This window comes from Acipenser ruthenus, chromosome 29 (genome assembly GCF_902713425.1).
Source record: "Acipenser ruthenus chromosome 29, fAciRut3.2 maternal haplotype, whole genome shotgun sequence".
Classification (NCBI taxonomy): Eukaryota; Metazoa; Chordata; class Actinopteri; order Acipenseriformes; family Acipenseridae; genus Acipenser; species Acipenser ruthenus.
In genome coordinates this window covers 61644-205822 of record NC_081217.1, presented here as the reverse complement: position 1 = coordinate 205822, position 144179 = coordinate 61644, and the positions used below count along the sequence as shown (strand labels likewise).

Genomic DNA, 144179 nt, shown 5'->3' with positions numbered 1-144179 from the left:
CACTGGAGAGTAATCTTCAGACAAGGCTTTTCTGGACTGCTTGCATTCACAGAGTGGTGCTTGTTAAGGATATTATAGAGAGAGAGAGAGAGGGTGGGAGAGAGAGAGAGGGAGAGAGATAGATATAGATCTGTTTTAAATTTGTATGAAGACAAGGGAGTTGATGTTGACAGCTCAGATTTGCAAATTAGATTTGTCACGAGAAACAAGAAAACATCTTCTTAATTGGCTGTAGGTTTGCAGTTTGTGCACGCTCGGCTGAAAATAAATTTGACTACCTGGGGAATTGTTATGGATCGTTTTCATTTGAGTAAGCAAAGTTTGTTACTAAAAGAGCTGGATCTATATCGCGTGCTGCCTGGACGCAGAAGTGGGGAAAGTGCTGGTTGTGCTGGGTAATTAACAGGTTTAACTAATTATACACAAAGAAAACACTGGAGAGAATGGCAGCACAGAGATACTGAAGATGAAATCTCCTCTGAGAGCACAGAGATACTGAGGATGAAATCTCCTGTGAGAGCACAGAGATACTGAGGATGAAATCTCCTCCGAGAGCACAGAGATACTGAGGATGAAATCTCCTGTGAGAGCACAGAGATACTGAAGATGAAATCTCCTCCGAGAGCATTGCATCTGTTGGTTGTGCTTCATTTGCTTCAAAGGCAGCCAGATAAGCGAGCCCCAGTGTTAGTGGATGATGCCGATTGTATCCAGCGAGAGGGAGGGGCAATGCAGCAGGGTTCTTCACACTGACCCCCTGTGCCTTCCAGTTAGTTGAAAATGCAAGGGTGTAGCTGCATTCCCCTAGACCTTAATGCAGAGAGAGGGAGAGAGAGAGCTGTGTCTGAACTCATCCATTATGTATTGTGCATGTGAGATATATCCCCCTAAGATACACTTGAAAACAAAGCGAACCGCAGAATTTTCAATGTGTTTCGCTTTTTCCCCTGATGAAAAAGTTGCAATAGTAATGGACTGGCTGGCGTGGTTTGTTGAGGGTGATATTCTTGTTGCTTTCAGCCCAGCTCACGTTTCTTTTTTAAAGAGGTTCTACACCATAGTTACTGTTTGAAGTCCTTCTTATTCTGCTGTATTATTATACAATACCTAAGTGTAATTTGATAGAATACACTGCAGATGAACTGCGAGGAGCTGCTTGTGTCGTTTGCTTTAGGTTTAGCACGCGCGGCTGAAGAAGCCTTGATTAATGGAGCAGCACTGAACCGGAAACCGTGGCTGTCCTTTGAAAGCGCTGAAGATAAAGCTTGGGATAATGAACCACAATAAGACAGATGCAGGGGTCAGATTGTAGCGAAGCAGCGTGGTATTCCCAGGAAACGCAAATTAGAGGCTCGTAGCTGCGTGTGGAGCAGATCGGTCCCGGGGGAACTCTTAAACTGGAACTGCAATTGACAGCATGCGGCACTTAAACACACATTAAATATTCTGGCAGAGGTCTCTCTACTGATGTCTGGCCATCAATAGAAAAACTGAATATTTCATTGGATACCTTTCCACTCCTAAATTCCACTATCATTCATATAATGGTTCTAAATTCCACTATCATTCATATAACGGTTCTAAATTCCACTATCATTCATATAACGGTTCTAAATTCCACTATCATTCATATAACGGTTCTAAATTCCACTATCATTCATATAAGGGTTCTAAATTCCACTAGTCATTAATTTAAGGGTTCTAAATTCCATTATCATTCATATAAGGGTTCTACATTCCACTAGTCATTCATATAAGGGTTCTAAATTCCACTATCATTCATATAAGGGTTCTACAGACTAGGTCCAGTGCTTAAATGCAGTAAGAAGCCAGGGGGGTCCACGCTTCCAAACAGGCTTTTCTTAAGTGTTAGGGGGCTGTTTTTAAAATTAATTTCAGTTTTGCAGAGGAATGGAGGAACATTTTGGAAATGAATTTGGCAACAATCCGCTCCCAGAGATGCTTCTTGCATGTCTGTGGAATGAAGCCGATGCTGCATTTAAGGTTTCAAATCTTTTTTATTGTCAAAACGTTGATTTTTTTTTTTGTGAATCCACAGTATGTACATTCTCTGCTGTTGTGTTAAAAGGTTCAATAATTCTACAGGATGTACTTCACGTGTCACCTCCCCAAGAAAAATATACTGCTGGATTTCACAGACTGACTTACATTAGAATAAAGAACCAGGGGTATAGAGCCTCCCTGTCATTACTGCTTGAATGTGCTGCTCACTGTGTATGGTAAGGAGTGCAAAGTCTCATAGGCACACTGCAGCACTGCTCAGATGTATGTGGCTTAATGTTTAAAAACAGAGCTCATCGTTTTTGAGTGCTATAAACAGGATGCCTTGGTAACCACTCGTTCAGTAATGAGGCAAACCCAAAACCCAAGCCAGGCCTTCATCTCTCTGAAGTTAGCTGTCGGAATTACCTGGAATTCGGTGTTTGGCTTCATTACCTTCAGTAATGTAAAAGCTGACCTGGGCAGTTTGATTTGAGAATTAGATTTTAAGCATGGGCATTACGCTGATTGGCAGCTGTCATTGCCAGTTTAGTTTCCAAAGTAAGCCCTGTGCAACTATCGCGTGTCCTTAGCATTTCCAATATAGTGCATGCAAATCTCCTGTGCTTATGTCTAATCCAGCCTAGCTGTGCAAACACGATCAGACTGTGGCTTGTATGTGCGGCACTGGCTTTGTGTGTGGCAGCATGGGGCCGTATTGATCCTCCAGGGTGTCCCGATGGAAAGCACAGCCTCTTTCCTGCAGGGCCATCTGTTTATCGGGGGATTGGAGAGTGAGAGTCCTAATGAAGAAAGTATTGATTTCCCATAAAGGGGTTTTAATCAAACTCCCCTGACACATCTGGAGGAACAGGGCTCAACTCCAGCACCAAATTACTCTTCATACACCGGCCATTTTTCAAGCCCGGTATAAATGAACCTGCCCCGTGGATAGATGAGAGTCTGTGTGCCTCGTACATCATGGAAAACAAGAGGAGGAAAGCAAAGTGACTGGGACTGGTGCAGTGAGTGTACCAGGCTGGGGTCCATCAGCAGGCATTTCCTTTGCAGAGCAGCAGAGCTGAGGACACAGTGCAGCCCCTTCTCAAACCCTCACAAGCCCTGACTGCTCATCAGCGTGGCTCCCTGCTATTTATTACCCTCCCAGTCCCAAATGGGGAAACTGCTAAGCATTGAAACACAGAGTGCAGCAAACAGCACTGGTGTCACCCCCGCTGCTGCTGTGGGAATCACATTACCATCATCTGATCAGAGGCAGCATGCCAGCAGCTGGCTTTTTAAATGCAATGAATTGTGTTGCAGGTTGGATGCTTTAATTAGGTGCTCTAGTCTTCCACTTTCACCCGCTGGGCAGATTAAGCTTGATTTGCATGTTTCTAGTGTAGGAGTGTTTGGCACAGAGCGTGTCCTTGCTTTACCCAGAGCCGCCTCACAGCTTTAGTACAAAAAGTCGAGGTAAAATGAAGTGCACAACAACTGTAATAGCATTGTGATGACTTCCTCAGCAATGCATGCTCAGTGTCAGCGGGATTACAGTTCTGCAGGCACCTGTCCTCTTCTCTTCAGCAGCACAGCAGGGCTCAGCTCCAGACCAACTTTGCCCTTCTGTTTTTCGTTATCAAGTACGACTTTTTTGTTTTTTGCAAGAACACACAAGAAAAGAGATCCAAGTCAGGTTCATTTCACTGGCGTTGCGCTGAGTACAGCCTGACCGTCCTGACTTCTCAACGCTTCTATCAAGTCAGGTTCATTTCACTGGCGAGGGCTTCAGCCACTGTACATAGAGTCCCCAGGGGAGCTGTGTTATGTCATTGCATCAGTCACATACCAGCATGGTGCAGGCTCTGAGCCCTGGCGTGGGTCTCTGTTATTGTGTGTCATGCAGCCCTCCACCCAGCTTTTGTTCCAACCTGAACTTTACAGGTTTTTTTTTACTGTTATCTAATAAAAGTTGCCCCTCCCACTCCCCTTCTCACAATAACAAACAACAGAAACGTTTCTATAGAAACTTTATAGCCAAACTGAAATGTCAGCACATTCACCGCTAGTCATTGAGGGGATAGTGCCAGACAGGCTTCCACTGGATTAGCCTTCCACCCAGGCAGATGTCCAGTCATCCCACAGAGGTTTGCTTTCATCCAGGTTGAGTCCACCCTTGTGTGGTTCGCTATGACCTCCATCTCCTATTACCACAAAGAGCTGAGCCAGTGGTGTGACCCGGCAGTACGGATATGAAGGGAGCGGGTTTGCTTTATGAGAGCTGAGTAAATATAGATAAGCTGAGAAGGGCTCGGGGGCCAAACACAGAGCAATATCAGAGTTTGCACTCCAAATCAACTCTGCCGGCAGCTCAGAGCCAAGGATCTTCATCTATTTGATGTTTTAAACTTAAAGCAAGAAAGGCAGTGCGCAGCCCTTAGCACGGCCGTAGGCTTCACAGCCTGCAATCAGTTATCAGGCTCTTATGTAAAGTGAGGCTCTTGCCGGGTAGCTGTGCAGAGTTTATCGAATCCACCAGCTCAGGCCTAAGGCTACCCTAGATCGTAACAACAGGGTTTCTGAACAAAGCTAAACATCAGAGGACATTTTATTAACCTTGTGTTCACTACAAGCAGAAAGATGATTTGTTTCATTAGTTAGATTTAAAAGAAAAAAAGTTATGTTGTCTGCCAAAAGGTCAGTTTGTTGAAAGCAGCACCGCTTAGTTTTTTTTGCTGCCTCATTAAGATATGTGTAAAGTAAAACACATCAAATAAAAAAAAGGATTTGACAAATAAAGCCGTCTATAACTTCTCAATACGCTGCAAATAACCTAAATGATATATTTTTGCAGCAATTCTCCAGGCTGCTATTGCAAAGTGAACAGCTGACTGGATGGATCTTAGAGGTTCATTCTGCAGAAACACTAGCAGGGGCATCTGAGTAGCTTCCCTGAAGAACACATGCTGGGCCCCAGAGGCGACGCGCTGCACAATCTAATGGAAGCACAGCGGGCAGGGTCTTCAGTCAGCTGTCTGTCACATGCATTGAGTGACAGCTACAGTAGCAGCACTGAACTCAATGGAAGGAAAGTTGGGGCTAGTTGCAGAAATGGTGCTGTCTCTTTTGTGGTATGGGGGCAGTACAAAGTACAGAGTACAGATGCTGTGATCTGCTGACACCTGTATATTGAAGTTTCTTTCAGTATTTCTAAATATGCAAAGTTGAACACATTTCATTACTGTCCCACAGAACAGCTGAACAGGCTACAGTGCCCATCAACCTGAGATAGACTTCAAATAAACTGCTGCTGAGGTCAAAGGAGTGTTCCAATGTGAAATCTTCACAGCCCCCCACCCTCTCTAACGCAGCACACTCACTCTCACTGATCCTCTCTCACTATCTCTCACTCTCTATATCTCTCACTCTCACACCACACACCCTGAAACGCAGCCCTATTCTTGGAAGTCATGTCTTATCAATCACGTCTCATTAGAAGTCACAGCAGCTAGGGTAACATTTTCTGAGCTGCATGGCTGAGTACAAGCGTTTGTTTTGGCTGATGAGAGCCCCTTGTCTGCTAGAAAGTGCCGCCTCTGCAGTCAGTGTTTTATCAATTGATAACTCCTGGGGAATAACAATCGATAGGACTTCCTCCAGGTATTGATCAGGTGTTAAAGCAGGCGGGGATATGATGGACTGCGACCTTCACACTGTCTTCAGGGCTGTAAAGTATTGCTAATTATTGTGCTAAATGGACCCCTGGAGTGCCGTGCAACAAGCAAGACATCAGAGTCATCGCAAAGCCTGTACAGGGCTGCAGTGGGGAATTGCACGCTCTCTTACTGAATCGAAAGCTTCTCCATCATGCAGCACTCCAGGGTGATGCAGATCACTCCCCTTCATATCTTCTGCTTGCTCTTTAGAATGTATTGTAATAACCCAAAAGCACTTCTCCTCTTTGCTGGTATAGGCTGCACTGTGTGTAGGCTGTGTGTGCCCCAAGAATGTGTTATCTTTAACATTATTATTTATTATTATTTATTTCTTAGCAGATGCCCTTATCCAGGGCGACTTACAATTGTTACAAGATATCACATTATTTTTACATACAATTACCCATTTATACAGTTGGGTTTTTACTGGAGCAATCTAGGTCTTTTCATGTCTAAAGGGTAAACTAACTTTGGCTCGGACACAAGGAAGCTAGTTTGGGGGTCTCAGCTTGGTCTGCAGGTCAAATGACAAAGCTTTGGCCCAGCCTGGCACAGCTTTGCGGTTTGTGCAAGAGAGAGGCCCAGGACAGAGCTAGAAACCAGGGAAGCTCTCATGGTGTCCTGCCAGCACGAAGCTAATAAATCATTATCTTTATGACTCCTGTGCTTTCTGTCATTGGAAAAGAGTGCCACCTTGTGGCAAGTGTGCCCGTCTCTCGACTAGCCTTGCCCACCACTGCTACAATTCCACCATGGTCAGCTAGCTGTATTCATTAGAGTATGCAGCGCATCCCAATAAGTGTAATGTAAGTGGATCACACAATGCATCTCTTTAGTGACAGCGTCTCAGGAGCTCGAAATGGGATTTAGGATGTCATCGGATTCTCAATGTACAGTATGTTGTATGAAATGAAAATGTAAAACACTTATTGAAGGATTTTTATTGTTGTAATTAAACAACTTTATTCTGATGTTTTTGCAATAAAGCTCTAAAGAGACGTCTTGCTGAGGCAAGCAGAGCCATCCAGTCAGCATTACTGAAGCTACGCATGTTTTCAAATGAAGTGGCCTCAATACAAAAAAGCTTCACAGCTGTCAGTCCACACTGGAATAGCTGCTGCTGCACTGATAAACACAGGGGCAGTGTTAACAATGAAAAGATAACACTCAATGCATTGAGACTTACCAGCACATGGCAGTAACCAATCGTTTCTTTAACAGTCTGATTTAGCAGCTGCAATCTGAACGCCTGAACAATTCTCCATACAGTATATCCAGTAACCTCTCTGTGTGACACGCCCTTCTCTTCACCTGTAACCTCTCTGTGTGACACGCCCCTGTCTTCACCAGTAACCTCTCAGTGACACGCCCCTGTCTTCACCAGTAACCTCTCTGTGTGACACGCCCCTCTCTTCACCAGTAACCTCTCTGTGTGACTCGCCCCTCTCTTCACCAGTAACCTCTCTGTGTGACACGCCCCTCTCTTCACCAGTAACCTCTCTGTGTGACACGCCCCTCTCTTCACCAGTAACCTCTCTGTGTGACACGCCCTTCTCTTCACCAGTAACCTCTCTGTGACACGCCCCTCTCTTCACCAGTAACCTCTCTGTGTGACTCGCCCCTCTCTTCACCAGTAACCTCTCTGTGTGACACGCCCCTCTCTTTACCAGTAACCTCTCTGTGTGACTCGCCCCTCTCTTCACCAGTAACCTCTCTGTGACACGCCCCTCTGCTCTCTTCAGTGGTTCCTTTCTTACATGGTTTGTTTTGTCACTGCTATGTGATTACTAAATCTTTCTTTTTTTGGGGGGGGGGTATGGTACAGGCCTCCACCACAACAGCAACCCCATCAAGATGTCCCTGAAGGTACAAACCAGCAACATCACGAACAAGAACGACCCCAAGTCCATCAACTCCCGCGTCTTCATCGGGAACCTCAACACGGCGGTGGTGAAGAAGTCCGATGTGGAAACCATCTTCTCCAAGTACGGGCGCGTGCTGGGCTGCTCCGTGCACAAGGGCTACGCCTTCATCCAGTACGCAGGCGAGAGGCACGCCAGAGGGGCCGTGCTGGGCGAGAGCGGCCGTGTGCTCGCTGGGCAGACACTGGGTACGAAACCCTTCTTCTCCTTCCTGTTTAAAATAGCTTTCAAATATAAAAGCTGTTGGTTTTTTTCTGTGTTCTCTCACACCACACCACACCCACCACACTACACCACACCCACCACACCACACCCACCACACCGCACCACTCCTCACCACACCACACCACACCACACCCACCACACTACACCACACCCACCACTCCTCACCACACCACACCACACCACTCCCACCGCACCACTCCTCACCACTCCTCACCACACCACACCCACCGCACCACTCCTCACCACACCACACCCACCACTTCTCACCACACCACACCCACCGCACCACTCCTCACCACACCCACCACACCACTCCTCACTGCACCACACCACACCCACCACACCGCACACACCCACCACTCCTCACCACACCACACCCACCGCACCACTCCTCACCACACCACACCCACCACACCACTCCTCACTGCACCACACCACACCCACCACACCGCACCCACCACACCACTCCTCACCACACCACACCCACCACACCACTCCTCACTGCACCACACCACACCCACCACACCGCACCCACCACACCACTCCTCACCACACCACACCCACCACACCACTCCTCACCACTCCTCACCACACCCACCACACCCACCACACCACACCACTCCACACCACACCACACCCACCACACCACACCCTGCCCTGCCACAATTATGCTTTATCTACTCGACTGATCTAAAGACCGTCAGTGCTGAGAAGTGAAATTTAAGAACTATCACTAAAGAGAGAGAGAGAGAGAGAGAGAGAGAGAGAGAGAGAGAGAGAGAGAGAGAGAGAGAGAGAGAATGAGTTAATTCACTAAACATTGATAAGATATAAATCAGCCTCGGTTTGCTGCAGCCTTACAGTAGGATAATGAAAATACAGCAACCTGCAGAAAATCCTTCTGTGCATTCACAATGACAATAACATGCTACAATAATGCCACCTAGTGTTTGAAGGGCTTTATTATAAACAAGCCTATGCCCCCCCCCCCCCCCCCCCCCCCCCTCTCTCTCCCCCTTTTTCTTTGCACTGGCCAGACAGATGAAATCAGGTCCGCTATTGTTTACAGCACATGGGGATCCTTGCAGGCTCCAGTGGGTTAAGGAAGAGCTTAGAGAGCAATCCCTTTCTTTACTTTTCCAGATATCAACATGGCAGGAGAGCCCAGACCCAACAGACCCAAAGGGCTGAAGCGATCAGCGTCAGCGCTGTACAGGTATGTGTGGAGTCTCCTCCTCGCTGTGCAGCAACCCCAGGTTTAGTGCAATGAGACAGAGAGACAATGAGCATTTCTCATGGGCTCCTTCTGTCATCACCACAGCAACCTTTCTGCACCCAGATCATTCCAAAAACACATCAGCTTCTATATAGCATACCACACACACACACACACACACACACGCACGCACACAAACACACACGCACGCACACACGCACACTCTCTCACCACAGTAAACTGCAGATACTAGATCTTTCATGTTCCTTCTCTTGGTAACAATCCCTTCCTCTAGCAGATGGTTTGCAGTTTTAGTAAAGCCCTCAGTCTCAAGCACTGGGCTGGGGGAGCTTCTCTTTGGAAGTAAGGGTGAGGAATGGGTCCTTTTTCATTTCGTTTTCTGTTTTTTTCCAGTGGTTATGACTTTGACTATGATTACTACAGAGACGACTTCTATGACAGGTATGTGCCACTCGTCACATAATGTTACACACGGAACCAGCACACTGAGTACTACAGTGCTTCATACTCTTATTCATATCTGAGTACAGCTGCCAGATATAGCACCTCTAACATTAAACACAGTCATGAGATAGATCACAGAACTGAGAAGAACAGCACCTCTAACATTAAACACAGTCATGATCACAGAACTGAGAAGAACAGCACCTCTAACATTAAACACAGTCATGATCACAGAACTGAGAAGAACAGCACCTCTAACATTAACACAGTCATGATCACAGAACTGAGAAGAACAGCACCTCTAACATTAAACACAGTCATGATCACAGAACTGAGAAGAACAGCACCTCTAACATTAAACACAGTCATGATCACAGAACTGAGAAGAACAGCACCTCTAACATTAACACAGTCATGATCACAGAACTGAGAAGAACAGCACCTCTAACATTAAACACAGTCATGATCACAGAACTGAGAAGAACAGCACCTCTAACATTAAACACAGTCATGATCACAGAACTGAGAAGAACAGCACCTCTAACATTAAACACAGTCCTGATCACAGAACTGAGAAGAACAGCACCTCTAACATTAAACACAGTCCTGATCACAGAACTGAGAAGAACAGCACCTCTAACATTAAACACAGTCATGATCACAGAACTGAGAAGAACAGCACCTCTAACATTAAACACAGTCATGATCACAGAACTGAGAAGAACAGCACCTCTAACATTAAACACAGTCCTGATCACAGAACTGAGAAGAACAGCACCTCTAACATTAAACACAGTCATGATCACAGAACTGAGAAGAACAGCACCTCTAACATTAAACACAGTCATGATCACAGAACTGAGAAGAACAGCACCTCTAACATTAAACACAGTCATGATCACAGAACTGAGAAGAACAGCACCTCTAACATTAAACACAGTCATGATCACAGAACTGAGAAGAACAGCACCTCTAACATTAAACACAGTCATGAGATAGATCACAGAACTGAGAAGAACAGCACCTCTAACATTAAACACAGTCATGATCACAGAACTGAGAAGAACAGCACCTCTAACATTAAACACAGTCATGATCACAGAACTGAGAAGAACAGCACCTCTAACATTAAACACAGTCATGAGATAGATCACAGAACTGAGAAGAACAGCACCTCTAACATTAAACACAGTCATGATCACAGAACTGAGAAGAACAGCACCTCTAACATTAAACACAGTCATGATCACAGAACTGAGAAGAACAGCACCTCTAACATTAAACACAGTCCTGATCACAGAACTGAGAAGAACAGCACCTCTAACATTAAACACAGTCATGATCACAGAACTGAGAAGAACAGCACCTCTAACATTAAACACAGTCATGATCACAGAACTGAGAAGAACAGCACCTCTAACATTAAACACAGTCATGATCACAGAACTGAGAAGAACAGCACCTCTAACATTAAACACAGGCATGATCACAGAACTGAGAAGAACAGCACCTCTAACGTTAAACACAGAACTGAAAAAAAGCAGAGAAATTGTTTAGGCAGACGTCTGATAATTCAGAGTTTGGATTCACTGAGAATAACATGAGTGAGAGCATGCAGGTAATACTGAGCTCCCCAGTGTCTGGTAATAGAAACGTGGGCGCTGAGATTTTCCCTGTTCTGCGAGTGGGTTTCATGCAGCACATTGCCTTGCGAGCGCAAGGCTCTGTAATTACACTGATTAGGGATTGGGATTCCACCCTCTGCACTGAGACCAAGAGTTACAATCGTTTGGATTTGGAACATCATTGACTTTGTTGTAAAATGATTACATCTTAATTATGCCTGACTGAGTATTGTGCAGATGGATCTGCCCTGAAATGGGGAGAGGATTAAAAAAAAAAGTAATGAGCTGCATTGTAAACCTCTCTCTATAATACAAGGTGTGCTGTGAGCGTCGTGTCTGAGCTGCATTGTAAACCCCTCTCTATAATACAAGGTGTGTTGTGAGCGTTGTGTCTGAGCTGCATTGTAAACCCCTCTCTATAATACAAGGTGTGTTGTGAGCGTCGTGTCTGAGCTGCATTGTAAACCCCTCTCTATAATACAAGGTGTGTTGTGAGCGTCGTGTCTGAGCTGCACTGTAAACCCCTCTCTATAATACAAGGTGTGTTGTGAGCGTTGTGTCTGAGCTGCATTGTAAACCCCTCTCTATAATACAAGGTGTGTTGTGAGCGTCGTGTCTGAGCTGCATTGTAAACCCCTCTCTATAATACAAGGTGTGTTGTGAGCGTCGTGTCTGAGCTGCATTGTAAACCCCTCTCTATAATACAAGGTGTGTTGTGAGCGTCGTGTCTGAGCTGCATTGTAAACCCCTCTCTATAATACAAGGTGTGTTGTGAGCGTCGTGTCTGAGCTGCATTGTAAACCCCTCTCTATAATACAAGGTGTGTTGTGAGCGTCGTGTCTGAGCTGCATTGTAAACCCCTCTCTATAATACAAGGTGTGTTGTGAGTGTCGTGTCTGAGCTGCATTGTAAACCCCTCTCTATAATACAAGGTGTGTTGTGAGCGTCGTGTCTGAGCTGCATTGTAAACCCCTCTCTATAATACAAGGTGTGTTGTGAGCGTCGTGTCTGAGCTGCATTGTAAACCCCTCTCTATAATACAAGGTGTGTTGTGAGCGCCGTGTCTGAGCTGCATTGTAAACCCCTCTCTATAATACAAGGTGTGTTGTGAGCGTCGTGTCTGAGCTGCATTGTAAACCCCTCTCTATAATACAAGGTGTGTTGTGAGCGTCGTGTCTGAGCTGCATTGTAAACCCCTCTCTCTTCTTGCTCTCAGCTGTCTCTCTGTTCTGCCCGTATGTGTTTCAGGCTGTTTGAATACCGCGGCCGCGTGTCTCCTGCCCCTCGAGCGGTCCCAGTGAAGCGCCCCCGTGTGGCTGTGCCGTTAGTGCGCAGAGTGAAGTCACTTCCTGTCAAACTAATGACCCGATCGGCCGCCATCACAAACAACTCTGCAAAACAGAAATGTAAGTGGATTCCTGAGGTTTCTCAAAACACCTGCTCTACCCTCACCCTGCTGTCAGCCTTACTCTGAACTGAGTCAACGTGGTGCCATGATCTACCCTCACCCTGCTGTCAGCCTTACTCTGAACTGAGTCAACGCGGTGCCATGCTCTACCCTCACCCTGCTGTCAGCCTTACTCTGAACTGAGTCAACGCGGTGCCATGCTCTACCCTCACCCTGCTGTCAGCCTTACTCTGAACTGAGTCAACGCGGTGCCATGATCTACCCTCACCCTGCTGTCAGCCTTACTCTGAACTGAGTCAACGCGGTGCCATGCTCTACCCTCACCCTGCTGTCAGCCTTACTCTGAACTGAGTCAACGCGGTGCCATGCTCTACCCTCACCCTGCTGTCAGCCTTACTCTGAACTGAGTCAACGCGGTGCCATGCTCTACCCTCACCCTGCTGTCAGCCTTACTCTGAACTGAGTCAACGCGGTGCCATGCTCTACCCTCACCCTGCTGTCAGCCTTACTCTGAACTGAGTCAACGCGGTGCCATGCTCTACCCTCACCCTGCTGTCAGCCTTACTCTGAACTGAGTCAACGCGGTGCCATGATCTACCCTCACCCTGCTGTCAGCCTTACTCTGAACTGAGTCAACGCGGTGCCATGCTCTACCCTCACCCTGCAGTCAGCCTTACTCTGAACTGAGTCAACGCGGTGCCATGCTCTACCCTCACCCTGCTGTCAGCCTTACTCTGAACTGAGTCAACGCGGTGCCATGATCTACCCTCACCCTGCTGTCAGCCTTACTCTGAACTGAGTCAACGCGGTGCCATGCTCTACCCTCACCCTGCTGTCAGCCTTACTCTGAACTGAGTCAACGCGGTGCCATGCTCTACCCTCACCCTGCTGTCAGCCTTACTCTGAACTGAGTCAACGCGGTGCCATGCTCTACCCTCACCCTGCTGTCAGCCTTACTCTGAACTGAGTCAACGCGGTGCCATGCTCTACCCTCACCCTGCTGTCAGCCTTACTCTGAACTGAGTCAACGCGGTGCCATGATCTACCCTCACCCTGCTGTCAGCCTTACTCTGAACTGAGTCAACGCGGTGCCATGCTCTACCCTCACCCTGCTGTCAGCCTTACTCTGAACTGAGTCAACGCGGTGCCATGCTCTACCCTCACCCTGCTGTCAGCCTTACTCTGAACTGAGTCAACGCGGTGCCATGCTCTACCCTCACCCTGCTGTCAGCCTTACTCTGAACTGAGTCAACGCGGTGCCATGCTCTACCCTCACCCTGCTGTCAGCCTTACTCTGAACTGAGTCAACGCGGTGCCATGATCTACCCTCACCCTGCTGTCAGCCTTACTCTGAACTGAGTCAACGCGGTGCCATGCTCTACCCTCACCCTGCTGTCAGCCTTACTCTGAACTGAGTCAACGCGGTGCCATGCTCTACCCTCACCCTGCTGTCAGCCTTACTCTGAACTGAGTCAACGCGGTGCCATGCTCTACCCTCACCCTGCTGTCAGCCTTACTCTGAACTGAGTCAACGCAGTGCCATGCTCTACCCTCACCCTGCTGTCAGCCTTACTCTGAACTGAGTCAACGCGGTGCCATGCTCTACCCTCACCCTGCTGTCAGCCTTACTCTGAACTGAGTCAACGCGGTGCCATGCTCTACCCTCACCCTGCTGTCAGCCTTACTCTGAACTGTGTTCTTTTTGTTCTTCCCAAAGAGTATCACTCACATGTGGATGGGTTAATAAAAATATTTTTTGTTTCCTGCAGTGAAATCCAGTGAACTTCAAGCAATTAAATCAGAGCTCACCCAGATCAAATCCAACATCGACGCTCTGCTGGGCAGGCTGGAGCAGATCACAGAGGAGAAATACTCAGCGACAGGTGAGTGAGCAGCTCACAGTACAGTATACTGTGCATGGGGTACAGATCAGAGAAATACTCAGCAACAGGTGAGTGAGCAGCTCACAGTACAGTATACTGTGCATGGGGTGGTGAGCTGGCTCACTGCTTATAAACACACCAAATAAGTAGGTATGTTTGCATGTATGTATGTGTGCATGTTTGTGTTTGTGCATGTATGTCTTTTCCGTACTTGTCCCACAGTTGCATTTCATGCAAAATACCAGAAGATGGCAGAATTGCATAAAACGTAATGCAGCTAAAAGCATAAAGCCCCTACTGAACCACACCAGCCTCATCAATACACAGTCAAGGCAGGGAAGGGGGGCCGCTACATGTGAATATTGCATTGCCTGACTTTTCCATTCACATTCAGTTTAGCACATGCACACACACACACATATATACAGTATATTATTGAAATTAAAAAATAATAATGTTTCAAAACAACTAGTTTTGACGGATCAGTAATTATTAATTCCATTTAGAAAAGTGAATGTGCAGTGACAGCTTTTTCCCCAGTCTAGTCGTCTGTGGGAACCCGTTGAGAAGTAAGGCTCATAAGCTTCACATGCAGTTCCACACAGCTCGTAAATAAGTTCTGTGAGCCATTCCCAAGGGCTTCAGTGAACACGCTGGAATGGATTTCCAAACTGTGGGCTTGTTCAAAAGTACTGCTACTCTTGTGAACATTTGCATGTGTTTACTATTAAAAATAATGGGGTACCACTGGAAACCAAGCCATTTTGTGACATCCTGTTAGGAAGTCGAAGCCATTTGTGAAGGGAAAGGGTATTTTGTTCTGGACAGCAGCCACGTACCATGCAATGAATTGCTTGCTGTTGCACCCCATAGATCATTATTTTTTGTAAGAGACCTGTGCTGCACACAGCATGGGACGCTGTCACAGACGTGCACGCATAACCAGAGTGTTGGTGTTTCCACCATCATGCGTGTGCTTGCGTGGCGTCTGGATCAGGCAGGTCTGGAGACTGTATGTGTCAATGAGACTCAGCCTGTTCTGTCCTCCAGACTACCTCAATTCACACTGTCTGGTGTGACATGCTCCACTTGTATACTACACTAGACTGAACACAGTGGTATACTTGCTGTGTGTATACAGAACACTATAGGATGGTTATACTAGGCTCAATGTACAAGCAATGTGCATGTGTAATGTAACTCACAGTGACACATTGTATCATTGTTGCCCGTGTGTTACCGTCTGAGCTCCCAGCTTTTCATTCAGCCCGTGTGTGTTACCCTGTCTGAGCTCCCAGCTCTTTTCATTCAGCCTGTGTGTTACCCTGTCTGAACTCCCAGCTCTTTCATTCAGCCTGTGTTGCGTCCACAGAAATCAGGAAGACGGAGGAGAGTAAGAGCGAAGTCTCGCAGGACGACTCGGCCTCCGAAACAGAAGAGCTGACAGAGGAGCCGCTGAACGGGGACGAGTGTGAGGAGGACATGGTGAGAGAGGGACACTGGAACTCATTCACACTCATTACCCTGTCTGTCTCACCCAGCCACCAGCCAATGACAGCCTTTTCACTACTCCCAGCATTCCCAAAGTTCTGGGGTCAGACAGAGTCCTCTTCCAGGCTGTATGGGAGAGTCGATATCTCAGTATCCTGTTTTAAATATGCACTTTTTTCATGCTTTTTATATATGCTTTACCATACCTCTCTGGGCTTTACAGTGCGTCCCTATGCTTTATTACACTTTGCTCTGCTTTTACTGTGGGAAACTTTTAGAAGGCCGTCCTTACACCCAAAAAAGCAGGAAAATGAAACGCCAAAAGTAATAATTTTCCACCCCTCTCTCGGAGTCTGTTGGACCTGCCTTGGCATTGTGTGTATTTAAAGATGCACTGAGCAGCAGGGCAGGGTGCAGTGAGCACGCTAAACATGTGGCCTGTGTCTTTCTCTCTATCAGAATAGTGCTGATGCTTTGCTGGACTCCCCAGCCCGAGGCTCCCGGGACTCATCTTCGCTGACCATCTTTAAACTAAGAATGTGGAAAATGTTATATGGTAGATAACTTTGATTCTACAGTACAAAGTGTGTTAGACCACTAGAGGGCTGTGTCAATTAGCGAGGACTTACTATACCTGTCTATCTGATTTTCTGTGGCAGACCTTTAACATCTACTTGATTTTTCAGATGGAGTGCTCTTTAAAAAAGGGGGGGTGTCTATAAGGTCTGAGAGGTATTTGAGCAAACAAAGCCTCATAACCAACCCCCCCCCCCCCCCCCAAAACCAAAAAAAAAAAAACTTACCAATCAGCAGCCGCCTAGTTTTCCATCTGGGGAGGCTCAACAGCACAGCAAGGACCATAGCCTGTTATAAGGCAAGTGTCCAGCAGGTGGCGTCAGGGTACATACAGTAAATGTTGATGTGGGATTCCACCAAACAGACGGGCATATTGACAGGAAATGCATGCCTCTGTTGTACAGCGATGGCACTGCTCTTTATATTACAGTGTTTTTATTCGAGATGCAGGGTCTGCTGCTATGACACTAAATGATTTCTGATGAACAGATCCAGCCGTGCATGAAATGTCCTGAAGCAGCACCTGAATCTGCATCTTTACAGTCCTGAGACTAGCTGAATCAATGGCAATATCTCATTGCACATTACCACACGCTGACACATCATCAGATAGCCCTCTCTAACACTTTCTCAAACCTATCTGCTGATGTGTTTTTTTCTTTGCTTTTTAAACAGTGATTTTCTTATACAAATGAAGCCTCTTTTGTTTTGTTCTGGTTTTGTCTTGCTCTTTTAGGAAAACAATCACCTCTCAGAAATGGATGCGATTCTACAGTAAAAGGCGAGTTGGAATGTGCCATTGTGTCTGAAGCCCTGCTTGATTCTTACTGCTGCCCTTTGCCTCGTCCTTCAAACAGAACAGGCTGCTCATTCAATTCTGCCAGTAGCTCCAGTTTGCAGCCTGTTTTTCCATTCACTGTTAGACCATACATCAGTGGCTGAGAGCACGATCATTGTAAATAACAAAACAACATACGTGAGAAATGATCTGAATCGTAATATCAATCAGCCATGGGATGTTTAATCCATTACTGCTGTATCACACTTCTTTCTGTGTGCTTTAGTGCTCTTGCCTACACTTTACCATGTTTCTTTGTGTGCTTTAGTGCTCTTGCCTATACTTCACCATGTGTTCTGAGTGCTTTAGTGCTCTTGCCTATACTTCACCATGTGTTCTGAGTGCTTTAGTGCTCTTGCCTATACTTCACCATGTGTTCTGAGTGCTTTAGTGCTCTTGCCTATACTTCACCATGTGTTCTGAGTGCTTTAGTGCTCTTGCCTACACTTTACCATGTTTCTTTGTGTGCTTTAGTGCTCTTGCCTATACTTCACCATGTGTTCTGTTTGTCCTATTGCTGTTTACTATGTGTATAACACTGTGCACTATAATGTGGGTTAGTAGGCAGTTATGTTCATATAGTAATGGATAACGATTAACAAATATTCCATGATTATTGAGTAAGGGCCAACAGAAGAATCAATCTCGTTTAGTATTTATTTTCCAATAGAACGTTTTTCTCATCTTTGTGTAATCCTCCCATAATTATTTTCTTTGGATGCTTTGTCTCTGCAGCTTAAACCCCAATTTTCCTGATTTCAGGCTCCACTTGCCAAGAAAGCGTTCCAGTTGTTAAGTTTATTTTTTGTAATTTTGTATTTAATATTGCAAGCTTGGGCTGGGATTGTGAAATAAGAGCGCCCCCCACCTCCCTCCTAAACAGCGCACTAGTGGTAGGTCTCAATGCAGAGGAGCCAGTATGGGGGGTGTTGCACTTCAGTACCAACCAGCTATGTGCTGTTTGGTCAAAGACGGAAGTGACCTGCTAGTGAACATTTTGTGTAAAGTGTAGATTAACTACACAAAGGCTATTTTTTTAAATCACCATTATCAAGATTTGGAACAAAAATCCAATGTCCCAGCCTGGCAAGAGAAACGGTTTGTATCGGTAGACAGGTAGACTGCCAGTCGAGCCGTGCAGAACCTATTGCTCGCTGGCTTCGATCAACCACAACTATAAAGTTCACGGCCTACGGACGAAAGTTTTGCATGTCTCCTGGTTCAAGCTGTGTTTAACAAAACAAACAGTGTATTAAGTTCTACTCGTTTCAGAAGTCTGAACGGGATGGATGATTTAATGTCAGCTGTTGGCCCTTCCAGGCAGCTGAGAAAAACATAAACACATGTGAATGTTGCCAGCGGTCCAGCCCTTCTCTGCATTCTTCCCAGTATGCTGACGGACAAGCGGCTAATGCTGTTCTTCCTCTTTCTGTCCAGGCAGCGGGGAGTAGGAAGAGACTGTCGGCTGGAAACAAAATGTTTTAGTACCACAGGCATCCGAGCGAGAAAGGGGAACCGAGGGGTGCCGTCAAGTTTAACAACTTCAACGCAGGGAGAAGCGATGGGTTGAAACGGACCACCTCGACTCCCCTGCCGTCTAAAACAAACAAACTTGAGTTCCTGCTCTCCACAAACCTGGGAACAGGACGCAGTGACAATAAACTGTTGGATTCAAATATTACTTTGAAAAGAAAAACAAATAACAGTTTCTGGATTACTGTTAAGCACTCTCATAAAAGGACTGTGATTTTATGACTGCTGCTAAATATTAGAAAGTGTTCCCCTCCCTCTCGCCCCGCCATTATCTGCTCTGTTTTTATTTATATATACTGATCTTATATAGATAAAATGGTATGTTATTTTTAATTACTTGTGTATATTTTCTGCTTGCACTTTCAAGACTGCAAGAAATCTTTAAAGACAATGTAAATAAACAAACATGAACTTGTTGCCTGAACTGGTGGCGCTGCAGAATAGAAACCATGCGAGTTTTTAGGTGGTGTGTTTTCTAAATTATGAAAGGTTTCCTCCTCCCTTCTTTTTTTTTATTCCTCTTGGGAATATATTTGCATTAGACCCAACTGCTGTTTTCCCATCATGAGCTGAGAAAGCACTAAGGAGACAGATTCATAAACAAGAACTCACTTCCACAAACCTACGCTAAGAGAGTTCACTTCATAGGTTAAGCATTCTTCACGGATGTCATTGTCACTGCTCTGTGAAGCAGACATGTACGCTGAATTGCATCACACCTGACCTGCAGGAAGTCACCTGACTTGTGCTAATTCGCTGCATTTGTTGTAGAATCCGTGTTCATACGGTTGCTTGTGTTTTGAGTGGAATAAATACTTGGTGTTACTTCTTTCTGCACACAGCAGTGCCCTCTAACCAATACCCTCCCCACCCTGCTTCAGTCCTGGAGAGAACATGAATCTCTGTATGTCTGTACACCCAGATGACCTGCAGCGCACACAGCGTGCCTGCAAATTGAGAACGCAGCATCGGGCAATATAGTCAGGATTTTAGAATCGTTGACCACAGGGCGCATTGCGGGTACATTTATTGTTTCAAAACAGAATCTGGTGTCCTAGTTAAATAAATGATTATTTCCCAGAAGTAGCCTGAAAGTACTGTACATGTTCTGCACCGCAAACCCTCACCCCCTCGATTTAGTATCTTCACTGCAATTTTAACATTGCTAAAAACAAGACTGCATATAAAGGCATCTGTTTAGTGTTTAAAATGTCACGAAAAACTGGGACCTCTGCTAACAATACATTACGGATTTGGGATAGTGGTTTAAAAAAAAAAAAAAAAAAAAAAAAAAAAGGCTGGGCGTTTCTTGAATAAAACATCTGCCTGTGTTTCTCAGTCTCTGCACATAATTGGTCATTGCTCTCTTCTGATATCTAGCCAGCTTGTTTATTGTTCAGCTGAGTTCTCTGAAGCAATACTGCACCCCACTGCATGCCCTGGGGTGGCAGAATCCTCACTGGAATCGTTACATTGACAGTTATGCAGATTCATTTCTTTTTATTTTCAGACAACATTCCTGTGCCGCTGTAATTTCTTTCCCCTCACCTGCGTGTCGGATTTCATGTTGTTGAGCTGGTCTCTCCCCAATGATCATGTTGAACAGAAGCTGCTAATCATTCTCTGTGTCTCTCGATGTATGCACCAGGTCTGCATTCTCCACATCAAAAACACAATGCACAAAAAAACTAATAAATAATGACATGTCAGCTTGGTGCAGGTGGGGAATTCAAAAGTGGTTCAAACCACAATGCCTACACTCCCATTCACATCACTGAATTTAAACACTTTACTGGATAACCCATACACATGTAAAGCTATTGGAACGCATTGGTAAAAACTACCATGGACAAACCGTACGTATTAGAAAATGTTTTTGTGTGAGTGTGTGTGTGTGTGTTTGTACTTATTCCAGCTGTTGAAAGAAGATTTATGCTCCCTTCTTGTTCTCAATCCCAAATCTCCACTCTCCAGATCAGAATGTGCTGCACTGCCCATGCTATGTTCCACCCCAAATCAGCTGCCTGCTCTCTTCTGGGAAAGCAATTGCTAAAAGGCTTGTACTCTTTTCAAAAAATGTTAACATTTATTTATGGTAGGCGTCTGGATTTTGTTGCTGTGAAAACCGTGCCTGGACTAACTGTGCAAAGTGCCAAGTGTAAAACCTCAAGTAAAATCTGACACAAGTAGTCTTAATGTTCCATTGCAGCCCGAAAGGAGGTTCAGATATTAATGGAATTTAGAAATACGCCAGATGTTATCCGTTAACACACACAAACCTAAAATACCGGTTAACAAAAGCACACAGGTGTCTGCTTTTCGGTTGTTCCCTAGTTCGATGCATGTTGGGGTTTCATGAGGCAACGGCTGCAAATAACTAAATATGTAAGCATGGCATCCCTTCAAAAGCGACGCACCTCCACAATACTGGGAACATGCGCCCCCCACAGGAGGCACGAAGAACACAGAAGAATGACATGAACCTCGTTTAGTTTATCAGGATATTAATAGATGTGCATTAGACTAGTCTACACACCTAGACCGGTCTTAATCTAGTCACTTAGACGAGTCTAATACAAGTTAGCCAGTTGAATACAAAGTCAGACTGACTCATTCTAAGCCTAAATGTTAAGACTCCCCTCACCCAGACTAACTCCCAGTCTTGGTCTGCGTTGCTATAGCAAGGAGGAATGGCTATTAAAGGAGGTTAATGAAGGAGGTCATGTTTAAGGCACAGCTCCAGTTATACATTGCAACAAAGGCATACAAGTCTGCCAATGTACAGATTGGGCCCATTCTGGGTTTACTGCCACTGACACACAACCCCTAACAAACCAATTCTGCAGTAAATGAGACAGCCACAATCCCTTTCTATACGACCCCATGACAAATCTTGTGCTGTTTTATATGTTTCCAAAGACCAACATTAACAGCCCAAGCCCTGCACTTCAGCACCTGATTTCACCAAGTGATTTGTTGCTTTTAGTTGTATAGGTTTTTAACAGCTCATCGCACAAGGTAGCCACATTGTAGCATCTTCGCAGTGTGAAGCTGCTGGCACACTCTACAAGCACATAATGGTACATTTCACTTGTATAAAGTGAGCATTTTATTTGCAATGCCTCTGAAGTGATAGAGCAGGACATTCAGAGACCTGTAACATGCTAACTGTGCCATTCCCTTGACCGTTTGTCTTGCAGCTCGCAGTTGAAACAGCTACTGACAAAAAATAAATAAAATACAATTGTTTTTTTTGACAAACAAGGTGTTTGATTATTGTAAGCTGGTCAGCTTTACTCATATCAACAGCCTTTGTCGTCATCTCCAGGAGAGAGTAGTGCTCTATTAATTATGAAAGTTCAATTCCATGAAGCAAAAAAAAGTTATAGTACATTTTATCACCAACCCCTGCTGTCCTCACTCGAAGCTCCTAATAGTTATGGATCACAATCAGTGACCAGGCTGTACCAGAATTAGAACAGTGCATTTATACACACATACCCCCCTTCCTCCCCACATCTGCAGAAACCTTTAAAAAGCACTTTTGAGAAGCTGCAAATCACCTCTAACACCAATCTGAAGTGGCCCTACAACACAGTTTGCAACCCCAGAATGTTTTTTTGTCATTGTTTTATTAGGGGTAACAGGCAAGTAGCAAAAAAAATGCTAGGTGTTGACAATTCAAGTTCACGATGTTACCCCATTTAAAAAAAAAAAAAAAAAAATTCCTTGCAAGCAGAATGGAAAGATGATGGCAGCAACACAGATGTGCAGAAATCACACAATGAACTACGGAGAGCGCTTCACAGAATACGCCACAATCCTTTGTCAGTTGCCATGCTCTTTAAGCTGCTTAAAACCCACCCACAGTTTGTAAAATAGTCCACCCAGGTCACTCCTGTGCCTTCGCCACCCCCACACACGAGGAAGGGATCCAGTTCGCTAGCGCACTAGTTGGCCTTGGCGCGGAGCTGAGCTCTCTTGCCCGTGACGGCCTGGAAGCCAGTCTTGATGCTGGCCACAGAGCAGCGCGAGTGGCACGTCTCGCACTGCAGGAAATACAGACGGGTGTCTTTCTGCAGGATGGTGTCTGGGGACCGGCAAGTGTGGCAGGTCACATACTCCTCTGCAAAACAAAACGACACACAGAAACTTCACACACTGCCCGCATTAATGACTGACGGACGACCCAAGGTGACGATTCGGACACACATATACTAAATAAAATCTAGCTTTAGTAGAGCAAACTAATGCAAATGTTACATGCTGATCAAGCAGCTATTGCTGAAGCTCATGGGAACGACAAGCATCTTTTGTTCAACATGTGTTATATATTGCTGAGCCATTATCCCAAAAGTCAAAGAGTCTCAAAACCTTATTATAGATGCTGTCAGTGTAAGTTATAGGCAGTTACTCTTTTTCTAAAGGCAGCACTGTTGAGTTAATCAGAAATAGCACGGACCATAAAAAGCGTCCTTGGCTTCAAAGGCTTGAAGACCCGACAATCTTGGCTGAAACATGGCTTGTTCTTTTGAAACCCATAGAACATCTGAGAGTCTGTTCTAGCAGCAGCAGTTATAAAAAACAGCCATTGTTTCATCATTAGAAGGCAGCCCTCCCTGGCATTAAGAAAATCATATGCCATGCAATCTCTTTTTTTTGTGTTACTTCTGATGCTGTAATTCAGTATTGGCATTGACTAATTAATAAGTCACTCACTGATGTATCTCCTCAAGACGTTTTCGATCTGTTTCTGTTGGAATCTTCCCTTGATGACAAGCTGGTTGTTGCCGTCTATAGACCCGCTGTTGGTGCAAACGAAAGGCACATTTAAACAAGTCGATACAAACTGCACACTGGCCCAATTAGCGTAACACAATCTTCATTCCTTACAGGCTCTCTAAATACCCATCATCATGACGATGGTTTAATAACACCAGCATGGTAACCATCACTTATATTTTGAACTTGTGCCACATGATGCAACATTTGGGGTCAATAAGCACAACTTCCAACCAAAGTGTCAGTTATTCCAATGTGCGATTCACATCAGATCTGCTGACACTGATTTTAACAGCAGGTCTTACCTTGTACCCAACTCAGCCAATAAAAACGCCAGGAGATGCTTCGGCTGACGATGCAACCTGAGAAGAGAACACAAGGTGCATCAGATAGAACACTGTGTCGCACTGCAGAACCCTAACAATACACAGAATGGATGAAACAAGTTTGCTAGTAACCCAACCCCTTCACTACAAAGGAAGAGCTCTCAGCATCACGATAAAGGAGACAGAAGCCGCATCCTTCATTCCAGATACAATACAGTCTGCTTTTATATAGAGCTTTTCATGCGGAGCATCCCAGGGCACGTCACAATAAAAACTCAAAGAAAAAACAAAGAGCCACTGGCCAATCAATCCAGCTCAAGAACAGCCCAACACCATCAAATATGTCCTGATACTGGATTTAAAAAAAAAAAAAAAAAAAAAAAAAAAAGAAAGGGGACTTGCCTGTGCCAGCACTCCTGGTCCGACTTGTGACGCAGTTCCAAAGGCAGGGAGCAGAGCAACTGAAGGCTCTCGCCCCTCTTGACTTTAGACACCTAAGAACTACCGGAAGTTCAGCATTCGCTCATCTCAAGACACTCAATACCTTGCGATAAAGAATGTACCAACCAAGTGCCCCTGGGTCACCACTGCGCAAACGACCAATACAGAAAAATGAAACATCATAATCAGATCTACTCACAGTTTGCAGATATCTGTGAAGTTGACGAATGAAGTTTTCTTAGTCCCCACTCTCACCACCTGGGGTGGTTTCATGACAAACTTCCTCTTTTCTCCAGCGACCATGTCCGGGTTTTTTTCTCTCATGATATTAAACACACGATACAGTAGCTGGAGGGGAGGGATCAATACATAAATAACTGGTCAAACAGATGCATAACTACGCACGCACACACACTGCACGCACACACCTGTAACTGCTTTAAAAATGAATTCGGAGGGAAAAGCCTTAAACACGACAGCCGAGCCTGGTTTTATTTATTCTACCTCATCATAGGTGTAGTCTCGCTCGGTGCCAGCCCAGGCAGGTCCAGACTGAGAAACGAACGTGATGCCATCGTTATTCTTCCCTTCTTCATCATCATCCAGTGCTGTCCAAAACAACCACAGTTAAATGAGATCAGCACATTACTCTCAGCGAAGCCAGTGTGATGCAAAAGCTCAAGCTAAAAATAACAAAAGCAGCAATAAAAACAAACAGTCACAGATCATTCAAGCGATTGTTGTGAGAATGTAGAAATAATCCTTGTGCACCCAGAAACAAAATACCTTCCCTCCCTCCTTCCTCACGGGTATATAACTCTTTGTAGGTAACATTTGCTCAAATTAAAATGACACTTTCTTTTTAACAGTTGCCAGGTATTGCACACAAACAAATGCATCCAACAGGCCCCTTCTGCACAGCAGACAGCACTGACTGACCTTCTCTGTCCTGCATTTCACCCTCGTCTTGAAAAACAACTTTCCTGGGTTTCTTCTTCTTGTCGGGCAGCATCAAGTCGAGGTCGTTGTCATCATCTACCGCTTCCGTCGGCTCTCCCTCGATTTTAATATCCTAAATTCAAGACAGCAGTGTTAGGAAACGCCAAGGGCAAACTGGAAACAGGTGTTGTGCAAACGGAGAGTGGGGTCAAAGAGGCCCACAGATAAAGTCTTAACTGTCTTATTTGAAATGTCTGCAGAGACAGGGAGGAAGCCAGCAACGCCCCTCACACATATCACAAGAAACAGGACTAGAGAGGCTGAATTGTACTCGAAGCACAGAGCTGGTTATACTGACCATCACACCGGCCGTCAAGCTTTGCTCGCCTTCATCGTCAAATTTCTTTTTAATTTTCTTCTTCTTTTTCTTCTGATTGAAAAAGATCAAGTCATCCAGATCATACGATGCTTCTGAAAACAGGAGATTAATGAGAGTGAGGGTCTTCCCTCATAACAGCACACACACAGAACTTCAACACACAGTCCGAGAGTCCCCACCTTTCTTTCTGCTGTCATCGTCATCCACATCGCAATCCTCCTCCACGGCCTCGGGCTCAGCCTCCTTGGCCTCAGCTGGCTGGGTGTCCTCACTGGGCATCTCTCCCCCCTCCTCATCCAGCATGAAGGGCTTCTTCTTCTTCTTCTTCTTCTTGGTCATGTTGGGGTCAAAAATCATCTGTGGGAACAAACGGGAACCAAGTATGAGCCTCCATTAAACGAAAGCTTGGATTACTGCTGTTGTGGGGAAAGAAATGCTTCTTAAAGGTACACAAGGGACTGAGTGGTTGTTCAAACTGTTTCTTCTGAAATTTGAGGGGGACTCAAGGATCACGAGGAGGAAACTGACAATTTGGACGACTAGATCCAACCTATCAGCAGGGTTGGCAATTTCTTTTTTTTTTTTTAATAGATCGATTTTTTTGGATTGTTTCCAAATTATGTAAATATTTTAATAGTACCGTAGTTGTAGCTCTGCCTCCAAATACTGAAACTAACATTCTTAGGATGTTGTGAATGGTGGTTTGTTAATAGTTACATACCAAACCAAATTACTCTCAAATGAATACATAAACAAAGCAAACTTCTCATTGTGGCATCCTTAAATGTGAACTAGAATATGTTTTGCCTTCTAAAATGGTTTTCACATCTTTACTGCATCAGCACAGTCTTGTCTTTTACATTCCGAATGATACACCCTTCATCAGTCTGTGTGAAGTTTCCAATGAGATAGATAGATCTCTATCTATCTATCTATCTATCTATATCTATCTAGATCTGTATCAGCAGCAGTTTAAAGGGATTTCCTAATATCCCCCCCCCCCCCCTCCTCTTTCTACTCCGATTACACTAGCATCGCGCTATATCCAACACGTATACACGACAACACATTCACCACACAATTAATACATTGCAATACAAATGAACAGCATAACGCAGCGAGACTACAGCTAGCATTGGAGGGCATGGTTTCAAACTGACCCGACACGTCTGTTTTTTTTAGGAGCGAATTGTATAGATGTGGTCTAGAGGTATAACAGTACATTACTTATAACGTTTTCACCTCAATCCAGCAGTTTTTCACACAAACATGCTGCAGGGCCCGGTTTCGGGTCGTGTCATTTTAAATGTCTCGCTGGGAATCCCATTGTGAACCTACATAATGTACAAGTGTCTACTGTCCATCACGTTTCAACTGTAACGTGTACTTATTTATAATAGAGCACGTTACATTAACAATACAGACCAAAAACAAGCCGGTTTGCAGACACACTGGCACCGTACGTCTCGTCTCACATGTCATGGGGCTGGACAAAAAATCTTATCGGGCATTACTAGGCCCAAAACCAAGCTACTCGATTCAACAAACTTAATTCAGTTTACTTATCACCGACGTTTACTTTACAAGGAACAAAAATGTGTCTCTACTCACCTCGTCTCCAGACATGACTGTTTTGCTTGTGTGTATTAACTGCAAGTTTTGTATTATTAGTCTGAATTCACCACTCACTACCTATCTCTCCTTCCTCCGTGCGGCTCCCGTTTCTTGCATCAGCTTTCAAGCACTGGGCATGCGCAAGCAGACCGGCGCGCGCCACACTCCTCATCACGCAGGCTCGTGATTGTAGTTTCTACCGGCAGAGCTCTAGTGTATGCTGGGTAATAGTGGCCGTCCAAGGACAATAAATACATTTTTTCGCTGTGATGTAAATTACTTTTGCAATTGACTGTAAATTTGCCCTGTGTGTGTTACCGTTATTATTCGGGAAATTTAAGAACTGTATTATTTGTGTTTAGTAACGTTGCATCTGCATGAATGAATGAAAGTCATGCAGTCAGATGCTCTTTAGAAATTGAAACTCCGCTGCGTTCTAGTTTCAGGTAGAAAGGCAAACTGTGCAGTTCTGCTGATGAATGCTCACAAACAATTCCCTTTCACAGGTGATGAAAAGGCGACTTCAGTCTCAAAAGCTGTGTTGTATTTTAATTGTTTGTCAGTCCAACACAAATAGTATTTGCTTATTTGCCGTGCATATTAATTAATTCGATTCATCTGAGTATGAGATAAAAAAAAAAAATATACAGTTAATCGTGTTGCTGTTCAATTCTTGGTTATTGTTTATGAAAGTAATATTACCAGTAATAATTCTTTAAAATGCTGACGTGTTTTCAGATTGTACAGTGCATGTGGTCTGCTGTAGTCATGGCTGTAATACCGAGCATTGCCTGCAGGGGGTCTGGTCCTTTGTAGTCATGGCTGTAATGACTCACTGGACACTTTCCAGCCACATTCTCAGCGTCCCTTCTTGTGCTTTGTAGAAACAGCATGATATTGGTTGCCAGTCCCATCCTGTGTGGGAGTGATGATGTGTGAGAATGCATTGCAGTGCATGACTCAGAGAGTTCAATACAGTGTGTCCAAAGAAACATGATCTCCAGTGGACTCGACAATATCAGCTTACTCAAGGGCAGGAGCTGCAAAATGACCTTTCCACAAATCCAGAGGGACTACAACTCTTCACAAGAGTCCAGTAAAGCATGCCTTCGTTTTTTTTCATCTGGGAAAGAGCATTCAGGGAACATATAAATCCATGCAATGGACAGGCTGTCATTGGAAGTAAAGAAACGTTTCATGAGCTTCGCATTTTTATTTGATCTATAAAAACAGACTTGTAACAGAACGTGCGGGTTAAAGCTTTGTGAAAAAAATAAAATACTAATTCAGTCCCATTTCTGTGATGACGCAGGATGACCAGTTTCCAAGATGAAAGAATGATCGTTTGCCAGTCGTTCCTCACAGCTGATTTAGAACATGCTTCTTGCAGCTTCCAGATGTGTTCCATGGAACAGAACATCCTGTGGGATTTTGCAATTGATAGTAAAGTCTCAGGGCCCAAGGAGGGCTGTGTTCAAAATCACTGATCTATGAAGAGAGAAATGACACTGCACATCTGTATCTCACCACTGCAATGTCCTGCATGTGTGCTTGCCTGCACCAGCTCAGAGGACATGACTGGATTTAAGGACAGACATTCACTCACTGATTGATGTCTTAATGTATGATATGATTGCTTTCAGTGTTTTGCACAGCTCTTAAACCTCAGCTCTTAAAAAGCACCCTCGGACGGATAAGGTCTGTCTTTTATCTAGCTGAGAGTGCAGTGCTTTCTCACTGGAGACACGTTGAAACCCCAGGTTTGTATTTATCTAGCTGAGAGTGCAGTGCTTTCTCACTGGAGACACGTTGCAACCCCAGGTTTGCTGTGTGATACAAACCAGGGGAGATGCAGGTCACTGTGCGTATGCTACAGGCTGAGGAGATCTTTGTAGAAAGAGACCCGAGCAAAGGCATTTAAAAAGCATGAAACTGTTTCAGATCCCAGGCACTGCATTAATCATCCATACAGCTTGAGGTTGAGGTTCCCAATGTGTGAGCTATTAGGCAAACGCTGCTATTAAATGGGCTTGATTAGAGTTGATGATAGATCTCAGGTATTCCGAAATGTTGCTGCAACTCCCACAGTTTGATAATTCTTCAAGTCGTTCCAGATTCCAGGCTGGCCTTTATATTGGTGCTGAAATGTGTACATGCAACCTACTTATTTAAAATGTGATCAGTATTCTGAAATGTGTACATGCAACCTACTTATTTAAAATGTGATCAGTATTCTGAAATGTGTACATGCAACCTACTTATTTAAAATGTGATCAGTATTCTGAAATGTGTACATGCAACCTACTTATTTAAAATGTGATCAGTATTCTGAAATGTGTACATGCAACCTACTTATTTAAAATGTGATCAGTATTCTGAAATGTGTACATGCAACCTACTTATTTAAAATGTGATCAGTATTCTGAAATGTGTACATGCAACCTACTTATTTAAAATGTGATCAGTATTCTGAAATGTTTACATGCAACCTACTTATTTAAAATGTGATCAGTATTCTGAAATGTGTACATGCAACCTACTTATTTAAAATGTGATCAGTATTCTGAAATGTGTACATGCAACCTACTTATTTAAAATGTGATCAGTATTCTGAAATGTGTACATGCAACCTACTTATTTAAAATGTGATCAGTATTCTGAAATGTGTACATGCAACCTACTTATTTAAAATGTGATCAGTATTCTGAAATGTGTACATGCAACCTACTTATTTAAAATGTGATCAGTATTCTGAAATGTGTACATGCAACCTACTTATTTAAAATGTGATCAGTATTCTGAAATGTGTACATGCAACCTACTTATTTAAAATGTGATCAGTATTCTGAAATGTGTACATGCAACCTACTTATTTAAAATGTGATCAGTATTCTGAAATGTGTACATGCAACCTACTTATTTAAAATGTGATCAGTATTCTGAAATGTGTACATGCAACCTACTTATTTAAAATGTGATCAGTATTCTGAAATGTGTACATGCAACCTACTTATTTAAAATGTGATCAGTATTCTGAAATGTGTACATGCAACCTACTTATTTAAAATGTGATCAGTATTCTGAAATGTGTACATGCAACCTACTTATTTAAAATGTGATCAGTATTCTGAAATGTGTACATGCAACCTACTTATTTAAAATGTGATCAGTATTCTGAAATGTGTACATGCAACCTACTTATTTAAAATGTGATCAGTATTCTGTATTCAGTATTCAGGACTAAACAGGCACAGGCCATTCCCCCCCCCCCCCCCCCCCCCCCGAGTCCTGTGTTCTTTGGCATGCTGCACAGGTTTCTTTGGATATTGTTAGAATGGTGCATTACAAACTGTATTCCACTAGATAGTTGTTCGATTGATAACAATCTGGATGGTTTCACATAGTGTCCACTGTCTTGTGCATTTCTGAGCTCCAGAACATTCGCACCTCTCTGGTTACAGCATGTGATACACAGGTACTCATAATGAGTATTGATCCTTACAACCAATAGCAAACTTCAGTCAGGTGAACTCTACACTTTTACATACCACAATATCCACCAAAGCAATGCTGGAAATTCAGTGTATTCAATTAGCAGCTTGGATCACCTACAGAAAATAAAGAAAGTAATAACCCCCATATCTCTCTATATAGAACTGAGATCACCCAAGGAGAAAGAATACTGTTTTGCTGTGTAATAATAATAATAATAATAATAATAATAATAATAATAATAAAGCTATTTCTTTGTAGGGGATAGGCATTAGAAAACCCTACTTTTGATTTTAATGTTGGTATGCTTGCAGTAATAGTTCGGCTCACACACTAAAGCTGCCATGTGTTTGGATCTTGTACATCTGACCAGTGCACTGGTGTTCAGATTGATGTGTGCTCTTCTGAGCAGCTTTAATGATGAACATCTGGAGAAAAATCCTGAGAGATGTCAGGCTCTTGTATGTAGCCAGATAGAAACTGGCTTTGTATACAAGATTCTGCTTGATTACACAATAACTGAATGTGTGTGTGTCTGCCTTTCTCTGATGGCTTAATGTGATTTAAACCACTGCCTCCTATTCCTTTTTTAAAAGCCCTCTTTTAAATGGTATGCATTTTGTAGTCAAATGTCATGCAGTTTCCAATTGCTTTCCAAACATTTCAAATAAAATAAATGATGCTGACTTCGGTCGTACTTCAAGCTGTGGAACCAGCTGTAAAACAGTAGAAAGAAAAATAAAAAGCATACATGTATAAAAGCAAAGCACCCTGCAGCAGTGTTTACAAGAAGCACATGCTTTATCTGGGCTGTAGCCCGTGCTGTCCATATGCAGCCATATCCTTTTAAACACAATCCTGGTTATTGGGATATTCGTATTTCCTCATAAAGCACTTTATCTTTTGAAAATGATGATTGGGTAAGTACACTGAACAATGCTCAAGCATGTTTGTGATTCCAGATTCCTCATAGTTGGTTAATGCTAATGGGGCACCATCTGGAAAACGACTCAAACAGCTCCTCCAGGACTTGTATGGGAAACAATGGAATGAAAGTGTGTTCTGTGGAGTTGACACGATACATTCTCAACGCCAGTTGAGTCAGAAGTTGCATTTGAACCCCAGAATTCTAATAAAAACACAGGTGAAAATGAAATGAGTGGAGCAGACATTTACAAGAGCACTGCAACTGTGTTCAAGAATGCTGAGAAACTTGTTTTCTTAAAAGCATTGGTCTCTACAAGCAAAACTCTTTTTTGAACTAAATCACAAAATAAGCTCTCTCAGGTGTCATTACTGCATTGTTTGTTACCACCAAATCTGTTAAAGTGTGAATACCAACGAACTTTACAGATTATGGGGCCGATGTAAGGATACGTGGAAAGTGATTTGCCGCGCTAAACACCCATATTGATGTTTACCTGGCGTAAAGTGGGACTTCAGCGGTCACTAAAAATGTGGCATGTGTAAAGAATGGTTTCACCTGGCGTTCTGCACTTTGCCATCATGAATCCATTTAAATGATATTGAAATGTATTCAAATGAAGAAAAGAGCATGGAATTGGGCAGGGATCTGGAATCCTAAGTGGGCGCAAACATTCTAATGAGATGTAAGGATTTAGCCTTGCACTTGGGCATTGCACCTTCTCTGACAAGGTGCAAACCATTGCAGAAGCGAGCAATTAGGAGCTGTGTGAAAGCACACATCCGCAGAGACCTGTCATTGGCTTCAGGGTGGCTGCTGTGGCGCACTTCCTGATGCTGCGACGCTTGGCTCTTGTTGAGGACAGGCAGGAAAAGCTTCAGAGGAGAAGGGCAAGACAGAGAAGACCCCGCATATTTAAACCCAGGGTCACTTTGTTTGGGATGCCGGAGGATGCGGTGGTAAGGCCTTATCGTCTCACTCCGCAGGTCATCCTAGACCTAATAGCTGAATTTCACCTTTTCATCACCTGGTTGACTGTCCTCCTGGTAACACTGACAGCATTGACTTTCTCCACTATAGAGGACCGCATGCCTCTTTGGTAGCATAACTGATGTTGGCTGAGGCCTTTGCAAATAACTAGATTTCACGCCGAATGACCTCAGCCGTAAGGACTCTCAGCACCTCCTCAGTAAACATGTATTTTCTTTTACTTCTGCCAAGACGGCTATATCTGAGATTTATGAGTAGAATAAAATAAACAGATGCTCAGAGGAATAAAGTGGTATTGTCAGCTCCACCCTGTGATCATTGAGATATATGGACAACGGGCAACTAAAGTGATATATTATATAAAATAAAATAAAAAAACATAGCTAGTATTGGAATAATCCTACCTTATGTCTTCCAACAGTTTATACCAGTTATATTTAACTTGTTTTCACCATGTGCCTTTTGATCTGTCCTTTTGGAATTTTTATTACCTTTCTGCAATATTGCAAGATATTGTGCAGAAGCTTCAGACAGATATTATTATAGCAACCTTCTGTCTGGCTCTGACCTTGTGAGAGTGATCTATCTGGAAGACTGCAGAGTCACTGGCTCTGACCTTGTGAGGGTGATCTATCTGGAAGACTGCAGAGTCACTGGCTCTGACCTTGTGAGGGTGATCTATCTGGAAGACTGCAGAGTCACTGGCTCTGACCTTGTGAGGGTGATCTATCTGGAAGACTGCAGAGTCACTGGCTCTGACCTTGTGAGGGTGATCTATCTGGAAGACTGCAAAGTCACTGGCTCTGACCTTGTGAGAGTGATCTATCTGGAAGACTGCAGAGTCAGCATCTTGTTATCGTCCCACACACTGATAAAGACTTCTTGATGACACGTTTGTTTAATTTCAGAAGAGATGAGAGAAAGGATTTTATTTGAATGGAAACAGACCCTTTCCCTAGCGCTCTTGCAGTCTGAATCGATTCCCAATTGGGGTTTGTTTTCCATGTGGGCCTCATTGCGTTGCCTCAACACTCAAAGGTCATAAATACTTTGAACAGTGAAAAAGCAAATCATTTTTACAACCCAGTAAGTACGCCTTGTTTCAATTGCTCACATTGGTTTGAATTCTGTTTAAAAAGTATTTAAACTCTGAACAAATGCCAACGGTGCAGGACCTTTGACCTGAATGCAGTCATTAGAACATGTGTTTTTTTTAAGGACGTTCCTTCAGGTTAATTACCTGTTAAGTCGCTACCCAATGCTCTCCACATGGGAGCCTCTCCAGGACGTTCTGTCCTTACTATGTCTGTGTTTTTTGTTTTTCAAGTCGTATATTTATTAATAATGCTGCAGTGTTTCAATGTTACCCTAACATATCAATTCACTCACTGTACCTTTATGACATGAATGCATGCACTTCAAAAAGCGAAGATGTGGACGCCACCCTTAAACATCAGCGAATCTGGAACTAGAAGGCACAGCTGTGAAAGTAGCGTGAACATGTACAGTAACAGCAGAGCTCCTCTGAACAGGGCACATGAATGGGACACTTCAGAGACACAAGCAAGCCCACTGAAATCAGAGACAGACGATAGAATCAGGGCAAAGGAAAGCTGTGGATGGAGCTTGTTAGGTCACTTTACATTCGATCCCTGGCCAGGGGATACACAGATACACATTGCAGGTGTCAGTGTGATGAATGCTACAAGTAGGTCACCATCACCAGGTATTGCACAGCATGTCAAGCAGTCGCTAACATAACAGATGTCTATAGCTTTTTTGTTTCTTAGGAACCAGTCAATTGATTCACAGGATATTGCCTTCCATAGCTCTGCTAATCCACTGTCAGCACAAGAAATACCCTCTCGCATTATAGACTCACAATATGTGGAATAGCTTCTAACAAATAACAATGTAAAGTATTATCAAACTGAGACCGAGCCCAACCAGTCGGAGGCTAGCATTCTGAACCCTCAAGAATTAGTGCTAAGGATGAGTGGATCTCAAGATCTCCATACATATTACAGTGAGGCATAAGGACTGGATACCAGGCACCCCCTCTACTCATCCCCAATGGGGATCCCTATTCTCCAGAGTGAAGTGGCAGTCCCTTGTTACCATCTCTATGAGAGAGAACACACACACACACATTTATCAGGTATCCAGCCAGCAAATGGTACAAACCAGACAAACCACTGGATTAAACATATCAGCAAATATTACAAAACACTAAATAACACAACAACGCAAACCTAAATATCTTGCGGTTCATACAGTTTCCATTTAAACGTGTTTCACTGAAACGGTTGTACTTATTCTAAATGAATGACCTGCATGATGTGGCGATTAGAGAAGACCTCTGTACTCCACCAGGGACAGGGGTGTGGACAGGGACTTTGATACTTTATAATTCAAGTTATATAATAATGTGATCAAGTTCAAACAGTGCTGGGGTACAGGCTAGAATTACAAATATTAATAGCCATGTCAACAACAATAAGTATACATGATACAACTGGAAAGGAAACGTCTTAGCTGGCATTGCTTGCAATCTGTTACTCCCAGCACATCGAGTTACTGTGCAGGTGTTACCTGGTCTAAATGGATCTCTCAGAACAGTTCCTCGTTTATTTCATATAGAGCCTACAGTAATGTGAGACAGTTACAAGGGGACCTGTCCGATGCTTCATCAGCAAACCCCTTTGATGTCTTCTTGGTGGAGAAATGATTTCATTTGAGATGCAATGTCAACTGGTTCTTCTTCTGGAACATGCTTCCAGTGAAAAGGATATTATCACACAGGACAGTATTTGATATCATTTCAATAAGCAATTACCGTAATTCTCAGTATGGAACTCCGACCCTTTAGAACAATTCTGCGTGCTTTAGAAGGGTTGCTCATTATATAGGAGAATGTCGCACACTTGGGTTCTAGTGTTCAGATAGTGTACCATGTTTTATATGAAGCATGCTCAATGTGTATGTTATACATGAACTGCGTGTTGTACAAGGCATGTAACCCATGAAGAAAGGCACCGGAGTCTAAAGGCATGTGATATGTTCTTTAATTCTAGTAACCCATGACAACAAACACTCAAAGCTGAATAACAGAATGGAAACATTTTAGTCCAGCTGACTTTCCTTGCTGCACCAGCCTCCCTCACAGTCCATTGCATCCTTGTATATCTGTGTTCAATTAAAATGTTCACTGGAGGAGAACACATTGAGACACTTTAAATAAAACTGGCTTTACACGACCACATAACATAACTCACAGCTCCAATTCTCCCCTCCTTTCACGACATTCCCTCTAGAACCTGTCCTCTCATTGAAACTGTAATGAACTCAACATGCAAAGAAACTGCGCAATTCAGCGGCATGCAGTGGCCCCTGTGTAACCAGTAATACGTGCAGCGCTGTGAATCTGTCGAACACTAATTCACAGCAGCTTTATTACACGACTGTTTGTAAAGTCCACAGATTGCATTGGCACTTTCATCTAAGGTGTTAGTGTTTTATAGGCCTTGTTTTATTTTTAAACTAAATGCTTTGTTTTGGTTCATGAAAATCAATAAAGTCACAAGCCAAATGAATTCCAGGGGAAAAGGGTAATTGTGTCACAGCCTGGATTGGAGTTAATCAAATACAGGCTTTGTTTTAAATACAGCACATCACTCCTGGACTGCTGGGATTAGTAATGCTGAAATAGATCCTAAAGGACATTAATGAATTTATCCCATTCAAATACTTTTAAGACTGCTGTTCTTAATATGTACTGTTTTCCAAGTACTATTACATTTCAGATTTGTTCTGCAATATTATTTTCTAACCACAATGAAATACTGTTCCTAAGCAAATCTTTAATCCTTATTAAAAATGCGATTCATGATCAATGATATCCCGATATTGTCTTTGGAAAGAGCCGAAAGTAGATATGTGTGTTTGTGTCACAAATACAAGCATCTCCTGTGTCCCGCTAAAGCACATTGGCACTGATCTGCACCTTTAAGGTTTCATTTTTACACATGAAGGTAGAATTTCTAGAGGAATGCCCTTCTATACTCTGTAACATAGCTAAGATTATTTTCAGTCGTGTTCACTAAATGTCGGGGAGCGAATGGAAATACTGTAAAGCAGTAAACAACGTAAGTGAAAGCAGTTCAAGTACAGGATGACTGACGTATTCTAGTGGTGTGCTGTATATACTCTCTGCTGCATTATGTACACTGACCTCTGTTGTGTCCAGAACTGATATCCCATTCTAGACTGAGCTACCAAGGCATTTTCACAAAGTCTGACTGCTCCTCAATGCAGAAACACAATAACTGAATTTATAACAGATCATATTATATACAGGACAGGTTCAATCTGAAGGCTTAAATGCGTTTTTTTTTCTTCTTTAAATTTAGTTTGGTTTTCCAGGGTCTGAGTACAAACATAAAAAACCAAGCCACATAAAAATGCACTTTTCCTGGTAAATTCACCTGGGAGGAATGTTATTCTCCTTTCTGATTGGAACTAACCTGCTCTGAAGAACACAAAGGATTACCTTATATTTGAGCAGATCACTTCTCCCAGCGCACATTACCCTTTTTTGGGGTGGTGTTGCGGTGTGCCAGGGCCTCCTCTAGAGTTTCGTAGTGAAGATCTTGTAGCAAATGTAGCTCAGATCCACCTCCAAGATTCACAGCGGGAAGAGTAACAGTAGGACGTCTTTCAGAAAGGTAAGCCTGGATTGCCAAGATTCAGTCTCTGCTCTCTGAGGCACTTTCTTCTGTCTAATGGACTGTGTGTCGGATGCTAGACTCCGCATTGCGAGGCTGAAGCTACGCTGGGTCAGATTAGATATTGAATGGAAAATGCTAACCACACGCTAGGGTAGAAGAAGAGGCTTAGACAAGCTGCTCCGAGCGTGCTGGGATAGTGCGCTTCGTCCACATCCCAAACCATGCATACCGTACCATACAGCACTCTGTAGAAAAGTGATTTAAATAGGGCCACGCAGACAAAATAAATCAAAGGACGGCTGTGTCTGAAAAAAATTCTTCAACTCATGACAGGCATTCCTTAACTGTCTTTAAGCTTCTTTCACTTTTATAAGAAACTGAACTTTTGATTTTTAACTAAAATCAGCTGCAACACTATTTTATTTTTGGCAGAATAAAATGCATTTGAACTGCAGAACTAAGCTTGATTTAAAGATGCTGCATAATCTTGTGTTGTGTTGATATTTTGTACGCTTCATATCTGAATTTTATATATATATATATATATATATATATATATATATATATATATATATATATACATGTTTCATTGCTTAAGCCAGGATTGTCTGGGGGGGGGGGGAACTATGAGGACAAACACACTGCTTTAAGGTCTACAGTTAAAGTTAATCAACAAAAGATCTGTTTTTAAAAGTTTATTTAAGATAAAGCTGTAACTGCTGGAGTCGTGCCAGAAGGAAAGAATCTCTTTTGAGGATCATTTGAGACGGCTTGAATGAGAAGAGGCTTGAAGCCATTCTGTTTCGACTCCTAAAGCCAACCGTGTTTTGACCGATTGCATTTGGAGTGAAATAGCACGATACTACTTGGATGCAGACTAGAAGTATTTTCAAACAAAATGCCCCTTTGAATGTGCAATTAATATATACTGTGTGTTTTGTTATTGCAATGCTAAAGAATTCGAAGGGAGACAGTGACTTCTATTTCACCTTCCTGTTGTGACTGGCTCACTCGTTTCTGACACTGTTAAACCACGACCATGTTTCTAATACAGGGCAGGATACGTGAGAAACTCACTTCTCCATTCACAAAACTCTACAGTTTGACACATAGGTTATGACAAGGTGCATCCAGCACATATATTATGCCTTTCTTCCTTATGAATTATTGTATAAATCACAGAGAGAATTCAAATAAATCAAGAGTGGAAAGAAGCGAATGCTTAAAAAAAAAAATTCAACTAATTTGTAAAGTGATATAAAAAGAATTACTGGTCCATCATCCTGAAATATTACAGGACATGAGAGTTCATTTGGAAGGTTTAACAGCTTCTACAAAAGCAGGCAAAAAAAAAACAACAACTTGAGAACAAGACTGGCATTTGACTCAACAGACTGTCAAAAGGAATATTTATACTGTATTCCACCCTGCATGCAGTCATGCTGACTGCACTGTAAGTGCTGGAGAGTGGCAGGAGAGTCCAGGAGGAGCAGCAGTAGAGCATTGTGACATGGTTGAACAATCAGGAGGAGCAGCAGTAGAGCATTGTGACATGGTTAAACAATCAGGAGGAGCAGCAGTAGAGCATTGTGACATGGTTAAACAATCACGAGGAGCAGCAGTAGAGCATTGTGACATGGTTAAACAATCAGGAGGAGCAGCAGTAGAGCATTGTGACATGGTTGAACAATCAGGAGGAGCAGCAGTAGAGCATTGTGACATGGTTAAACAATCAGGAGGAGCAGCAGTAGAGCATTGTGACATGGTTAAACAATCAGGAGGAGCAGCAGTAGAGCATTGTGACATGGTTAAACAATCACGAGGAGCAGCAGTAGAGCATTGTGACATGGTTAAACAATCACGAGGAGCAGCAGTAGAGCATTGTGACATGGTTAAACAATCAGGAGGAGCAGCAGTAGAGCATTGTGACATGGTTAAACAATCAGGAGGAGCAGCAGTAGAGCATTGTGACATGGTTAAACAATCACGAGGAGCAGCAGTAGAGCATTGTGACATGGTTAAACAATCACGAGGAGCAGCAGTAGAGCATTGTGACATGGTTAAACAATCAGGAGGAGCAGCAGTAGAGCATTGTGACATGGTTAAACAATCACGAGGAGCAGCAGTAGAGCATTGTGACATGGTTAAACAATCAGGAGGAGCAGCAGTAGAGCATTGTGACATGGTTAAACAATCAGGAGGAGCAGCAGTAGAGCATTGTGACATGGTTAAACAATCAGGAGGAGCAGCAGTAGAGCATTGTGACATGGTTAAACAATCAGGAGGAGCAGCAGTAGAGCATTGTGACATGGTTAAACAATCAGGAGGAGCAGCAGTAGAGCATTGTGACATGGTTAAACAATCAGGAGGAGCAGCAGTAGAGCATTGTGACATGGTTAAACAATCAGGAGGAGCAGCAGTAGAGCATTGTGACATGGTTAAACAATCAGGAGGAGCAGCAGTAGAGCATTGTGACATGGTTAAACAATCACGAGGAGCAGCAGTAGAGCATTGTGACATGGTTAAACAATCAGGAGGAGCAGCAGTAGAGTATTGTGACATGGTTAAACAATCAGGAGGAGCAGCAGTAGAGCATTGTGACATGGTTAAACAATCAGGAGGAGCAGCAGTAGAGCATTGTGACATGGTTAAACAATCACGAGGAGCAGCAGTAGAGCATTGTGACATGGTTAAACAATCACGAGGAGCAGCAGTAGAGCATTGTGACATGGTTAAACAATCAGGAGGAGCAGCAGTAGAGCATTGTGACATGGTTAAACTGCAGATCTATGTAGATGGTGCTGAATTACATGACCTCCAGTGAGTGCTATAGAAAGACTTGGTACAGAGTGCATGGCACACAGGAGCATTGCGTTCAGACAATATATTTCATATATTTTTTGTTATCCAGTGAAGAAAACTGTTACCAGATACAAATGTTTACACAAGATTTATCTGTTTCAATAAGCGTGATGCTGCAGGCCTGCTGTATAATTGGCTCTGGGATCGTGGAGCTAGACCTTGTATTGATTTCTTGCCCCAAGCATTAGGTGGTTTTCCTGTTTGGGAATCTTTAGTTGTGACTGGTTTTGAATAGAACACACAACATGCAGTTTTGAACAATACTGGCGCACTTTGTTTAAACATTTATTTTAAACTGTTTTTGTAAAACCCTCTTCTGACCCGGCTGTCTAATTACCATCCCATCTCCAATATCCCTTTTCTCTCTAAAACTCTGAAAAGGGCTGTAGCCAGTCAGCTGATGAAACATCTCACGGGTAACAATCTGCTTGAATCTCTGCAGTCTGGCTTCCAGCCGCATCACAGTACTGAAATCGCTCTGCTCCGGATTGTGAATGATCTCCTGCTCAATGCTGATGCTGCTGCTCCCCCTGTGCATGTCCTCCTTAATTTAACAGCTGATTTTGACACCATAGATCATGGCATTCTTCTTGACTGCCTTCAGAAGTATGCTGGGATCTCTGGAACCTGTCTCTCCTGGCTGTCCCCTTACCTATCTGGACGCATGCAGTCTGTTTTCTATGCTGGATGCAGTGGTGTTGCAAACCCGGTCACTTGTGGTGTCCCTCATGGGTCTGTTCTTGGGCCTCTTCTCTTCAACATCTACATGCTTCCCTTGGGTCACCTCATCCGCCAGCACAGCCTCATGTTTCACTCCTATGCTGATGACAGCCAGCTCTACTGGATGCCCCTCTGCCATGCCTACCTTTCCCTCCTGGATGCGGAGATACTCTGTCATGCATTTGTCTCCTCTCGACTCGATTACTGTAACTCTCTCTATAGCGGTCATGCGGCATGCGCCATCAACCAACTGCAGCTAGTTCAGAATGCCACCTCCAAGATCCTTACCAGATGTAAAAAACATGAACACATCACCCCCCCGTCTTGCCCAGCTGCACTGGCTACCTCTAAAGTTCAGGATTATTTAAAAAACTCTCCTGCTCACCTACAATGCCCTTCATCACACAGGCCCTGAGTACCTCCTCAACCTGCTGACCCGCTGTGTCCCTGCCCGCAAGCTGAGGTCCTCCGACTCTGGCCTGCTTGTTATCCCCAATTGTTCCTCACTATCTTGTAAAGCGCTTTGTGATGGTGGTCCACTATGAAAGGCGCTATATAAATAAAGATTGATTGATTGATTGATTGATTGAACAAGTTTTAACACACATGAATCAAATACAAAAATGAAATCAAAGTTGATATCAATTTGATGATTTTATATATATATATATATATATATACTGTATATATTGCAAACAACCATTCTAAAACACCTGTGAATCAATGGAATTCGTTTGGTAAGAACATTGCTGTTCATAAATGGCACACACTTCCTAAAGCAAGCCTTTCCCCTCAACACGCTGACTAAATCTAGTATTAAAACAGATCTTTGTCCAGCTCCAGCACATCCACCGCTTCACAGGTAACTTGCAATCTACCAGCCAAGTATTATACCGCCGCCTTGTGGAGCACATCGGAACTGCAGGAGTACATTTAAAGATGTCACAACTGTAACCCTGAAAGGAGTCAGCTGAAAGAAACGGCCACGCCCCTGTCAATAAATACTGCCTTTTTCTTACAGGAGTTTTCCTTGTAGAATGCTTATCTCGATAAATGAGTATTGCTTTGAGTGAGGACAGCTGTACAGCGATCATTAGTGACAAATACAGCGACACACTGCAGGGTCTAATCGTTTGTCTCCTCAGGGCTTAGGCTTGGAAGGACTGCGTTCAGTGTCAGCGGGTTATTTTAGGAGGGAAACACTTTATTTGCCACAGCTGTTGTTTAGGGATGTTGTGGTTGGTCAAATAAATACAAAGTGTGAATACAATGCACCTGATATCTGCTTCAGAGCCTTCCGCCATTTTACAGATATCTTTATTGGCTTGAATTAATGAAGATGCTGTCTTTATTGTGCTCTAATTGAACACAGCACAGGCCAGCGATGAAGTAAGAATTGCAACATACTCCAGTCTATTATTGAACACAGCACAGAGCAGCGATGAAGTAAGAAACAGTTTATAATAGCTTAGGGTGTCTTTTATCTAAAAAAGTGCAGAATCAAACTGTAGTAACAGAAGGGGGCCGGTGAATCGCACGCGTTGAACCTCCATTAACAGTGGCAATGCCTTCTTATAAAGCAATCCGGGTGTGGCGCGCAGCCCCTTCTTAAAACAATGCCAGACTCCCCGTCACAACTGTTTCACTGGAGCTGCAAAGGAAAGAGGCGATGCAAACCACAAGCATTGCAATCTGGGATCTCCCCGTTTCAGAGGTCCCATCAAAGTACCTCATTTGATTCATGTAGATACCTGGAATCAAATGACCTGGTTATATCGCTGCTTAAGTAAACTCTAAAAGCTAGACGCCATTTCTCAAGCAGTTAATGGAATCTAAAGCGGCTGACGAGACGCAAGGTAATACAACACTAGCAGGCAGATAGGAGCAGATCGGTCTGTGATAAAAACATCTCCATTCGTGTTGATAACTTCAGCTCTGAATTCATTAAATGGACTATTATTATTATTATTATTATTATTATTATTATTATTATTATTATTATTATTATTATTATTATTATTCATTGATTCATCCAAATTAATACAATTTGTAACACTTAAGTATATATATATATATGTATATATATATATATATATATATATATATATATATATATATATATATATATATATATATATATATATATATATATATATATATATAATAAATAGGAGGTCGTTTTGAACTCATTTCAGTATTAATGAATCTGATCAAAGAGCACTTGTACCAGTTATAGTCGGTGTGATATCTGGAGTTATAACGGCATATTTTTTAAAGCACTGCCTTTAAAAAGAGGAACAAACTATTACTGAGTTTTTGGATTTAAGATATTTAAAATAACAAATGTTTTTAAATGAATAGAAAAAAACGACGTCTATTTCAGAAAATATTTTGTGTTGAAATAAGCAGGAATATGTGTTGTTATCAATTAATAAAACATACAGCCTACATCTTCAATAGTCTGTTTCACACTACAGTGCAGCACACATGATATAACGATTCATATGAAGCTTGCATAGAAACGCTTAAGATGTTTCGTTAAATAGACTCGCAATTAAAACAATGTATCGGCCCTATGACGTATCTGGTATATAAGAGTATCATAACTTTGTATGGGCATAACAATAAATCCATTTAAAAAACCCTTTGTTCTACGAAGCGTCAGTAACGGACTCTGTAAAATCAACTTCATCGAGTGACAGCTACACGGTTAAGCTAAGAGACTGCGCTGAAGGACCGTGCTGTTCTAAGATAAGCACAGCATTGACACTGTAGTACGGCGAGAACGAGTTTCTGTTCAGTTTTCAAGGTGCCTAAAATTCTAGGGAGATGAATGCAGTTTGCATTATTGTGAGTTTAAATAATGTTACAAATGATGACGGTTCTGTCATTTCATATTGAAGTTCAGAAAAATAATTCATGTAGCAGAACGCGTTCTCGGTAGTTATATTTTATATAAGGACTACGAATCACCTACCCGCTTAAACTCTTCGTTTACGTGTATAAATATTTATTATTATTATTATTATTATTATTATTATTATTATTATTATTATTATTATTATTATTATTATTATTAAGTGCAACACGCTTAATTGTATAACCGATTTTTCAGAAATATTTATATGAAATCACGGAACCATCAGTTTATAACATATTTAAATCCACAGTAATGAAAACTGCATTCATCTGCATGTCATTTTAGGCTATTTGAAAACTGAACAGAAAGTTCGATTGCTAGAAAGACTAAGAGCAGAATACTGCGTATACTGCGTGGTTATTGATTTGAGCCCAGATCTGGTGGTATTGTGTTAAACTCTATTACAGTATACTGCAGTTTTGATAGACCAAGGCTGACTGAGAAGTATGTCCGGGTTTGGTCTGCGGAAAAGGTGGCAGCCCTAGTTGATGCCCCATCTTTTCTTTATTAAAACTTTTTAAACCATTCCCCAGATTAAACAAATCAGGCAGAATGGGTTGTAAAAAGTATTGGCAGCAGTGAACACTTTCATATATACGTATCCTAAAATATGTGCAGCTCTCCGAAGGGAGACCAGTCATTATCATGTTTGACAACAACTTAAGAAAAGACTCCAAAACTTCCAGCTCCTCCGTGAGAAACAGCAAATCATTTGAAAAGCACAGAAATCACTGTGCCATGTTAGATTAGACTAGATTAGATCACGCAACTACAACAGCTTTTGTTCTGAATACAATTTATAGCATTGGTTTCTGTAAAATGTTATGTAAAAACTGCAAAACAGTAAAATACACAGCCGAATAGTGTGATCTTTAACTCAATATAAATGAACCTCAGTGATCATTTTGAAAAGCCCCTACTGTCTGAAAGCTTTAGATAATGCATCTCAGAGTTGTGTCTGTTTTGAGTTTCTGTGCTCCATAGCTGCCTCATACAGATCTGAAAATGGAATTGAGAATGTAATCTCAAGGAGAGTGGCTTTTTCGACCTTTTGGGACACTTAGATGTAAAATGTATTCAACTGGCAACAATTAGTTCAGAATTAGTGATGTTATTGTGGATTTTACAAAGGTATTAAATGAAACACGACACTTTCCGCCAGCCGAAGGGTACACTGCAAACCCTGAGAAGTCAAGTGAACTCAGAAAAATGGAGCAAGCTCATTGTCTTAATATAATTAAGTTTAGCTACTCATTTAGTTTTTGTTACAACTTTCTCTGGGGCTGACTAGACTCATAACATGTATATTCATGTAACTGAATCCATCTGAGTTAGATTTACTTTTTAATAATCAAGTTAGTCATTTTTCTTTTATTTAAACAATAAAAAATTAGCTGAGGCAACAGAATGTACAAGCAGGCTATTTCATTATCTTCCAGTGCAGCACTTCTGCTTCTGTGCTTATGGCAGCATTTCCAAGTGCTGGAAGCAGGCAGATGCAGAGATGCAGACAGAGGGAGAAGGGAGGGCGGCCACATCTGCTATTAGTGCTATTGCTAGTGCTGAACCTTGCGATCAATGGAAGCATATTACAGATAGCAGTGCAGTATCGGGAGTCGCAGGGAAACACTTACACAGATTCTTTTCAAGTTGTAGCTTTGATTGCCAAGTTTTAAAAATGTATTTCCAGGTTGCTTTATATGAGAGATCTGTCGACTGCAACTGTGGTTTTAGAATCCAGCATTTTATTTGATGCAGCAAAACGCATCAAATCTTCTTAATGGTATTGTAACCATTTGTTTTCTGAATGAACATCACAACTAATGAAAATAAACACTTTTTATGATATATGTTCCACGTGGGCTCTTAACGTCAAAGCCTTCTTAAGCGTGTAAACAGTATTTTGTGCGTGCGCTGGACTCTACCCCTTTAACATCAAAGCCTTCTTAAGCGTGTAAACAGTATTTTGTGCGTGCGCTGGACTCTACCCCTTTAACATCAAAGCCTTCTTAAGCGTGTAAACAGTATTCTGTACGCCTTTAACATCAAAGCCTTCTTAAGTGTGTAAACAGTATTTTGTGAGTGTGCTGGACACTACCCCTTTAATTGCGTGGGCTTTTACAGCATGAAACAATTTGCTTTGGCCTTTCCACCCCTCCCATCTCATGGCACATCAGAGCTCAAATTTAGATACTTAGCAAAAGATCGATGCTTTCATGTGAGGTTTGAAAGGTTTAAAGGTCTGTTGTGCTCTGTTCTTTCTCTTGCCAATGTGTCACATTTAATATCCATTCAAATAAACAGGCCCTCGCTGTTCACTGAACAGCACGAGTATGCCAGACTCCTTACGAACCGTTCCGCTAACATGTTCCACCAAAAAAATGAAATATGCTGCATATGTCTGCCGAATCATTTTAATAACAAACTTTAGAAACGGACTCAATGAGTTGAATATTTGAGATCCACACTCCTGAATCAGGCAGCACCAGAAACATGGCAGCGAATGATTTAATGAGATTGTAACTGCTGCCTGCTGGGCCTATAGCACCTACAGCTGTGATAGTGTCATTCATGAACAGCTATCCTAATACACAGGACAACCCATTAAAACAAGGCTACGCAAAGCAGATGCTGAACCTGCTTCAAACACTTCAGCAGGATCTGAAAGGGTGGGATGCAACAAGAAACCTAAAAGAAAGCATGGAGCCAAAAATATACGAAATACGCGGCTGTTTAACCAACAGTGAGAACACACGGCTGTACCCAACAGTGAGAACACATGGCTGTACCCAACAGTGAGAACACACAACTGTACCCAACAGTGAGAACACACGGCTGTACCCAACAGTGAGAACACACAACTGTACCCAACAGTGAGAACACATGGCTGTACCCAACAGTGAGAACACACAACTGTACCCAACAGTGAGAACACACGGCTGTACCCAACAGTGAGAACACACAACTGTACCCAACAGTGAAAACACACGGCTGTACCCAACAGTGAGAACACACGGCTGTACCCAACAGTCAGAACACACGGCTATAACTAATAGTCCGAATCTTGCTCTGTCAGTCTTCGCAGTCCCCAATGCACAAACTCATTCGAAGGGGTAAAATGAAGAACACATTTCCCAACCAGTCATTTTGCATTGTTCGTTTCCCAGCAGTAACCAGGCATCCTCCCTGTAAAATTGACTCAGTAAACACTTCAGGCATTAAGTGACGGCAGTCCAGCACTGTTAGTGATCACTCTGGGACGGTTTTCTTCTCTTTAATAGTTTCAAGTTATTAATGGCATGTGGCGTTTCAAGCTGAGTTACAGTGTGAGGCTGCTTCAGTGAATTTGGGGCACACCGGTTTGTAAGAGTGAGGCGTGAAGGTGTCACATCAGCTCTTTAGCTTCACAGTAGAGCAATCAAGGACAGAAAATGTGGTTTGTTGATAGTTGAGTGCCAAGCGATCGCACTCTGACCCCCATGCCCCAGCTTCTAGTCCTCTTTGTTTTTAAATGTGTGGATCCGCCCCTGCCTGCGTGTCTCAGTTTTCTCTTTTAAAAATGCACAGCTTCATGATTGCCTGATATTTCGTTCTCGTTTAACAGACCTAAAGGCACTGTGGAGCCTTAGACAAAGGAGACGGCTCATTTACAAGGCCACATAGATAACGGGGGACTTCAAGAAAGGTATGTTTCCAATATTGTGCAGATGTTGGCTTTTCCTGTGCAATGAAGAGCAGATCAGGAATGCAGCAGGGTTAATACAGGCTTTTAAAAATGCCAATAGGGCACAAATGCCATGCTTATGTTTCTTTTCAAAACAGGTAGCAGCTCCTCTTTAAAATTTCAAAGCTGTGTGCAGAGGTCACCATTGGCCACTCGCTCACAAGGGAAACATAAAATCCTTTTCAACTAAACAGACTTTCTTCTTCAGGGATTACAGCAGGGTTAAAGAGAAAGTCTTGAACTTCTACAAATGCATTGAATGGAAACACTGCTGGAGTTTTCCAGCACGATCGCCTTGTTACGTTCCAAAGCAGGTTTGCTCAAGAATATTTTCATTTCTCTTTCTGACGTGTTTGATATTCTGGAAGGTCTTTATTAGCCACTTGATTTTATATTGAACTCAATGAAGACTCAATGGAGCTCTGCCAGCTGATAACAATGTGAAACTGTATGCTTTCTTTAGTGTGAAGCTGCACGTTTCTGAATGAACACATCATGTATTATTATTTTTGTAAGTTTAAAAAATAAAATTAAAAGCAGGAATTAGTTTTGACATTTTGAAGCAAAGCTGTTTTTACAAAATTATTTATCTTCATTTTATTTTACTCATATATAAGACAACTGGCATTTGTAGTAATTCTAACCATGCGTGCCATATTTTAATGTCATCTTTTTAAAATCTGTTTCATATTTTTTAACTCTTAGTTTCAAAGGAGACTTAATTGGACAAGATGACTGTGTTTTTTCTAGTTCCGCTGCAAATCAATTTTCAGAGCAGTTTCTTGGTGCTTGGTAACTTCTTTAATCAGTCCCTAAGCTACAGTCCAGCATATTCTATTGTGCCAATTACTAAATCAAATACTTGTGATGTTTAGAAAAGCAATCCTGAGCTGAAAATATTGAACATGTTAGTGGTAAATGTGGAGAGAGCATCACAGCTGTAGATGTACAGAATGGGGTTCATTTCATTTCAAAGGGTGTAAAAGGGCACTTCAGAAAGCACATCTTATCACAGAAATGGTTGTTTTGTAAGATATACATGCCTAGTTGTTAAAGGGTTTTGTTTTATTCACAGTTCCTTAACTTGTATTTCTAGATGCATCCTGTAAAGCAGTTTATTTTAAAATTGATTATTCTAGAATTTTCTTTTTTTATCTTTTAGAACTTAAAACAGCTTTTTTTGTATCAAGATATGGTAATCTGAAATTATGATACATTATATATATATATATATATATATATATATATATATATATATATATATATATATATATATATATATATATATATATACACACAGCACACAGCACACAGGAGTGAGTTTATTTCGTTTCACATTTTAATTTTTCGTTTCAATTAATTCTCGTGTCTTTTTACCCAGAGAAACGCTGACTTGACTTGTGGAACATTGATTCGGAAGACTCAGCTGTGAAAGCTATGAATCCACAGGCTTTCAGATTCTAGAATATAAAGCATATAATCTCGAATTATTATAATGATCTGATTATCAGGCTGCAGCCCTCTTATCACACAGCAGTGTGTGGTGTTCTGTGGAGTTCTGTGCTTTTCTGCTATTAATGAAGAGTTACCTGAGTGCCTTGAGCAAATATATTGCAACCCAACACTACCAAATTCAATTCAGAGTAGCATGGGTCTGTGTTATTAAGAATTCCAGTCAGTATATTTAAAAAGAATAGCACGGGTCTGTGTTATTAAGAATTCCAGTCAGTATATTTAAAAAGAATATCACGGGTTTGTGTTATTAAGAATTCCAGTCAGTATATTTAAAAAGAATAGCACGGGTCTGTGTTATTAAGAATTCCAGTCAGTATATTTAAAAAGAATAGCACGGGTCTGTGTTATTAAGAATTCCAGTCAGTATATTTAAAAAGAATATCACGGGTTTGTGTTATTAAGAATTCCAGTCAGTATATTTAAAAAACAAATAATAATTGTGAACAAAGTATTTTTAAAAGGCAGCAACATGTCTATAAATTAGACATGAATTAAAAATAATAAATAAATAAATAAATAAAAATAGACCAGCCTAATTAACAATGCAATTTAAGTATACGTATGCATCAAAACATTACATGAATACAAAAGCGTACGGCTTTACTCTGAGCGCCGCTGAAGAAACGACCGCGTCATTACCAAGAACAATCTCGTGATTTGTTTTAGTCCTCTTTAATTAATACTAGCGTTAGATACCGTACATCTCACCGTGATCGTCGTGTTCATAAAGTGTGTACATGTTACAGGAATATTGTGAAATCAGGCATTTCGGAGAAATGCATTTGGCATTATTATTTCCAACAGTTCTGCTGCATTTAGTTCTATACAGTATGGTGTTAAAGTTGTCCGCATATCTTCCAGATCCCAAATTTTATTTAAAAATTGTGCTATGCATCCATGAATTCTATTTCCTAAAATAATAATAATAATAATAATAATAATAATAATAATAATAATAATAATAATAATAATTATTATTATTATTATTATTATTATTATTAAATCACAAACATGCTTTGTATCGGGAAGACCCTTTCGTGAGATATATCTAGTGTTACAATAACGTATAACCTAATTTATTACAATATTCTGAGCTCAGATATCTGGATTATTAGGACGTTCTTGTGTTGAAGTTTACTGCAGCGCCTCTTAGTAAGGTCCTGTGCTGCTCATTGGTTTGAAGAGCAATTAATGCTACAAATAATAATATAAAAACCCTTCATCACTTCATAAACTATGGATGTCCTGTGAGAGATGTCCCCTGTGACGCTTCTGCTATAAGAGACCAGGCTGGCGATTTTTTTTTATTTAAAAAAAAATAAAAAAAAATCAGATTTATTTGATTTCAATCAGAATTGTTTTACTTAAATCAATTTGTTTTCTTTTTTTAAATTATGGATTTTGTTTTCTTTGTAGTACAGCAGTTGTAGCTCTACAGTACCTCCAAACTGTAAATGTAAGGGTGTTGGAAATGGAGGTCTGTGAATAATTACATACCAAACTAAATTATTACATTCCAAACTAAATTACTAATCTTAGATGAATAGGCCTACACAAATAAAGCAAATTATTTATCATTGTGGCATCCGCTAAATGTGAACTACAAGAATTTACCGACGGAGTACGCCGGAGAAAAACCCCCCTCTCTCACCCCAGCCACTCTTTTTTTAATCGGATTTATTTGATTTAAATCAGATTTATTTATTTATTTTGAAAAATCCCCCTCTCTCACCCCAGCCACTCTTTTTTTAATCGGATTTATTTGATTTAAATCAGATTTATTTATTTATTTTGAAAAATCCCCCTCTCTCACCCCAGCCACTCTTTTTTTAATCGGATTTATTTGATTTAAATCAGATTTATTTATTTATTTTGAAAAATCCCCCTCTCTCACCCCAGCCATTCTTCTATTTTACTTTCCTTTCTTTGATTTGCTCTTTCTGCGTCAGTCCAAACACACGCAGTTGTTACTTAGGACTGCTTTGCTTTTTACAGTGTGTTCAATTGTTGAAGTTTCTGATTGCACCTCTAAATAAACCTGCAGGTTTCAGCGCGTCTAACACAGAGCTCAGTTCATGTCTATTTGGGACCCAATTGAACGGTCATCAGAATCGCTTCGGTGAATATGTTAATGATGGAGCAGGCTCTCTATAACGGGGCAAGACGTGTCTTCAGAACACCATGTCAGTGCAGGATTTTATTTTTACATCTTCACTCCATTGATGCGTCACAGAATCGGAGGCAAGCGCCGTTCACGCTTGAACTGGCTTTTGCGCTGTGATCAGAGTACAGCCCTAAGAGTTTTAGTTTATAGACAGTAAGAGTTTAAGATGCTTGTGTTAATAAAAGGTACATAGTTGTAATGTATTTTCCTTGAGAAACTTTATAAAATAGGCAGTAAATTATTATTTTTATCAATCAACGTTCTTGCTGCCCAAACTGAGTCCTTGCACCCTGAGAGAAGCATCTCTCATTATAATCATAATCTCTCCATATAATCATCCTTTATTATAAAGCACAAGAAATGCAGTAAACATCCTGAACAGTTTATATTTTAAAAATGAATGTAATCAATGCTAACACATTCTCCTCACTCTTTTAATTAACTTTTAATCAGTCAGATGATGTAATAAGAATCCTAAAACGGCAGTCGTTTCACAAAATCCCTTAAAGTATATCGTAACACACACGCTCTGCAGTTTCATTACGTTCAGGTTCTGTCGCTAGTTATTTTTTTATTTTTATTTTTTTTTTGACAGTAAAACTATTGGTCATACCGGCCCTGTACACCATTGCATTTCTTCTTAGTTTAGTTTAGCTGTCAGGCGCTTCTCCAGGGTAACACAATGCTTCTCCTTTTGGTCATACCGGCCCTGTACACCATTGCATTTCTTATTAGTGTAGTTTAGCTGTCAGGCGCTTCTCCAGGGTAACACAATGCTTCTCCTTTGTGTTTTTAATAAATTCGGTTCCACTGTATTGCGTAAGGTTGTTTTTTTGTGCTGCAGGCAGGAAGTTCTGCGCTATGGTGTGGTTAGGTATTGAGGAGCGAGTTAACCAGCAGAAGCCCAGGAGGGGTGTGCGTCTTTGTTTCTTTAAAAGTGGCTCATTTAAAATTACAATAAGAGTTTTTAACCTTTTAGGATCCGCCCAATGTGAAATAACCCGCCCGCTTTGTACGTCTTGTTTTAATAATACGTTTGGTTCAATTGCACACAGTACTTAAATACAAAGAACAGAGTTTCATATGAGCAAGAGAATAAAGTGATGGATTATACAGTAAACGAGCTGCACAACTATTGCATTAAACTGAGATAAACAGCTGTCTGCATCACAAGAGCAAAATACTGTGGAGTGGAAGATACAAAATAAATAACTATAATAATGAATAGAGGTACCTCAACAATATATTAACTAGGATCTTAGATACAAAATAAATAACTATAATAATGAACAGAGGTACCTCAACAATATATTAACAAGGATCTTAGATACAAAATAAATAACTATAATAATGAACAGAGGTACCTCAACATATATTAACAAGGATCTTAGATACAAATTAAATAACTATAATAATGAACAGAGGTACCTCAACAATATATTAACAAGGATCTTAGATACAAAATAAATAACTATAATAATGAACAGAGGTACCTCAACAATATATTAACAAGGATCTTAGATACAAAATAAATAACTATAATAATGAACAGAGGTACCTCAACAATATATTAACAAGGATCTTAGATACAAAATAAATAACTATAATAATGAACAGAGGTACCTCAACAATATATTAACAAGGATCTTAGATACAAAATAAATAACTATAATAATGAACAGAGGTACCTCAACAATATATTAACAAGGATCTTAGATACAAAATAAATAACTATAATAATGAACAGAGGTACCTCAACAATATATTAACAAGGATCTTAGATACAAAATAAATAACTATAATAATGAACAGAGGTACCTCAACAATATATTAACAAGGATCTTAGATACAAAATAAATAACTATAATAATGAACAGAGGTACCTCAACAATATATTAACAAGGATCTTAGATACAAAATAAATAACTATAATAATGAACAGAGGTACCTCAACAATATATTAACAAGTATCTTAGATACAAAATAAATGACTATAATAATGAACAGAGGTACCTCAACAATATATTAACAAGGATCTTAGATACAAAATAAATAACTATAATAATGAACAGAGGTACCTCAACAATATATTAACAAGGATCTTAGATACAAAATAAATAACTATAATAATGAACAGAGGTACCTCAACAATATATTAACAAGGATCTTAGATACAAAATAAATAACTATAATAATGAACAGAGGTACCTCAACAATATATTAACAAGGATCTTAGATACAAAATAAATAACTATAATAATGAACAGAGGTACCTCAACAATATATTAACAAGGATCTTAGATACAAAATAAATAACTATAATAATGAACAGAGGTACCTCAACAATATATTAACAAGGATCTTAGATACAAAATAAATAACTATAATAATGAACAGAGGTACCTCAACAATATATTAACAAGGATCTTAGATACAAAATAAATAACTATAATAATGAACAGAGGTACCTCAACAATATATTAACAAGGATCTTAGATACAAGATAAATAACTATAATAATGAATAGAGGTACCTCAACAATATATTAACAAGGATCTTAGATACAAAATAAATAACTATAATAATGAACAGAGGTACCTCAACAATATATTAACAAGTATAGGATCTTGGCTACAAAAGGAGCTCTGACACTGTGAGCTTCAACCCCACACTGCTCCTCTCAGTGACACATGCTCTGACACTGTGAGCTTCAACCCCACACAGCTCCTCTCAGTGACACATGCTCTGACACTGTGAGCTTCAACCCCACACTGCTCCTCTCAGTGACACATGCTCTGACACTGTGAGCTTCAACCCCACACAGCTCCTCTCAGTGACACATGCTCTGACACTGTGAGCTTCAACCCCACACTGCTCCTCTCAGTGACACATGCTCTGACACTGTGAGCTTCAACCCCACACAGCTCCTCTCAGTGACACATGCTCTGACACTGTGAGCTTCAACCCCACACAGCTCCTCTCAGTGACACATGCTCTGACACTGTGAGCTTCAACCCCACACTGCTCCTCTCAGTGACACATGCTCTGACACTGTGAGCTTCAACCCCACACTGCTCCTCTCAGTGACACATGCTCTGACACTGTGAGCTTCAACCCCACACTGCTCCTCTCAGTGACACATGCTCTGACACTGTGAGCTTCAACCCCACACAGCTCCTCTCAGTGACACATGCTCTGACACTGTGAGCTTCAACCCCACACTGCTCCTCTCAGTGACACATGCTCTGACACTGTGAGCTTCAACCCCACACTGCTCCTCTCAGTGACGCATGCTCTGACACTGTGAGCTTCAACCCCACACTGCTCCTCTCAGTGACACATGCTCTGACACTGTGAGCTTCAACCCCACACTGCTCCTCTCAGTGACACATGCTCTGACACTGTGAGCTTCAACCCCACACTGCTCCTCTCAGTGACGCATGCTCTGACACTGTGAGCTTCAACCCCACACAGCTCCTCTCAGTGACACATGCTCTGACACTGTGAGCTTCAACCCCACACAGCTCCTCTCAGTGACACATGCTCTGACACTGTGAGCTTCAACCCCACACTGCTCCTCTCAGTGACACATGCTCTGACACTGTGAGCTTCAACCCCACACTGCTCCTCTCAGTGACACATGCTCTGACACTGTGAGCTTCAACCCCACACTGCTCCTCTCAGTGACGCATGCTCTGACACTGTGAGCTTCAACCCCACACAGCTCCTCTCAGTGACACATGCTCTGACACTGTGAGCTTCAACCCCACACAGCTCCTCTCAGTGACACATGCTCTGACACTGTGAGCTTCAACCCCACACTGCTCCTCTCAGTGACACATGCTCTGACACTGTGAGCTTCAACCCCACACTGCTCCTCTCAGTGACACATGCTCTGACACTGTGAGCTTCAACCCCACACAGCTCCTCTCAGTGACACATGCTCTGACACTGTGAGCTTCAACCCCACACTGCTCCTCTCAGTGACACATGCTCTGACACTGTGAGCTTCAACCCCACACTGCTCCTCTCAGTGACACATGCTCTGACACTGTGAGCTTCAACCCCACACTGCTCCTCTCAGTGACACATGCTCTGACACTGTGAGCTTCAACCCCACACAGCTCCTCTCAGTGACACATGCTCTGACACTGTGAGCTTCAACCCCACACTGCTCCTCTCAGTGACACATGCTCTGACACTGTGAGCTTCAACCCCACACTGCTCCTCTCAGTGACGCATGCTCTGACACTGTGAGCTTCAACCCCACACTGCTCCTCTCAGTGACACATGCTCTGACACTGTGAGCTTCAACCCCACACTGCTCCTCTCAGTGACGCATGCTCTGACACTGTGAGCTTCAACCCCACACAGCTCCTCTCAGTGACACATGCTCTGACACTGTGAGCTTCAACCCCACACAGCTCCTCTCAGTGACACATGCTCTGACACTGTGAGCTTCAACCCCACACTGCTCCTCTCAGTGACACATGCTCTGACACTGTGAGCTTCAACCCCACACAGCTCCTCTCAGTGACACATGCTCTGACACTGTGAGCTTCAACCCCACACAGCTCCTCTCAGTGACACATGCTCTGACACTGTGAGCTTCAACCCCACACTGCTCCTCTCAGTGACACATGCTCTGACACTGTGAGCTTCAACCCCACACTGCTCCTCTCAGTGACACATGCTCTGACACTGTGAGCTTCAACCCCACACAGCTCCTCTCAGTGACACATGCTCTGACACTGTGAGCTTCAACCCCACACTGCTCCTCTCAGTGACACATGCTCTGACACTGTGAGCTTCAACCCCACACTGCTCCTCTCAGTGACACATGCTCTGACACTCTGAGCTTCAACCCCACACTGCTCCTCTCAGTGTCACATGCTCTGACACTGTGAGCTTCAACCCCACACAGCTCCTCTCAGTGACACATGCTCTGACACTGTGAGCTTCAACCCCACACTGCTCCTCTCAGTGACACATGCTCTGACACTGTGAGCTTCAACCCCACACTGCTCCTCTCAGTGACACATGCTCTGACACTCTGAGCTTCAACCCCACACAGCTCCTCTCAGTGACACATGCTCTGACACTGTGAGCTTCAACCCCACACTGCTCCTCTCAGTGACACATGCTCTGACACTGTGAGCTTCAACCCCACACAGCTCCTCTCAGTGTCACATGCTCTGACACTGTGAGCTTCAACCCCACACTGCTACTCTCAGTGACACATGCTCTGACACTGTGAGCTTCAACCCCACACAGCTCCTCTCAGTGTCACATGCTCTGACACTGTGAGCTTCAACCCCACACAGCTCCTCTCAGTGACACATGCTCTGACACTGTGAGCTTCAACCCCACACAGCTCCTCTCAGTGACACATGCTCTGACACTGTGAGCTTCAACCCCACACTGCTCCTCTCAGTGACACATGCTCTGACACTGTGAGCTTCAACCCCACACTGCTCCTCTCAGTGACGCATGCTCTGACACTGTGAGCTTCAACCCCACACAGCTCCTCTCAGTGACGCATGCTCTGACACTGTGAGCTTCAACCCCACACAGCTCCTCTCAGTGACACATGCTCTGACACTGTGAGCTTCAACCCCACACAGCTCCTCTCAGTGACACATGCTCTGACACTGTGAGCTTCAACCCCACACTGCTCCTCTCAGTGACACATGCTCTGACACTGTGAGCTTCAACCCCACACTGCTCCTCTCAGTGACACATGCTCTGACACTGTGAGCTTCAACCTCACACAGCTCCTCTCAGTGACACATGCTCTGACACTGTGAGCTTCAACCCCACACAGCTCCTCTCAGTGACACATGCTCTGACACTGTGAGCTTCAACCCCACACAGCTCCTCTCAGTGACACATGCTCTGACACTGTGAGCTTCAACCCCACACAGCTCCTCTCAGTGACACATGCTCTGACACTGTGAGCTTCAACCCCACACAGCTCCTCTCAGTGACACATGCTCTGACACTGTGAGCTTCAACCTCACACAGCTCCTCTCAGTGACACATGCTCTGACACTGTGAGCTTCAACCCCACACTGCTCCTCTCAGTGACACATGCTCTGACACTGTGAGCTTCAACCCCACACAGCTCCTCTCAGTGACACATGCTCTGACACTGTGAGCTTCAACCCCACACTGCTCCTCTCAGTGACACATGCTCTGACACTGTGAGCTTCAACCCCACACTGCTCCTCTCAGTGACACATGCTCTGACACTGTGAGCTTCAACCCCACACTGCTCCTCTCAGTGACACATGCTCTGACACTGTGAGCTTCAACCCCACACTGCTCCTCTCAGTGACACATGCTCTGACACTGTGAGCTTCAACCCCACACTGCTCCTCTCAGTGACACATGCTCTGACACTGTGAGCTTCAACCCCACACTGCTCCTCTCAGTGACACATGATCTGACACTGTGAGCTTCAACCCCACACTGCTCCTCTCAGTGACACATGCTCTGACACTGTGAGCTTCAACCCCACACAGCTCCTCTCAGTGACACATGCTCTGACACTGTGAGCTTCAACCCCACACTGCTCCTCTCAGTGTCACATGCTCTGACACTGTGAGCTTCAACCCCACACAGCTCCTCTCAGTGACACATGCTCTGATACTGTGAGCTTCAACCCCACACTGCTCCTCTCAGTGACACATGCTCTGACACTGTGAGCTTCAACCCCACACAGCTCCTCTCAGTGACACATGCTCTGACACTGTGAGCTTCAACCCCACACTGCTCCTCTCAGTGACACATGCTCTGACACTGTGAGCTTCAACCCCACACAGCTCCTCTCAGTGACACATGCTCTGACACTGTGAGCTTCAACCCCACACTGCTCCTCTCAGTGACACATGCTCTGACACTGTGAGCTTCAACCCCACACAGCTCCTCTCAGTGACACATGCTCTGACACTGTGAGCTTCAACCCCACACAGCTCCTCTCAGTGACACATGCTCTGATACTGTGAGCTTCAACCCCACACTGCTCCTCTCAGTGACACATGCTCTGACACTGTGAGCTTCAACCCCACACTGCTCCTCTCAGTGACACATGCTCTGACACTGTGAGCTTCAACCCCACACAGCTCCTCTCAGTGACACATGCTCTGACACTGTGAGCTTCAACCCCACACAGCTCCTCTCAGTGACACATGCTCTGATACTGTGAGCTTCAACCCCACACTGCTCCTCTCAGTGTCACATGCTCTGACACTGTGAGCTTCAACCCCACACTGCTCCTCTCAGTGACACATGCTCTGACACTGTGAGCTTCAACCCCACACTGCTCCTCTCAGTGACACATGCTCTGACACTGTGAGCTTCAACCCCACACTGCTCCTCTCAGTGACACATGCTCTGACACTCTGAGCTTCAACCCCACACTGCTCCTCTCAGTGACACATGCTCTGACACTGTGAGCTTCAACCCCACACTGCTCCTCTCAGTGACACATGCTCTGACACTGTGAGCTTCAACCCCACACTGCTCCTCTCAGTGACACATGCTCTGACACTGTGAGCTTCAACCCCACACAGCTCCTCTCAGTGACACATGCTCTGACACTGTGAGCTTCAACCCCACACTGCTCCTCTCAGTGACACATGCTCTGACACTGTGAGCTTCAACCCCACACAGCTCCTCTCAGTGACACATGCTCTGACACTGTGAGCTTCAACCCCACACTGCTCCTCTCAGTGACACATGCTCTGACACTGTGAGCTTCAACCCCACACAGCTCCTCTCAGTGACACATGCTCTGACACTGTGAGCTTCAACCCCACACTGCTCCTCTCAGTGACACATGCTCTGACACTGTGAGCTTCAACCCCACACAGCTCCTCTCAGTGACACATGCTCTGACACTGTGAGCTTCAACCCCACACAGCTCCTCTCAGTGACACATGCTCTGACACTGTGAGCTTCAACCCCACACAGCTCCTCTCAGTGACACATGCTCTGACACTGTGAGCTTCAACCCCACACTGCTCCTCTCAGTGACACATGCTCTGACACTGTGAGCTTCAACCCCACACAGCTCCTCTCAGTGACACATGCTCTGACACTGTGAGCTTCAACCCCACACTGCTCCTCTCAGTGACACATGCTCTGACACTGTGAGCTTCAACCCCACACAGCTCCTCTCAGTGACACATGCTCTGACACTGTGAGCTTCAACCCCACACAGCTCCTCTCAGTGACACATGCTCTGACACTGTGAGCTTCAACCCCACACTGCTCCTCTCAGTGACACATGCTCTGACACTCTGAGCTTCAACTCCACACAGCTCCTCTCAGTGACACATGCTCTGACACTGTGAGCTTCAACCCCACACTGCTCCTCTCAGTGACACATGCTCTGACACTGTGAGCTTCAACCCCACACTGCTCCTCAGTGACACATGCTCTGACACTGTGAGCTTCAACTCCACACAGCTCCTCTCAGTGACACATGCTCTGACACTGTGAGCTTCAACCCCACACTGCTCCTCTCAGTGACACATGCTCTGACACTGTGAGCTTCAACCCCACACAGCTCCTCTCAGTGACACATGCTCTGACACTGTGAGCTTCAACCCCACACTGCTCCTCTCAGTGACACATGCTCTGACACTGTGAGCTTCAACCCCACACAGCTCCTCTCAGTGACACATGCTCTGACACTGTGAGCTTCAACCCCACACTGCTCCTCTCAGTGACACATGCTCTGACACTGTGAGCTTCAACCCCACACTGCTCCTCTCAGTGACACATGCTCTGACACTGTGAGCTTCAACCCCACACTGCTCCTCTCAGTGACACATGCTCTGACACTGTGAGCTTCAACCCCACACTGCTCCTCTCAGTGACACATGCTCTGACACTGTGAGCTTCAACCCCACACTGCTCCTCTCAGTGACACATGCTCTGACACTGTGAGCTTCAACCCCACACTGCTCCTCTCAGTGACACATGATCTGACACTGTGAGCTTCAACCCCACACTGCTCCTCTCAGTGACACATGCTCTGACACTGTGAGCTTCAACCCCACACAGCTCCTCTCAGTGACACATGCTCTGACACTGTGAGCTTCAACCCCACACTGCTCCTCTCAGTGTCACATGCTCTGACACTGTGAGCTTCAACCCCACACAGCTCCTCTCAGTGACACATGCTCTGATACTGTGAGCTTCAACCCCACACTGCTCCTCTCAGTGACACATGCTCTGACACTGTGAGCTTCAACCCCACACAGCTCCTCTCAGTGACACATGCTCTGACACTGTGAGCTTCAACCCCACACTGCTCCTCTCAGTGACACATGCTCTGACACTGTGAGCTTCAACCCCACACAGCTCCTCTCAGTGACACATGCTCTGACACTGTGAGCTTCAACCCCACACTGCTCCTCTCAGTGACACATGCTCTGACACTGTGAGCTTCAACCCCACACAGCTCCTCTCAGTGACACATGCTCTGACACTGTGAGCTTCAACCCCACACAGCTCCTCTCAGTGACACATGCTCTGATACTGTGAGCTTCAACCCCACACTGCTCCTCTCAGTGACACATGCTCTGACACTGTGAGCTTCAACCCCACACTGCTCCTCTCAGTGACACATGCTCTGACACTGTGAGCTTCAACCCCACACAGCTCCTCTCAGTGACACATGCTCTGACACTGTGAGCTTCAACCCCACACAGCTCCTCTCAGTGACACATGCTCTGATACTGTGAGCTTCAACCCCACACTGCTCCTCTCAGTGTCACATGCTCTGACACTGTGAGCTTCAACCCCACACTGCTCCTCTCAGTGACACATGCTCTGACACTGTGAGCTTCAACCCCACACTGCTCCTCTCAGTGACACATGCTCTGACACTGTGAGCTTCAACCCCACACTGCTCCTCTCAGTGACACATGCTCTGACACTCTGAGCTTCAACCCCACACTGCTCCTCTCAGTGACACATGCTCTGACACTGTGAGCTTCAACCCCACACTGCTCCTCTCAGTGACACATGCTCTGACACTGTGAGCTTCAACCCCACACTGCTCCTCTCAGTGACACATGCTCTGACACTGTGAGCTTCAACCCCACACAGCTCCTCTCAGTGACACATGCTCTGACACTGTGAGCTTCAACCCCACACTGCTCCTCTCAGTGACACATGCTCTGACACTGTGAGCTTCAACCCCACACAGCTCCTCTCAGTGACACATGCTCTGACACTGTGAGCTTCAACCCCACACTGCTCCTCTCAGTGACACATGCTCTGACACTGTGAGCTTCAACCCCACACAGCTCCTCTCAGTGACACATGCTCTGACACTGTGAGCTTCAACCCCACACTGCTCCTCTCAGTGACACATGCTCTGACACTGTGAGCTTCAACCCCACACAGCTCCTCTCAGTGACACATGCTCTGACACTGTGAGCTTCAACCCCACACAGCTCCTCTCAGTGACACATGCTCTGACACTGTGAGCTTCAACCCCACACAGCTCCTCTCAGTGACACATGCTCTGACACTGTGAGCTTCAACCCCACACTGCTCCTCTCAGTGACACATGCTCTGACACTGTGAGCTTCAACCCCACACAGCTCCTCTCAGTGACACATGCTCTGACACTGTGAGCTTCAACCCCACACTGCTCCTCTCAGTGACACATGCTCTGACACTGTGAGCTTCAACCCCACACAGCTCCTCTCAGTGACACATGCTCTGACACTGTGAGCTTCAACCCCACACAGCTCCTCTCAGTGACACATGCTCTGACACTGTGAGCTTCAACCCCACACTGCTCCTCTCAGTGACACATGCTCTGACACTCTGAGCTTCAACTCCACACAGCTCCTCTCAGTGACACATGCTCTGACACTGTGAGCTTCAACCCCACACTGCTCCTCTCAGTGACACATGCTCTGACACTGTGAGCTTCAACCCCACACTGCTCCTCTCAGTGACACATGCTCTGACACTGTGAGCTTCAACTCCACACAGCTCCTCTCAGTGACACATGCTCTGACACTGTGAGCTTCAACCCCACACTGCTCCTCTCAGTGACACATGCTCTGACACTGTGAGCTTCAACCCCACACTGCTCCTCTCAGTGACACATGCTCTGACACTGTGAGCTTCAACCCCACACTGCTCCTCTCAGTGACACATGCTCTGACACTGTGAGCTTCAACTCCACACTGCTCCTCTCAGTGACACATGCTCTGACACTGTGAGCTTCAACCCCACACTGCTCCTCTCAGTGACACATGCTCTGACACTGTGAGCTTCAACCCCACACTGCTCCTCTCAGTGACACATGCTCTGACACTGTGAGCTTCAACCCCACACTGCTCCTCTCAGTGACACATGCTCTGACACTCTGAGCTTCAACCCCACACTGCTCCTCTCAGTGTCACATGCTCTGACACTGTGAGCTTCAACCCCACACTGCTCCTCTCAGTGACACATGCTCTGACACTGTGAGCTTCAACCCCACACTGCTCCTCTCAGTGACACATGCTCTGACACTGTGAGCTTCAACCCCACACTGCTCCTCTCAGTGACACATGCTCTGACACTGTGAGCTTCAACCCCACACTGCTCCTCTCAGTGTCACATGCTCTGACACTGTGAGCTTCAACCCCACACAGCTCCTCTCAGTGTCACATGCTCTGACACTGTGAGCTTCAACCCCACACTGCTCCTCTCAGTGACACATGCTCTGACACTGTGAGCTTCAACCCCACACAGCTCCTCTCAGTGACACATGCTCTGACACTGTGAGCTTCAACCCCACACTGCTCCTCTCAGTGACACATGCTCTGACACTGTGAGCTTCAACCCCACACTGCTCCTCTCAGTGACACATGCTCTGACACTGTGAGCTTCAACCCCACACAGCTCCTCTCAGTGACACATGCTCTGACACTGTGAGCTTCAACCCCACACTGCTCCTCTCAGTGACACATGCTTTGACACTGTGAGCTTCAACCCCACACTGCTCCTCTCAGTGACACATGCTCTGACACTGTGAGCTTCAACCCCACACAGCTCCTCTCAGTGACACATGCTCTGACACTGTGAGCTTCAACCCCACACAGCTCCTCTCAGTGACACATGCTCTGACACTGTGAGCTTCAACCCCACACTGCTCCTCTCAGTGTCACATGCTCTGACACTGTGAGCTTCAACCCCACACAGCTCCTCTCAGTGACACATGCTCTGACACTGTGAGCTTCAACCCCACACTGCTCCTCTCAGTGACACATGATCTGACACTGTGAGCTTCAACCCCACACTGCTCCTCTCAGTGACACATGCTTTGACACTGTGAGCTTCAACCCCACACTGCTCCTCTCAGTGACACATGCTCTGACACTGTGAGCTTCAACCCCACACAGCTCCTCTCAGTGTCACATGCTCTGACACTCTGAGCTTCAACCCCACACAGCTCCTCTCAGTGACACATGCTCTGACACTGTGAGCTTCAACCCCACACAGCTCCTCTCAGTGTCACATGCTCTGACACTCTGAGCTTCAACCCCACACAGCTCCTCTCAGTGTCACATGCTCTGACACTGTGAGCTTCAACCCCACACTGCTCCTCTCAGTGACACATGCTCTGATACTGTGAGCTTCAACCCCACACTGCTCCTCTCAGTGTCACATGCTCTGACACTGTGAGCTTCAACCCCACACTGCTCCTCTCAGTGACACATGCTCTGACACTGTGAGCTTCAACCCCACACAGCTCCTCTCAGTGACACATGCTCTGACACTGTGAGCTTCAACCCCACACAGCTCCTCTCAGTGACACATGCTCTGACACTGTGAGCTTCAACCCCACACTGCTCCTCTCAGTGTCACATGCTCTGACACTGTGAGCTTCAACCCCACACAGCTCCTCTCAGTGACACATGCTCTGACACTGTGAGCTTCAACCCCACACTGCTCCTCTCAGTGACACATGATCTGACACTGTGAGCTTCAACCCCACACTGCTCCTCTCAGTGACACATGCTTTGACACTGTGAGCTTCAACCCCACACTGCTCCTCTCAGTGACACATGCTCTGACACTGTGAGCTTCAACCCCACACAGCTCCTCTCAGTGTCACATGCTCTGACACTCTGAGCTTCAACCCCACACAGCTCCTCTCAGTGACACATGCTCTGACACTGTGAGCTTCAACCCCACACAGCTCCTCTCAGTGTCACATGCTCTGACACTCTGAGCTTCAACCCCACACTGCTCCTCTCAGTGTCACATGCTCTGACACTGTGAGCTTCAACCCCACACTGCTCCTCTCAGTGTCACATGCTCTGACACTCTGAGCTTCAACCCCACACAGCTCCTCTCAGTGACACATGCTCTGACACTGTGAGCTTCAACCCCACACTGCTCCTCTCAGTGACACATGCTCTGACACTGTGAGCTTCAACTCCACACAGCTCCTCTCAGTGACACATGCTCTGACACTGTGAGCTTCAACCCCACACTGCTCCTCTCAGTGACACATGCTCTGACACTGTGAGCTTCAACCCCACACTGCTCCTCTCAGTGACACATGCTCTGACACTGTGAGCTTCAACCCCACACTGCTCCTCTCAGTGACACATGCTCTGACACTGTGAGCTTCAACCCCACACTGCTCCTCTCAGTGACACATGCTCTGACACTGTGAGCTTCAACCCCACACAGCTCCTCTCAGTGACACATGCTCTGACACTGTGAGCTTCAACTCCACACAGCTCCTCTCAGTGACACATGCTCTGACACTGTGAGCTTCAACTCCACACAGCTCCTCTCAGTGACACATGCTCTGACACTGTGAGCTTCAACCCCACACTGCTCCTCTCAGTGACACATGCTCTGACACTGTGAGCTTCAACCCCACACTGCTCCTCTCAGTGACACATGCTCTGACACTGTGAGCTTCAACCCCACACAGCTCCTCTCAGTGACACATGCTCTGACACTGTGAGCTTCAACCCCACACTGCTCCTCTCAGTGACACATGCTCTGACACTGTGAGCTTCAACCCCACACTGCTCCTCTCAGTGACACATGCTCTGACACTGTGAGCTTCAACCCCACACAGCTCCTCTCAGTGACACATGCTCTGACACTGTGAGCTTCAACTCCACACTGCTCCTCTCAGTGACACATGCTCTGACACTCTGAGCTTCAACCCCACACTGCTCCTCTCAGTGACACATGCTCTGACACTCTGAGCTTCAACCCCACACTGCTCCTCTCAGTGACACATGCTCTGACACTGTGAGCTTCAACCCCACACAGCTCCTCTCAGTGACACATGCTCTGACACTGTGAGCTTCAACTCCACACAGCTCCTCTCAGTGACACATGCTCTGATACTGTGAGCTTCAACCCCACACTGCTCCTCTCAGTGACACATGCTCTGACACTGTGAGCTTCAACTCCACACAGCTCCTCTCAGTGACACATGCTCTGATACTGTGAGCTTCAACCCCACACTGCTCCTCTCAGTGACACATGCTCTGACACTGTGAGCTTCAACCCCACACTGCTCCTCTCAGTGTCACATGCTCTGACACTGTGAGCTTCAACTCCACACTGCTCCTCTCAGTGACACATGCTCTGACACTGTGAGCTTCAACCCCACACTGCTCCTCTCAGTGACACATGCTCTGACACTGTGAGCTTCAACCCCACACTGCTCCTCTCAGTGACACATGCTCTGACACTGTGAGCTTCAACCCCACACTGCTCCTCTCAGTGACACATGCTCTGACACTGTGAGCTTCAACCCCACACTGCTCCTCTCAGTGACACATGCTCTGACACTGTGAGCTTCAACTCCACACTGCTCCTCTCAGTGACACATGCTCTGACACTGTGAGCTTCAACTCCACACTGCTCCTCTCAGTGACACATGCTCTGACACTCTGAGCTTCAACCCCACACTGCTCCTCTCAGTGACACATGCTCTGACACTGTGAGCTTCAACCCCACACAGCTCCTCTCAGTGACACATGCTCTGACACTGTGAGCTTCAACTCCACACAGCTCCTCTCAGTGACACATGCTCTGATACTGTGAGCTTCAACCCCACACTGCTCCTCTCAGTGACACATGCTCTGACACTGTGAGCTTCAACTCCACACAGCTCCTCTCAGTGACACATGCTCTGATACTGTGAGCTTCAACCCCACACTGCTCCTCTCAGTGACACATGCTCTGACACTGTGAGCTTCAACCCCACACTGCTCCTCTCAGTGTCACATGCTCTGACACTGTGAGCTTCAACTCCACACTGCTCCTCTCAGTGACACATGCTCTGACACTGTGAGCTTCAACCCCACACTGCTCCTCTCAGTGACACATGCTCTGACACTGTGAGCTTCAACCCCACACTGCTCCTCTCAGTGACACATGCTCTGACACTGTGAGCTTCAACCCCACACTGCTCCTCTCAGTGACACATGCTCTGACACTGTGAGCTTCAACCCCACACTGCTCCTCTCAGTGACACATGCTCTGACACTGTGAGCTTCAACTCCACACTGCTCCTCTCAGTGACACATGCTCTGACACTGTGAGCTTCAACTCCACACTGCTCCTCTCAGTGACACATGCTCTGACACTGTGAGCTTCAACCCCACACTGCTCCTTGTTGCCTAATAAAATGTAGCGTAATAAAAAGGCTCTTTTTTCACTTCTCCTATTTTTCAGCTTCTTCGCCTTCAACATGAGAGCCAGGTTGTTGCTTCGCTGTTTGCTGATCTGCTCTGCCTGTTTCCTGGTGGTCTTTCCACACATTGTGATGGAGGAGAAGACTCCTGGTAATGACTCCTGCGAACCCAGCAAACGAGAAGAGAAGCAGTCAGAGACCCCAGCAGTGCTGATTGTAGGTTAGTCTCCAGACAGCAGCAGGGGCATTTCAGTGTCTTAAATACTTCATAGAGCAGCGCACATCCCAGACTCTGGGGCTGCGCTCCCTTTCAGTATTAGTGTTACTCTGTGTGTTATTACTGTTGTGAGGGTGACAGAACTACAGTGCATCTGCAAACCACTAAATAGTTGCTTGGTTATTTGGACAAAAGAAGATTTGAGACATGTGCTATAGATTGGTGTGAACACAGAACTCGTAGCCCTGAGACACATTCAGTACATTTGGTCATCATTATTTTGCAGATAGTATTTACGTTATTGGGTCTGTTTGGCACAGTTAAGAACACACTGTTGATGGCCTGATCCGTCTTTCAGCTGGATCAGAGTTATTGCACTGCAGTGCCAGGCCTAAGCACATTCTTGTCAAAATGGAAGACAATTGACAGAATTGTGTTTGTGAAATGACATATCGTTGGGTATTATTAATGACAGATCGTTGGGTATTATTAATGACTGGTCGTTGGGTATTATTAATGACAGATCGTTGGGTATTATTAATGACAGATCGTTGGGTATTATTAATGACAGATCGTTGGGTATTATTAATGACAGATCGTTGGGTATTATTAATGACAGATCGTTGAGTATTATTAATGACAGGTCGTTGGGTATTATTAATGACAGATCGTTGAGTATTATTAATGACAGGTCGTTGGGTATTATTAATGACAGATCATTGGGTATTATTAATGACAGATCGTTGGGTATTATTAATGACAGATCGTTGGGTATTATTAATGACAGATCGTTGGGTATTATTAATGACAGATCGTTGGGTATTATTAATGACAGATCGTTGGGTATTATTAATGACAGATCGTTGAGTATTATTAATGACAGGTCGTTGGGTATTATTAATGACAGATCATTGGGTATTATTAATGACAGGTCGTTGGGTATTATTAATGACAGATCATTGGGTATTATTAATGACAGATCGTTGAGTATTATTAATGACAGATCGTTGAGTATTATTAATGACAGATCGTTGGGTATTATTAATGACAGATCGTTGAGTATTATTAATGACAGATCGTTGGGTATTATTAATGACAGATCGTTGGGTATTATTAATGACAGATCGTTGAGTATTATTAATGACAGGTCGTTGGGTATTATTAATGACAGATCATTGGGTATTATTAATGACAGGTCGTTGGGTATTATTAATGACAGATCATTGGGTATTATTAATGACAGATCGTTGAGTATTATTAATGACAGATCGTTGAGTATTATTAATGACAGATCGTTGGGTATTATTAATGACAGATCGTTGAGTATTATTAATGACAGATCGTTGGGTATTATTAATGACAGATCGTTGGGTATTATTAATGACAGGTCGTTGGGTATTATTAATGACAGATCGTTGAGTATTATTAATGACAGGTCGTTGAGTATTATTAATGACAGGTCGTTGAGTATTATTAATGACAGATCGTTGGGTATTATTAATGACAGATCGTTGGGTATTATTAATGACAGATCATTGGGTATTATTAATGACAGATCGTTGGGTATTATTAATGACAGATCGTTGGGTATTATTAATGACAGGTCGTTGGGTATTATTAATGACAGATCATTGGGTATTATTAATGACAGATCGTTGAGTATTATTAATGACAGGTCGTTGGGTATTATTAATGACAGGTCGTTGGGTATTATTAATGACAGATCATTGGGTATTATTAATGACAGATCGTTGGGTATTATTAATGACAGATCGTTGGGTATTATTAATGACAGATCGTTGGGTATTATTAATGACAGATCGTTGGGTATTATTAATGACAGATCGTTGGGTATTATTAATGACAGATCGTTGAGTATTATTAATGACAGGTCGTTGGGTATTATTAATGACAGATCATTGGGTATTATTAATGACAGGTCGTTGGGTATTATTAATGACAGATCATTGGGTATTATTAATGACAGATCGTTGAGTATTATTAATGACAGATCGTTGAGTATTATTAATGACAGATCGTTGGGTATTATTAATGACAGATCGTTGAGTATTATTAATGACAGATCGTTGGGTATTATTAATGACAGATCGTTGGGTATTATTAATGACAGGTCGTTGGGTATTATTAATGACAGATCGTTGAGTATTATTAATGACAGGTCGTTGAGTATTATTAATGACAGGTCGTTGAGTATTATTAATGACAGATCGTTGGGTATTATTAATGACAGATCGTTGGGTATTATTAATGACAGATCATTGGGTATTATTAATGACAGATCGTTGAGTATTATTAATGACTGGTCGTTGGGTATTATTAATGACAGGTCGTTGGGTATTATTAATGACAGATCATTGGGTATTATTAATGACAGATCGTTGAGTATTATTAATGACAGGTCGTTGGGTATTATTAATGACAGATCATTGGGTATTATTAATGACAGGTCGTTGGGTATTATTAATGACAGATCATTGGGTATTATTAATGACAGATCGTTGAGTATTATTAATGACAGATCGTTGAGTATTATTAATGACAGATCGTTGGGTATTATTAATGACAGATCGTTGAGTATTATTAATGACAGATCGTTGGGTATTATTAATGACAGATCGTTGAGTATTATTAATGACAGATCGTTGGGTATTATTAATGACAGATCGTTGGGTATTATTAATGACTGGTCGTTGGGTATTATTAATGACAGATCATTGGGTATTATTAATGACAGATCGTTGGGTATTATTAATGACAGATCGTTGGGTATTATTAATGACAGATCGTTGGGTATTATTAATGACAGATCGTTGGGTATTATTAATGACAGATCGTTGAGTATTATTAATGACAGGTCGTTGGGTATTATTAATGACAGATCATTGGGTATTATTAATGACAGGTCGTTGGGTATTATTAATGACAGATCATTGGGTATTATTAATGACAGATCGTTGAGTATTATTAATGACAGATCGTTGAGTATTATTAATGACAGATCGTTGGGTATTATTAATGACAGATCGTTGAGTATTATTAATGACAGATCGTTGGGTATTATTAATGACTGGTCGTTGGGTATTATTAATGACAGATCGTTGGGTATTATTAATGACAGGTCGTTGGGTATTATTAATGACAGATCGTTGAGTATTATTAATGACAGGTCGTTGAGTATTATTAATGACAGGTCGTTGAGTATTATTAATGACAGATCGTTGGGTATTATTAATGACAGATCGTTGGGTATTATTAATGACAGATCATTGGGTATTATTAATGACAGATCGTTGAGTATTATTAATGACAGATCGTTGGGTATTATTAATGACAGATCGTTGAGTATTATTAATGACAGATCGTTGGGTATTATTAATGACAGGTCGTTGGGTATTATTAATGACAGATCGTTGGGTATTATTAATGACTGATCGTTGGGTATTATTAATGACAGATCGTTGGGTATTATTAATGACAGATCGTTGAGTATTATTAATGACAGATCATTGAGTATTATTAATGACAGATCGTTGAGTATTATTAATGACAGATCGTTGGGTATTATTAATGACAGATCATTGGGTATTATTAATGACAGATCATTGAGTATTATTAATGACAGATCGTTGAGTATTATTAATGACAGATCGTTGGGTATTATTAATGACAGATCATTGGGTATTATTAATGACAGATCGTTGAGTATTATTAATGACAGATCGTTGGGTATTATTAATGACAGGTCGTTGGGTATTATTAATGACAGGTCGTTGGGTATTATTAATGACAGATCATTGGGTATTATTAATGACAGATCGTTGAGTATTATTAATGACAGATCGTTGGGTATTATTAATGACAGATCGTTGGGTATTATTAATGACAGATCGTTGGGTATTATTAATGACAGATCATTGGGTATTATTAATGACAGATCGTTGAGTATTATTAATGACAGATCGTTGGGTATTATTAATGACAGATCGTTGGGTATTATTAATGACAGGTCGTTGGGTATTATTAATGACAGATCATTGGGTATTATTAATGACAGATCGTTGGGTATTATTAATGACAGATCGTTGGGTATTATTAATGACAGATCGTTGGGTATTATTAATGACAGATCGTTGGGTATTATTAATGACAGATCGTTGAGTATTATTAATGACAGGTCGTTGGGTATTATTAATGACAGATCATTGGGTATTATTAATGACAGATCGTTGGGTATTATTAATGACAGATCGTTGGGTATTATTAATGACAGATCATTGGGTATTATTAATGACAGATCGTTGGGTATTATTAATGACAGATCGTTGGGTATTATTAATGACAGATCGTTGGGTATTATTAATGACAGGTCGTTGGGTATTATTAATGACAGATCGTTGAGTATTATTAATGACAGATCGTTGGGTATTATTAATGACAGATCGTTGGGTATTATTAATGACAGGTCGTTGGGTATTATTAATGACAGATCATTGGGTATTATTAATGACAGATCGTTGGGTATTATTAATGACAGATCGTTGAGTATTATTAATGACAGATCGTTGAGTATTATTAATGACAGGTCGTTGGGTATTATTAATGACAGATCATTGGGTATTATTAATGACAGATCATTGAGTATTATTAATGACTGGTCGTTGGGTATTATTACAAGTTTGCTGTGCGTTATTTTGGAAAGGTTACTATTTGATTGATTTGAAACGTGTTGATTGAATCAATCCAGATGCAGTTTCATACTGTACCTTCTAAAATTGTTACTATTCTGAGTAAGGAAGTTTATCTTAGTGTACCACAAGCATGTAAAAAAAATACAGATTTAGTTAGTCACTAACTGAAAACGTAAGCAGGTACGTCACGGCTTTCAATTTCATTTTGTAATCTTTGAGGGTTATTGTTGTGTAAACATCATGTATTGCTTCCTTTCACATGTTAGTCTGTATTTTATTTGTTTTTGCATGAACAGTTTTTAAAATTAATTTTCATTCTATACAGCCAGAAAATAAAATTATTATTATTATTATTTATTTCTTAGCAGACGCCCTTATCCAGGGCGACTTACAATCGAAAGCAAATACATTTCAAGTATCACAAAAATGCAAACATTGTGTTATCACTTCAGTTCGAACAGCCTCTGACATTGAAACTCTACTTTAAAGGCTAATCGTTGGTTGCACAAAGTCATTTTTTCTTCACAGATGTATTTAACGGCACAACATGGAGTCTTATTGGACCACCGAGATCACTTCCTCTGTAACCTGAGCATGAGGAGTTTAAGTCTTCAGAGTGAAATAATTATAACATTAACCCAAACCAGCAGGCCTTTATAGTTAGAATGTAAATAACCTTTATAGTTAGAATGTAAAGAACCCTTCTGGCTCTTTAAGCCTGCTCTAATTGTGCACTGATCCCCCTCAGAACGAATAAGGACCCTCAAATAATATAACATTGCGTGTTTTCATTTTTGCTTTGAGGTTCCGGTGTCAAATTATTTCTCAAATAGTTGTGAGACAATGCATTGGAAATGCTGCTGTAGCACTGCTCTAGAGTGTAGTCCACTGTGGATCAGAAAAGAATGCACCACAGCATTCCTAATACACTGCATTGAATCATTACAGATAACAAGGACCGCTCCACCTCAACCACAGCATTCCTAATACACTGCATTGAATCATTACAGATAACAAGGACCGCTCCACCTCAACCACAGCATTCCTAATACACTGCATTGAATCATTACAGATAACAAGGACCGCTCCACCTCAACCACAGCATTCCTAATACACTGCATCAAATCATTACAGATAACAAGGACCGCTCCACCTCAACCACAGCATTCCTAATACACTGCATTGAATCATTACAGATAACAAGGACCGCTCCACCTCAACCACAGCATTCCTAATACACTGCATTGAATCATTACAGATAACAAGGACCGCTCCACCTCAACCACAGCATTCCTAATACACTGCATTGAATCATTACAGATAACAAGGACCGCTCCACCTCAACCACAGCATTCCTAATACACTGCATTGAATCATTACAGATAACAAGGACCGCTCCACCTCAACCACAGCATTCCTAATACACTGCATTGAATCATTACAGATAACAAGGACCGCTCCACCTCAACCACAGCATTCCTAATACACTGCATTGAAGTAGTGAGAAAAGTTTCAGCAGATTCCTATTGCCAGTAGAAAGTGAGCATGAAGCATTGATTCAAAGAAAAAGACATCCCTGTGAGAATCTTGTTATGCTAATGAGAGGCGAGCACTTCTTGATCAGATGTATAACAGTACACTGAACCAGCTCCACATCAGTGAATCCGCTTCAGCTACTCTGGTCCCTATATGCCCTTAGAATATTGAGAATATTGAGAATATTGAGAATATTGAGAATATTATAATATTGAGAATATTATAATATTGGAAAATTAGAATATTAGAATATTAGAATATTGGAATATTGGAATATTGGAATATTAGAATATTAGAGTATTAGAGTATTAGAATATTGGAATATTAAGAATATTAGAGTATTAGAGTATTAGAGTATTAGAATATTAGAATATTAGAATATTGGAATATTAGAATATTAAGAATATTAGAGTATTAGAATATTGGAATATTGGAATATTGGAATATTAGAATATTGACACATATGTGTCGGTCCTCTCAATTAACAATATTGTTTTATTGATTTTATTTACAGAACTTCCAAAAATATCAAGAAAGAGCGCCAGGAAATCTACAGAAAAGAAACCAAAACAAGTATGTGTACGTGCTTAACGTGACCTTGAGCAAGCCACTTAACCTGTTTGTGCTCCGTCTGCGGCTGATGCAGAGTTCACACACCCTAGTCTCTGTGAGTCGCCTTCACTACAGGACATATATTTACAGTAGAAATTGAGAGGGTTCTGGTGACAGAACAAAACCCTGCCATGGCATGGGAACCCCTGACAGAAGGGTATTGCAATGTGTGTCAGATGAACAGCAATGAACCCTAATGTGAAATACTGCTGTATGTGTTGGAATGGAGTCATTTAAAACGTGAGCCAGTCAAATCCACATTCATCAGGATTTATAAGACATTAAAACGTGTTTTCCTCTTTCCCTCTGTACAGAACAAGCTCAATGTCCGAAACAATTACCAGAAGCCAAGGCCGCCTCCCCCAGCGAACTGCGTGCCGCTCTGGGGAAACTGCAAGCCCTCCAGCACAGTCTGCTGTGAACACTGTGCCTTCTGCCACTGCCGGCTCTTTAAAACAGTCTGCTACTGCAGAATGGGAAGCCCAGGATGCTAAGAGCCTTGCTGGACCAATAACAGCGGCGTCACTTTGTATTGCACGCAACTGCTGCTACATGCTGTTTGTGTTCTTTATTTGCCCAATTCAGCTCCCTTGGAAAAACCTTGATGAAATGTCATGAGAATCCTACACACTCCTGTCATGGTGATCCGATGAGCAGCCAGATCTGGGCATTGCTGTGTTTGTGTTGTAATGAATGGGATGTGATGTAGCTGTGTTTGTGTTTGTGTTGTAATGAATGGGATGTGATGTAGCTGTGTTTGTGTTGTAATGAATGGGATGTGATGTAGCTGTGTTTGTGTTTGTGTTGTAATGAATGGGGTGTGATGTAGCTGTGTTTGTGTTTGTGTTGTAATGAATGGGGTGTGATGTAGCTGTGTTTGTGTTTGTGTTGTAATGAATGGGGTGTGATGTAGCTGTGTTTGTGTTTGTGTTGTAATGAATGGGGTGTGATGTAGCTGTGTTTGTGTTTGTGTTGTAATGAATGGGGTGTGATGTAGCTGTGTTTGTGTTTGTGTTGTAATGAATGGGGTGTGATGTAGCTGTGTTTGTGTTTGTGTTGTAATGAATGGGATGTGATGTTGCTGTGTTTGTGTTGTAATGAATGGGGTGTGATGTAGCTGTGTTTGTGTTTGTGTTGTAATGAATGGGATGTGATGTAGCTGTGTTTGTGTTGTAATGAATGGGGTGTGATGTAGCTGTGTTTGTGTTTGTATTGCAATGAATGGGATGTGATGTAGCTGTGTTTGTGTTTGTATTGCAATGAATGGGATGTGATGTAGCTGTGTTTGTGTTTGTGTTGTAATGAATGGGGTGTGATGTAGCTGTGTTTGTGTTGTAATGAATGGGGTGTGATGTAGCTGTGTTTGTGTTTGTGTTGTAATGAATGGGGTGTGATGTAGCTGTGTTTGTGTTTGTGTTGTAATGAATGGGATGTGATGTAGCTGTGTTTGTGTTGTAATGAATGGGGTGTGATGTAGCTGTGTTTGTGTTTGTGTTGTAATGAATGGGGTGTGATGTAGCTGTGTTTGTGTTGTAATGAATGGGGTGTGATGTAGCTGTGTTTGTGTTTGTGTTGTAATGAATGGGGTGTGATGTAGCTGTGTTTGTGTTGTAATGAATGGGGTGTGATGTAGCTGTGTTTGTGTTTGTGTTGTAATGAATGGGATGTGATGTAGCTGTGTTTGTGTTTGTGTTGTAATGAATGGGGTGTGATGTAGCTGTGTTTGTGTTGTAATGAATGGGGTGTGATGTAGCTGTGTTTGTGTTTGTGTTGTAATGAATGGGGTGTGATGTAGCTGTGTTTGTGTTTGTGTTGTAATGAATGGGGTGTGATGTAGCTGTGTTTGTGTTGTAATGAATGGGGTGTGATGTAGCTGTGTTTGTGTTTGTGTTGTAATGAATGGGGTGTGATGTAGCTGTGTTTGTGTTTGTGTTGTAATGAATGGGGTGTGATGTAGCTGTGTTTGTGTTTGTGTTGTAATGAATGGGGTGTGATGTAGCTGTGTTTGTGTTTGTGTTGTAATGAATGGGATGTGATGTAGCTGTGTTTGTGTTTGTGTTGTAATGAATGGGTGTGATGTAGCTGTGTTTGTGTTGTAATGAATGGGGTGTGATGTAGCTGTGTTTGTGTTTGTGTTGTAATGAATGGGATGTGATGTAGCTGTGTTTGTGTTTGTGTTGTAATGAATGGGGTGTGATGTAGCTGTGTTTGTGTTTGTGTTGTAATGAATGGGATGTGATGTAGCTGTGTTTGTGTTTGTGTTGTAATGAATGGGGTGTGATGTAGCTGTGTTTGTGTTTGTGTTGTAATGAATGGGGTGTGATGTAGCTGTGTTTGTGTTTGTGTTGTAATGAATGGGGTGTGATGTTGCTGTGTTTGTGTTTGTGTTGTAATGAATGGGGTGTGATGTAGCTGTGTTTGTGTTTGTGTTGTAATGAATGGGGTGTGATGTAGCTGTGTTTGTGTTTGTGTTGTAATGAATGGGGTGTGATGTAGCTGTGTTTGTGTTTGTGTTGTAATGAATGGGGTGTGATGTAGCTGTGTTTGTGTTTGTGTTGTAATGAATGGGGTGTGATGTAGCTGTGTTTGTGTTTGTGTTGTAATGAATGGGGTGTGATGTAGCTGTGTTTGTGTTTGTGTTGTAATGAATGGGATGTGATGTTGCTGTGTTTGTGTTGTAATGAATGGGGTGTGATGTTGCTGTGTTTGTGTTTGTGTTGTAATGAATGGGGTGTGATGTTGCTGTGTTTCTGTTTGTGTTTGTGTTGTAATGGCTCTCATGACATGTCACACGGCTGCATCCGTTTGTATATATTAAACACAGGGACTGTTCCCTTTCTTTGCCACAGTGTAATAATTGATTTTAGACGATCTGAGTAACTAGTTGTGTAATGCCTCGTGCCATATTCATAAATCATTAGTGTGTAAGCAAATGAACACTGCAATGCAATGCATAAAGATCATATAAAGACATTTCTAAAGGTTGTTGCTGTACAAACCTTTAGAAATGACAGCTATGCAGGCATTTCCTATAACCAAAAGAAAGCTTTCTGTATGTTACGAAGCAAATGAAGCAGTATCAATAAAACATCTGAAGAGCATCTTTGCAACCCGTTTTCTTCCTAACTGACGATGTTAACTGTGCATGCTGTCCCACGCAGATATTAAGAAACGAGGGTTAAAGCAAAGCCCTTGTTACAGCATGCTGTTCAGTGTAGTTACAGGGTGAGCACATGCTGTTCAGTGTAGTTACAGGGTGAGCACATGCTGTTCAGTGTAGTTACAGGGTGAGCACATGCTGTTCAGTGTAGTTACAGGGTGAGCACATGCTGTTCGGTGTAGTTACAGGGTGAGCACATGCTGTTCAGTGTAGTTACAGGGTGAGCACATGCTGTTCAGTGTAGTTACAGGGTGAGTACATGCTGTTCAGTGTAGTTACAGGGTGAGTACATGCTGTTCAGTGTAGTTACAGGGTGAGTACATGCTGTTCAGTGTAGTTACAGGGTGAGCACATGCTGTTCAGTGTAGTTACAGGGTGAGCACATGCTGTTCAGTGTAGTTACAGGGTGAGCACATGCTGTTCAGTGTAGTTACAGGGTGAGTACATGCTGTTCAGTGTAGTTACAGGGTGAGCACATGCTGTTCAGTGTAGTTACAGGGTGAGCACATGCTGTTCAGTGTAGTTACAGGGTGAGCACATGCTGTTCAGTGTAGTTACAGGGTGAGCACATGCTGTTCAGTGTAGTTACAGGGTGAGCACATGCTGTTCAGTGTAGTTACAGGGTGAGTACATGCTGTTCAGTGTAGTTACAGGGTGAGTACATGCTGTTCAGTGTAGTTACAGGGTGAGCACATGCTGTTCAGTGTAGTTACAGGGTGAGCACATGCTGTTCAGTGTAGTTACAGGGTGAGTACATGCTGTTCAGTGTAGTTACAGGGTGAGTACATGCTGTTCAGTGTAGTTACAGGGTGAGTACATGCTGTTCAGTGTAGTTACAGGGTGAGCACATGCTGTTCAGTGTAGTTACAGGGTGAGCACATGCTGTAAAATAAACAATATAACGGCTATATGAAGTTGTAAAGTATTTTCTAATTTCTGTGGAAAAAATTCAATATGAGCAGCTAATGTGAGCAGATGAAAAAGTCTGAGTTACTGTTGCATGCTCTGAGAGTCATGCAGTATAAACCAGAAATGTTGTTTCCTCATACTGCTGTGCAGTGCTTTTAATTCAAGCACAGAGCTCCAATAAAAATCACTAGAAACGTTAAACAGGGTGTTCAAATCCAGTAAACGCTGGAATGTGCCTGTTCTGAAGCACAAGGCTCCAGACTCTGACAAATAATAAAAGACATGCAGACCTGGAAGCAACATTTTCAAGATATTCTCACCTGAGCAAACATATCCAGCCAAGCCGTGCATCTGTAATAAACAGCTTCAGCAAGCATGCACACTGACCAAGTCACACTGAGGCGACCACGCTTCAGCAAGCATGCACACTGACCAAGTCACACTGAGGAGACCACGCTTCAGCAAGCATGCACACTGACCAAGTCACACTGAGGAGACCACGCTTCAGCAAGCATGCACACTGACCAAGTCACACTGAGGAGACCACACTTCAGCAAACATGCACACTGACCAAGTCACACTGAGGAGACCACACTTCAGCAAGCATGCACACTGACCAAGTCACACTGAGGAGACCACACTTCAGCAAACATGCACACTGACCAAGTCACACTGAGGAGACCATGCTTCAGCAAGCATGCACACTGACCAAGTCACACTGAGGAGACCATGCTTCAGCAAACATGCACACTGACCAAGTCACACTGAGGAGACCATGCTTCAGCAAGCATGCACACTGACCAAGTCACACTGAGGAGACCATGCTTCAGTAAGCATGCACACTGACCAAGTCACACTGAGGAGACCATGCTTCAGCAAGCATGCACACTGACCAAGTCACACTGAGGAGACCACACTTCAGCAAGCATGCACACTGACCAAGTCACACTGAGGAGACCACGCTTCAGCGAGAGCCTTCATCACTATGAACCCCGTTCTTCAGTGGAACCTCACCAAGCTCCTTGGTTTCATTGGCTGTTCATTCTGTTTGTGAACTCCATCAGTACATTGCTTATCCTATGACTACACTGCTTCACTATGACTTGCCATGCTTTACACTGTAAGATCATTCCATCGAAACATTATGAAGGGATATGGAAACACATCTCGTGTTCTTTTTGTCTTGTATTTTGTATAGTTTTTGAGAATAGAAATGTCTGTTTAAAATCACTTGACCCTGCTTGTCTTTGCCCTGGTATTCAGCTGTAAACTTTAATAATGGAGTTCATTATTTTAGATCCCTCACAAACATGGGCTTTTGTGGCATTCCACACTGACATTGCTTGCTGTGTCAGATGCTGCTTTTAAAAGACTTTTCTACTGCCATTATCTGATTCCACTCGACAGTATCTTACATCTGCAAGGAATAACAAAGCAGCTGTCAGGTGATGAGACTGTAGCGCATTCATGCAGATGCATTCTATACGGCTTTATCTGGTTTGAATTACAGTTCAGAGCACTAAAAAAAAACATTGAAACTACATTTCTGGAATTGCAAAAGTATTTCTTTGATGGCATGACTAAAACGGCAGCGGTGCACACCTGCACTAAATAAAGTTCTGCTCTCATCATTTGGTGATGATTTTGTTTTGTTCATCATCTCAATTTAAATGCACTTCACTGACAATCATGCAGTAATGAAACACTGCATGGAAGACTACACTCTGTGTGTCAGAGAGCCAGGTCTGGCACGCACAGGGCTCTGCGCTGGGTCTGTGTGTGTCAGAGCCAGGTCTGGCACGCACAGGGCTCTGTGCTGGGTCTGTGTGTGTCAGAGAGCCAGGTCTGGCACGCACAGGGCCCTGCACTGGGTCTGTGTGTGTCAGAGAGCCAGGTCTGGCACGCACAGGGCTCTGCGCTGGGTCTGTGTGTGTCAGAGAGCCAGGTCTGGCAACGCACAGGGCCCTGTGCTGAGTCTGTGTGTGTCAGAGAGCCAGGTCTGGCACGCACAGGGCTCTGCGCTGGGTCTGTGTGTGTCAGAGAGCCAGGTCTGGCACGCACAGGGCTCTGCACTGGCTGCTTTTCATTTGTTCTGAAATACAGGCTGGTATCTGGCAGCTTCCCCTCTAGACTGGAACACCCTACAATCCATCTTGACGTTGGTTGGTATCTAAATGCCAACAAAAATCAAAGTGTGACGCACAACCCATCCTGGGTGTAGAGATGAGATTGGGGTCCATCGCACGACCCATCCTGGGTGTACAGATGAGATTGGGGTCCATCGCACGACCCATCCTGGGTGTACAGATGAGATTGGGGTCCATCACACGACCCATCCTGGGTGTAGAGATGAGATTGGGGTCCACAGCCTGCTTCTCCTTTCAATTCAATCAATTAGTGTGACGCCGGCCCTGACTGCGGCTCATCTCTGTTTGACAGACAGCTCACTCAAACTCACCAAACATCAACACAGCTTCTTCATGTAAAGAATGCTGGTCTCCTGAGAACTGTATCAAAAGAACTGCAGGTGCTTGGAATTGAATGAATGCGTCTCTGTGAACTGCGTTTCATGGCTCGTGGTGTAAAGACAGATATGATATTGTCATGTTAAATGTTGTATTACTTGATGTTAAATGTTATGTTCTGAATGTCCCAGCCTGGCAGATCGGTTGTGGATTGCTTGCTGTTATGAAGCACTTGTGGTGTTAACATCAGATAAAGGCCCCGTCTGCCTGACTGGTATCCACGTGCCTGTGGATTTTCCATGGAAAGTTTTTGAATGGTGTGTGCGTGTGGACTGGCAGGCTAGTTCTGCTTTCTGCCAGTCCCACCTGTTTACAATAAATCTTTCCTGTAATTGTGCTTACAAAAAAAACCAGCTTTGTAGTGCGCCAATTAAAACCCTATGAAATGGCTTTGTGAATGTGTTTGACAATCTTCACTTACAGCAAGAGTACTTGGCAGTGTTGCATCCCTCCATGGGGGATGCCTGCATCAAACCCCAGCTATCACAGTGACCCCCACCAGCCGTGCTCCGCTAGGTCCAGATCCCTCCATGGGGGATGCCTGCCTCAAACCCCAGCTATCACAGTGACCACCACCAGCTGTGCTCCGCTAGGTCCAGATCCCTCCATGGGGGATGCCTGCATCAACCCCCAGCTATCACAGTGACCACCACCAGCCGTGCTCCGCTAGGTCCAGATCCCTCCATGGGGGATGCCTGCATCAACCCCCAGCTATCACAGTGACCACCACAGGCTGTGCTCCGCTAGGTCCAGATCCCTCCATGGGGGATGCCTGCATCAACCCCCAGCTATCACAGTGACCACCACCAGCTGTGCTCCGCTAGGTCCAGATCCCTCCATGGGGGATGCCTGCCTCAAACCCCAGCTATCACAGTGACCACCACCAGCTGTGCTCCGCTAGGTCCAGATCCCTCCATGGGGGATGCCTGCATCAACCCCCAGCTATCACAGTGACCACCACAGGCTGTGCTCCGCTAGGTCCAGATCCCTCCATGGGGGATGCCTGCATCAACCCCCAGCTATCACAGTGACCACCACCAGTGGCATTTCGGTGGAAAAAAACATCTTTTAATGTACAGGAGATCCGTGAAGTTAAAAGCAGCCCCTCTAAAATCGCTTTCTGTTTTTTCTTTCTTCATGAAGAACAAGTTGAATGCAGTAATGCATTGTATTCCTCGTCTCAGAGCAGTGTTAAGCATGGCTAGTGTACAAGCCTGCTGTGTTCTCAGTAACGTGACCCGAGTCCAGGAGCAGCTCTTCACTTCCAGCTGCCTGCCACACACACACTCACGAACGCACGCACGCACACATACAAACACACGCATGCATACACGCACACATGCAAAGTGTCTTTCTGCAAGCCACCTAGTGCTCTATGACTTACTACTACAGGCAGGCTGATCTCACCTCTGTATGTCTGTGGTAAGCAAATAAAAGAGCACCTCCACTCAGAAGCACCACACAATCTGAAGCTGCTTCCTCCTTTAAGAGTGGAAGCAGACAGCAGCCTTGGACTTGGCTGTTAAGAGCTCTGTGTGTAAATGTAAATTACTGTGATAATTACCTTGCATCTTTGAGGTGGTTTAATTATTCATCGGTTTATTTTCCATTTTAATTGATACCAGCTGGATTAAAAGGTCTTAAACTCAGGTGAGTCATTTTACACAACCTCAGTATTAAAATGTACAACGATCGTACCATTTCAGCACACAGGTAAAATGCACTGATAAAAACACAGCGAGAAACGCAGCACTGCATCCAGATCAGCAGAACATTGGAAACGCTCAGCATTCTGAAGAGAATTCTAACACCTGTATCGCCAGACAAAGAGAAGGAGGCGATACGTTTTATTGGACTAACTAAACAATAATTAATCACAAGCTCTCAAGACCTCAAAGGTAAAAGTAGGGCAGAGAGATCGATGTTTGCATTCAAACGTGGCATCAGAGCTTTAACAAAAAGAACCCATTTTGTGTCACTAGTCCGAATGTCTTTAGTCTTTGGCACTGTTCATTGTGCGGCCACACATCCAGCTTTAGAATTGTAGTGATTCAAAATGGGTTCTTTTTGAGAGCTTGCGATTAATTATTGTTCAGTTAGTCCAATACAAGCTATCACACCCCCTTCTCTACCCTCTCTGGACTGATATGGCCACCACTACCTGTATCAGCACATGGACTGTAATAGTGCAATTGAAGGATTGGTATCTTGCTCCATGCAGCCCTTGATACAGCATTAGTGTCCTTGCCTTCAGATTCAGAATTCTCTTGTCTCTGGCTCAGTGATTCAAGGAATGGAACCCCAAGCTTTCAGCTTATTATCCCGTCGCACAGCGGTCCTCAGAGCTTCTCCATGGAAACTCACTGAAGCTCCAATAAGGACCACCTCTGCAAATAGAGAGGAGAGGAAACCCACACACCCCGGTCCATAACGTCAGGTAATGACGTCTGCACTGCGTGTTACTGCCATATTACAAACTCTCAATGTTAAGATGAAGGCGCACAGGGGGAGCGGCTTAAGATCCACACATGGGAAAAAAAAAATTAACGAAAATAAAAATCTAGCAAGCCAAAAATGGTACTTTGAGCAGCAGCTGTTTTCCATTGAAAATGTCATCTTAAAAGATGGTTTGGTTTGAGTCGGAGGTCTCGGGGGACTGTGTTTCATGTTATGCAGTGGTTACAAACTTCAGGGCTTTGCTTAAAGTCAAGCATTAAGTAGGATTCGGATCTGTAAACACAAGCTTGTTACCCAACTCAATGTGTCCCCATTAAACAAGGAAACCCTGATGCTTTTAGGAGCCAATTGAAAACTATGCCAGTAAACGTCAAAACACCCACCCACTTCCCCAGTTCATGTTCTGTACTGTTTGGCTCCCCGCTCCCCCTCCCAGAGCATGAAGACAGCCACCAAAGATTAGACGTGAAAAACTCCCAGTTACTCACTCAGGGTAATAAATGTGACCCAGACCCCAGCCCCTTGAGCAGGGCGCATTGGCAGAAGTGGTTTTCAGGGCGATTAATGTATGACTTACGAAAAGACCAGGGACAAAGTGAACTAATTGCATGTGTTTTTCCGTGTGGGAGTGCAGATTTCTGAGGGGAGACCAACAGACTCTTTGCCTGGCTTCAAACCATGGTGCGAGGGCACCCATAACCCAGCCATTCAAACCATGGTGCGAGGGCACCCATAACCCAGCCATTCAAACCAGGGTGCGAGGGCACCCATAACCCAGCCATTCAAACCAGGGTGCGAGGGCACCCATAACCCAGCCATTCAAACCAGGGGGCGAGGGCACCCATAACCCAGCCATTCAAACCAGGGGGCGAGGGCACAGATAACCCAGCCATTCAAACCAGGGGGCGAGGGCACAGATAACCCAGCCATTCAAACCAGGGGGCGAGGGTACCGATAACCCAGTCATTCAAACCAGGGTGCGAGGGCACCGATAACCCAGCCATTCAAACCAGGGGGCGAGGGCACAGATAACCCAGCCATTCAAACCAGGGTGCGAGGGCACCCATAACCCAGCCATTCAAACCAGGGTGCGAGGGCACAGATAACCCAGCCATTCAAACCAGGGTGCGAGGGCACCCATAACCCAGCCATTCAAACCAGGGTGCGAGGGCACCGATAACCCAGTCATTCAAACCAGGGTGCGAGGGCACCGATAACCCAGCCATTCAAACCAGGGGGCGAGGGCACAGATAACCCATAGTCAACTGAACCTGGTCACCCGAGACTCAAGAAAGAAGTCAAAAGTTACATAACCCAACCGTTTATTTATTTGGAATTCTATGCTTAAAGCAAACGCATTATTCAAGTGTTAAGACATTATGGCAGTAGTTCCAATAAGAGAGTCCAACGCTGCTCTTAGTTCAACCGGGACATCAATGTTGGCAACGTGGGGCTGTTCAAGCCAGCACTCATTTCTGGATTCAGGATTATTTTTTTTTTTTTAATAAAGCCAAATTTCACTTTTGATGCGTCTCATTAGATTAAGTGCATTCCAGTTTAGAATTTCTTTTATTTCCAGATCCAATAGAATTGCAGTTTCCTTCTCATTAGGCTGAATGGTAAAGGCAACTGTTTGGCAATCATGAAAGCTCATTTTCAGCGTGATTGACTTGCTGGCAATTCACACAGTGCTACCACAGAAAGTAAGCTAACGATCTGTCATTTCACACACTGGTAAAAATCTAACCCTGCTTCAATTAAAGACGACCACTAACAAATGCAAGGTCTAGAGAGCCAAGCGATCCAGCCCCAGCTCTGGGGGTGTTTGGGAGACGCCCGACAGAACTCGTTCCAGTAATTCAGAAATGAATGCAGCAGCTTTGGAAGCGCGGGAGAGCTTTGGCAGGTTGGTCTCAGTATCTGTAGTGGTCTGGCTTGAAGGGCCCCTCCTTGGGCAGGCCGATGTACTTGGACTGCTTGTCAGTCAGTTTGGTAAGCTTCACTCCCAGCTTCTCCAGGTGAGCAGCTGCCACAGCCTCATCCAGCTGGAAAGAGGAGGAGAGGAAGAGAGGTCAACAAGCTGCTAGCCATTTCATGACTTCATTTAGCAGAGACTAGGTGGTGAACTATGCATCACAACTGCTGCAGAGTCACTTGCAATAGGACCTCAGCTTCACGTCTCATCCGAAGGATGGAGCACAAGGAGGTTAAGCGACCTGCTCCGGGTCACACACACACAGAGTCAGTTACCTCCTGGTAACAAGCCCCTTTCTTTAACCACTGGACCACTAAGCCCAAGCCTCCTTATGAATTTACCATGTCGAGCCGACCCAGAGAGGGGCGCTGCCCTGGGAGATTAAACATCCACATTTCTGATTTCATTAGGCATCTATTCTGACTGGTTTGTGGAGAGAGGAACAGACACCACTTTGAGCAGGACTTTGAAAACCCGTGCAGCGAGTGAAACAGGGCTTAAACCTCAAGAGACCGCCCAGCAAGAATCCAGGGCAGTCACTTCGAGACCAGTCCTCCAGTGAGAGCAGCAGATCTAAAAGACTAGCAATTCAACAGGGCTTAATCTGGACAGAACAGGTTAAAAATGAAAAGCTTCTAATGTAAAAACCCCCACTAACAGCAAACCGTAGTGATTAAATACGATGGAAACTAAAAGCAAGCCAAGTAAGATTACTTCCTGCCGAAAATAAAACTAAACCCCATGTGAAGGCGGCTTCACCACAGAGTCGGATCGCAGGTGGAATTTCCTGCCAAGCCCTGGGACCAGTGCCGTGGGCCTCTCCATTTCACCAGCGGAGAATTTTAAAAAGCGATGCCCAGTTAGTTTTGTTCTAAGCTGTAATAAAAAAGGGGTCCAACTGCAGTTTATTTTATGTGGCAAGAATTAAAAAAACAACAAACAAAAACACACACCACTATAAAAGTGTGTGCCGATGGGCTGAGCCAGCACATTTCTATTGCTTAATATTTTCTTTAGATATAAATAAAGTGCTCCCACCTCACCCAATCTACTCGACACAAAGCTCTGAACCTCTTCTGTGCTCAGAGTGCCACCAAGAACGACAAACACAAGTACAGAAGAATACAGCTAGCTTGTTAAACTCTCTCAGCCATTCCTGCCTCTTCTAAAGAGTGTGGAATGCGCTGCACTCCCGGCAATTCTGTCATGTATCCGAGAGGAGACTGGAATTCTAGTCAACAAAATAGGTCACTGATAGGTCAATAGTTACCCTGGCTTTGCTTTCATGACCGGTCACTAAACTGACAGCTGACTGACTGAAGCGCAGCTCGCACAGAACTCCTCAAAGAAAATAATGAGAATAAATACATCTTACACACTTGGACACGTGAAGACATGGTAGAAGCCATTCAAAGTTTAAAAGGAGGACTAGGGGCTGTCCTAGCGCTACATCCCGTTTAAAAGGGATCCCAGCATGCAGAGCTGCCCAGCCCCTCTTACCTTCTTGGGCAGGAAGTAGACCCCCAGGGGGTATTTGCTGGTATTGGTCCACAGCTCAATCTGAGCCAGGACCTGGTTGGTGAAGGAGTTGCTCATCACAAAGCTGGGGTGACCCATCGCGCACCCCAAGTTCACCAGCCGACCCTCCGCCAACAAGATAATGTGGCGGCCGTTCTTCAGCATGTAGCGGTCCACCTGCAGAACACAAACAGAGAGAGACAGAGACACACACAATTAGAGAACAGTCTGCATGGGCTGGTTTGTTAAAGTATTTGATTTTACTGTACTACAACTAAACATTGTCCAACATGAATAGCAGACTGGTGCAAGTCATACTGAAGCATAGACAGTTTCACAATCCTCAAATCTACATGCAGGGGCACGAACGGACATGCATCCATGGGAAAAGCATGCATTGTGAAAAGGCATCGTCAAGCACATTTCACCCAAATGCCTCTTCAACCCTGTATATTGTGCAAAAGTTTCAATTGAGCACCCTCTGGTGGTTATTTTCAGAACTGCATAATAAGTTGCATGATAGGAAGGTGGTGCATTCAGTACAGAGGCAAAGTGTTAAGCTTGCAGTTTGACTCACCTGGGGTTTAATGTTAATCTTCTCTGAATTCTCATTAAGCCACTTCACGTCAATTTCAACGTCAAAGTGTCCAATGTTGCAGACGATGGAATCATCCTTCATTTGTTCAAAGTGCCTAATGCAAGAAATTTGTAAAAATGGAAATGACTGAACTGGTTTCATGCACAGCGTGAAGTGTTACAAGCAGCCGAAATCCATCCCAAAAAAGCATGCATCTTAGTTTGAACTGCAGGTAACTTGCAAGTTTGACCCGTTTCAGCATTTCAATCCAAGTCCATTGTTCTCTTCATAGCTCCACAATGTCCAGCAGGGAGATGAGGCTCTACACAGTTACTACAGATACATCTATCACAGTGTTTGAGAGACTGCCATCAGAAACAGCAGACATTCAGAGCAGAGTTGATGTACCCGAGAACGGCACCTTGTACCCAGCATGCTGCCACTTGCCTCTAGACTTCTGTTTGAATAGCAGGAACATTGTAAATCTTAACCAACTTCAGACATAACAAAAGTCTAATTTAAATGCTGATATTTATATGTGTTTCTTTAAAATGGCGAGTGCTGGAGGTGTCTGGCTAGTTGAAGCTCTCATTGCCCTGGTAGTGCTGGAGGTGTCTGGCTAGTTGAAGCTCTCATTGCCCTGGTAGTGCTGGAGGTGTCTGGCTAGTTGAAGCTCTCATTGCCCTGGTAGTGCTGGAGGTGTCTGGCTAGTTGAAGCTCTCATTGCCCTGGTAGTGCTGGAGGTGTCTGGCTAGTTGAAGCTCTCATTGCTCTGGTAGTGCTGGTGGTGTCTGGCTAGTTGACTCATTGCCATGGTTTGAAGCTATCTCTGTGGAAGCAGCTCAGTCCTCCTGTCGCAGACACACACTCACCTTCCCAGCAGGATGTCTTCACAGCCGGTGGTCGTGACGAAGATGTTTCCTTCTTTGCAGGCTTCATCCATCGTGGTCACCTCATAACCTGAGGAGAAACCAGAGCAAGCCTTCAGAAGAGCTTCTTATCCACGACTAACCCTAACCAGAGCAAGCCTTCAGAAGAGCTTCTTATCCACGACTAACCCTAACCAGAGCAAGCCTTCAGAGGAGCTTCTTATCCACGACTACTAACACACTCCGCAGTACAATATGCAGTAAATAGAAAGCTGTTGTCATCTCACCCTCCATGGCTGCCTGCAGTGCGTTGATGGGGTCGATCTCCGTGACGATGACTCGCGCCCCGAAGGCTCGCAGTGCCTGCACACACCCCTTCCCCACGTCTCCGTACCCCGCCACCACTGCCACCTTCCCCGCGATCATCACGTCCGTGGCGCGCTTGATTCCGTCGATCAGAGACTCGCGGCAGCCGTACAGGTTATCAAACTTACTCTGCAGAGGGGGAAGAACAAGGGGGCGTTACTCTCTACACACCCCCCAGAACCACCACGAGCATGCTTCATTGTAGTGTGAACTCGGGTAGCAGCATTCTCTACACACCCCCCAGAACCACCACGAGCACGCTTCAGTGTAGTGTGAACTCGGGTAGCAGCATTCTCTACACACCCCCCAGAACCACCACGAGCACGCTACAGTGTAGTGTGAACTCGGGTAGCAGCATTCTCTACACACCCCCCAGAACCACCACGAGCACGCTTCATTGTAGTGTGAACTCGGGTAGCAGCATTCTCTACACACCCCCCAGAACCACCACGAGCACGCTTCAGTGTAGTGTGAACTCGGGTAGCAGCATTCTCTACACACCCCCCAGAACCACCACGAGCACGCTACAGTGTAGTGTGAACTCGGGTAGCAGCATTCTCTACACACCCCCCAGAACCACCACGAGCACGCTACAGTGTAGTGTGAACTCGGGTAGCAGCATTCTCCACACACCCCCCAGAACCACCACGAGCACGCTACAGTGTAGTGTGAACTCGGGTAGCAGCACTGGGGTCATGCAATACATCCATTTGCTTTGTTACTTCAATGAGTTTTTTACTAGATCCTGCAATGCTTTCTTAAATGGGAGGCACAGTTTCAATAAACCACTTTATAGGTTTTCATTATTCCCGCTAGATCATGTTCTTTGTAGATCAGCCAGCAAGTGTTTAGTTTACTGTAGCTAGTGCACACAGGGGAACCCTAAGCCATGAAACAATACAAACTGCTACAAGCCCTCAGACTTGACCGTTGGTGTTTCTAAGCTGCTGCATGTCTGCCATTAATCTCCACGGCGCATATTGAGGCTGTATGTGGCGCGCATGCTTCTAGGGTTCACACTCCTTCATGTGTTTGACGTTCTGGACGGATCACAAGGTCATAGAAAAGCAGTCACTCCAATGAAGTCCTATCCCCAGAAAGTCGACACGAATGCTTTACCAAGGATGCTGGATATGGAATTCCTAACGCACAGTAAACTGGCCCACACTCAAGAACATACAGGCGCCAACAGGCAGAAAGGAGACACAATATAACAATGTGGAATGAGAGCAGATCTCGGACGATGATTCGGGTTTAACTCTGCTTTGTAATTCGTCACCCAATCAACAGGGAATGCAATCTGGAGATGAAAATGAAAAGGCGGAGGTGGTTTTGGAAGCAGCAGAGACTCTGCAGACAGAAAGGACTGATTCTCAAGCTGCTCTCTGGTAGAATGCGAGGAGAGCCGTGGGCACTAAAGCAAGGGGAGGCTTTACAATACAGACTTGCACTGAAAGCACGAGTCACTGTGGTACCTTTGTCACTGAATCGTTCACATTGATGGCTGGGATTTTGAGCTCTCCATTTTTCAACATCTTGTACAGGTTGTGAACTCCTGTGGTGGTCTCTTCAGAAATCCCCTTGATTCCTAAAATAAACAAGACATCAATAAAATACATCTGCAACTCTGGTAGGAGCAGTAAAACACCCCTAGACTTAATGAGAAGGAGCAAAGGCGACCCAATCAACTGCGTCTCTCCAAGCCCCAGGGCTCGCCTCCCCGAACCGCACCAATCTGCTTCACTGCCTTCATAAACTGACCATGCAAACCCCACTACACTCAAATTCATCATCATGGAGAGCAAAGGGAGGGAAGGCTGAACCAGCAGCTCAGTGCAGCGCTCCGATCACCAGCAGCTCAGTGCAGCGCTCCGATCACCAGCATCCGAACTGGTGGTTCTTATCAAAGACAGGCAGGAATAAAACGCAGGCAGCGTCAACATGGGAATCCCCAGAGAGGAACACCAGGGAGGCTAGATCAGCTTTTCAGAGCTCAACCCACAATCCAGTGTTAAGAAAGACACAACTTTAAATGGGACAACCTGCCGTTACAATGACAGTGTATGAAGTGTTTCACAGTCAGTTTTACACTGAACTCAAGTGCGCCCCCTAGATCCTAAGCTGCAACACTGCCCAGTCAATGCAGTAGGTTGGCACACCCCTGCATACTACTCATGAACAGCACAGGCCAGCACTTCGTGTTACTGATCCACTGTAAACACCACAACCCTGTTTGTTCCGCTCAGCGGGACAGGAATTTCTCGTCTCTCTAGTTTCCACCAGGATTAGGGTTTCTGTGACTAGTTTCAAACAAACAGGATTAATGCAAGACAACCTGCAGAGTAGCCAAGACAACTGAAGTGTGCAAGGAAGTGCAACACCCCCACCTAGTGTCCTACAACAGGAATGCAACACGACTGTACAGACTTACTGCATCCAAGCGCATACAAAATGACATCCATTGCCATTATGTTAGTTGCTACTGTTTGACTAAACAAATGTAATGACTCGTGATGGTCTTCATTTGTGCACCCCTCCCACAATGCTAGAGTGATTGAGAGCGAAGGTTTAATGACGAACAGAGGCCAGACTGTTTAAACAGCCTCTTGACCATTTCAATAGCTGACCTCATCGAGGAGCGTTCTGAATCCCAGGGCTTCTACCCCCGTACAGCAGGACAGATCCCTGCGCGGTGCCCTTACCTGGGAGGAGCTTGGGGTACTTCTTGTGCACCATGTTGGTGAGGTCCCCTCCATCATCCAGGATCATGTTGAGTGGCTTCCCATCCTGGAAATAGATGGTCTGTTCAATGCACCAGATGTACTCCTCGTCCGTCTCTCCCTTCCAGGCGTACACTGGACCAGGAGGGAAGAACAAAGCTCAAATGATACAGGAAAGTGCTGGAGAGAGTTAATAAGGCAGGTTAGGGAGGCGAGAGCTTCAGGTGAACTCTTGTGCAGATGACTGGGTTCATGCCAGGACTCTCCCAACGTAGGGGCCTTACCGCTGCGCTACAGAAGCTGGTAAAGAAGTGAAGCTGCGCTTCCACAAATCATTCACAAGAGCCAAGCCGTCGCACACTGGAAGGCAGATTCAATCACAGTAAAACAAACAGACCTACAAACAAATGCAGGACGGAGTTCCATTCATTACACTGCATGTGTTTAAAGAGGAAATTGTGAACTCTTTAGGACAGAAGCCTCCAGCAGAAGGGCCAGATTGTAAAATGACTGGTTTAATTTCAGGGAAAACCTTCCAGGACTCGCACAGATTTGCCTTGAAGACAAAGTAAACTGGGAGACAGATGCAGCACACCAAACAGGACTGGAAACTAATAACCCAAAGCCATGTTTAAGGAGCGCACAGCGTGCCGTTCACATCACTCACCAGGAACGCCAGTCTTGGCAATGGCTGCGGCCGCGTGATCCTGGGTGGAGAAAATGTTGCAGCTGGACCACTGAACCTGAAACAGAGAGCAACGCAGGGTCACGGTCACAGATAATACAGAACACCACACGAGAGAGAAGCTGTCCTTTCTAGAAACCCCTACAGGAGAATGCATCACAGAGAACACCACACGACAGAGAAGCTGTCCTTTCTAGAAACCCCTACAGGAGAATGCATCACTTTGCTTAACAGCAAGGGCATGAAGAGCCACGGGTGCATTAAAGCTTGCCAGGTGTTTGTTTATTTTATGTGTGCATTAGAGACTTCATATCTCTTGGTAACTTTCTACTAAATGTGGATCAGCCCCCACAGTGTATTAACTCGCTTGCACACAGATCTTTGTCACACAATTGACTTTGTTTAGTTATGGTGACTGCGTGTATAACAAGGACTTCCTGCAGGTGGTTTTGGGGTGGAAGAGGAGCACTGGAAGCTGGGCTGGGCTCCCCTGTGCGAGACACACTCGTATTGGAGCCCGTCTCCGGGATCCTGCAGGGGGTTTTGGGGTGGAAGAGGAGCACTGGAAGCTGGACTCCCCTGTGCGAGACACACTCGTATTGGAGCCCATCTCAGGGATCCTGCAGGTGGTTTTGGGGTGGAAGAGGAGCACTGGAAGCTGGACTCCCCTGTGTGAGACACACTCGTATTGGAGCCCATCTCAGGGATCCTGCAGGTGGTTTTGGGGTGGAAGAGGAGCACTGGAAGCTGGGCTCCCCTGTATTGGCGCCCGTCTCAGGGATCCTGCAGCAGCTCTCACCTCAGCCCCCAGGGCCGTCAGGGTCTCGATCAGCACGGCGGTCTGGAGGGTCATGTGGAGGCAGCCGGCAATGCGCGCTCCCTTCAGGGGCTTCGACTCCCCGTACATCTCCCGCATCCTCATCAGACCAGGCATCTCGTTCTCCGCCATCTCCACAGCCTTGCGGCCCCACTCCGCCATGCTGATGTCAGCTGTAATCCAAAAAGAGCCGGTTAACACAGGCATAGCGTCTGGTCTGAGAACCTCTTCAGAGCTGAGCACCAAACCAGTCATTTCTCATGAGCACCAGGCATGGAAGAGACTCCCATTGCAGAGCTGTATGAGCCAGTCCCTGTTTCACTAGGAGCTTCACACCAAATGGTTTGGAGAAGGGGAAGACCAGGACTGTGCAATACACAAGCCCAGCACTGGAGGGGCAACAGGGAGCTGTACACTATTACTCAACAGTCACTGTGCTGAAGTGTAGTGCAATGTTCAACTGAATGGATTGCACCTTTGGAGAGTGTCTGTGTCTGAGTGAGTGCGAGTGTGTAATGCAAAACTGGTCATAATTGTGGGAGGTTGGTTTTAAGGCGTTAGAAAAGCAAGTGATCTTGTTTCATAAGCTTCAGTTACATAAACTAATTCATGAAAATAAAAATGCGCACACACTCTTACTAGTCTTGCGCGGAGATCCACCTGCAAAAGCACCACGTGCGAGCTTGAGCTCAGCTCCAGGCCGCACATCCAAGAATAGCTCAAGTTTAACTCGCGGCTGTCAATCAGCGAGCACTTTGGCCGGCTCGTACGGGCAGTCTGGGAGTTGTAGTTTTTCCAAGATCAATGCGTAATGCACACAAACAGGGCCATACAATAAGAGCTACTACAAATACCAGCATGTACGTGAAAACTTAGACCAGATCTACAAATCGGGAACCATGCTACAAAATATTTTCCCCTCCGGAGAAATAAATAAAACATAAAACGCGTCGCCTATTTGAAATGATCACCATTTAAAAACAACGGACACTAACATTTACTGTATACAAATAAACACATTAGCTTTAAAAGATTTAAAATAGCAAAATAAATAATTGCATCCTTTACAACGCACGTTACTGACAAAATGCAGGTCGAAATCTACAACTGTAACCCTGCAATGGTGATACTATAAAAAGACAGAATTACCAAGAATCCAAGAAGAGTCGCATGTTCAACAACAACAAATGGATTCTTTACCATCAACGGACCAGCCTCGCTTTCGACTGTTACTGTCTATTTTAGAGACCCTCAATACAATATTATATTATTGATTAAACATGCCACTTACCGACTTTGAAAGGCAGTTTTTCGGACATGTTGATGTTGAATGAGCGGGAGATACAGACTGAAATGCAATTACTCTCCCAGGCCGCCAGCAACAGCACTGTACTAGCAAAGAGAAGAGACAGCGGATCCTCCCGCGGCTTTAAGTGCGCTGTTCATTAGCATATTCATGAGTTGCTTTACGTATCAAGGTCCACGTTTCACAACCGAACGGGCTGCAACCGTGGGCATAGTCTGATATGAAAGCCGTGACTGGATACGCCGAGGGCCAATGGGTAATGGCATGTTGGCGTGGGTGTGCAGAAGAACCTGCGTTTTTTTTTTTTTTTTTTTTTTAAATCGACGGGCTCAGGGTTATAGTTTAAATTACTGAGAAAAACACAAACACACTCAATGCAGAATAACAGCAACACAAACACACTCAATGCAGAATAACAGAAACACAAACACACTCAATGCAGAATAACAGCAACACAAACACACTCAATGCAGAATAACAGCAACACAAACACACTCAATGCAGAATAACAGCAACACAAACACACTCAATGCAGAATAACAGCAACACAAACACACTCAATGCAGAATAACAGCAACACAAACACACTCAATGCAGAATAACAGAAACACAAACACACTCAATGCAGAATAACAGCAACACAAACACACTCAATGCAGAATAACAGCAACACAAACACACTCAATGCAGAATAGCAGCAACACAAACACACTCAATGCAGAATAACAGCAACACAAACACACTCAATGCAGAATAACAGCAACACAAACACACTCAATGCAGAATAACAGCAACACAAACACACTCAATGCAGAATAACAGCAACACAAACACACTCAATGCAGAATAACAGCAACATACCAAGGGATATACAGGGATATCAGATTTATCAGGGATGGAAATAGGACTCATATTGCATAGCAGTTTCACCCATTCCAGGTTTTTGAACTAGAAGGACGTTCTGCAGTGCGTATGTGAACTAGGAGGACGTTCTGCAGTGCGTATGTGAACTAGGACGTTCTGCAGTGTGTATGTGAACTAGGAGGACGTTCTGCAGTGTGTATGTGAACTAGGACGTTCTGCAGTGTGTATGTGAACTAGGACGTTCTGCAGTGTGTATGTGAACTAGGAGGACGTTCTGCAGTGTGTATGTGAACTAGGACGTTCTGCAGTGTGTATGTGAACTAGGAGGACGTTCTGCAGTGCGTATGTGAACTAGGAGCACGTTCTGCAGTGTGTATGTGAACTAGGAGGACGTTCTGCAGTGTGTATGTGAACTAGGACGTTCTGCAGTGTGTATGTGAACTAGGAGGACGTTCTGCAGTGCGTATGTGAACTAGGAGGACGTTCTGCAGTGCGTATGTGAACTCAGAGGACGTTCTGTATTCTAGCTCCTGCAGCAGGATATTTGAAGTTCCAGAGCTGAAATAGCATCAGATGAGACAGCAGGGGCAGGAGTATAGGATTTCTGCCTTGCTGTTTTTATTATTATTTTCACATTATGTTTCAGAGCCCAGGACAGTTAACGCTTTTAGGTTTTATTTTTAAATACACATTCTATAATGATCCTCTGTGGGACACTCCCATTCTGAACCTCAAGGCCTTACGTAAGGCCGACACTGTTTGTTATGCAAGTGTCCTTATTGCTGCACAGCGCTGATCCCCCTTCAAATCTCAACAGAGTGCTTTCAGGCACTTTAATACTCTTTCCATGCATTGCACAATCCAGACCTTGCTCCTGCCCTGCCCTCGGTCATGCCTTGTCATTTCTGTGCTCCAGCCTCCTGCTACTGGCTAACTCTGCAGGACATGCCTAAAGATACGGAAAACAGCACAGTCACTGTCAGCCAGGCTGGAGAACCTGGTTCATCTCAGCCGCAGGTTTCTGATTTCCCACAACATAACAAAAGGACAGTACACTGCAGGTGGAAACTCAACAGACCAATGAGCCTGTGTGTGAGCGTGTCAGTGTGTGAGTCTGTGTGTTAGCATGTGTCAGTGTGTGAGCCTGTGTGTGTCAGTGTGTGAGTCTGTGTGTGATTGTGTCAGTGTGTGAGCCTGTGTGTGATTGTGTCAGCGTGTGAGCCTGTGTGTGATTGTGTCAGTGTGTGAGCCTGAGTGTTCGTGTGTGTGTGTCAGCGTGTGAGTGTGTCAGTGTGTGTGTGTGAAGAGTACACTAGGAGGCTGTCTGCCTTCCACACATTACAAACAGAAACCCCTCCACTACAAATAGCAGATTTGAAGATTAAACCCGGTCGCTTTGCACAGAGCCTCCACCTAAAATAAAACCAACCACAACAAATAATCAACAAGTTTAATGAACATTCAAATAATAGTCCGGCTCATTAAAACATATACATGTATACATGCTAATGCTTGTGTTACCACTTCCAAATATATCCATACACAGCGCAGTTTAATGTAGAAAATGTACAGCATGTTTAACTGAACAACATCCCTTAGTTTAACATCAAGACACTTGTCAATTCCATGCCAGTTTGCAATGTGGTAGTATAACCTTTCTTTGGTTAACAAAAATCACACATCTCCTATCTGTCCCGGTATCCCAGCTGAAACAATGTCGTGCTGCACATCTTTCCACACCAGGTTTGTAGAGGGTTTAGTTTGGGTTTGCACTGGATTCTTCTCTCAAGCACAGAAACAATCTTCTATACAGGAGAAGATTTTAGATTTTATAAACATTATGGAACCAACCAAAGAAGACAGCAGCGACCGTGTAGCATGTGTGCATGTGTAAAGCAGAGTCACTGCTCAGACGAATAACCAGCACACACTGTATGCCAGCTTATCTAACTCATCTGACGATTACAATAGAAACACATTTCATTTGCTTTGAAAATAAAAACCTAACCATCAGTTAATTCAGCTAATGTTATGATATTTAAATAATTTAGTGACAGCCTGACGCAAATCTTAAATTAGCACAAAACCAGCGTGGCCATCAGTCTTCAAGCCCACACGCTACAGTTAACACTAGACCATCAGACCCTGAGCTGCACTTTCTCTAGCTTCCATATATACAGAGAAGTCAATCCCAAATTCAAGGATCCAGCAACTTCTGCAAAAAAACACCCAAACCACCAAGAAGCACTTTAGTAACAAAGAAAGTTTAGCCAGCAAGGACTGTGACATAAACGCAGCCTGCTTCCTCGGGATTGGAGCGCGTGCTGCCTTATGTTATCACTGGAGATATTTTAAAACTGACATCCAAATTGAAAGAGTCTGTAAGGGATATTGTGCTGAGCATTTGATTCGATTGTTTCCAGGGATATGAATGGTGTGTGTTGTGGTGCCAATGGCTCCTGTTAAAAAGCAGAGGGGTCTTGATAGCAGTATGCTGGATGAAGTGGATGGGCCAAGGCTCTCAGAAGATGTCTTTCCTTTCACGAAGGGGAAAGCCCATTGCACCCCTTACTGCTGTGGGAGGAGATTAAGAGCTACGGGTATGTGGAGCACATTTCTTTTCAATGTTACACACAGCCCACTGTGAGAGCTGGCAGTCTTTCCTCTTTCCTGAAACAGAGTGGCGGGTGCTGGCTGTGCTGCAGTTACATGGTTTCAGCCCAGGCCTCCAGGTCTTTCATGTCGTCCTCGTCTTCCTCTTTCTTTGCTGAAATCAGAGTGCAATGCGCGAGTCAATACAATATTTGGATTTGCTTTTTACCGCCAGACGGTCTTTTAATAAACAAAATTCAAAAGGCTTCTTTGTCTAAATGCATTACTAAAGGGTTTTTTTTTTTTTTAAGAACTACTGTATTTTGATGTTCTTCAAATGTCTGAAACACTCAAATAAATACTGTTATTCAGATCAGGGCAATGGGTTACAAAAGGGTTGCTCCTTTAGCTTCAGCACTACAGCTTGCTCAAGAGAAGGAACCCAATCATGTGTTGCAATGAAAGGAATCTGCTGGTATGAAATGGTTCGGTCCTCATTAAGCTGAGCTGGTGAATGAAGGACCTCCCCCTCCCATGCTCTCTGAAGAGCAGCTGCTTTACCTGGCCTCGCTGGCAGGGGCGCGGAGGGCACGCTGGGTAGCGCTACAGTTTCACTGCCTCCGATCTCCAGCAGGTTTTTGTCTAATTCCTCCTGTTCTAACTCGTCCAATTCTGCCAGCAGTTCATCCTGGATAACAAAGTTAATAAAACAATCAGTTCCAGGTGCAGTTCAAAGACATTCGAGCATCACAGCATACACACAGACACCCCCCAATCCTACAGTGTGACCCACATTCATTTTAACCATGAAAACCCTCAGGCAAGAAACCCTGTCCCTTACCTCATCGAAATCTTCTCCAAATCCTACGGGTTTGGAAATAGCATCGGAGATCTCCTGTGCAAGCTCCTGCTGTTCTGTGATGTCCTGCATTAAGTCATCTACTTTATCAATATCCCTGAAAACAATGCAAAAGGCATGAATGCATTGGTGTGTTCATTGGCTAGCACTGTGACTCAAAAATAATTGACGATGCAGACACTGATAAAAATGATACAGAACTTTACATCTGAGAGCTTTTCGTAACTGGTTTTGAATTAGTGCTACTCATGCAGAAAAGTTTTAAGGAGGTATATATTCATACAAAGCCAATGCAGGATTTAACGTCTGTATGGATTTAGTAAATAAGTTACTCTGGTACCAGAGCAACATTCCCAGTCAGTGGAATAATGGAAAGTAAAATGGAAAGAATGAAGTCACACAAAAATAAACAGAGAGTCGAGAACTAAAACGGTTGAACAATGTTATACCAGCAGCCAAAACGTTGCTGTGAAAGTTCCCCCCACCCTTGTGAACGGGTCGAGGGCTGTTTCAGTCCCACAGCACAGCCTCTGTGTTGGAAGAAAGTTCCCTTACATGTTCTCGTGAGCAGCTTTCATGGCTTTAGCAGCAAAGCCCATGTTCTTGAGCACCTCTGTGTTTGTGTTGGCATTCTCCAGCGCCTCCCTCTGGAACTCAATGGTGGACAGCGTGCCGTCGATCTGCGCCAGCTGCTTCTCGTATCTCTTCTTGCGTTTCAAGGCCTGAAGAGCAGCTGTTGGCAGGACAGAGAAAGCAAGTTTCAAGTATCAGATACATTTGAGATCTTTCCAGATAGCAACGCCTGACTCTCAAGCATGCCAGATATATTCTACAGATCATTCCAGATAACAATGCCAGCCAGGGACTAATTCTGCAACATCCTTGGAAAATGTCCTGGATGCATTTGATGAGCTATGCATGTTTGTGAAGTTGGTAAATTGGTAAAAGTGAAAAGTTGCAATTAAACAATAAACCAAAAAAAGTACAGAATGTACCAATCCTGCTCCTCAAAACAAGCTTGCGTTAGGAAGAGCAGCCAGGAGGAGTGAAACACATTCAGTCCCATTTCAGTCTGCTATCTTTACACTCAAGAACTCATGTCTTCCAAAGGCCACTGTGCAGTCTGTGTGGATTCAGCAGCTGGGACACAACGTGCTCAATTGATAGGACACTTTGATCCAAAGGCTGAAACAATCGTAAGTCCTGCTGTATCTTTATAAGTTATGTAAACATACTGTACAGCCAACAAGGTCTGGGTGAACTTAAGGCTACACTACGAAAGTCATCCAAGAAGCATTTAGTATAAAACTGGGGCAGGCTGCAGGACACTGCAGCTTTAACAACATCGTTTCCATTGAATACCCGTTTTAACAGATTGCATGCTATATCGTACTGCACTACAAATTCCCCGATTCCACAAGCCTCAGTCTGTGTGCTACCGGTACTCTTCCAGTCAGCACAGCTGCAATGTGCAGGCACGGTCCTCTGCGTGACTCAGGGAGTGGTGAGGAACCTCGTGAACTGTTTGTTGAATGGCGGTAGTGCCGTTATTTACATTCGCTCTATTTTAACATGTTAAGTTTGGAGTTCAGGCACCTGCCTGTGTCTTCCCTGGCACCGATCCACGCGAAACGACAACAGAACATTACTAAACTGGCTTCGATGACAGAGGGCACTGTCCGACTCCTACCCTCATTACTGTACTCTGTGCCGGAATGCGGTGCGTGTGCGTGCAGGCAGGGTTCTGGGTGGATGGGTACCCTCCACGACATCACTTCCCAGTTTCCCACGGTTGCGTCACTAGTCCGAAGTTCTTACTGCTCATTAGATATGTATTGGCGTTGTTGTCTTGTTGTTTTCGTCCGCTCTGTTGCTAGGAAATAACCGTTTCTTATACATGGAAATATATAGCCAAAATAATCAATCTTTCGTGTCTCTCCCGCTCCCTCTCCCGCTCCCTCTCCCTCTCCCCCTCACCTCGCTTGTTTTTCCGCTCCCTCTCCCCCTCACCTCGCTTGTTTTTCCGCTCCCTCTCCCCCTCACCTCGCTTGTTTTTCCGCTCCCTCTCCCCCCTCACCTCGCTTGTTTTTCCGCTCCCTCTCCCCCCTCACCTCGCTTGTTTTTCCGCTCCCTCTCCCCCTCACCTCGCTTGTTTTTCCGCTCCCTCTCCCCCCTCACCTCGCTTGTTTTTCCGCTCCCTCTCCCCCCTCACCTCGCTTGTTTTTCCGCTCCCTCTCCCCCCTCACCTCGCTTGTTTTTCCGCTCCCTCTCCCCCCTCACCTCGCTTGTTTTTCCGCTCCCTCTCCCCCCTCACCTCGCTTGTTTTCCCGCTCCCTCTCCCCCCTCACCTCGCTTGTTTTTCCGCTCCCTCTCCCCCCTCACCTCGCTTGTTTTTCCGCTCCCTCTCCCCCCTCACCTCGCTTGTTTTCCCGCTCCCTCTCCCCCCTCACCTCGCTTGTTTTTCCGCTCCCTCTCCCCCCTCACCTCGCTTGTTTTTCCGCTCCCTCTCCCCCCTCACCTCGCTTGTTTTTCGTGCCGTGTTTCTTTGCAGTCAGCAACTCCTGATCAATCTTTTTTTCCAAGAAGTCCTGTTTCTTCGTCAGCATCTCTTCGGTGTCTCTCAGCCGCTGGATCGCCTCCTGAGGAGTCGGGGATTTGCCGGTTTTCCCCCCGGTCCCGAACAGCTTTCCGAACAAAGACATCCCGGTTAAACAACTACGCACTAAATAAAATAAAAAAAATTAATACAATTTCAATCGTGTACGATGTTCTGTCTTCTGTTTCAGCGAAAAGCCACCGTCGGCTCGCCTTCTTGTTGTTATTCCTCCTTCCTCACTTGTTGTCCAGGGCCCGATGACGTCACGCTCACCAGGCCGTGAGTCACGCTGCGTGCGTTTTGGAACGCTGACGCGCCCATGAGCGTCTTAAAGTCGCATGCGTGTGTTTTTTTTTTTTTTTTTTTTCAATATTAATGCATAAAGCGCACGACTCAAGTCAAATCATGAATACATATTTAAAACGCAATGTCGCCTACGTCTTGTGCAACAGGTAACATTACCCCACCTGACCACCACAGCCAGCACAGAAATGTAAGGCTCTGGTGAGGTCATAATATGTGTAATACAGGAAGGGAACTTGCACTGTGGAAAGAGGGACACAACGTCTCTGCTCGTAGCTGTTGATATGTTTTCCCCTGTAAACTCATTTTGAGATATTAAGCCACTAAGGCGGAGTCAGGTCACGTGTTGATGGCCGGAGCGCCATGGTAAACCGCAGCGGAGCAGCGTGCTCATATTTCCAGCAGAGGGCGCTCTGTGATAACTGAACCTCTACATACACAGTAAAAGTACATAAAGAGCAGTCCTTATCCACGAATCCATCACATGTACGAGTATGTAACTTAGGGTATCCTTTAATCCCCATTATATAAAAGTGGGATATTAAAAACAGGGTATATATGAATATAGTGGTATGTCTCCGCATGTCCTGCAAATTGAAATGTATTTTGTGTTGTGGAATGAAGAAACACTGATAACAATTCTAAAAGGAATAAGAAACAATGTAACCCTACTTACGAGTTGGAAGAGACAGCTGGGCTTTTTCTTTCTCTTAATGTGGGCCTGCAAGCCTCGTTCTGCTCCCGCTGAGAAATAACCCAGCAAAACTGGGAATTCAATAGGAAGAAGCAGCTGCTCTGGAGACGGCTACACTGCAGCCTGCGGCTGTGATAGAAGGCACATTGCAACCCTTTCTTCTCTGCTGTCTTTGTGAAGTTACATAAGACAACCAAGGCTCCTAAACATGACCCACACGTCTTAACTTGATGAGTAATAGTTGACTGAGGCAACATATTTGAAGATGAGTTTTTGCATTGCACAAAAAACACACCATGTTGAACCAAACTGCACCCCTAAACCTTGATTAATGTGCATTCAAACTGCACCCCTAAACCTTGATTAATGTACATTCAAACTGCACCCCTAAACCTTGATTAATGTGCATTCAAACTGCACCCCTAAACCTTGGATAATGTGCATTCAAACTGCACCCCTAAACCTTGATTAATGTGCATTCAAACTGCACCCCTAAACCTTGGATAATGTGCATTCAAACTGCACCCCTAAACCTTGATTAATGTGCATTCAAACTGCACCCCTAAACCTTGGATAATGTGCATTCATACTGCACCCCTAAACCTTGGATAATGTGCATTCAAACTGCACCCCTAAACCTTGATTAATGTGCATTCAAACTGCACCCCTAAACCTTGGATAATGTGCATTCAAACTGCACCCCTAAACCTTGATTAATGTGCATTCAAACTGCACCCCTAAACCTTGGATAATGTGCATTCAAACTGCACCCCTAAACCTTGGATAATGTGCATTCAAACTGCACCCCTAAACCTTGATTAATGTGCATTCAAACTGCACCCCTAAACCTTGATTAATGTGCATTCAAACTGCACCCCTAAACCTTGATTAATGTGCATTCAAACTGCACCCCTAAACCTTGATTAATGTGCATTCAAACTGCACCCCTAAACCTTGATTAATGTGCATTCAAACTGCACCCCTAAACCTTGGATAATGTGCATTCATACTGCACCCCTAAACCTTGGATAATGTGCATTCATACTGCACCCCTAAACCTTGATTAATGTACATTCAAACTGCACCCCTAAACCTTGATTAATGTGCATTCAAACTGCACCCCTAAACCTTGATTAATGTGCATTCGATGCAAAGGAAACTGCACAGCTTTTGCCTCTCAGAAAGCCAAAGAGTCTCTTATCTGTGCAACGCCCCACTGAAGTAGCAATCCCACTAACATATGAATCTCATGCATTTTCATGATCAAGGGCTCACTTCGCTGTGTGTTCATTGCTATTCATGGTGTGATTCTCCTGATGTGTTTGTGTTTGCAGGTGTGTTTCACCTGCTCTTTCCCCCTGCCTTGTTCTCTTCACAGCCTCTTTTCCATCTCCTTCCTCCAGCTCCTCCTCTCTCCCCGCTACCCCCAGACGACGCACTCGTCTTCTGTGATTCACACAGCCTCGCAGGCACCTTCCATGCTGCTCACGTTTAATCAGCTGTGAAGGTTACTAACTAGTTCACTACGGAAAAGAAAGCTTGTGAACAGCCCAGTTTGTATCCCTGTGTGTTTGATGTGAGCGGTGACTGCAGAGTCTCTCTGAAATCCTGGACTGGACTTCAGCCCCTGACCGGAGTGTGGAGAGACGTGTCAGCAGGAAAGAGAAGCAACAGTCACAAATGAGATTAGATAAAGGGGCATTCAGAAAATAGGAGGCACTTTTTTACATAGAGAATTGTGAGGGTCTGGAACCAACTCCCCAGTAATGTTGGATCCTTCAAGAAGCTGCTTGATGAGATTCTGGGATCAATAAGCTACTAACAACCAAACGAGGAAGATGGGCCAAATGGCCTCCTCTCGTTTGTAAACTTTCTTATATTCTTATGTTCTTACATGCTGCAGTGCTCTAGTGTTGACCTGTTTAAAATGCACACAGTTGTGACAGGCTCTCTCTCTCTACATGCTGCAGTGCTCTAGTGTTGACCTGTTTAAAATGCACACAGTCCTGACAGGCTCTCTCTCACTACACGCTGCAGTGCTCTAGTGTTGACCTGTTTAAAATGCACACAGTCCTGACAGGCTCTCTCTCTACATGCTGCAGTGCTCTAGTGTTGACCTGTTTAAAATGCACACAGTCCTGACAGGCTCTCTCTCTACATGCTGCAGTGCTGCTCTACAAATGCTGTATTAAACCCTGACTGGGCCCCAGATGCTGTGCATGCTCTGAATGTTTGAATTCTATGATGTATTTTTCATAAGCGAATGAGCTTTTGCTTCTCACCAATCTTGTAGAATTTGTACAGCGATTTGTCCGTCTGCCTCTCCAAGCAGAGCGGTTAGTCGTCCTCATGCAGTCGTCTCCGAGGGGAGAACGCAAATAACTCCGGCGACTGCAGAGAACATGTTGGTGCTATTTAAAAACACAGGTGCTATTAAAGAAAAACAAACCGCTCTAAAAATACATTTTTTCCTCAGTTGGCTGTGTATGTGCTTTTTTAATATCTATTTTCTTTATGCCTTTAAGGACAGCCTTTGCTAATCTGTAACAGTAGATTAAACAATTTAGAAAACAAGCGACACTGTACCCCTGAGAAATCTCAGGGAGCAGCACACGAATGGCATGTCAGTGGAAATGCCAGTGAAGCTGTTCATGTGCATTCGAATCAGTGGCGAAGTTAGTGAGACTCAGCCCTGTGCACATGCTGGGAGCTGCAGTGTGAATGTGAGCTGACAGCTTCAGGACTGGGACAGCACACATTGCTGTGTCTCAGAGAAACCAGGGGAAACATTGGAGGCTGCTGCTTCTGTGCCGGGGCAGAGGGATGAGCTAGAATTCAATGAGTCCACAATGTACAGGAAAGATGCACTGTAACAGACCTTTCCAATTCAAAGCTTGTTAAACTCAGTTAGGGTTAGGGTTAGGGTTAGGGTTAGGGTCAGGGTAATAAGTGACAATCCATACCTCAGTTTGTTGATATTTTGTATAAATAGTGTGATACCCAAGGCAAGGAAAATATTTCTTACAGCTAATTAGCTTCACAACCTTCTCCTCCGTTCATAGCAACAATGTAAATAACAAAATAAAGAAGTGCAAACACACAAACAGAAGAGTGACGTGTTTTCAGATATTTCAGTCTGTTCTACTTCACAGCATTCCTGCTTTGTGTTACTGCCAGCGTTCAACTCCAGTGCTTTCACACAGGATCTTCAGGTGAATTAGGAATCGCTCGCCTCTGCTGGCCATTTCATTTCTTTAAGGAAGCTGGTCCTGCCTTTGTGAACCTTCCCAAAGCGCTCCAGACCCAGGCTGGGCACAGCTGACCTCCAGCCTATGAACCCCTGTGTTGTCTGGGGGAGTTTAGGGGAAGAGTCCACCTGTGGGACAAAAATGAAGCTGCAGTGAGGAGAAGGAGGGGCAGGTTCACACAGAAGCTCCTGGAGCAAACCTGCTGCTAGAGATATATATAGATATAGATAGATATTATACAGCAAGCGGTGAGAGCTGGAGCGGCAGATCATTTCTTTCATGTTCTAACCCAACGACAGACCCTGTCTTGTTGAACAGAGCCAGTGGTTCTCCGCACTGCGTTCTTTATTTCGTTGGATTTCTACGCGTTGGTTTCTGAAGGGCTCACTCCCGCAGTGCTCTTGGGTTGCTGTGGTTGCTGCCCACGTTTCAGGAGCTCCACACATAGCTGGCAGTTAACAGACACTCAGCTCTCTGATAAACTCCCCATGTTCTCTCAGAGTGAAGCTGCTGTGTTTAATACTACGTGAGGTCCAGTCTAACTGGATTACATTCACTGGTTCATTCATCCCTTTACTAAGCAGCTCTGGGGATTAATATTTCCTTAACGTGATTCCTTGCAGCACGATACTCATTAAAGCAAGAGGAAATTCAATTGGAAGAGACTATTACAATTGCAGCATGAGAAGTCATTGAGATCTGTTATTGGATTTTCCAGCACTAACACAATACTAACATAGCAAAGAAACTGCTTGTTATGATCTTTCTTCTGTGCTGGGCTCATTTCTTACATGCCTTTAACTGCTCAGTGACAGGAGAGATATATGCATGGTCTTTATCACTGGAGGAACATGCAGAGCCACACTGGTAAAGACTGCTCGTCTTCGGCCTCTGATATTATTATTAGATGATAGAATGTGACTCAGCCAATCAGAGAGGCGTATGAAGCACACCTCATGTATTAAAGTCCAGGATTATTATTTCTAGTTGTTGCAGTATCTCAGTGTCTAACCTTGATGTACTTCTCTGGAGGGGAGGGGACTCGTGTCTGCATGTGCGGAGGAAGATCCACTTTAACCCGGCTCTTCCTCATCTGCATGTCATCCTCCACCATCTGGAAGAAACAAACCCAGCGAGCTTCTGTGGGATTCCTTCGGACTATTGCATCCCACATTGCTCTAATGAAGGCACCAGCTGAAACGCTAGTCTACTTGACATGGGGGCTGGTTTAGAGCATTTTACAGCATGGGAACCTGCATAGAGTAAACCACTCTTACCTACAGCGCTACAGAGTGAAGCTCCTCACCTCTTTGTAAGCAGTGAGTAAGCCTTTCTTACCTACAGCTCTACAGAGAGAAGCTCCTCACCTCTTTGTAAGCCTGTGCTATAAATCCCCAGGTGCTGGGCCACGCATTAGCAGCCTGCATCTCCATTTGCACGTGGTCTTTCCTGAAACAGAGGAAGAAGAAAAAAAGAAAGGATCAGCTGATGTAATGTATTCTCTTTATCCAAGAGCAGGGAGGAGTTTCCGACCCATATGCATGCTGTATATTTAACTGTGTGTGTGCTACTCAGACCTCTACATCCCTAACCCTACATCCCTAACTCTACATCCCTAACCCTACATCACTAACCCTACATCACTAACCCTACATCCCTAACCCTAACCCTAACCCTACATCCCTAACCCTACATCCCTAACCCTAACCCTACCCATAACCCTACATCCCTAACCCTACACCCCTAACCCTAACCCTACCCATAACCCTACATCCCTAACCCTAACCCTAACCCTGCATCCAGCAGCACAACTGGCTGCCACCTTTGAAACTTCATTGAAAAAATGATGCCTGTCTGGTCATTAAACAAGGGAAATGTGGACTGCAGTTTGCCATGATTTTAATGTACTTTTACTATCTATTTACCAAGCTTTGCAACACTTTTCTGTGCTAATTAAACACAAAATACCACACTTTACTCTATACAACAATCCACACTAAAACTTTATTCTCCCCAAATGAGATGAGGAAAATGCAGTACAGTATCCAGCAGCAACCTCCAGTGTCTCCAGCTGTACATCTACACAGTCACTTACCTGCAATGTGATCATAGCATAATATACAGGGTCTTCATAATCAGCAAAGCATATGAAGTAAAACCCTATCTATCTATCTATCTATCTATCTATCTATCTATCTATCTATCTATCTGTCTATCTATCTATCTATCTATCTATCTATCTATCTATCTATCTATCTATCTATCTATCTATCTATCTATATACACTTTCAAATGCATGTCATATTGAACATGCGCCTTCATACTGAACCATTCATTTACCAGATCTGATCTTGACCCACGAAGTTGCATGCTTTCGCTGGGTTTGTGTTGCTTTTGGCTGCAGCCATGTCTGTCAGTGTCTCAGTCCCTCAACACATGTGCAAGTGTCTGGATCTCTTACTTTGTTTACTGTTACCTTGGCAATGGAACTCTGTGTGACCTCATCCATTGTTACTGTTGCTGTGGTAACAGTCACAAAAACTGTTGCCATAAAAGGCATCCGTACACTGAAGCAAGTCAATGCATACCCTGACATACTGACACATATGTGTGTGTGTGTGTGTGTGTGTGTGTGTGTGTGTGTGTGTGTGTGTGTGTGTCTGTGTGTGAGTGTGTGTGTGTGTCTGTGTGTGTGTGTGTGTGTGTGTGTCTGTGTGTGTGTGTGTGTGTGTGTGTGTCTGTGTGTATGTGTGTGTGTGTGTCTGTGTGTGAGTGTGTGTGTGTGTGTGTGTGTGTCTGTGTGTGAGTGTGTCTGTGTGTGAGTGTGTGAGTGTGTCTGTGTGTGTGTGTGTGTGTGTGCGCGACCCCTTTCCTCATAGGAATAGTAAGCACAGACTGTTACATTAGACATGCTAAAGTGAGAAGGAGTCTGTCTTCAGGGATCGTCAGTTCAGACTGGAAGCAGCTCATTTTCTATCCAGGTTTCTTCTTGTTGTTGCTGCAATGACACGAGGCTGTCTGGATTTGCTAACAGCTCTCTACATTCTCCCAGAAGCCTCTTGTATATGCCTGGGTTGAGATTTGTGCTGCGTTGCTCAGTTTTGTTATCAGCACAATTCAGCCAGACTGTCAAGCAGCCCTCGGGAGCCGAGTGCTCTGCAGTCCTGGACGGCTGTTTAATTGCCTTTTTATTTCTTGCAGCTCCTGTAAAGTCAGTGGCACTCACAATGGTGCTTTTATCAGAGAGCGGAGAGGTATGGAAAATAAAAGCATGGCAGAGCACAGTGACCTGTGAAACTATTGCACTGTGAAAGGGTTATCCAGGTCCCTGTAGAATATGTTTAATAAAACAGAGGGAGGCACAGAGCTGAAGCTGCGTGTGGCCGCTGTCAAAGCCCCTGAGTACAGTGTTTCTTATAGGATATACTCAGTGTTTCTTATGGGATATACTCAGGGTTTCTTATAGGATATACTCAGGGTTTCTTATGGGATATACTCAGTGTTTCTTATAGGATATACTCAGTGTTTCTTATGGGATATACTCAGTGTTTCTTATGGGATATACTCAGTGTTTCTTATGGGATATACTCAGTGTTTCTTATGGGATATACTCTGTGTTTTCTATGGTCCATACTCAGAGAAGGAAGCTTGGGAACTTGTGCTGCACATGTCTCTAGTTTAAAACAGTGTGCTTGCTCTGATGGCTTCAATTGAAAGGGTACAGTCTGTAATAATAAGCACTGTTTTGTATGGTATGATATGTATTGCTCACCCTGTATGCTGGTGCTTATTTTGCTAGTTTCTCCAGTAGTTCACGGTGTCCTCTTGCCCCAGCGCTGAGTAGCTCCAGTGCATCAGTGAATGTACCAGACGTGTTGGCTGATTTTGCAGGCAGATGCAGATCTGGCAGCCGAAGTCTGAATGATTTAACAGATGGAAATCATCAGCCATGGGGATGTTAGTGTCTCATTTTTCCAGTCTGTAGATTTTACAAACACCACATTATCACCTCCCCTGGCTGCTCCAGCACTCCCAGAGCAGACACTGATGCCTTTCGCAACTCCAGTATGACGGCAGATCAGGCCAAGAAGACAAAGACAAAAATCTGTGAAAGTTTCCTTCTGGTGCAATGCTTCATACTGCCTCTCCTATGTACAGAATGCATGCCAGCTCTTCACAAGAGGACTGCATCTATAGCATTGCAATAATTTACATCACAACCATTCCATTGGCCTGTCTCGTGACATCATGTGAATCATACCCTGCTGTTCACACACGCCCTGCCCCTCCACTACATGAGTATGTGTGCCATAAGAGAGTGTGTCTGAGTAGAGCAGGTATAGACTGCACTGTGCTGATTGGGTCTTTCAGTATTACACTAGCCTTCCTGATTACAAAACACTGTGAGATATACGACTAAGGCTTCTGTACGATTCCACCAGGCAGATGGAGTCCTTCCAGTGGAAAAGTCCAAATATTACATGAATAAGCAGGTAGGAAAGCAAGATGGCAAAAACAACACAGGCCAGCAAGAAAGCAAGCAAGCATGGCAACCAGTGAGAGGAAGAAAAAAAACTACAAAAATAACAAGAGCAACAGAACCGTTCAGAATCTGAAGAAAAAATAACAAGAGCAACAGAACCGTTCAGAATCTGAAGAAAAAAAAACAAGAGCAACAGAACCGTTCAGAATCTGAAGAAAAAAAAACAAGAGCAACAGAACCGTTCAGAATCTGAAGAAAAAAAACAAGAGCAACAGAACCGTTCAGAATCTGAAGAAAAAAAAACAAGAGCAACAGAACCGTTCAGAATCTGAAGAAAAAAAACAAGAGCAACAGAACCGTTCAGAATCTGAAGAAAAAAAAACAAGAGCAACAGAACCGTTCAGAATCTGAAGAAAAAAAAACAAGAGCAACAGAACCGTTCAGAATCTGAAGAAAAAATAACAAGAGCAACAGAACCTTTCAGAATTATAAAAGCATCTTTAAAGGTAAGGCAGGGGTGGAAGACACTACTGAAATGTGATTGGTAGGAACATAGGAGGCTGTCTGGTCCAGTGGTTAAAGAAAAGGGCTTGTGACTAGGAGGTCCCAGGTTTAAATCCCACGTCAGCCAGTGACTCACTGTGTGACCCTGAGCAAGTCACTTCACCTCCTTGTGCTCCGTCTTTCGGGTGAGACGTAGTTGTAAGTGACTCTGCAGCTGATGCATAGTTCACACACCCTAGTCTCTGTAAGTCGCCTTGGATAAAGGCGTCTGCTAAATAAACAAATAACGTAATAACATATCCTTTAAATTGAGCATCCAGAGCACCTGGGTTTATGAGATAGATATCTTGAGCAGTGGCCGATGAGTCAGAGCTCAGATTGAAACACCAGCATCTCCCGGCTACCAGTTTATTTGTATGCTTATTGATGTTTAAAACCGATGTGTGTGATTATTTGTCTGAAAGGGCAACACAAAGCACACTTCTGCAAAGCTAATGGATGGAGATTGGCAAGGCTGCACCCTGTTTCCAAGGCACCATTATAAAAATAGCTAAAAAGCAATATGATTTTATAACGCAACAGCAGAGAATGAATGTGCAAAATCTCTCTGGAGGCTCCAACATTGCATTTTAAATGGATCAATTTGACTATGATCCACAGTCTCATAAAACAAGCACAAAATACCCAGGTAACGTTGTTCCCAAAACGTCCTCCGTATGGCAGATGTAGCAGGTCAGGGGCCAGCCTCTGAAAGATCAAGGAGAACGAACACCTCGTACCCCAGGCGGTCTAATGATCTTAACGAAGGGCATTTCAATGAGTGCTCAGCAATGAAACTGCACTGTGGACGATCACACAAAGCCTTCATCTTGAGAGGCAGCTCTGAACCACTCTGGAGATTCACAATCATGCCCCTCAGTGGAAACATGGCACCATCTCCACTGCTGATGTGGAACATCGAGTCATTTCACTCACTGACCAATATAGTCTGCATCTGAGAATCGGGGAAAAGGATAATCTTTGTCTGTCTGTGTATTCACAGTGCTGTATATACAGTCTCTCTACAGTACTGTAGTATATTCACAGGAGTGTGTCTGTGTATTCACAGTGCTGTATATACAGTCTCTCTACAGTACTGTAGTATATTCACAGGAGTGTGTCTGTGTATTCACAGTGCTGTATATACAGTCTCTCTACAGTACTGCAGTATATTCACAGGAGTGTGTCTGTGTATTCACAGTGCTGTATATACAGTCTCTCTACAGTACTGCAGTATATTCAGCTGTAGCATCAGTCAATGGTGGTTAATCGTCTTCCTTCTGCGCAATCCTATCAGCAGTTTGGAAGCACGCAGATGACTGCACAGTATTTCAGCTCTGCTTTGTAAACGCAATCCCAAGTTGCTTCAATAGGGGTCGCTAGTGAATAAGCTCATGCAACAAGCTCCTGAAATACTACTGTAAAGAATTGCGAGGGTAACTAATCCACGTGGATGTTAACTTATCCATGTGGTTTTGCCATTATGTGCTTCATAACCTCAGATGACATCAAAGAGCCAGCCTAGATCCTGGGATAAGAGACTGCTTGATGTGCTGGGACACTCCGACTCACCGGCATGTTCAGCATTAGGTATTATTATTATTATTATTATTATTATTATTATTATTATTATTATTATTATTATTATTATTATTATTAATAATAGAAGAAGGGTTATATACCCGGACAGCAATGAGGTTGGAAACAGAGTGTTAAAGTATAATGGGAGGCTTGGTGGTCCAGTGGTTAAAGAAGGGCTTGATGCCAGGAGGTTCCTGTTCAAACCCGGCTCCACCACTGACTCACTGTGTGGGACCCTGAGCAAGTCACTGAACCTCCTTGTGCTCCGTCCTTCGGATGAGAGGTCAAACAAACAAGGTCCTATTGGAAGTGTCTCTGCAGCAGCAGTTGTGATGCATGGTTCACCCCCAAGTCTTTGCAAGTCGTTTTGGTTAAAAACGTCTACTAAATGACTAATCAATGAGTTCATTCATTCATTAATTCATTCACTAACAGTGATGGTGATGAAGCTGCCAACACGTTTCCACATCTTCTGATAATTATACATTGCATCTTTGGGGTCACTTCCTCACACCTAATCCACAATCAAGGTCAGTGAGCTGGTGGTCTATGTGCACCTGTGCTGGTTGTAAAGGACAGGCAGCAGTCTGGCACACAGGCAGTGAAATGTCCCGCAGTGCGGGCTGAGCCGGGGGTCCGTCACTGTGTTTGTATAGAGGAGCGTGCGCTCCCCTGCCATGTCGGCTCCTCTTTCACTCGCTGTGCTGCGTGGACCGGGATCAAAGCCGTGACGTCGGGTTCTGCTGCCTTGGATCTGTCAGCTCAATAAGCTTTGAAACTGAAAGGGATTAAAAGATGCTTCAATGCAACACAGCCCTTGCAAGAAAAGGTACAATCTGATAGTTTGTGCACGGCGATCTTTTTGAAGAAAAACTGCTATGATGACAGTATCTAGGTATATGAACAGAGATAATGTACTTGAAAACCAAACCCGGGTCTTATACTTTCTCTTTGCTGGTTTCTCTTGTGTTTTTATCCAATAACTTTGTTCTCGGTTATAGACACCCCAAACATTCCCCCCATTATTAATGTCCCTCCCTGTGCTTGTTCTAACCTCAAACCCGTCCTGCATTCAGGTCTGTTGCTATCAGAACAGGAAGAAAGAAAGAAAGAAAGAAAGAAAGAAAGAAAGAAAGAAAGTCTCGGTGAGATCCATTTTAACATTCTGTAAAAGCTCTTATTGTTCCAGTAAAGTTGGTCATTATCTCTTTGTGGTTCATGTGGAAGTGTGGAGTGCATTGAGCTGTCAGATATCATGAGCAGTGAGGCTGTGCTCCATTCTAAACCAGGACGGCTGTGGTGGTTTGCAGCTCTGCTCTGTGCCTGTCTGCACTGAGAGAGTGGGACTCTGCAGACAGCAGTCCAGGCATGCTCCCCTACCTTCCAAAACAGACTTGATTGCAACAACAGTACAAATGCAAGCCTAATCATGGACTACCATCACACTTGACTGGTCATTATATCTCAGGCACGCAAAGGCCAGGTCTCTGGGACGGGAGCCATGATTCACATCGCCAGCGGCTGGAGGAAAACAAGACACAACCCAATGTCTATCTATCTATCTATCTATCTATCTATCTATATATATATATATATATTTTTTTTATATATATTTATATTTATATTTGAAGGATTCGTGTTTATTTTGTTACATGCCTGTGTGTGTGTGTGTGTGAAGAATTAAGCAGAGCCAGGATAGTATATAGGATAGTATATCATTATACTCTTGATCTCCTGACTCTAAGCCACTGTTTGTATTATTTGTGGAAGTAAAGATAACCCCAGTATGGATTTCTTAGCGCTCTGTGAAGAATGTAATCAGGTGTTGAATCACCTCCTGATTAATAACGTTTGGTTGACTCGTGCTTTGCATTGTACTGTCGATTCCTTCTGTCCACAGACACCCAGCCCTCAGACAGGGGCTGGACCTCCAGGACCTTGTCACAGCCAGAGGGATGTTTCTTAGCAACAAAGCTCCTCTATCTCAACTCAACGCTTTCCTTTCCGCACCGGCACGCGAAAGACAAATTACTAAAGCTGCTTCATTTCATATTATTTCAGCGGCGTTTCCGAAGTGTGCCGGATGCAGGTTGGCAATACCTGTCTGGTATTAAATGCTGCAGGGGCATCCGCTCTCTGAATGGCACAGCCGTGGCATAGAGAATATGATTTCAATCCACTCTCTGAATGGCACAGCAGTTGCACAGAGAATATGATTTCAATCCACTCTCTGAATGGCACAGCCGTTGCACAGAGAATATGATTTCAATCCACTCTCTGAATGGCACAGCAGTTGCACAGAGAATATGATTTCAATCCACTCTCTGAATGGCACAGCCGTTGCACAGAGAATATGATTTCAATCCACTCTCTGGATGGCACACGTACCATGCATAGCGGCCCAATTCAAAGCCCAGTAAGCCTGCTTTTCTTCGTCTCTCCTAGCAGTGCAAGGCAAGCTGGATAATGATGTTTCGGCTTGATCTTTTCTTTTCACTGAGTGCTTCCAGGTGTGTTGTTCAGTGGAGTGCTGTACCAGCGCAAATCACATTGCTGCACTGCCCTATTCATCTTGCTCTGAAGAAGAGCCCTGCCAAGCAGCCCCTCACCTCGTTGGCTGTCAGACAGAATTTCTTCATTTCAATATTCTTACTTGTTTCATTTCTGCTTGTTTATTTATGATTATTATATAACCCTTTCAACCCCATAGAGAAACGATGACGTTTCAGTGCACTGAACAAGTTACAAATATGACTCATTCCTATAGGAAATAATATTACACATCTCTTTGAGAAACATGACAGCAAAGCACTCTACCAATATTCAGATTGTATAAAATGGCTTAGGCAAATCGAGGACTCTGATTGACCAAGACCCTTGTAAAAATCTGACAATCCCGTCACGTGTTGCTGCTTGCTGGACGTGTATTGTTAGCAGTAGATGACCAGGCCAGGAGTTCAGCACTAGCTCAGCCTCGTTCAGCACTAGCTCAGCCTCGTTCAGCACTAGCTCTGCCTCGTTCAGCACTAGCTCAGCCTCGTTCAGCACTAGCTCAGCCTCGTTCAGCAGTGCACAGAGCTGCACGCTGAGTTCAGCACTAGCTCTGCCTCGTTCAGCACTAGCTCAGCCTCGTTCAGCAGTGCACAGAGCTGCACGCTGAGTTCAGCACTAGCTCAGCCTCGTTCAGCACTAGCTCTGCCTCGTTCAGCACTAGCTCAGCCTCGTTCAGCAGTGCACAGAGCTGCACGCTGAGTTCAGCACTAGCTCAGCCTCGTTCAGCAGTGCACAGAGCTGCACGCTGAGTTCAGCACTAGCTCAGCCTCGTTCAGCACTAGCTCAGCCTTGTTCAGCAGCAGGCAGAGCTGCACGCTGAGTTCAGCACTAGCTCAGCCTCGCTCAGCACTAGCTCTGCCTCGTTCAGCACTAGCTCAGCCTCGTTCAGCAGTGCACAGAGCTGCACGCTGAGTTCAGCACTAGCTCTGCCTCGTTCAGCACTAGCTCTGCCTCGTTCAGCACTAGCTCTGCCTCGTTCAGCACTAGCTCAGCCTCGTTCAGCACTAGCTCAGCCTCGTTCAGGACTAGCTCTGCCTCGTTCAGCACTAGCTCAGCCTCGTTCAGCACTAGCTCAGCCTCGTTCAGCACTAGCTCTGCCTCGTTCAGCAGTGCACAGAGCTGCACGCTGAGTTCAGCACTAGCTCTGCCTCGTTCAGCACTAGCTCAGCCTCGTTCAGCACTAGCTCAGCCTCGTTCAGCACTAGCTCTGCCTCGTTCAGCAGCGTGCAGAGCTGAGCTACATGAAGTGAACCTCGCTGCTCATACTTTTCCTTGCATTTCTACTTAATCCACTCCGTCACGCTGTTATTTTCTCAGATAAAAAGGCAATGGTCCCATTAGTTAAGCCACAGGTGCAAGTGTTTCATTATTGTGGACTTCATAGTATTCCTGCTCTTAAATAAATGAAAGAAAAGCGTGTCGGTTGTCATGAGTAAATTACAACGTTAACCGCAAAATGTCTCATTGAGGAAAAATGGAAAGAGAGTCACCTGCACATGGTAATGCGCCAGTTGTTAGTGGAAGTTTAATAAGAAGTCAACGATCTGAATTGCAGCTGCCTCAGGCTGTGTGCTCTGTGGTTGCAGGTCTGGTATTTTGTTTAATTGTGGCTGTGATTCATCCTCTCTGTGTGATATTTTAATCATCTTGCAGGCCCAGTCTGTAATGTTTTCATTACCTCACTGGCTCTTTGTACACCCCCAAGCCTGAATAGCACTGCTGCGTTAAAAATGCAAAATGATCAAAACAACGTGAACCATGCGAATGAATAATCACTGCACAGCATCAGCTCTTGATCCTTCAAACTCCCCACGCCCCTGTAACAGGGCGGAGGCTGGGCACGACCACGCGCACCGCAAGCGAGTGTCTGAACCACACCAGCCGGGCTCGTCTGCATTCGTGGAGCTTCTAGCTCAGGGGACCCGACCGGGGACAGAATCGTCACGGCAGCGCATCCCGCAACACTGCCCGTTACACCCACTTCAACACAGAAAGTACATAGTGAAACAAAGCATGAGTGATGAGGTGGAGGGGATGTGATGCAGCACGCGAGGCCGTGTCTGAAGCACAGCCCCAGCCCTGGAAGCCTGCTAACGGCTGAGCTGTAATTACCCTGAGTGAGCTGCGACAGGACAGAACTAAACTCTTTGAACTTCTGTCACGGCAGGTCGCTGTGGAACTTGATGGTCTAATGCTTGCCGTGTGAGAAAAATAAAAAAATAGAATTCAGATAAGGCTTTGAGCAGTCAAATGCGATTTCTTGTGCAAATGCTGCTGTCGTGAGGGGTCAGGTAGTTTAATAAGTTCTGTCAAAGTGCCTTGTGATTTTCTTTGAAGTAATAACAGTGTTTCAAAACCAGGATGACAGGCTTTATTGTTACAGAAAATGAGGTATTGTGCGTGCAGGGAATGCTGAAGAGCAATAAGGCTGTCTCACACTGATTGGCTCAACGCACCAGTGTGCTGTGTATCGTGACTCTTCATGCACGCTGTGAGGCTGGCTCACACTGACAGACAGACAGAGAGACAGAGAGACAGACAGACAGACAGACAGACAGACAGAGACAGACAGACAGACAGACAGACAGAGAGACAGACAGACAGACAGACAGACAGACAGACAGACAGAGACAGACAGACAGACAGACAGACAGACAGACAGACAGACAGACAGACAGACAGACAGGGTTCCCTTTTTTTAAAAACCTGACAACAACATCAGGACAAGAAAGGTCAGCATGCTGATTCAATTCCAGCTTGTCGGCAGATGTCTGCTCGTTGTTAATTGCCTAATTACGCTGATATAATTGAATAGAACACATGCTTCTTTTCCCAGTCTTGCGAACATTAGGTTCTGCTGCACGCTTATCTCTCTCGGACGTGACCTTGTTCTTGTTGCAGTGAGTGGACTGAATCCCCAGCCTGCCATTGTGCAATGCTACGGGTCTTTGAATAGGCTCCTTCACTGTTCACGGTGCCTTTGACCTGGAGCTCAAGTACAGGACCTCATGCATAGGAATAGAGCTATAGTCTGTCTGTAGCTCACAGACAGGCAGTGTGTTAAGCAAAGATGCAAGGTGTGTACTGTTTGTAAGTATCAGGTATATTTCACTTGATTATTTAGCTAGAGAGGAAACAATAAGAATAAGAATAACATTCAAAATAAAAATAAAAATAAGAATAATAAAAAAACAACAGCAGCATTTCTGTTTGAGTATATGTGATGGCCTTGGCAGAAGTCATAAACCATTGGCTTCGTGGGATCTCCAGCAAGCCAGTAGGGGAGGCAGTGTTGAGACAGTGACCAGGGTCTGATTGACTTTGCAGGCTGTATTTACTGTGCTGCAGCAGCAGGCTTGTCTGCTCTGATGGTTTACACTGGACCACAGCTACCAAGGCTGAGGGTTCAAGAGCAATGGACCAGAGCAACCACACACAGCTACCGAAGCTGAGGGTTTAAGAGCAATGGACCAGAGCAACCACACACAGCTACCGAAGCTGAGGGTTCAATAGCAATGCACCAGAGCAACCACACACAGCTACCGAGGCTGAGGGTTCAAGAGCAATGGACCAGAGCAACCACACACAGCTACCGAAGCTGAGGGTTCAAGAGCAATGGACCAGAGCAACCACACACAGCTACCGAAGCTGAGGGTTCAATAGCAATGCACCAGAGCAACCACACACAGCTACCGAAGCTGAGGGTTTAAGAGCAATGGACCAGAGCAACCACACACAGCTACCGAAGCTGAGGGTTCAAGAGCAATGGACCAGAGCAACCACACACAGCTACCGAAGCTGAGGGTTCAAGAGCAATGGACCAGAGCAACCACACACAGCTACCGAGGCTGAGGGTTCAAGAGCAATGGACCAGAGCAACCACACACAGCTACCGAAGCTGAAGGTTCAAGAGCAATGGACCAGAGCAACCACACACAGCTACCGAGGCTGAGGGTTCAAGAGCAATGGACCAGAGCAACCACACACAGCTACCGAGGCTGAGGGTTCAAGAGCAATGGACCAGAGCAACCACACACAGCTACCGAGGCTGAGGGTTCAAGAGCAATGGACCAGAGCAACCACACACAGCTACCGAGGCTGAGGGTTCAAGAGCAATGCACCAGAGCAACCACACATAGCTACCGAAGCTGAGGGTTTAAGAGCAATGGACCAGAGCAACCACACACAGCTACCGAAGCTGAGGGTTTAAGAGCAATGGACCAGAGCAACCACACACAGCTACCGAAGCTGAGGGTTCAATAGCAATGGACCAGAGCAACCACACACAGCTACCGAAGCTGAGGGTTCAGGAGCAATGGACCAGAGCAACCACACACAGCTACTGAAGCTGAGGGTTCAAGAGCAATGGACCAGAGCAACCACACACAGCTACCGAAGCTGAGGGTTCAAGAGCAATGGACCAGAGCAACCACACACAGCTACCAAGGCTGAGGGTTCAATAGAAATGCACCAGAGCAACCACACACAGCTACCGAAGCTGAGGGTTCAAGAGCAATGGACCAGAGCAACCACACACAGCTACCGAAGCTGAGGGTTCAAGAGCAATGGACCAGAGCAACCACACACAGCTACTGAGGCTGAGGGTTCAATAGCAATGGACTACAAAACTACAATAATTTTTATTATTTAGTGATGTTTAATTATTAGGACTGTGTAACTGAGAGAAAGGCAGCTCCTTCTCTCATTATTAGCCTGGAATTACTGGTTAATATAAAGCTATAAAGCATGTATGTGTATTTCAGCATTGAGCTTGGTGAAGTACATGACACCCCAGGGTGTATCTGCACCGCGCCCCTCTCAGGACGGAGCGGGGGGGTCGAGGCGCTCAGGGGGTTCACAGGTCTGCGTTCTTGGCTGCGCCCCGCTTCCAGAGTTGGATTCAGAGTGAAAGAGGAAATGTCTGGAATCAATTAAGCGGAGGGAAGGAGAGCTGCAGTTTTAAATAAAAGCCCTTGTATGAAGCTTTACTGGAACATAAATAAAGACTGTGCCAAACTAACCAGCAAAATATTCAGTAACAAAACACAGCTGTAGGAAACTGCCAGCACTCAGGAAAAGAAAGCTGTTTCCTTTTTCTTTTTCTTTTTCTTTCTAACTTACAGACAAAGGGAAGCTGCCAAAGGAAACCATTTATTCAGTAAACATGTTTATTAAAATTTCGCCTGATGAAAACAATGAATGTTGACAATGAACTCGTCAACAAAAAATTGAACACAAAAGTGTGAGAACATTTAGAAATGTGTGGAATCCCAGGATACTGCGGGGGTGAAGATTCCAGAGCTGCATCGTCTTATTTGATGCTTTAGAGGAGCGCTGCTTCCGTGAATCATACGAATACTTGTAGCTTTAAGTGAACTACTCCAAGCTGTTTGAGTTTTCAAGTAACTCTAATGAGTAAATGTACTCAAAGCCTTGTCTCAGTGTGTTTCAGTGATGAAGTCAGAGAAGAGGACTCTGCGATTTCCTTTCCCATATTGATTTAACTGCAAGCCTCCCCAGACATTAGGAAGTGCCTTGTGTTTAATAAACTAGACGACCGCTATTGATCTGCAGTGTTGTGTCTGTAACCTTCCCCTCTCCAGCCTGCTTGCTCCACAGCTGAGGCACAGCAATGGGATTCTGCAGGGAGGTCCTGCCACCCAGTTAAACAGCACAATGACAACAGGAGCAGTCTGCAAGTCACGGGCTCCATCGCTCTTCTGATAGCCCTTCTTCTGAGATGAGAAATACAGAGCATCAGGGAGATGCACAGGGACTCCTGATATGAGAAATACAGAGCATCAGGGAGGTGCACAGGGACTCCTGATATGAGAAATACAGAGCATCAGTGAGGTGCACAGGGACTCCTGATATGAGAAATACAGAGCATCAGGGAGGTGCACAGGGACTCCTGATATGAGAAATACAGAGCATCAGTGAGGTGCACAGGGACTCCTGATATGAGAAATACAGAGCATCAGTGAGGTGCACAGGGACTCCTGATATGAGAAATACAGAGCATCAGTGAAGTGCACAGGGACACCTGATATGAGAAATACAGAGCATCAGTGAGGTGCACAGGGACTCCTTCTGAAATGAGAAATACAGACTGTCTTCCTTTCCAGACTCCTCTCCCGTCGGGTCCTGAAATTAAGAGCAGTCTGCCGAGTTATTAAATTACTTCCAGATGCTCAGCATGCCGTGCAAAATCCATTTTTCAATACTGGAAAGGAAAATAACTGCAGCTCTGCAAGCATCGGATCTGTTAAAAGCATTCTGTTCACTCTTTGATTGATTTAAAGCAGAAGAGAGGGTTCATTGTTCCTCTTTCTCTTGTAGTTTGTATCAAGCTATTTCTGACCCATTCAGCATGAAAATAAAAGATCTGCTTTCAGAAATAAATACACAGCTCTCCTTTGTATAAAGGTATTCTGTCTTGTGTGAATAGTGAGTGTATACCCCACAATCCACAAATATATATATATATATATATATATATATATATATATATATAGAGAGAGAGAGAGAGAGAGAGAGAGAGAGAGAGAGAGAGAGAGAGAGAGAGAGAGAGAGAGAGAGAGAGAGAGAGAGAGAGAGAGGTTTTTTGTGTGATGCACATTTGACCTGGTCAACATGCCTGCAGTGATGGAATAGTGGGTTTAGGATGCTCTAGGGTTAAGGGCTCTGTTGCTCCTGTTTGCGCTTTGCAAGCAGGAAGCAGGCTGGTCTGGAAACACCTCCTCTGCCCGCGCTCTGCTCTCCGTGATGAACACCTCATCAACAGCGTCAGCGAGCTGCAGACGTGTCGGGACAGGCCACGAACCAGCCTCAGCCTTCCTGATAGATGTTTTATTCAGTGTGTGACGCTGGAGCAGGGAGTGGGATTGTGACTTCAAAGGGGATCCTTGTGCAACGGATGGGAGGTGATGCTCGCCTGCTGTCAGAGTGTTTGAGAGGCAGTGACAGGGAGGAGAGGGGACAGTGAGGAGCAATGGGAGGTGATGCCTGGCTGTGGTGAGTGTTTGAGAGGCAGTGACGGGGAGGAGAGGGGACAATGAGGAGCAATGGGAGGTGATGCCTGGCTGTGGTCAGTGATTGAGAGGCAGTGACGGGGAGGAGAGGGGACAATGAGGAGCAATGGGAGGTGATGCCTGGCTGTGGTCAGTGTTTGAGAGACAGTGACGGGGCAGCATGGCTTGCAGACCTGGCACTGCACTGATCTGCAGGAGCACAGCATGGCTTGCAGACCTAGCAAGCCTGTGGAGGAATGTGCTGCAGTTCACCCACTGATGCACCCAGACAGCTGAACCTTGTTCTTTCATCAAGAGAGCTGCTGGGCTCTGCTATAGATTCCTATTGTCCTCTGTGCATCCAGGGCTCTCCCAGCAATATACAGCCATTGATTCAAACATGTTGCACGCCCCCACATACACGCACAAGCATCAGCTTACAGTGCAGGCAAATTGCTTCAAAGACACAATTCCAGTACTTTGACAAACCTTGATTACTAAAGGTAAATGTGCTTTCGCATTGTAGTTATTGTGCTGCAATATATAATATGCTTTTAACCTCCCGTAAATAGCGGGTTTGTAAATATTTCAAGATGCATTAGAGAAACAGAAACCGGAGTTCACTTCCAAACTCCAATCCTTCCAGCTCTATTTCAATAGAGGTTTTTCTTCCTGCCTGCCTCTGCCAGCGACACAACAAGCGGCATCCTTTATTATTTATCACCATAACAACTTCTGCGCATATTTTTGAAATCCATGCAAATGCTCATCAGCCGAATGCTTGCTTTTGATCTTCGAAGAATAAGCCTGGGAGCCATGGCTGGGGATGAAGCGGACCGACTGACTGTCCTCAAGGATTCCAAAGTCTTCACTTGCATTCGATTACAATTCAGATTTACTGTGAAGACTGTTACAAGATAACTTGGCTGTCTTTCGGTTGAAACAGACTCCCAGCATCGTTGCCAGATCTCAGTGTTTTTCTGGCAGTTTTAAGGGTGTCTCTGCTACCTGATTCTGTGCAGGATTATCTGTTTCTGTGACACTGCTTGTTTCAAGTGCCAGTCAGTAGCACGGACACGTCAGCTGTAACAGATTTCCTTTGTAATTAGGCAAGTAGGATATTATTGATGCAGCTACTTGAAAAATGTCACGCACTTACAATCATACTTATTCAGCACCTGGAGGGAAATAAAAGGTTTGTGTGATTTGATGTTCTAGTGGCACAAGATAAAGGAACTATGAATGGGTGTTGGCTAAAGAAAGAGGACTCTGAACCAGGGGCACTTCCAGTCCGGGGTCTAGTTCTCTGATTGAAATGCTGTCAGATCTCAATCATCACACTGGGGGTGCTGGGTATCTCACATTTCTCCTGAGTGCTGCGTGGGCTGGGAGTCCCACTCCAGACAGGACCCTCGCTAGCATGGCTTCCCTTTATAAAGGCACGATGAGAAAGGAGTTGATGTGCCCTTTGATCATCTCAGAACCAGGAGATGCCTGGATCAATACCTCTCAGAGAGGGAGGGAGGCAGCTGGGGCAGCAGTGTGGAGTAGTGGTTAGGGCTCTGGACTCTTGACCGGAGGGTTGTGGGTTCAATCCCCAGTGGGGGACACTGCTGTTGTACCCTTGAGCAAGGTACTTTACCTAGATTGCTCCAGTAAAAACCCAACTGTATAAATGGGTAATTGTATGTAAAAATAATGTGATATCTGTATAATGTGAAATAATGTATAATGCGACATCTTGTAACAATTGTAAGTCACCCTGGATCAGGGCGTCTGCTAAGAAATAAATAATAATAATAATAATAACACACTCTGCCTCTCCAGACCCTCTCCTGGCTCTTGCTCTGTGCAATCATGGGGAGGACAAAGAGCTGCTTCTGCTGTGCGATGGTGCTCGCTGATTCATCGGGTTTTATGGCTGTCTAGACATTGTTTGGGTCACAGACCCCCCTGCCACCCCAGTCACCACTGACCCCCCCATGGGGATCTGCTTCCTCAGCTCTCTCTGCAGAAACCTCGCGGCTCAGATAATGTTTACCAGCAACAAAAACAATAAAAAACAGAAGCTTTTTCTGCCTCAGTGGTTTTTGTATGCAGAGCCGAATTGAGGGTGAGATGCTTCCAGTTTGATAAACAAACAGTGTTAGTGTGTTAGTGGAGGTGGGGGCACGGAGCACAGAGAAGCACACTGACTGACAGGGGTGCAAAACAAGAGAATCCCATGAATCCTGACAGCTACTGAAAGCACACCCACGTGGGACTGGACTCACAGGCTTGTTCTGGTCCAGTGTAATCAGTGAGCTCACACAGGACTGACAGAGTGTCGGACTCCGGCAGGCTGGAGAGGCTGTTTGTTTAGAAGTCTGGTTATAAAACGACAGGTACAAAGTGTCCAGGTTTGGTTCTGAACAAAGCAATGAGTGGGATAAGTGGCTTCTCTTCACTGTGTTTTAATAATTACAGTTAATGCATTTGCAGTACATGGGGGTCAGGTGTCGAAACTGACACAGTCATCAACGGTTTCAGAAATTTATAAACAGGGTGGATCACAAGATACTCGCTTTATAAAATAAGATTGGACACCATATTGAACAGAGAGAGGCGGCTCCTCCAGTCCTATTGAACAGAGAGAGGCGGCTCCTCCAGTCCTATTGAACAGAGAGGCTCCTCCAGTCCTATTGAACAGAGAGAGGAGGCTCCTCCAGTCCTATTGAACAGAGAGAGGCGGCTCCTCCAGTCCTATTGAACAGAGAGAGGCTCCTCCAGTCCTATTGAACAGAGAGGCTCCTCCAGTCTTATTGAACAGAGAGAGGCTCCTCCAGTCCTATTGAACAGAGAGAGGCGGCTCCTCCAGTCCTATTGAACAGAGAGGCTCCTCCAGTCCTATTGAACAGAGAGAGGAGGCTCCTCCAGTCCTATTGAACAGAGAGAGGCGGCTCCTCCAGTCCTATTGAACAGAGAGAGGCGGCTCCTCCAGTCCTATTGAACAGAGAGAGGCTCCTCCAGTCCTATTGAACAGAGAGAGGCTCCTCCAGTCCTATTGAACAGAGAGAGGCGGCTCCTCCAGTCCTATTGAACAGAGAGGCTCCTCCAGTCCTATTGAACAGAGAGAGGCTCCTCCAGTCCTATTGAACAGAGAGAGGCTCCTGCAGTCCTATTGAACAGAGAGAGGCTCCTCCAATTTCAAATGGCTGGTGTCAAAGATTAAACTAAAAAATATCAGACTGTGTCAACATAAAGCAATACAAGCGAGCTCCCTGCACTACACTGAACTCAGTCATGGAGGCTCTGGCTAGCATGACTCATGAGGAGTCTAATTTAGTGAGAATGAGTAATTATCCCTAAAGCAAAGTTCAAAGCTTCCACTCTTCTGGGTCTGACTACAAAGATAAGAGTCAGAATCTTTTTCAGTCATTCAATTGGACAGCGTTTCTGTACCAGATAAGCTAAAGTAGGAGCTACGGCATCTTTTCAAGGGGACTGGGAGCTGCCTCTAACTCTTTGCAAATAGCCTCGGAACTCTCTTTGCCAGTGAAGGAAATTGAGGCTGTTTTCACCCAGGGAGAGATTGGAATAACTGAGTGTATGCAGCCTGTTCTGTGCACTAGCTGTGGAGACCGGCAGTGCATGTAAATGTCACCTCAGTTATCTAGTCTTGGAAATAAGGAGAAATGATGGCTGGAGTTGTTTTATTCTAAAAATCTCTGTTTAAGATGTTATGATTGAATTAAGCTTCTAAAACATCAGGCATGTCTTACACATTCATTACTAATTAATGAGAGTTTATCAGCTGGGTAATGTCTACAGGACAATCCACCGGTAGGCACAAATCAAACACAAATGATTAACTAATTAGAGTCTGTGAGAACTCCAAGGATGTATGGGGCCAATCCTTCACCCGCAACTAATTACCAAAAGTTTAGAGGGCATAAACAGTAACATTTTGCTAATTAGTTAGCAAATAGGGCCAGATACATCAATAATGTTATTGCATCTTTATCTTTAGCCATGGCACATGTGAAAATGTCAAAGAGGGCTTTTTAACGTAATCTCATAAAACTCCTTGAACACCCTTTAGCTTGCATGCATTCCAGATCTCTTAAACTCCCTTTAGCTTGCATGCATTCCAGATCTCTTAAACACCCTTTAGCTTGCATGCATTCCAGATCTCTTAAACTCCCTTTAGCTTGCATGCATTCCAGATCTCTTAAACTCCCTTTAGCTTGCATGCATTCCAGATCTCTTAAACTCCCTTTAGCTTGCATGCATTCCAGATCTCTTAAACTCCCTTTAGCTTGCATGCATTCCAGATCTCTTAAACTCCCTTTAGCTTGCATGCATTCCAGATCTCTTAAACTCCCTTTAGCTTGCATGCATTCCAGATCTCTTAAACACCCTTTAGCTTGCATGCATTCCAGATCTCTTAAACTCCCTTTAGCTTGCATGCATTCCAGATCTCTTAAACTCCCTTTAGCTTGCATGCATTCCAGATCTCTTAAACACCCTTTAGCTTGCATGCATTCCAGATCTCTTAAACACCCTTTAGCTTGCATGCATTCCAGATCTCTTAAACTCCCTTTAGCTTGCATGCAGCCCAGCTCTAAGGATGCTTGTAAAGATGCAGGTTTGAAGCCACATACACAAGCCTAAGAGACAGAGCCTAGAGCCTAACTTCGCTGGTGTCATTGTTATTGATTCATGTTATTGTTATTGTTATTGATTCAATCAATGTTACTGATTCATACCTAATTTATGTTTAATAAATTCTCTATAGAAAAGGAAAATGAGACGAGTGAATATGCAGCCTTGTGTGTGTGTGTGTGTGTGTGTGTGTGTAGGGGTGTGATTGTGTTTGTGTGTGTTTGTGTGTGTGTGTGTGTGTGTAGGGGTGTGTGTGCGTGTGTGTGTGTGCGCGTGTGTGTGTGTGTGTGTTTGTCAGCAAACGTTCTTCCTCTGTCCTGGGTGCTGGTGAGACGTGCTGTTTGTATTGCAGGGTGTGCTCTGCAGCGTGCTGGAAAACCCAGACGTTACCTCATGATTGCAGCCAGACAGGCCATCGCTATGCCAGACAGGCTCTGCAGGAGCGCTCTGCTCTCAGGGGGCTTGGCTTGCACTTCAGCAAACGCACCACAGATCCAGGGATTATTCTTTATATTTGTCAAGGTGGTTTGAGGAGAGATAGATAGAGAGAGAGAGAGAGAGAGAGAGCGAGAGAGAGAGAGAGAGAGAGAGAGAGAGAGAGAGAGAGAGAGAGAGAGAGAGAAGCCAAACTGGTATGCGGGGGATTCTATCAAGCACGTGATTCAAATTCTGTGTTCATATTATCAAGGAGAGGTGCAGACAAAAAATGAAATCCAATTAAAGAAAGTGAAAAAAGGCTGGTATGAGAAAAATAGGTCAGAGAGATTTTTTTTCTGCTGGAAGAGGACGGGTAATTTCTGTTTGTTTTAAAAACATGAGGTGCCCTGACATGACTGGACTGAAAGAGCAATGTCACCTTCAGAATTGCACAAGAAGGTCTTGTCAAGAGATCAATTAAATTCCTACAACGCCAATCAACACAATTCATTCTCCATGCGCCCCTCAGCCCAGCTCTCGAGTCTGTGATGTTTGATTATCTGTGAGAGAGAACTACCCCCCACACCTCCACTATATTCAGAGAGAGAACTACCCCCCACACCTCCACTATATTCAGAGAGAGAACTACCCCTCCACACCTCCACTATATTCAGAGAGAGAACTACCCCCCCACACCTCCACTATATTCAGTGAGAGAACTACCCCCCACACCTCCACTATATTCAGAGAGAGAACTACCCCCCACACCTCCACTATATTCAGAGAGAGAACTACACCCCACACCTCCACTATATTCAGAGAGAGAACTACCCCCCACACCTCCACTATATTCAGAGAGAGAACTACACCCCACACCTCCACTATATTCAGAGAGAGAACTACCCCCCCACACCTCCACTATATTCAGAGAGAGAACTACCCCCCACACCTCCACTATATTCAGAGAGAGAACTACCCCCCACACCTCCACTATATTCAGAGAGTGAACTACCCCCCCACACCTCCACTATATTCAGAGAGAGAACTACCCCCCACACCTCCACTATATTCAGAGAGAGAACTACCCTCCACACCTCCACTATATTCAGAGAGAGAACTACCCCCCCACACCTCCACTATATTCAGAGAGTGAACTAACCCCCACACTGGGTCCAGTCATTGCCTTTTCAGGCAGCTTATCAATGTTCACAGTTTTCTGTAGAATTGTGTCATGGTTTTGTTTGGAGACTGTCAAACTGATTTCACCAGTGACTTAGTCTGTAATAAATGTCTTAGTCTGTAATAAATAATAAATATGTATGAAATCCGCATGGTATGGTGCCACGTGCGTATGTGTAATTGCAGTCAAGCTAACAACCTCAGCAGCTGCCCAACAGAACAACAATAAACGCCAACCACTCAGCCAACCAAACTGGTAATTCAAGCCTTTCCTGCAGCAGACGATAGCAGGTGGCCAGTTGCCAAGCCGAGCCATTTTGCCAGCGGCAGTAAAGATCTGAGACTCGCCACAAGAAGCTGCTTCAGCGTGCTGCTCATGACGAGAGCGGATTCACAAGAAGCTGCTTCAGCGTGCTGCTCATGACGAGAGCGGATTCACAAGAAGCTGCTTCAGCGTGCTGCTCATGACGAGAGCGGATTCACAAGAAGCTGCTTCAGCGTGCTGCTCATGACGAGAGCGGATTCACAAGAAGCTGCTTCAGCGTGCTGCTCATGACGAGAGCGGATTCACAAGAAGCTGCTTCAGCGTGCTGCTCATGACGAGAGCGGATTCACAAGAAGCTGCTTCAGCGTGCTGCTCATGACGAGAGCGGATTCACAAGAAGCTGCTTCAGCGTGCTGCTCATGACGAGAGCGGATTCACAAGAAGCTGCTTCAGCGTGCTGCTCATGACGAGAGCGGATTCACAAGAAGCTGCTTCAGCGTGCTGCTCATGACGAGAGCGGATTCACAAGAAGCTGCTTCAGCGTGCTGCTCATGACGAGAGCGGATTCACAAGAAGCTGCTTCAGCGTGCTGCTCATGACGAGAGCGGATTCACAAGAAGCTGCTTCAGCGTGCTGCTCATGACGAGAGCGGATTCACAAGAAGCTGCTTCAGCGTGCTGCTCATGACGAGAGCGGATTCACAAGAAGCTGCTTCAGCGTGCTGCTCATGACGAGAGCGGATTCACTGGGCAGGCACATGCATGCTGGGCTGCTGGGTAAACATTTAACAACAGAGGAGCAGCTTGGCAATAAACCCCCCTTTGATGAATGGTTCATTTCAGTTTCTATCTGAATGTTTCGTTTCAGTTTCTATCTGAATGTTTCATCTCAGTTTCTATCTGAATGTTTCGTTTCAGTTTCTATCTGAATGTTTCATCTCAGTTTCTATCTGAATGTTTCGTTTCAGTTTCTATCTGAATGTTTCATCTCAGTTTCTATCGGAATGTTTCATCTCAGTTTCTATCTGAATGTTTCATCTCAGTTTCTATCTGAATGTTTCATCTCAGTTTCTATCTGAATGTTTCATCTCAGTTTCTATCTGAATGTTTCATCTCAGTTTCTATCTGAATGTTTCATCTCAGTTTCTATCGGAATGTTTCATCTCAGTTTCTATCTGAATGTTTCGTTTCAGTTTCTATCTGAATGTTTCATCTCAGTTTCTATCGGAATGTTTCATCTCAGTTTCTATCTGAATGTTTCGTTTCAGTTTCTATCTGAATGTTTCATCTCAGTTTCTATCGGAATGTTTCATCTCAGTTTCTATCTGAATGTTTTATCTCAGTTTCTATCTGAATGTTTCGTTTCAGTTTCTATCTGAATGTTTCATCTCAGTTTCTATCGGAATGTTTCATCTCAGTTTCTATCGGAATGTTTTATCTCAGTTTCTATCGGAATGTTTCATCTCAGTTTCTATCTGAATGTTTCATCTCAGTTTCTATCTGAATGTTTCATCTCAGTTTCTATCTGAATGTTTCATCTCAGTTTCTATCTGAATGTTTCATCTCAGTTTCTATCTGAATGTTTCATCTCAGTTTCTATCGGAATGTTTCATCTCAGTTTCTATCTGAATGTTTCGTTTCAGTTTCTATCTGAATGTTTCATCTCAGTTTCTATCGGAATGTTTCATCTCAGTTTCTATCGGAATGTTTCATCTCAGTTTCTATCTGAATGTTTCATCTCAGTTTCTATCTGAATGTTTCGTTTCAGTTTCTATCTGAATGTTTCATCTCAGTTTCTATCGGAATGTTTCATCTCAGTTTCTATCTGAATGTTTCGTTTCAGTTTCTATCTGAATGTTTCGTCTCAGTTTCTATCTGAATGTTTCGTTTCAGTTTCTATCCGAATGTTTCGTCTCAGTTTCTATCTGAATGTTTCATTTCAGTTTCTATCTGAATGTTTCATCTCAGTTTCTATCTGAATGTTTCATCTCAGTTTCTATCGGAATGTTTCATTTCAGTTTCTATCTGAATGTTTCATCTCAGTTTCTATCTGAATGTTTCATCTCAGTTTCTATCGGAATGTTTCATCTCAGTTTCTATCTGAATGTTTCGTTTCAGTTTCTATCTGAATGTTTCATCTCAGTTTCTATCTGAATGTTTCATCTCAGTTTCTATCTGAATGTTTCATCTCAGTTTCTATCTGAATGTTTCATCTCAGTTTCTATCTGAATGTTTCATCTCAGTTTCTATCTGAATGTTTCGTTTCAGTTTCTATCTGAATGTTTCATCTCAGTTTCTATCGGAATGTTTCATCTCAGTTTCTATCGGAATGTTTAGTTTCAGTTTCTATCGGAATGTTTCATCTCAGTTTCTATCGGAATGTTTCATCTCAGTTTCTATCTGAATGTTTCATCTCAGTTTCTATCTGAATGTTTCATTTCAGTTTCTATCTGAATGTTTCATTTCAGTTTCTGTCTGAATGTTTCATCTCAGTTTCTATCTGAATGTTTCATCTCAGTTTTAAATAACCAGTTGCTCAGTAATTGCTTTTACTGTTTTGCACTCCACTCCAGTACTATAATATACAGCGCATATGGATTTGATATACAAGACTTATGTGACCCATTTTGTATTACTTAAAAGTGCTAACTGTGAAGCTTTAAAAGGATGCTATTTTATATGATTTCTTTTTAAATTGGTGAAGTAACCTTTGTGTGAAAGCTGGTGTAACTGGAACAAGCACAAAGAATCATGAGCTTGCAATGGCTTTTCTTTCCCAGTGTAATTTATTCGATTAGTTGTATAACACGCAGCTCCAGACTCAAGTCTGCCGACTCCCCCTCATGAAATAAAAATAGCCTTAGTGGCTTCTCAATGGCAGGTCTATTAGAATATGTGCCTGTAGTCTTTATAATCTTTACCCACTCCCTCCCTCTCTGATTGTCACATTATATACAGCAGTGCATTGCACTGTGTTGTGTACTTCCATTATGAGATAGTGTGCATTGCTCCCTCCTCTGTGTATAACAGAACCCATGCTGCCTCCTCTGTGTATAACAGAACCCATGCTCCCTCCTCTGTGTATAACAGAACCCATTCTCCCTGTTTTCACCTTACTTTACTGATGGCTGTTGTCTTCTCCCTCTTGCAGTTCCCCAGAATCTCCACTAGGAGGATGCCTACCGTATTTCCTGCTGGTAGATGCCAGTGTCTGAATGCTTCTTAACAAGCCGTGTAGGTGCATCTCCATCAGCCAATCACGGGATAGCTGCAAGCACCAGGCTGCAGAGAGGAAAGCCAGCTGGCTGCACGGTCCATTCGGTGCATACATTTCCATCTGCATTACCATAAGGGCAGCAGTGTGGAGTAGTGGTTAGGGCTCTGGACTCTTGACCGGAGGGTCGTGGGTTCAATCCCCAGTGGGGGACACTGCTGTTGTACCCTTGAGCAAGGTACTTTACCTAGATTGCTCCAGTAAAAACCCAACTGTATAAAAGGGTAATTGTATGTAAAAATAATGTGATATCTGTATAATGTAAAATAATGTATAATGTGATACCTTGTAACAATTGTAAGTCGCCCTGGATAAGGGCGTCTGCTAAGAAATAAATAATAATAATAATAATATTCCAAAGCACTTTAGTAATGTATACCGTATATCTGCCACAACACAAGTGCTACAGTTACTGAGTTTGCCAAAAAATAAATGTTAATTTTCCAAAACTTGAATTGTGTACATTTTGTATTTCCAATGGTAAAGTGTTACAGGGACATGCTGGGAGGAGACCTCATTTCTCATGCAGTTTTGAAATGCTGTTTCCTGTTTGAGCTGTGCTGCTGGGGTGTGTACCTGTTCTATCGGCGGCCTCGTCTCTCACGCTGGGTCTGTGTGCTTTTCATTAAAGCTGGATGAGGAGAGAGGTAACTGGGGAATCACACAGAGCCCAATTTAAACCCAGACGAAGTCTCTTGGTTTTAATTGCATTGATCGGAGCTGCTCTACAAGAACAGCAGCAGAACACCTGCAGAGTCAAAAAGCTTCACAGTCCAATCTGCTTCAGAAGCACGGATCAAAGCCATGTATATGAAGTGTGTGGATGTATGTGTCAGTCTACGGGATGTTCAATGAAATCCATGTGCAGTCCTGGGACCTGCACATGTCAATGGAGCTGGGTTGTTCTTTAGAAAGGAACAGTCCTGGGTTCTTGTTTGTTCTCAGTCTCTGCAAGCAGAGAGGACTGTGTGGAGAACTCTCACGGCTGTGTGTGTGGAGTGGGGGAGCAGCAGGTCAGCACTGTGTGGAGACCAGGATACCCACTCTGTAAAGATAGGGGTTCGTTTAGGGGATTCTAGCATCCCTGCCAAACTCAAAAAACTTGATTTACACAACCCAACACCATTTACACATGGAGGGCTTCTGCCCTGTCCCCACTACATAAACACCTCGCTCAATCCCACTTGAAAGCTGTCGTCCATCTACAAGCTACGGAAATGAAGACAGTGAAGTGTAGCCGTCATCTCACTGAAGGAGAAGTGGACTGATAAACAATGAAGGGCAGAGGCATGTTTAAACTGGGCTTCCCTCATGGCTACAGACACAGCTTTCATTTCCTGGGGGCGTATTATGGCTTTGATTTATACACCAGACAGCCCCTTATAGTTTGAAACAGAACAGAAGTGCTTTTCTAAAGTGATCCTGGGTATGGACGTTGAAATGGTGGATTAGTGTGTGCTTTAAATCCTTGCTTCTATCATTGTTTCACACTGCTGCTACCTTCATGCCTGGGTCCTGCTCTCAGACAATAGCACTCTCCAAAAACAAGCAGAGCCTGCAGCTTGGGTGATGAGCCACCTGCTGTCCTGAGCAGCCAGCCGCACCCTGCAGAGTCTGGTAACCACCCTGCAGGACACTGCTCCTGTTAATAATCCTGAAGGAGCTTCCCTTCCTCCAAAACCAGCCATGAATACCTACCTCTAAATCTACAGCCATGAATACCTAACTCTAAATCTACAGCCATGAATACCGACCTCTAAATCTACAGCCACTAAATACCTAAATACATACCTGTGTGTGTGTGTGTGTGTGTGTGTGTGTCTGGGTGAGGGTGTGTGTGTGTGCGTGTCCGTGTGTGTGTGTGTGTGTCCGGGTGAGGGTGTGTCCGGGTGAGGGTGAGTGTGTGAGTGTGTGAATGTGTGTGTGTCCAGGTGTGTGAGTGTGTGTGTGTCCGGGTGAGGGTGAGTATGGGTGTGTGTGTGAGTGTGTGTGTGTGTGTGTGTGAGTGTGTGTCCAGGTGAGGGTGTGTGTGTGTGAGTGTGTGTGTCCAGGTGTGTGTGTGTGTGTGAGTGTGTGTGTGTGCGGGTGTGTGTGTGTGCGTGTCCGTGTGTGTGTGTGTGTCCAGGTGAGGGTGAGTGTGTGTGTGTGTCCAGGTGAGGGTGTGTGTGTGTGTGTGAGTGTGTGTCCGTGTGTGAGTGTGTGTGTGTGTCCGGGTGTGTGTGTGTGAGTGTGTGTGTCTGTGTGTGTGTGTCTGTGTGCGTGTGTGTGTGTGTGTGTGTGTGTGTGTGTCCGGGTGAGGGTGAGTGTGTGTGTGTGTGTATGTGTGTGTCCGGGTGAGGGTGAGTGTGTGTGTGTGTGTATGTGTGTGTCCGGGTGAGTGTGTGTGTGTGTGTGTGTGTGTGTGTGTGTGTGTGTGTGTGTGTGTGTGTGTGTGTCCGGGTGAGGGTGAGTGTTTGTGTCTAAGCTGACAGTTAAGGCAACCCCTCCAAAGGTCACAAACCCTGACGTACAACACCAGGGCGGACCGTTTCTTGTCATTGGCTCGAAGTGAATGTTTTCTCCAATCAAAAGAACCCACTAAGGACCAGAAACTTTCCATTGGACCCACTGGCGCGTCACTCATCGCCGACTTGGATGTCATTTGTAAAGTAATGCCGTGCCATGCAAACGTTTCAAGGTGCAGTTTCAGTGATCGTTCTTGAATAAATGCGGACGTGTCTCGTATTCTCTAATGAATGTGTGTTAACAGTTGCGTAATGTAGAATTATTGCATTTTAGCAATTATAAGAAACTGCCCCCCCCCCCCCCCCCCCCCTTCGCATACACAGTAGCATTGTTATGCATTTTCTCACGGGCTTGTAAGACGGGCTTGCAGGGTTTAAAGCGAATAACTGAATAATTAGGGGCAATATTTGGAAAACAAACAATTGTCATCTGTTCGAGTATTTTCAATACCACCCCGTCAACACGCACATTATTAAGCGCCCTCAGATACAACACCGATACAGAACAAACCCTGTAAGTGACGTCATGCCACCAAGAAGGACGGTGAAAAAGAAACAGTCTAATAAAATTAATATATATTTGACAAAGCTGTTTTTTCTGGAGACTGAAAACGACTTAATAATCTATTTAAATTGAAAAATAAGATGTTTTTTTTTGGTTTGTTTTTTAATCAGCTTCTGTTCTAACTGTAATAATACAGCATTGGACTTTTTCAAAACTTTCTCAGGAAAAAAAAAAAAAATCTCAGACCGTTTAAGAAAAACCTACGCAGCCCTTGTCCTAGAATAATGCGGTTGGTTCCTTCAGCTGCCACTCAGGCTGCCCAAGTCTGGCGGTGACGTAACCCTGTCTGCCTCAGACTGCCCGCCCCCACCCCCCAGCGGATCTGTGTCGCTTTGGACTTGAATGAGGTGCAGAGGCAGCTTCGAGCCAGACAGAGAGACAGACAGATCATAAGTAGCGGCACCTCCTGTCTGCGCGAACCACCACCGTCTCCCAACTCCGGAGGGCAGGGGGGACAGAAGGCAGCTGCAACAGAAAAGACCCCCGTTAGCCACAACCTCTCTGCACCAGACACGCACCCCCGACCTCAGAACCAACGCTGGAAAGACGGAGGTGTCTAACTGGCTTTTTCCCGTCGTCGTTTTTTGTATTTAAATGTACAACTTCATGGGTCTGAATAGCACAGCAGCAGCAGCAGGATCTATCCAGCCCAATGTCTCCTGCACATGCAATTGCAAACGATCGTCGCTGTTCCAAAGTATGGAGATCAGTAAGTACTGCGAGACTGCTCTAGAACTCTTACACAAAGCATTGCCCTTGTGATTTCTGTGTGTGTGTGTGTGTGTGTGTTCTCTTCTTAAGTTAAATACAGCATATGTGTGTGTGCTTACCCGCACCGCACAGTGCAGTCCAGTCATTATTGTTAAGTGTCTATGGTAAGTTAGCTGCCTGTTTCTGTTTCGCTGAGGCTGCCGTCATAAGCTGTCTCTGGCTAAGTTTGAGCTGCGTGCTGGTGCTAGTGTCGTGTTAAAGTTTCTGTAGGAGTTGTTTGTCTGTCTCTTTGTAGTTGCTCAGTGCTTTCACTCGATCTTCATTTGATCATTGTCAATGGAGAAACTACGTAGTTGGTAGGCTGATAATGATGATGATGATGATTATTATTATTATTATTATTATTATTATTATTATTATTATTATTATTATTATTATTATTATTTTAGTTTAGTTGGGTTTTAGCCAAAAAAAGTTTTTGTATACCGAGACAATTTGCTGTGTACAGTGTCAGTTTTTAAAAAAATAAGTATGTGTATAGTGTGTGTGTGTGTGTGTGTGTGGTATACATGTGAGTGTGTGTGTGTGTGTGTGTGGTATACATGTGAGTGTGTGTGTGTGTGTGTGTGGTATACATGTGAGTGTGTGTGTGTGTGTGTGTGTGGTATACATGTGAGTGTGTGTATGTGTGTGTGTGTGGTATACATGTGAGTGTGTGTGTATGTGTGTGTGTGTGTATGTGTGTGTGTGGTATACGTGTGTGTGGTATACATGTGAGTGTGTGTGTGGTATACATGTGAGTGTGTGTGTGTGTGTGGTATACATGTGAGTGTGTGTGTAGTATACATGTGTGTGTGGTATACATGTGTGGTATACGTGTGTGTGTGTAGTATACGTGTGTGTGTGTGTTTGTAGTATACGTGTGAGTGTGTGTGTGCGTGTGTGTGTGTGTGTGTGTGTGTGTGCGTGTGTGTGTGTTGGCGGGCGGTTGTATTATTAGCACATCGAGCTGGATTGTTCCTCATTTCGTTTTGGGCTCTCCAGACAGTTTCACTTTGACTGGCACGGAGCCAGCAGTCACAACGGCTGTGTTCCCTGAGCCGGGACTCGGTGTGCATCGTTAGAAATGTCACATTCCTCACTGTGTATGTATGTGTTTACAGTATGAAGGCAGATGTTACAACCAGTTCAGATTTACTGACGCTAGGTAGCTGATTTCACTGCTGCCAGTCAATGGTGTGAAACACATTCCTTTAATTACCCGTCCCCTTTCCTAAACTCCAATACAATCCCAGCATTGCTGATGTTAACCCACTGGCCGCGGTGTGTGTGGGGGGCCTCTGACACTGCCAGTGGAACTTGTAATAAGAACCCCCCCCCCCCGAAAAGGCTGCTGCCAGTAGACTCACCACCAGCTATAGTCACCCAGATGTATATAATGTATGTATTGCCACTATAACACAGCTAACACCTCGGAGTGTTTTACTCCCCGTGTTGCCATGTTTGACTTTGTTACACATGCAGTATTGTTTATAAATGAAGTGCTGTATATCCTTGAGCAAATAGAGTGTTTTTGAGACCAAGGGTCTGATGAGATCCGGATGATGGCATCAGTGTGACAGTTACAGTGCTGTAGATAGGGCCACAAGCAGTTCTTTACTGTTCTTCAAACACTCAAGCACGCTTATAAGAAGAACGGCTATGGTTGATAGAATCTCTCCTTGTTGTGTCTCTTGCTGTAGAGGGGTAATGAAGGCCAGCAATGGGCTTTGCTTCAGCTTTTTTGTTATGAGTCTAACTTTTCTTGGGCAGACAAGAGTGGAAAAAAATGGAATCTGATCTGTGGTGACTAACGTATTATTCTGGCAGCACCCTTTGTTTTAGAAAACTCAGTTTTGGATCGAGTCATTTTGAAGCCTGCACACATCTAGCTAATAATAAATGAGAAACACAGATCTGTCCTGCTGTAATCATCAGACGAGAGTTGGGGCTTGGGGGCTGGGGGCTGGGGGCGGGGGCTTGGGGGCTGGGGGCGGGGGCTGGGGGGCTGGGGGCGGGGGCTGGGGGGCTTGGGGGGGGGGGGGGGGGGCTTTTAGCTTTCTTATGATTCTGAAACTATTTCAGTATTCTGATCACCAGACAACCACAGGTATAACAGCTACTGTACGGGGAGGACTGTACCTCAAGATAACTTCACTCACTTGGAATATTCTGTGCTACACAAATAAATAAACAGGTATACCTCCGATGAGCTGTAAATAAACAGGTGTACCTCCGATGAGCTGTAAATAAACAGGTATACCTCCAATGAGCTGTAAATAAACAGGGATACCTCCGATGAGCTGTAAATAAACAGGGATACCTCCGATGAGCTGTAAATAAACAGGGATACCTCCGATGAGCTGTAAATAAACAGGGATACCTCCGATGAGCTGTAAATAAACAGGGATACCTCCGATGAGCTGTAAATAAACAGGGATACCTCCGATGAGCTGTAAATAAACAGGGATACCTCCGATGAGCTGTAAATAAACAGGGATACCTCAGATGAGCTGTAAATAAACAGGTATACCTCCGATGAGCTGTAAATAAACAGGGATACCTCCGATGAGCGGAGTCTCAGAGTGTGTGTTTGAGAACCAGGCTCCATGTTCTGTACCATGCCTGGGGTCATGTTCTCTGTGCTCTGCTGTACTAACCTCAGTTATTCGTGCTGCCGCAGCTCGTAGTAAGGAGATCTCATACAGCATGCAGCCCCTAGTGATTACAGGAAGAGCTCAGTCAAGCAGTGATGCTTCTGCCCAGGCAGAGGACTGGTTAGTGCTGCTTTGCATAATCTCAAGACTCAGTCTAGTTATGTGTTATAGTTTGGCTCGGATGGGTAAATTGGCTACTTTCTAAGAAAGCCGGTATTCTTCAGTTTCAGTTCTTATCCCCGAGCCTTCCCTTCATTTTGCACGCAGCGTGCCAGCACTGAAAACCGCTGCAGTGGGGAATGCTGGCCTGTTCGATGGGATTGTGCAGGTAAACCAGTTCACAACATGTTTGATTTCTCCCGGTGTTTATTTGTGGTGGATTTCATTCAGTATGGGTTTGCAGTGAACGTGGGAGTGAGATCTAGACTAACAGTCCTCAATGTCTTCTTGGAGCATTCCCTGGAGAATGTCTAGACTTTAAGAAGAGTGACGGCTGCAAGGTAAGAGGTGGTGTAAGCTGGAAGATGTATCATCTCACTACTGGTACAAATCAATACCTATTATTGTTGACTATCTAATTAAGGGTGTCTCAGCAAACAGCATTGCACAGATGGGCTCCTTCATGGGCTGCCTGTTTGTGTGAATGCAGTTTTCATGGTGTGCCGTGAATGCTGGGATTCAGCTCTGTTTCCATCCTCTAGCCTCCCCTTTCCGCAGTGTGCCAGCGGAGCTTCATTTACTTTATGAATTCAGTGCTCCCTCATAGCTTTGTGAACTTTATGACTGTGAACATAAAGAACACATCTTTCTTTCAGACAGCTAGTTAGGGACAGTTGCTTCAAAAACAAACAGAAAAACAAGCGATTTATGTTCTTTTATTTATAATATTTAAAAAATATATAATTCAATAAACTGAAAGATTTCCATCAGTCAGATAATTTATATATTACTTCGTCCTGCCACAATTACAGCATTCTGCCGTTGGTGGCACTGTGTGCCACGAATATAAGTGGCACAGTGTTATGCCCGCTCGGACGAGAGCAGGTTTGCAGAGCTGCTGTAATGTTTTTCTCGAGAGGTTGGCACGCTGCGTTGGTCAAGCACTCATCTCTCAATACTTTGTATAGGTGCTGGTCTGCTGTTTCAAACGGTGTGTGCTTCTGAAACCTACATTCACTGTGTGTGGTTTGCCAAGTATGTGTCTCATGTGATGCAGTAGCCCTGTGCAGCACAGTGGTGCTTCTGTATGATTGTGTTGTATAACATGCCTGCCTCACCAGCACCATCTTTAATGTTTCAGTTTGGTTGTGTCTGTGTTGCTCACATTGCAGGCATGCAGACAGCTATTATCGCAGTATGTGTCAGGGCTATTTTCACTGTACAACACACCTTGGTCTATCGCCCTAAGCTTATACGCGTCTGACAGCTTTCTAGATGAGTCTCTGTGTAAGAGAGCCGCACAGATCCAGCAGCTGACAGTATCTGAGAGTCTAAAAATCCAGCCAGAAAGCACGGAAATGAAATCTCTCGCTCTCTCGCTCTCTCGCTCTCTCTCTCGCTCTCTCTCTCTCTCTCTCTCTCTCTCTCTCTCATGCCTTTAGCAATTTGCGAAAGGCAGAGCCAGGCTGTAAAAATATTGACATTGAAATATTGGCACGAGAGGTATTCTTTCTTTCTTGATTTGATTAGATTTCTGCTGTATGCAGATTTGAACTTGATCTAACCCGTCAAGTCTGTTTTTATACACCATTCCTGCTGTAAGATAGCTGCAGTCATGCAGATTCAGTGCAGCGACTGGGCATATGAACATGCTGTGTGTGTTACACAGCCTCCTCAAAGCTGTTTCAATTCACTGTCACATGCTATGTGTGTTACACAGCCTTCTCAAAGCTGTTTCAATTCACTATAACATGCTATGTGTGTTACACAGCCTTCTCAAAGCTGTTTCAATTCACTGTCACATGCTATGTGTGTTACACAGCATTCTCAAAGCTGTTTCAATTCACTATAACATGCTATGTGTGTTACACAGCCTTCTCAAAGCTGTTTCAATTCACTGTCACATGCTATGTGTGTTACACAGCCTTCTCAAAGCTGTTTCAATTCACTGTAACATGCTATGTGTGTTACACAGCCTTCTCAAAGCTGTTTCAATTCACTATAACATGCTATGTGTGTTACACAGCCTTCTCAAAGCTGTTTCAATTCACTGTCACATGCTATGTGTGTTACACAGCCTTCTCAAAGCTGTTTCAATTCACTATAACATGCTATGTGTGTTACACAGCCTTCTCAAAGCTGTTTCAATTCACTATAACATGCTATGTGTGTTACACAGCCTTCTCAAAGCTGTTTCAATTCACTGTCACATGCTATGTGTGTTACACAGCCTTCTCAAAGCTGTTTCAATTCGCTGTGCAGTTTATTGAGGAATCACATAGGCTCCCACTGAAACTGCAATTGAACCAGCAGGTTTATTTTTCCTTCTCTTGGTATTAGGCTGCACTAATATTCTTTTCCATGTTTACATGCTTTGTTTGCAGATCTTTCTTTTTCATGAAACATTGTCAGCAAGTAGCCTTTGCATTTCAACATTCCTGCAGCCCTCATTATTTAAAGAGTGTTTCATTCCCACTTCCTGTCATGTATTATATAGATATATAGAGAGATAGATCGAGATATAGGTGGATGTACAGAAGTACCAATAGTCATGCATCGTGCCCAGCTTTGAGTGACAGACCACTAAGTGGCCTGAACCACAAAATATAAAGATGTTGTGAATTAAACAGTAAATCTGCAAATATTGAACTTGACACGGCTTCTAGTGCCGGGTAAGCATGTCCTGCCTGCCCTTTTAAAAGAGGAAGCATCTCAACAAGCGCCATGGAACTGTAGAGTAAATCCCACACTCGCCCGTAGTATTGAGTCGTGTATCCCAACACTGCAGCACAGTATACAGCTGTATCCCAACACTGCAGCACAGTATACAGCTGTATCCCAACACTGCAGCACAGTATACAGCTGTATCCCAACACTGCAGCACAGTATACAGCTGTATCCCAACACTGCAGCACAGTATACAGCTGTATCCCAACACTGCAGCACAGTACACAGCTGTATCCCAACACTGCAGCACAGTACACAGCTGTATCCCAACACTGCAGCACAGTATACAGCTGTATCCCAACACTGCAGCACAGTACACAAGATCCAAGGAGTTTTACTGAATGGACAGGAAGTCAGTGTGTTTATTCTCAAATTGAATAGCTACGCTACAGGAGACCAATCCTGTTTTGCCCAAATAGTGAAGTGATACTGTAAGTGTGGATGTGTGTTTTGTATTGTCTGACTAAAGGGGTGAGGCAGCAGATCCCTGTCTGTGTCGGGTGGGTTGAATCCCACTGGTGAGTCATGCAGTGCACTGTGTGCTGTACAGTGTGGTGAAGCCCCCCCTGTCTCAGAGCTCTGACTCAGTCCTGTAGAGCACAGCGAGGCTCGTGATGGTGCAGAGTGGCTCCCCCTTACTGGTGCTGCTCTCACACGTACACCCATAGCACTGGTTTGGTAGAAGCTCCAGCGCTGAGCGCAGACGCTGCTGGATTCAGTGTCTGTCCAGCTTGAACACTGGAGCTCTGCCCTGGCTTGCCTGTGATTCAGGGGTTTTCAAGCTGCTTAGTCACAGTGTGGCTGCCACTTCACCGGCTGGCTGGGTGTCCGTGCCTCGTCCCCTCTGCCCCAGGCACACATGTGTGCAGCTCATTGTTGTCTGTGTTGCCAGTGGGCCAGACTGTCGATTTGTATTCATGAACCCAACTGGATAGAGAAGGGGGTGGGATCGGTGCTCTGCATCACGCGCTTCTTTTACCAGCACTTTACTATTAACTCCAATCTCTGACAGGTAACCAGTAGCAACTGGACAGCAGTAATCCTCGCTCTCACAGCCTTCTGTAGAAGTTTCAAACATTTCAACAGCAAACAAAATAAAACCCCTGAATGCAAACGGGATCTTTGGCTGCACAGAATCGCTTGTTTAATTGTGTACAAGCTGCTGCATTGCTTCTTTATTGAGGTAGTGAGCTTTCCCTTTATTACACTTTGAGGTAGGCACTGTGCTTTACTGCGAGCAGTGACCTGTCTGTGCGTAACTGCTGCTGACCTGCAGGGGGCAGGTGTCACACACATCACACTGCACCTGTACAGCCCCCAGGTGGACTGGCCTGAAAGACAAAGCAACGAGTCACCAGGGGCAGGGAGACAGAATACACCCCTCTGCATTCCTGTCTGACTCAGAGCCTGGCTCTATCTCCTGACTGTGTGTCTAGGAATGTTTATTACAGCCCTGTTGGTCTGGCACTGTCCAGGTTACTGCTGTTTGTATAAGTAAGCCAGCATTTAAAAAAAAAAAAGAGGCACACATAAAATCATAAGAAAATGTGCAGTATTCCACGCAGCGCTGTGCCGTGTGTCTCAACTGGACAGAGACTCGGGTCCTCTGAGGACAGTGTTCCACGCAGCGCTGTGCCGTGTGTCTGAACTGGACTGAGACTCGGGTCCTCTGAGGACAGTGTTCCACGCAGCGCTGTGCCGTGTGTCTGAACTGGACTGAGACTCGGGTCCTCTGAGGACAGTGTTCCACGCAGCGCTGTGCCGTGTGTCTCAACTGGACTGAGACTCGGGTCCTCTGAGGACAGTGTTCCACGCAGCGCTGTGCCGTGTGTCTCAACTGGACTGAGACTCGGGTCCTCTGAGGACAGTGTTCCACGCAGCGCTGTGCCGTGTGTCTCAACTGGACTGAGACTCGGGTCCTCCGAGGACAGTGTTCCATGCAGCGCTGTGCCGTGTGTCTGAACTGGACTGAGACTCGGGTCCTCTGAGGACAGGGTTCCATGCAGCGCTGTGCCGTGTGTCTGAACTGGACTGAGACTCTGGTCCTCTGAGGACAGTGTTCCACGCAGCGCTGTGCCGTGTGTCTGAACTGGACTGAGACTCGGGTCCTCTGAGGACAGTGTTCCATGCAGCGCTGTGCCGTGTGTCTGAACTGGACTGAGACTCGGGTCCTCTGAGGACGGTGTTCCACGCAGCGCTGTGCCGTGTGTCTGAACTGGACTGAGACTCGGGTCCTCTGAGGACAGGGTTCCATGCAGCGCTGTGCCGTGTGTCTGAACTGGACTGAGACTCGGGTCCTCTGAGGACGGTGTTCCATGCAGCGCTGTGCCGTGTGTCTGAACTGGACTGAGACTCGGGTCCTCTGAGGACAGGGTTCCATGCAGCGCTGTGCCGTGTGTCTGAACTGGACTGAGACTCTGGTCCTCTGAGGACAGTGTTCCACGCAGCGCTGTGCCGTGTGTCTGAACTGGACTGAGACTCGGGTCCTCTGAGGACAGTGTTCCATGCAGCGCTGTGCCGTGTGTCTCAACTGGACTGAGACTCGGGTCCTCTGAGGACAGGGTTCCATGCAGCGCTGTGCCATGTGTCTGAACTGGACTGAGACTCGGGTCCTCTGAGGAGCCTGTAATGCTGTAGTCAGCAGGGGAGTTTAAGCTAGACTTCGCTTCCAACACAATACAGTGTGGTTTATTTTACATTTTGATTTTATGGCCGTCACATCAGTGAGTATCGCTTTGATGTAGCCACAGAATCCCATCTCTCTTTGAAATGCACAGATGTTTAACACAGCCTCCCCATCTCTGTCTCTCGCTCTGTCTGTCTGTGTGTCTCTCTCTCTCTCTCTCTCTCTCTCTAAAGTTACCCTGCACAAGTCACTCAGGATATCATATGGGCTGCTTCTATTTTTATATCGTTGTTTTACAGTTGTCTCCGTTTCTGATTTAATTATTAACTTTGGCACTGTCTCTTGCCAGTATTTGTTAGTCTGGTTTCTATGAGACACTCCTCCGGATCTGTTTTGCATGGGCTTGGAGAGACAGAGCCCTCCTATTGAGTTGCATTATTGAGACTCTGTTTCGGTTGCGTTCGTTCCTAATAAGGAGGCTGGGATTGCTACAATGCAGTAGTTGCATGGTTTTGGTTTGGCTCCATGAATGTTGGTGGATTCTAGTGTCTTAATGTTTTCTATTTCTTTGCAGCTGTAGCCTTGCATGGCAGTACATGGTACTGCACAATCCGTCATCCTAAAGCAAGCTGCAATGTTGTTGCTGATTCCTGCTGCTGGATTCAGAGAGGCAGCTGCAGTACAGAGCTGCTGATTTTCCAGACCCCTGTACTTCAGTTCATTTGTGGATTCATCATTTTTTTTATAACCTTTTTGTTATCAACTTGATAGACTTTAGGGGAAAAGCCTAGAACAGTCTGTACTTTTAAACAAAAATACTGCAATAAATAAACAGAGACACTCTCAGGAGAAATGGTCGGGTTGTCACAATTTCGAAGCTCTAAGGAAGCTCTTTTGCTCGTCACGAAGTGAACATCAGCTCTGTCTGGCTGAGCGGATCCCTGCAGCTCCAGCTCAACTATCAGCTCTGTCTGGCTGAGCGGATCCCTTCAGCTCCAGCTCAACTATCAGCT

The 144179-nt window shown here is 44.5% G+C and overlaps 6 protein-coding genes and 1 long non-coding RNA gene across 14 annotated transcripts in view; 3 read left to right on the top strand and 4 right to left on the bottom strand.

Moving 5' to 3' along the window:
• LOC117432963 (RNA-binding protein Raly-like) overlaps positions 1-19728 on the top strand; it is a 39020-nt gene extending 19292 nt beyond the window's left edge. For 2 of the 6 annotated variants that reach the window (XM_059003515.1, XM_059003516.1), the window contains exons 2-10: positions 7543-7827; positions 9008-9080; positions 9495-9542; positions 12419-12576; positions 14348-14461; positions 15834-15946; positions 16412-16508; positions 17265-17309; positions 18808-19728. In XM_059003515.1, coding sequence (XP_058859498.1) covers positions 7572-7827; positions 9008-9080; positions 9495-9542; positions 12419-12576; positions 14348-14461; positions 15834-15946; positions 16412-16508; positions 17265-17309; positions 18808-18851 — 948 coding nt within the window. In that variant the 5' untranslated portion in view covers positions 7543-7571 and the 3' untranslated portion in view covers positions 18852-19728. Of the gene's footprint in view, positions 1-7542; positions 7828-9007; positions 9081-9494; positions 9543-12418; positions 12577-14347; positions 14462-15833; positions 15947-16411; positions 16509-17264; positions 17310-18803 lie in introns of all 6 variants that reach the window. The other 4 variants (XM_059003517.1, XM_059003520.1, XM_059003519.1 and 1 more) reach the window with 4 other exon arrangements.
• Positions 19729-21990: 2262 nt separating this feature from the next.
• LOC131702044 (eukaryotic translation initiation factor 2 subunit 2-like) lies at positions 21991-27565 on the bottom strand. The gene is made up of 9 exons (XM_059003514.1): positions 27378-27565; positions 25946-26123; positions 25746-25858; positions 25388-25520; positions 24953-25056; positions 24648-24796; positions 23987-24043; positions 23619-23704; positions 21991-23025 (listed from the first exon to the last, which is right to left on the bottom strand). Exons 1-9 carry the CDS (start codon positions 27390-27392, stop codon positions 22850-22852), a joined length of 1011 nt encoding a protein of 336 aa, XP_058859497.1. The 5' UTR covers positions 27393-27565; the 3' UTR covers positions 21991-22849.
• Positions 27566-47375: 19810 nt separating this feature from the next.
• On the top strand, positions 47376-74553 carry LOC117963897 (uncharacterized). 2 transcript variants are annotated; one of them, XR_009309315.1, is made up of 5 exons: positions 47381-47701; positions 47949-48054; positions 67158-67332; positions 74093-74151; positions 74505-74553. It is a non-coding gene; the product is annotated as an uncharacterized LOC117963897 (long non-coding RNA). The 2 variants fall into 2 exon arrangements; XR_009309316.1 differs by lacking the exons at positions 74093-74151; positions 74505-74553 and adding an exon at positions 72991-73154 and having other exon boundaries at positions 47376-47701; positions 67158-67336.
• Positions 74554-84546: 9993 nt separating this feature from the next.
• On the bottom strand, positions 84547-94213 carry LOC117433033 (adenosylhomocysteinase A). The gene is made up of 10 exons (XM_059003466.1): positions 94060-94213; positions 92751-92941; positions 91934-92009; positions 91249-91401; positions 90022-90134; positions 88468-88675; positions 88184-88271; positions 87312-87426; positions 86717-86911; positions 84547-85286 (listed from the first exon to the last, which is right to left on the bottom strand). Exons 1-10 carry the CDS (start codon positions 94085-94087, stop codon positions 85155-85157), a joined length of 1299 nt encoding a protein of 432 aa, XP_058859449.1. The 5' UTR covers positions 94088-94213; the 3' UTR covers positions 84547-85154.
• Positions 94214-96374: 2161 nt separating this feature from the next.
• LOC117428155 (charged multivesicular body protein 4b) lies at positions 96375-101292 on the bottom strand. Its single transcript, XM_034046865.3, has 5 exons — positions 100908-101292; positions 98945-99122; positions 98372-98486; positions 98092-98218; positions 96375-97705 (listed from the first exon to the last, which is right to left on the bottom strand). Exons 1-5 carry the CDS (start codon positions 101089-101091, stop codon positions 97644-97646), a joined length of 666 nt encoding a protein of 221 aa, XP_033902756.2. The 5' UTR covers positions 101092-101292; the 3' UTR covers positions 96375-97643.
• Positions 101293-104471: 3179 nt separating this feature from the next.
• On the bottom strand, positions 104472-107699 carry LOC117964426 (uncharacterized protein C20orf85-like). Its single transcript, XM_034907803.2, has 4 exons — positions 107571-107699; positions 106598-106679; positions 106243-106344; positions 104472-105358 (listed from the first exon to the last, which is right to left on the bottom strand). Exons 1-4 carry the CDS (start codon positions 107636-107638, stop codon positions 105200-105202), a joined length of 411 nt encoding a protein of 136 aa, XP_034763694.1. The 5' UTR covers positions 107639-107699; the 3' UTR covers positions 104472-105199.
• Positions 107700-134479: 26780 nt separating this feature from the next.
• Positions 134480-144179, top strand: part of LOC131702089 (protein TMEPAI-like) — a 27812-nt gene continuing 18112 nt past the window's right edge. For both annotated transcript variants that reach the window (XM_059003852.1, XM_059003851.1), the window contains exon 1: positions 134480-134956. In XM_059003852.1, coding sequence (XP_058859835.1) covers positions 134842-134956 — 115 coding nt within the window. In that variant the 5' untranslated portion in view covers positions 134480-134841. The remainder of the gene's footprint in view (positions 134957-144179) is intronic.

What these genes read in the sequence shown, in the direction of transcription:
- LOC117428155 (XM_034046865.3), bottom strand. Translation starts at nt 101,091, where the DNA reads ATGTCTTTGTTCGGAAAGCTGTTCGGGACCGGGGGGAAAACCGGCAAA. An exon ending in CGGCACGAAAAACAAGCGAG is followed by an intron (nt 99,123 to 100,907) that starts GTGAGGGGGGAG and finishes TCCTGCCAACAG; the next exon opens with CTGCTCTTCAGGCCTTGAAA. An exon ending in AAAGCTGCTCACGAGAACAT is followed by an intron (nt 98,487 to 98,944) that starts GTAAGGGAACTT and finishes CATTGTTTTCAG; the next exon opens with GGATATTGATAAAGTAGATG.
- LOC117964426 (XM_034907803.2), bottom strand. Translation starts at nt 107,638, where the DNA reads ATGGCTGCAGCCAAAAGCAACACAAACCCAGCGAAAGCATGCAACTTC. An exon ending in GTGGGTCAAGATCAGATCTG is followed by an intron (nt 106,680 to 107,570) that starts GTAAATGAATGG and finishes CCTCTGTTTCAG; the next exon opens with GAAAGACCACGTGCAAATGG. An exon ending in CTCCAGAGAAGTACATCAAG is followed by an intron (nt 105,359 to 106,242) that starts GTTAGACACTGA and finishes TTTGTCCCACAG; the next exon opens with GTGGACTCTTCCCCTAAACT.
- LOC131702044 (XM_059003514.1), bottom strand. An exon ending in GCTTGACGGCCGGTGTGATG is followed by an intron (nt 25,521 to 25,745) that starts GTCAGTATAACC and finishes TCTTGAATTTAG; the next exon opens with GATATTAAAATCGAGGGAGA. An exon ending in TGAAATGCAGGACAGAGAAG is followed by an intron (nt 25,057 to 25,387) that starts GTCAGTCAGTGC and finishes TGTTTTGGACAG; the next exon opens with CACTGGATGATGATGAAGAA.
- LOC117433033 (XM_059003466.1), bottom strand. Translation starts at nt 94,087, where the DNA reads ATGTCCGAAAAACTGCCTTTCAAAGTCG. An exon ending in AAAACTGCCTTTCAAAGTCG is followed by an intron (nt 92,942 to 94,059) that starts GTAAGTGGCATG and finishes TTTGGATTACAG; the next exon opens with CTGACATCAGCATGGCGGAG. An exon ending in TGAACGATTCAGTGACAAAG is followed by an intron (nt 88,676 to 90,021) that starts GTACCACAGTGA and finishes CCCCCTCTGCAG; the next exon opens with AGTAAGTTTGATAACCTGTA.